General features: G+C 42.5%; 1 protein-coding gene and 2 long non-coding RNA genes across 4 annotated transcripts; 1 reads left to right on the forward strand and 2 right to left on the reverse strand.

Annotated features, from left to right (window-relative positions):
- Window positions 1-28632: 28632 nt before the first annotated feature.
- Window positions 28633-44533, reverse strand: LOC125720762 (uncharacterized). Its single transcript, XR_007385567.1, has 3 exons — window positions 44366-44533; window positions 43769-43818; window positions 28633-28699 (listed from the first exon to the last, which is right to left on the reverse strand). It is a non-coding gene; the product is annotated as an uncharacterized LOC125720762 (long non-coding RNA).
- A 3154-nt stretch (window positions 44534-47687) lies between these two features.
- Window positions 47688-53883, reverse strand: pcdh18a (protocadherin 18a). 2 transcript variants are annotated; one of them, XM_048996555.1, is made up of 4 exons: window positions 50882-53883; window positions 50388-50443; window positions 49378-49550; window positions 47688-48538 (listed from the first exon to the last, which is right to left on the reverse strand). In XM_048996555.1, exons 1-4 carry the CDS (start codon window positions 53366-53368, stop codon window positions 47853-47855), a joined length of 3402 nt encoding a protein of 1133 aa, XP_048852512.1. In that variant the 5' UTR covers window positions 53369-53883; the 3' UTR covers window positions 47688-47852. The 2 variants fall into 2 exon arrangements, with proteins under 2 accessions (XP_048852512.1, XP_048852511.1); XM_048996554.1 differs by having other exon boundaries at window positions 50388-50476; window positions 50882-53882.
- LOC125720759 (uncharacterized) lies at window positions 50474-103599 on the forward strand. The gene is made up of 3 exons (XR_007385564.1): window positions 50474-50649; window positions 100501-100708; window positions 103509-103599. It is a non-coding gene; the product is annotated as an uncharacterized LOC125720759 (long non-coding RNA).
- Window positions 103600-144179: the final 40580 nt, after the last annotated feature.

Below are 144179 nucleotides of genomic sequence, written 5' to 3' on the forward strand. Positions count from 1 at the left end.
ACAAAACAACCTTTGTTATCTTAAGATCGTGAGAGAAACGTCATGATCTTGTGGTAACAGGATCAAAGAAATTATGAATATCTTCTTTAGTCTTCCACAGAAACCTCTTAAACAGAAGCTTTAGTATAGATCTATGAAATAAATATAAAATAAATAAAGCAATGGCTAAAATAGGACATACAATGTAGATCTGTGAATCGTGCTTTAATGAAGTTGTAATGTTATCAATGCGTATTGAGTTGGCAAATTGCAAAGGGTTAGAAATTGCTCCTAAACAGGTTGGTTCGCCTCCTCCCAGGTAGGACAGAAACCTTGGGTTGTAAGGCAGACTGAGGCTGATGGTGCTCCAGGTACCTGCAGACCTGGAAGAAGATCCACAGCTAAACAACCATTTCAGCTCTTATCATGAGTCATTCGTTTCTGTTCGATAACGAAACCGGAGGAACAAACCACAGCGTTTTGCTCCTCAAAAATATGTTCCTGCAGTTTTAATTTTTTGTCTGCGACACAGTGAAAATGTAATGCATATTAAATGTTAGATGGGCCCATGTGGTAAACGTGTGCGACACAGCTCTGGAAACATAAGGTGCGTTTAAGTGGTTAGTATAGCGTGTAGAATTTTTTACATAATTATGAGCCCATCATTAGCGCATCGGATGCCGGGAAGCCAACAAACAATGTTGTAAAACATGACGTATTCAGTAAATTCAGCATTGCACACTTCTGTACTATTAATCTACTTATTTCTACTGAGGTCCATGAATGATGTTGGTGTTGAAACACCTCTTTCATTCACAGACACAGTCAGGTAATCATATCTTTTTGGGGACATCTCATTCATGGGAAAAACGCTAATGCTAACTATGACAAGCTTACCCCCCCCCCAGCCCTAACCATAACCATAAGTAACCAAACTAAATACAAGAGCTTTTTGCATGTTTATTTTTTTCATTGCATTAGAAGGTAAAAAAGGGTATTCATCACATTGTGGGGACATTTGGTCCCCACAAGGTAAGGAATACCTGGACCACACACACACACACACACACACCCGTGTTGGCGTACCTATCTCAATGGGGACCTTCCATTCAGCCCTGACCTTAACCATAAGTAAGAAAACAAAATACAAGACTTTCAGCATTTTTCATTTTTTGATTGAATTCCCAGATTTGTATGAAATTGAGGTTATCCAAGTGGGGACCTGAAAACTGTCCCAAAGAGTAAGAATGTTTCGGATTTTACCTCACTGTGGACACACACACACACACACACACACACACACACACACAGAGTCTTATCTATAGATATTGTCAGGCTGCTCATATCGCTCTCTTTTTTTGATACAGTTCTGGCTCCACGATAGAGTACTGAGAAGCTGAGAAATGATGGCATGAATTTTGTAACGTATGGAGATGATCAGAGACCCTCCTGGGGCCCAGATCTTAATGAATCCCGCCACTACATTTCATTCTAAAATGCATGAAGGTTAATATTTCATAAATAATTGAAAAAAGAACACAAAGGATGGTGCTTCTTGGGTATCGCCCTGAGCTAAGACCCTGAATGATGGCTCTTCACTTGAGAAAGAGCTACATTCCACCTGATTCAAAGATGCACTTTTCAAATCCTTCTCAACCAGCTCTGAGTCTGGCAAGGTCAATCTGAGCCAGTTTGGATTTATTACTATTATCATTACACATTACGGATTTAGGGAGAAAACTACTCCGAAGCGCAGTGTGTGAGGTTCTGTTTTCAAGCTGAAAAACATTCAACTTGTTCACTTTAGAGGAAGTTTCTTGAAACAAATCATGTGTTGGTTTATTTTTTATTTTTTTAAATGTATACGGCTCAGACTTTGTATGTGCGCTTCATCATACAATGTGGGTATGCATCATACCAGTCCCTAAATCAATACTGCTGCTTTCCTACCTCCTCCTGGGGGGGGGAATTAAATAATGGAAGTCAATAGCATGACAGCTTGACACATTCAGCCACATAAAAGGGGAAAAAAATCACATAGCTGAGGGATATGTATTAGTATTTCATCCAAGAATGCAATTATGGTAGCTTTTATAGAAGACGCCTTTATAGGGTGAATTTCTGCAGAAATGGGGAGCGAGGATTCTGGCAGGGCGATAGTGGTCTTTAAGACGGAGGATGGGGTGTAGTAGATGGGGAAAAAGGGGGATATTACCAAGGTGCTGGAGCATTCATGTGCTCGAATGACTCTTATAAAATGGATGTGAGCGCAGCGGCCGAAGGTTTGATGTGAGAACATTGGAAATGTGGATGGAAGCAAAAGACTTCGGGGTTCTGAGGAACGAGAAGAGCTAAAGCAGTCGCTAATATAAAGCGGGCATGCCGCCCCCAGCGCCGCCTATCGCAGGGTGAAATGCGCCGCACCGTCGTCGCAGGTGAAGCCTCCATTCGACTTTGCAGGAAGAGCTAAAATGAGCCTCCTGGAGACAATTATAAAGCAACTGTAGGTGAGAGGAGAAGTAGAGATGCTTCATGAGAAGCTGGGTCTTAACAAGTCCTGCTGTTTTGACAGCGATTGTTGGTGTTGTTGTTGGGAGAGTTAGGTTGAGTAACTGTCTGTATTTCCTACATGTGTTCATTTGTGGATGAGCTGTCAGTGAGATATGGTTGAACCTTCTCCTCTTCCACCCTCACCTCACCCCTGACACTAATGAATGCTCTTCTATACGTATGAAAATGGTTGTGTTTTTGGATGTATGTGTGTGTGTTACTGCACTAGGTATCAACTTTTATGTTCTGTGACTTCAGCATACATTCTCATAGGTGGGAAATGGGATTTCTTTGGGAACCGAGAACTAATACGACAATTAAATAAGAATATGTATGAAAATGTGTTTCCATTCCTTAAGGGACAATAACAAATTCACTGTTAAATTGGATGGAGAATAGTGCCTTCTATACTTTATATGTGCATCAATCTTTAAATTGGAAATAATTATATTCTAGCCAGTCAGGCAGTAAACATTTATTTGACTTGGGAAAATCACACTGGGTTTCGAAGCTTCTTTCATGAAATTTCTTTTTCAAGTGTAGCCAGACATAAAAAGCTACGCTGTTCTTACATCAAAATTAAACAGACTGCGCATGAGTCTAAGGCAAAGAGCAACAACATCCGAATCTGCGATGTTTCCAGCATCTTGAAAAATTAATCATCTGCAGGGAGGCACACATGGCTTGATTTGTACCCGGAGCTGTCGGTAACTTTAGTTTATCCGCCAGTGACCTTTGACATCTCAGAAAGCCTGGCGTCTCCTCCAGAGATGACCAGTATTCCCTTTCCTCTCACTGGGAGAGTTTCCAGCTCCCCCAGCCTCCCCCAAGCCTGCACTTGACAACTTAGGAGAAGATGGATGCACGAGTAAAGAAATAAAAAGATGTCTCATTTTGCATGCCAGTGGTATTAATGCACACCAGCCTTATCTATGTATCTGGAGACTGTCAGCGACGATTTCAGTAAAATATGGCTGTAATTTGCAGTGACCAACAAGAAGGGTCTGCAGCGGTAGTTTAAACCTGTATATGTGTTGGCAGAAACCTCGACTAAATCTCTTTATAGGAGGAGCCATGGCATTAACACAAAGGTTAGCGGCGTGATTGTGATATTCTGCATGAGAATTGTCTTCGTGATTGTGATATTCCGCATGAGAATTGTCATCGTGATTGTGATATTCCGCATGAGAATTGTCATCGTGATTGTGATGTTCCGCATGAGAATTGTCATCGTGATTGTGATATTCCGCATGAGAATTGTCATCGTGATTGTGATATTCCGCATGAGAATTGTCATCGTGATTGTGATATTCCGCATGAGAATTGTCATCGTGATTGTGATATTCCGCATGAGAATTGTCATCGTGATTGTGATATTCCGCATGAGAATTGTCATCGTGATTGTGATATTCCGCATGAGAATTGTCTTCGTGATTGTGATATTCTGCATGAGAATTGTCATCGTGATTGTGATATTCCGCATGAGAATTGTCATAGTGATTGTGATATTCCGCATGAGAATTGTCATCGTGATTGTGATATTCCGCATGAGAATTGTCATCGTGATTGTGATATTCTGCATGAGAATTGTCATCGTGATTGTGATATTCTGCATGAGAATTTTCATCTGGCTTACCAGTTTTTAGGTCATGCAGGAAAAATCCTTTGAATTGAGGTGAAGTGGTGGTCGAATCGTATATCTCTTAGTTTGCTGAAATTCCTCGCAGAATCCCATTCCAAGGCTTCCCAGCCTTGCCTCCTCTGTTGTCTGCTATCGGATCTATGATCACCAAAACCCTGAATGGCTATGCAGATGTATGTAAAAGATAATCTGATAAACTGCCGCAGTTTCTCAGCCAAGTGTGTTGTGCACAGTGGCTGAAAAAGAAAGTTTGTAATAAAAACTGCAGGTTCTTCATGCAGGAAGTTAGACACTTCAGCACTGATCTGAAGCTCTGAAAAAACTCCCCCTCATCGTTATTTTTTATGTAGAAAACAAGGTTGAGAGAGGAAAGTGATAAAAATAAGTAATAAAGCATATTATGTGATACATATGGCAGTAAGTATCTGTTTAAGTTGACATAGGCAATGGCAGACAGTGGCTCCACAGGGAAAACACGATGGCATTATGCTATTAGGCCAGCTGGAAGTCAACGCTTCCTGCAGGCACCCAACCTGAGCGCACTCTGCCACCGAACACCTGTAGGATGTTCCTTGATTGGACAACGGTTGATTTGTGGAGCTCTCTGAACTGCAACCTTGGTGAAGTATGAGCCTCGTGATGAGTCTGTGCTTTTGTTTGGTCACTGCTGGCTTCTCAAAAGTCCAGCGTGTGGAATGACATTTGGTCATTTGGTAATTTTATGGATGTTTCTGGCCTTGTGCTGTCCAGGTGAGCACTTTGTTACACCCATTTATTCTGCACTTGAATGTCAGACCTCCTCGCTTGTATAGAAATGATAAACTGCAATGGTTCTTTTTTAATAATAATTATTATTATTATTTTAATCTGTACGCTTCTGGGACCATGTTTTCTTCTTTCGTTACTGCAGTCCCTGGAGTATCTTAATTTGAGGTCAATTTTATGTAAGACTAACTATGTTTTGCATTCATTGTGAAGTCAGAAGCCGGGATAAATAGTTTATTTAGAGACGACATTTCTTACCGAGGAGTGTATGAAAATTGACAACTACTTATTGCTATTTATGTGGCTGTTGCCGGGAGACACAAAAATGCTATACTTCTTGCTCATAAAACCAAAACAGATTTCTATTAGAGTAAATAAGAGAAACAACATAGGAAATTTATGACGTTTTCTTCTAATTATCCATTAAATAAAAGTAAATAAAGCAGGTGGAACATTTTCCACATTCGGCTCACAATACTGATGTGATTCTGGGAATCCTTGTGATTTGCATAATTCATGTATCTCGTTCATTCATTTCATAGAAGCAGTCAGGAATGCAAAATTAAATCCACATCTTATCAGTGGGGTATTAATTCACTAAAATTTGATTTAATTTCATTATTCACTGTTAATTGTTCAAACAGCAAAACATAAATTTAATAGGCTCTGTAATTGGCATAATGACTTTTATAGCACACATGTTCTGATTTATGGTTTAAATATTAGCTGTTAGAGTATATTAAAGACTGTGCTGAAAAACTATAAATTAAGAAGCTCGAAAAATATGCTTAGTTCTCGGTTTTCTACCTCATACAACAGTTCACACCATGTTTTTACGTTTAAAACATCTATGATATTGAGTATTTGCAATTAGTGTCAATTGACACATTACTTAAAGCTTGAGCTGCACAATCTATGTCGATTTAGCATCAATATTTTGAAAGTCTTCTAGTTCTACAATTAAATTGCCCTCAGAGATCCCAGGGCCTGTATAGGAGTGAGCTGGCATGAATCATTTGTGTGTGAATCCCTCATTCCCTACAGGAAGTAAGGACAGGGCAGTGTTTCTTAACTTGATCCTCGGGGACCTCCAGATAGTCCATGTTTTTGCTCCCTCCCAGCTCCCCACTACAGCGTTTCCCAAACCAGTCCTCAGGGCACACTGGACAGATCCACATTTTTGATTTGTCCCAGTTCCCAGAACACCTGATCCAAGCAATCAGGGCCTCTAAGTACCTTACAGGTGTGGTTTGGGAGACACTGCCCTATTAGACAGTCCATAACATGCCCACAGCTGGAAGGGAGCAAAAACAAGGATTGTCTTGGGGTCCCCAAGGACCGGTTTGACGAACTCTGGGTTAAAGCGACTGCCTTCCTGTCTGGGCCTCCATGAAATTAAACAAAGGGACATCAAAGCACTTCATAGAATATTTTAGGTACATTATTTAATTTCATACACTCTTCCTCCCTCACTTCCGTTACGCTGTTCCTTCCCCTCCTTACGTACTACCTTCAAACTGTAGGCATTTTCTTAATATTTTTCTTCTCAAACATTTTTTTGCAACATGCCAGTTGGGATTTACCTCGATTTTCTCTTCTCTCTTGAATCTCGTTGTTGAAAACAGGGGTGGTCCATAATTATTGCTGATATTACGCTTACTTTTGATTGTTTGCATGATTATAAATTAAAACAAAATAAAGACATGGAAACTTCATAATTAGCCTCCTGATCATTTAATTTAACACCCCCGGAAAACTCCAGTTTCCCTGATTGTAGATAAATGCACAAAATTGCACAAAATTACGTATTACTATTATTTGTAATTCGTATCATAGTGTCATTTCTTGAATTGATTAGGCAAAAGTGAGATCTGACTACTGTACCAACATCTGTAACTGTAACAATTTACATACAACCGAAGATGCATTAATGGTTTTCAGCATATTCTAATAAATTCATTCAGAGGCTTTATTTAAATTCACAATTGTTTCATTTTAAATAGTAAATGAAACTTCAGTGGCACATTTCTATCTTCTATTTCTGTCGGGCAGAGATTATTTTAATAGTAAAAGAAGCATGCGGGATAGCTATAAACCAAGAGTACATATTTAAAAGACTAATCAATTAATCAAGGCCTAATATGAAATGACTAATCAACCAATAGGTGCATTTGACTTGATCAGTGCTGAGTTTGCATAACACAGTATTAAACACTACTTAGTATACATGATCAGACTCTTCCGTGACACTTTAAAATAAGACTACCCATATAAAGAGCTTATGAATGCTTTATAATCTGGTTATTAATTAGGTTGTAACACTTTGTAAATTATTAATAGACAATTTCGAACAAGTTATAACACAGTTTTATTTTTATTAATGAGTTACTGATATTTTCAAGTGGTCTTCTGAGTACCTGACTACTGATCTTGTTAAGAGCTGGAATTGCGTACAAGACATCCAGACTTATGGTGCCGCTCACATCAGTTCTTTCTCCCAGTATGGAAGGGCAATTGGGAGCCAGGCTCTATCCCAAAAGACACAGCTGCCAGATTTTAGGAGCTTAAAAAGACGGCGGACGGCAGTCAGTGTGGAGAAAAGACGTAGGAGTGATATTGCTGGCATTTTTTAACTGATACACTCAGCAGAACCAAGGAGAGCTTGAGGAATATTGTCTCTGTGGTCAAAGCCATCCCCAGCCAACAGTGCGTGTCCTCAAGTGGGGACATTTTTAAGGTGGGGTGGCGGGGAAGGGTGGTTTTTATCGATCTTCTTGGTTGTTTATTTTCTTAAACGGGGGACTTCACCTCTGAAATGTCACCAACAAATCACACGACTAGCAATCACAAGCGGCCGTGTGGCCCCAGGTCCAGGGAACCTCAGGAGGCACTTAAATATCCCCAGTAGGGGGCGACCATGTCTACGCCACAGTGTCACTGAACACTGAGCAGAGTTAAGAGTTTGGGGTCCTGTCACGTTAGGCATAGTTAAAGACCACGCGCCAGATGGTGTATGACTGAACTGCTCAAGCAGGAGAATTCAAGCAGGGGGTAATGTTCTGTTGGAAAACAAATTTCTGGCGAGCAGGCAAAGACAGTTCCCCGTGCTATGAAAGTCAGACTGGACAATTATAAGGTTATTTATAATTTATATAATCTGTAAAGGTATGTCAGCAGCACTCCCAGAAAGCTGTTCTACAACGTCGACATCTTTTAAAAAATGCATTATTCTCAAGATGCCGACACTTCGCAGGGATGCCTGACCGGAGAATCGCTAACGAATGCTGATCTCACACCTCGCCATAGCGCAGAATTTCCACACCTGCTGTCCCACTTTCCTTTTTTTTTATTCAGATAAATCAGGGCAGACCTGACAGGGCACCCTTTGGGTAAAGCAGGTACATCATCAGCTCGCTAAGAGCAATTTCCTTTAGATTCCAGTACTGATTACTCCACTATCTTTCTGGCTCCGCATGGCATCAGTCACCTCAAAGCCTCACGGGGCCTTAGTGTTGCATCCGCGCTGAGAATATTCTGCCGCCTTCCTGGATGATGTCGTTGGCCACACCCCAGACCGACTAAGCCACGCCCACTAACAGCCACCTCCATCCAGTGACATCAGGAGAACCTGTTATCACCACTAAAAGAAGGATGAATGTCATCTTGCTATGAATGCTGGATGTGCTCTTCAAACTGGTCAGAGATCCCAAGTCACAAGTGGCAAAAGCATTGAATTATTTCCCTTATATTTCCTCTACCCCTCTTAGGAAGTGTTTGATCAATAATGTCAGATGTTTTATTTAAGCCAATCATCTCAAAATTACTTAATCCTGGGTGTACCCATTTTTTTAACTAGTTCTATAACTAGTTTTGATACAGTAAGTCACATTGAGCTAGCTGGTTAACAACTACTCCCCTGGCAGGGAAAGATATAAAAACATTCAATCAAGAATCTTGTAATGCTTAGTTTTCTGTATGTACCTTATAATACAAATTTTGTCAGTAAAAATCTTTAGCCTTGCAATGTCGAGTTTGTGTAAAGCATTAATGGCATCAGTGTTTGTCTTGTTAATGCTTGTCTGTTGGATTCTCATTTCCTTTTCATTCGAAGGCACTTTATATGGTGAAATCTGCAGCACAACTTTGTGTTTTGTGAATTTTAGCAAAACTTCAGGCAAGTCCGGTCTTTCATTAGCCAGAGATATTGTGGCATTTAAGCCAGAGCGACTGACTCGGCTGAAATGTGCGCGGGATGAAAAACAGTCAAGTGTATTTGATCAGAAGATGAATATCAAATTCTGTGTCCACCCCACTACAGCCAGGGCATCCTAAGCGGGCCTTACCCATCATGCTCTCCTGTGATGATAGGTCTCCTTCCTGGGCCACCAAGTTTCCTGTTGATCATTAACCTGCTTATTAAAATCTACATCTATAGAATCGTTGCCATGTCTGTGATCAACTGGAAAGCATCAGCTTCACTTTCTTGTTTTCGACCCAGTGCTTTCGATTACCGCTAGTCCCCTGGTAGGACATGCTGTTTTTACGTGGAGCACCTTCAAAAAACCTGCCTGTATAATTTCCAGTCAGGCTCAGCTACATCGTTAGCGAGCAAACAGGCTGGGCTGCAGGTGATGAGAGCTTGTGGGCCACTTCATGTCACCATCAGATCCTGCCAAATAATCTAATGTTGTGAATCAGCCTGAAACTCTGGCTTAGACAATACAGAATGTAATTTCACAACCCTACCTACATAATATAAAATCATGCTTATAATGACTTGTTGACCTGACTTCTTTCCTATACGTTCTTGCATCTGTGTTGTCATTGAAATTCATTGAGAGCTCGTGTCTGGCCATTCCTGAGATTAAATTTATGCAAATTGACAAAATGCACTCATTACAATTGTGTTTCTGATAACCATTATTCAAAGTATACTGAATTCATTTAAAGATTTATTAGTGGAATATATATTAGGAATATTTGAAAAATGAAGTGTTTTACATCCAGGTGCATGGCCTTTCGACTTTTCACTATAATGTGAAAAGTTTGACCCGTGTTTTGAGCTGAAATGTTACACGTCCACTGCGTTTCGGTGATGAGTTATAAAACTGAGTTAAAATGTGGGTCTTGCCACGAGGTGAGCATGTCATCACCGACAGGTAATTCCGTGACCTTGCCTCTGAGAGTGAACCTGTAAATTCTGTCCGGAGCGTCAAGAATTCGCTTGAAGGCGTTTCTGCCGAGCATTGCCGGATTTGCACTGCAGTGACTCGTGCGCGCCTTAAATCTCGGAACCTAATCTCTTCCCTCTCTTAAACTCTTCACTTGTTAATCAGGTGAGCGAAGAAGCTGTTGTGACAGCAGAAGTTACTGTGTGCCCGACATCACCTGACCTTTATATATAATGATCTTAAAGCCAAGAGGATCCGACTGATTGATAATCACACTTTTTATACATCGTACCACTTCAAATGAAAATGTTATTTCATGGTAAAATTGTATCTTAATTGCTAAGCTTTCAAGATAATTATCTTTTTTATGTGCATATTTGAATGTAAACATGTTTAATGGTTCATTGTTTTCCAGGATGCAGATCGTCTGAGATTGATTATGTACTGTGTTTGCTGTTTCAAACATCACTCGTCCTTGTTTATAAATAGAACGAAATTTCAGTATTGACAATGAAAGCTGCCATTTTACATAATTAACCGCAGTAACCAAAATCATATGAGCAGCAGTATTTCATTTTGAACTTTTGAAACTTTCGTTTGTCGACCTGAGACAGAACCGCAGGAGCAGCTAATTAGTCAAACAAAAAAATCATACATCGCACTGAGCTGATACATGGGGTAAAATTTGTGTCGCATAAACAAAATATCTTATTAAAACCTCTGCCACTTTGCCCTGAAGGTTTGAATTGGTGAGACCTGGCTTCTGGGACTGTTTGAGTTTACGGAGATGCCATCCAGCTGGCAAATCTCTTTGGGGTTTTCATTCTACTAACCACTGGGCTTTCAGCTGGGTAGTACACTCTCTCTCTCCCTCTCTCTCTCTCTTCCTCTCTCTCTCCCTCTCTCTCTCTCTTTGTCAGACACCCGACTGGCTAAAAATGTACAATTTCTAAAGTGTGATTTAATGGCAACCGCTACTTTATAGGCCAATGGATTCAAAAGAAGATTTATTAGAAAACTGCCAGTTCGACTCAATGACCACCAAAGAAAAGGGGGGGTTGGGGAGAGAGAGCCCTGGGTTATCAGCTAAGAAGATCAGTGAACCTCAGCAATTTCAAGCTAATGGCTTTTTAGGCTGGGAGCCATAAACAGGCTATGCTAATCCTGGCGTTTGAATAGGATTATGCCTGAAAACATTCTCCTAAGCAGAATAAAAGTGTCAAGTGGGGGGGGGGGTGTCCTGTGGTGAGGGTTAAAAAAAAACTGGCACAGGCCACAGGAAGGGTCACTCTATCTGCTGGTCAGAACCACTCTGTCTGCTTCCCACACACACACACACACACACACACACACACACACAAAATAAGCACAAAAAACCCCAGTATTCTCAGAGCTAAACTTTGATCAGCGTACAGCTCTTGTCTGAAAAGTAGCATCAAATACAGGCCGAGAAAAAAAACATGCATTCTTTTGCGTCATAATTTAATTTTGGGGTCTAACATTTATCCGCATCTCCATGTGGAACATTTAAAAGTACATGGATATTATGTGCTTCGAGTTTACCAAATATTATTTTACATTTTAGCATGTTAGCATGACCTTTCCCCCTCTGCATATTTCGTTAATCATTAGCCATAGTACAAGATGTTCTAATCCTTCACAGTGCGTCATCGATGACTTTTTCTATCGCCTTTTTTGCTACAGATGAATTCATTTTGGATGTGCAGCATAGTGGTAAAATGGGGCCCTTCAATTGTTACGCTCTTTTGCCTTCAAATACTGTCAACAAGGTAACAGCTTTAACTCTTTCACAGTGTTTTGGTTACAGAGTTTTACTGCCATCTGCTGGCAGTACGTGAGAAAATTCGGGCATCCTCGCCACGCGCGCTAAGGTAGTACCATCAACGCAGCAGAAGGCGGCACAGACCATCCACACCTCAGTAAATACAGGGTAATATAATCCATTAACATGAACAAAATGTGCAGACCGCGGTTACCTGACTTGTACCCAATAATCTTGTATAGACACGTGATGTGATATTTTTTTCTGAATGACTCCAAAGATACAGGACAGTAGTGAAAACAAAATAAACGATCTTATATCATACAAAAGCATGCAGCAAAATAAAATGAGTAAATGGCCAATGTATTATTATTAGTATTATTATTATTATTATTATTATTATTATTACTCAGTGCATTCAAATACAGTTGCTCCGAGAGTGACTAAAATGGCCGTACTCTTCAGCCACAAGTCCACAGATTACAGATTGTATTTGTGATGTTCACAGCCACTCTTTTTAATTGGGACAGTGCACCCTGCGAAAAAACGAGCATTTCTTCATTGCTTACAAGGGAATGAATATTCAGTAAGTTAGAAAAGGCTTGTTTTGAAGTGGGGTACTCCAGATGCGTAACCAGACAGCGTCGACAACAAAATCAAAACTCCGTATCCTGAATAAAGAAAAGCCAGACACGCAGAGGGTGATGAATGATTAAAAACGCAAACTAGCAATGACTTCTACACTGTATTTGATTAAAAAAAAAAAAATTGAATTAAACTGAATTATATTGAATTAAAGATTCTGACATGAATGGCAGCCCTTACTGAGATGTTTTGTAAAGGTAATCACTGTGCAAATGGGTCCTGAATGACCTTCGCAAAACTTTCCTCTAATCTGAGCTTCGGATGATTAATAAACCATGGTCTAGCTACATCACTTCGCTTGGGAAACTGTAGACCTCCAAACACGGCGAGCTGCAAACTAGCTGTCAGTCCGCAACCATTTGCTGCCACATGACAGACAACAGACAATTCCAGCCACAGCCAGCTTTTGTAGGTCAGTTTTCTCAGACACATGCGAGATATTGTGCTTCGGCAGTGTTCTTGTGCTGGCAGCATGGATCACACGTTCCAATACATAGTCAAACACATTGCTGTCTAGTGCTGGGCTGTGCATCCCACAGAGGGACAAGGTGCAAATGATTCCCCAGGCATTTGAGTTTCACACTCTGTATTTTTGGGAATGTGTATAAAAATGAGAACAGCTTTAAAAAAACAGCTTTAATTATGAGGCTTTTGTGTCAAGGTTCTTAATTGCAACCCCCTCTCCCCCCGTCAAAGCTACCGAAAATGACAACCAGGTGTGTGACCAGATAATATGCCTGAGATGGCAGTTAATTGGTATTTTGGTTGTAGAAGGCCGCAAATTACATGACAACTCTACATATCCATAGCAATTTGCGTCTTTAATCACAGTACCCAGGGATAGGAACAAGTCATTCCTTGGTGAGTCCAAGTCAAGTCTCAAGTCAAAACACTGCAGTCCGAGTCAAGTCTCAAGTCAAAACACTGCAGTCCGAGTCAAGTGTCAAGTCATTTGCCCTCAACTTCAAGTCAAACCCAAGTCTGTCCATCATTTTTTCACTCATGTCACAAGTCATCAAATTTTTGACTCGTGTCCAAGTCAAGTTGTGAGTCATGTAACTTGAATCCCTTCCTATGTCAGTTTATTTTTATCTTTAGTGATTAAAACTCACTGCAGCAAAAACCAGTGACAGTCAGCACAGTATATGTTGTTTATAGGCAGATAGAGGCTGAAAAGAGTATCTACGGTTGTCTCCTCACATAGTTTTTATACCAGTTTATATGCAGAGAGTGGTGCATCTTTTCAACAAAGTATCTCAGGAGACCTTGCTTTCAGGCAAATGAAAATGAGGGTAGTGGGGATTTGATATACAATTAAATGATAAAATTAATGTTATGGTATCCAGATGTGGGACTATAACCTCAAGGCCTCGCAAGTCATAGGGTCCAAGTTTTGCAGAGTCGAGTCACCAAGTCATCAAATTTGTCACTTGAGCCTGAGTCGAGTCACGAGTCAGTGACTCAAATCCCCACGAGTCAGTGACTCAAGTCCCCACCTCTGTCAATTTCTGCCTTCCTGATGAGCCGCTGACCTGCTGTAGTACTAGGCCTCAACCCTCAATCATTACTCTCTATGTCACAACATCCCACTCTCCTCATTCACCCGCCTCCTAAACTATATACCCATAAAGACAAGTAGCCAATCACCTTTCTCCTACCATCATAGGCGTAGAGCTTATTCCTCTGGCAGAAACACAGCACATTAACCACACATGTCCATACATGTTGGCCAATTGCTAGGAGAAGCATTGCATTTTCAAGCTGCATTCTTACAGCTACCAAAGATCCCCACCTAAGATTTGTTTTTATATTATTATTATTTTTTTTATTTTTCTTCTCTTCCTCCTGGCAAAGGAATGCAAATGGCTCAGAATTACTTCTCAGGGGGGGTGCCTCAGGGCTAAGTGTGTGGGCTTCTCTTCCACATCCAGAGTAAATCACTCGAGTTCATTTTGTCCATGGATTCCCATACCGCCTTTATACTGATGACATTAAACTTTACACTAAACTTCTCCTCACCAAAATTGTTGAAATTATTTCTCGTTTAGAATCTAAACCCCTCGAAAAATACTACTAGTATAACTGCAAGTTGCAAGCTTCAAAGGTTCCTGCACTGAATCCAGTGAAGATCTGTAAGAAATTTCATATTAATTAACTATAAATGCATCCAGAAGGAAGAAGACCCGATTTGGCAAGTTTGTCTTTTAGTTAGTTAATTTTGGGATATGCCTTTTTGGAATTGAGCTACTTGTCCAAGAAAGGTTCAAGACAAAGTTGAACTGAAATAGCATTGGAGAAACTGAGAATTTTAATTCGGGATTTTCTTACAGTTCCTATTGGATGCCGGGAAGAGGGCGGAATCTTGATGAAAAGGAAGTGGACAGGATTTAAAGCACTGAGTGCAGAGCAACTTCCCTGTAGGGCATGATAACCCTGCATAATTATAGATTAGTTGCAGTCTCCTTCGTCTTTGTTTGCGTTTGTCTAGCATATCTGAATGCATTTCTCTTGAGAGTGCTTAATTTCACAGTTTGATGGAGCAAGAATACCAAAATGCGGCATGAAAAATAGAAAGACGGGGAGAGACAGTCGAGGGGGTCAGATTATGACAGAAAATTAAATATGGAGTTATGCGTATGGGTATTGTGAAGCAAATTATTCTCAGTTTGGCTTTTTTGGATGTTGGCCAACTATTTCAGATTGCCGCGCTCTACACAATATAGAGAGCTTGGATGTAAAAAAGTGCATTTATTGGAACAAATAAGAGAGGCGCCTGAATGTGTTTGCACTCCCTGATTTTCAGACTTATTGTACAGTGGAAAGGTTACCTATTGCGGTGCCCACGTGTTTGAAATTCGCACGCCGGGTTATGTTTGCCATTAGCATCTATGTGTACTGTCCTCCAGCAGCTGTAACTTGTAAAGTATTCCTTTAACTGCTGTGTTCATCAGTTATACCGCCACATTATACTCACTAATGTGTACTTTTTTCCCCTTCCAATAGCTCTGCCGATATTTGGCCGTCCTTACCCTGTCCCCTCTCTGTTGACTTCGCGAGAAGTGCAGGCCTACTCACTGGGATCCACACGTTTCCGGGAACATATTGAGATTCCATTATGTCATCATACCCTCTTCAGATGGCTTTATAAAAGGAATCTGGCCGATGTTTAACGGCACATTTAAGGGTCATTGTGGCTAGAAATCTACTCAAAAACCAACACGTGTATAAAATAGGTACTATTGATCACATGTTTGCATAAAATTCACAACACGGTAAGCTCTTGCAACTTGACAGCAATAACATCAAGCCATTGAATGGAATACAGATGTCTAACCCTTTGCTGTTGTTGTTTTCAATGTATTTGGAGCAACTGCAATAACCATAGATAAAATGAGTGTAAAATTCATTATCTGCAAGCTTCTTTGTACATCTATTTGCGAGAGCCGTGTAGGACTATACTCTTCCAGGCAGGTTTAACAGGCCAAATAATTACCTTTCCAAACGCTTCCAAATGAGCGTGTTGCAGTTATACAAAATGTAGCCCGTTACAAAGATTTCAACTGTCACTTTTGTTTTGCCATGTTCAGCTACTCCTTTATCAGAGTTTGTGTTTAATAGAGTGGTGCTGGTTGAGCAGTAGAGAAGTATTGCTTTTGCTGTGTGGTACTATCCCCGCTACACATTATTCAAAGATCAAAAGATCAACCACTTTTCTTTTCGAAACAGACTGATTAAAATGTACTGAAACAAGACTGAGCATATCGAGTAAAATGGACGACTCCAGCACTCTGAAATCCCAAACCGTCGGATTATTTCACATGCTAAATGAGCCACAGGCAATGAAAATAAATCATTGAGGGAAAAAGTTGATTCACATTTTGTTTTTACGATAAAAATAAATTATACTTCACCGTCTTTATAAATAGCACCTTGGATTTCGAGAAATACTAAAGCACAGGGAAATGTTTGGTATTCAGCTGTACTCATAAATAACATTAATTTCCATGTGCCCTTTTCTAATACATTTCAATGAAATGTAAGTATTATACTGATTACTTAATTTAAGTAACTCCTACATTCCTGAGTGTGTCATGCTTTGGTCTGACAATCCAAAACACTCCGAAACCTGCTGCATGTTACTACAGACTTCATTCAGCCATCTGTCAGACCGCAACCTGAAACACATGGGCACAGAACCCTGACCCCCTTCCGGTGGTGTGTGCCTCACTGGGTTAAGCCTCTGTGCTTGCGATCAGTAGGTTGCCAGTTCAAATCCCTGGCTTAGCAGACTAGTCACAGTTGCGTTTTGCCCTTGAGCAAGGCCCTTATCTCCTGACACATGACATGTTCTAAGATCACCAAATACCTGCACTCAGGCTGCAGGTTTCGCTCTTCAACGCGTCTATGTCACAAAAGAGAGCATGATGGGATATGTGTGAAAACTGAAGGATTCCAGTGTACTTGTGCAAATGGCAAATAAATTTTCATTTCATATGAGATGACAGTCAACTGCAGAGCACCTCCTCAGTTACTAAGCTCGTGTTTTTGGCTTTCCAGAGGAACCCTGTGCAAAAGGCAGAAGGGCGCACATACTCCATACATGTGGAGCCAGGACCCTGGACATTTCAGGCTATTTCCTGAATTACCTTAAAACCATTTATATACACGCTCCTTCCTTTCTAATTTTAATGATGTTCAAAGTACTATTTACAAGTGAGTTGAACCTGCAAATCTAGTTCTGAAAAATAAGAACATAAAGCAGAGCTTAAAAAAAAACATGAAAAATTGCATCCTGAACCATGGGAAATACGGCACCACAAAAATGTATTCATCTGTCCGTCTTCTAGCTGCTTGTCCAGGTCGGGGTTGCGGGTGGTGTGGTAGTAATGTATCAGATAATCAGCCGCTTCAGAAAATCAACATTGGAAAAGCTCCACCAGTCCTGTGTGGGGAGAAAGGTCTCATCCAACAGATTGTTGTTATTAATTATGACATCCTGGGGAATAGCAATGGGAATAGAGAGTGTTCAGGCAAATATGCATTTGCAGAACCATTTGTCTTTGTGATGCTGTCACTAATTGTTTCAATACACCGTCTTCTGCTGCTATGTGATATGCCGAGTTTCCAAAGCAGACAAAGGGTCAAGTGGTTCAAACTGTATAAGCAGGGATTGACATAACTGGTGCACAAGTACACATCCACCTTAAAAACGATATGTGCTGCTAGCGATTGTTATAACAGCGTGAATGTGTACGTATTTTATGTGCATTTGTGCCGTTATGACAAGAAAATATCGTACCAGAAAGGTGCCAGTAACTGAGAAATGTGTGAAGATCCATCCATTTTAATACAGTTAATCCAAAACAGGGTTGGCCTATCTTAGGGAGCACAGCACATGGGGTGTGGAAGGCCTATCCTAGGGAGCACAGCACATGGGGTGTGGAAGGCCTGTCCTAGGGAGCACAGAACACGAGATGTGGAAGGGCTATACTAGGGAGCAGAGTACATGAGGTGTGGAAGGCCTGTCCTAGGGAGCACAGTACACGAGGTATGGAAGGCCTATCCTAGGCAGCGCAGAACACGAGGTGTGGAAGGCCTATCCTAGGGAGCACAGCACACGAGGTATGGAAGGCCTATCCTAGGCAGCGCAGAACACGAGGTGTGGAAGGCCTAACCTAGGGAGCACAGCACACGAGGTATGGAAGGCCTATCCTAGGGAGCACAGCACATGAGGTGTGGAAGGCCTGTCCTAGGGAGCACAGTACACGAGGTGTGGAAGGGCTATACTAGGGAGCACAGCACACGAGGTGTGGAAGGCCTATCCTAGGGAGCACAGTACACGAGGTGTGGAAGGCCTAAACTAGGGAGCACAGCACACGAGGTGTGGAAGGCCTATCCTAGGGAGCACAGCACACGAGGTGTGGAAGGCCTAACCTAGGCAGCGCAGAACACGAGGTGTGGAAGGCCTAACCTAGGGAGCACAGTACTCGAGGTGTGGAAGGCCTAACCTAGGGAGCACAGCACACGAGGTATGGAAGGACTATCCTAGGGAGCACAGCACACGAGGTGTGGAAGGCCTGTCCTAGGGAGCACAGTACACGAGGTGTGGAAGGCCTAACCTAGGGAGCACAGCACACGAGGTATGGAAGGACTATCCTAGGGAGCACAGCACACGAGGTGTGGAAGGCCTGTCCTAGGGAGCACAGTACACGAGGTGTGGAAGGTCTAACCTAGGGAGCACAGTACACGAGGTGTGGAAGGCCTGTCCTAGGGAGCACAGTACACGAGGTGTGGAAGGTTCTCCTAGTCCATGACACATGCACGCACTCAGTGGGCAATTCAGTCACACCAATTTCCCAAATTGCAAATTTTCAGACAGCTGGTGGTAGGTAGAGTACTTGGTGAATGTGTGTGCAGTACACATCAAACAGGGCAAGTATTTGGAACCCCAGCAAGCCATTATGTTCCCCCTCAGATGTATAAATGTTAGAGTCCACTCAGTTTTGGGAAGTAACTCAGCAAATCGGTCGACTCAGACTGTACAGACCTCTGACCTTCCACACAAGAACCCAGCTTCTTTGATTCCATGACGATGATTGAGTCCAAACCAACATCTTAAACTTGACTCACGCTACAGAGCAAAGAGGGGTAGGTACATATGGCCATTTCAGCAGATACAAGACAATGATTCAGTTTTGCATCAGAATATAAGTGACTGTAAAATCCTCAAACAGTGATAAGACCTTCTACACTTCCAGTATTGAGCAGCAGCTCATGCACTTAACATTAAGTGATACCTGTTAATCAGGTCTTCAGAGATAGTAAGTCAATGGCCCAGAACGTTGTCAAAACAGAGAGGGCTGCATTCTGAATACGAGACATGAAACAGGACATTTCCTGCCAAACTGCCATTTAAAAGGAGCCAAAGCAGATGACCAACTGTGTATCTTCACAATGTAAGTGACTGTAAAATCCACAAACAGTGATAAGAGCTACTAGAGCACCAATATAAATCAACAACTCAAGCACTTAGCATTGAGTGATAAATGCAAATATGGCCTTCAGACATAGTACTCTATGGCAAAGAATGCTGTCAAAACACCTAAGTGCTGAGGTGTAAAGGCCCATTACATTCAGAAAATAGCAAAAAGCAAAAAAAAAACACTAATCTTTGTTCGCCTGTAGTAAAATTTATAGACAGGCAGAACTTTGGTCTCATTGATTCTGGGCCATTAAAGTAAAAAGACAGAAGTATTAACACCCTGTAAGTGAGGGGAAATAAATAACGTGAGTGTAGGAAAACTTAGTTCATTGGTTTTATACTTGCGAGCATCTCTGTTGGAAGGTAGCTGTCCTAATCTCACACTGTAATCTACATCAAGACTTTTAAGCTGTTATTTATGTCCGGCTAAAATGCAATTTTCAGTTAACATTTATTCCCCAGCATTTTAAGGCCGTTTTCCGAACAGCAGTCCTTTAACTAATTAGTTTGTTCGACTGTTGAGCCTGTGAGGCGTGTTTGTGTCGTTTCCTTCAGGAAATAACACGCCGTGGGATGTAATGGGCCGGCTGTCAGGGGATTTTGATTTTGTAACCGAACTCTGCGCCCACCTGCGTAATATTTCGAGGCAGGCGTCTGGCACAGTTCCCGTGAATAATCAGAAGTTGATCGAATGTTTCAATCCAGCAGCAGGAGATGTTCTCTCCACCAGCTGATGGGGAGAATGGGATTTATCTGACTTGAGGCACACGCCGTCTGAGCTTAACACATAACAGAAATGGAACATAGCGGAAATGTAACATTTTGAGATTATCAAAAAAGAAAGAACGGAAAAAACCGTGACATTCTAACGGACCCTTGATGGCGAACATCTTTCTTCGGACAAAAGGCCACCACGTTACACAACCTGTGGCACTCACTTTTCTCTCGGTGTTTCCATTTAACACCAAAAGGAGTATCTGTAGAAGGTATGATATGACTGTATTTGGTACCTGTCTAACATCAGTAACACGAAGACAATAGTATCACACTAAGCCAGTGATTTGCTATACTTATACCAATGTTTCGTATCTGGTGGCTGTTTATGAAAAACGAAAACAGAGAATATGGGTAGTTTCCCGTTGAGCTAAAAATAACTGCTGACAGAAGGACTAGGAGACCCGATTCTTTGGAATATTATGCATCAGGATAAGTCAACCTCGTTTTTTTATATTGATTTCTAAATGGTTTAAAAAATAAAATAACCCTCCAAAATGAATTTTATTTGTCAGTACAATTTACGGCAGCGAGGTGTTCGAGGAAGTAGGGTCATAGCTTGCAACTCAATCGTCACCAATTTGATCATCGAGTCTCAGAGCAGATCCTATTTTATACGGGAGCTCTTTGTACTTGATGAACCAGTTTGCAAACTAAGATGATCAAGATCCAGAGATAACTCTTACGTATTTAAAATAACCAGATTGTACTTAGAAACGTAGGTGAGTAAGATCATTTCTCATGCTTAAACATAGCTTGTGGATGCTTGGCAGGTGAGACTATTGTTTTGCATATATCATCAAAACATAATGAAAAATACCATTGATTTTTGAGTCTGAATCTGAGGTAATGGTTTTGCATGATAATGAAACATCATCCGCAGTGACCTTTTCTTCAGAAATAGTTTCTAGATGTATTATCATCCATTTAATGCTATATACAACTATCTTTGACTATATTTAGCTGTGAAAACAGCAATACTGGTAAGTCTATGCATCCATGAGGACCAGATTTGTAAACATTGTCCTAGTCAGTCCATCTTAAGAGGGGAAGACAAAAATAACTGTGTGAGAAGTGAGAGTAGTTCTGGGGTCACGGCAGTTGTCTCCCCATACTCTGGTGTCAGGCAGCTTCTCCGACCTGAAGGGGGTCACTGTTCCGAGCGTACCTCCTCTCCTTCTAAGGGCAGCAGCCTTCGTCATGGTGTCAGAAGGGCTGAAAAGGAGAGGACCTACGACAGTACCCCACCAATCACAGCAAGAGATGTACCTGGGTCTTTGTCAATGGACAGGGAGTGTCCCAAATGGTGGTGGCTGTATTTCCTGCAGTTTCAGAAGATCTATAGCAATGTGAATCCCAAGATAGTTCACTTCCTGTCAGCCTAGGTGGTTCTTTTTGTGGAAGACAGTAAGCCCCGCCTCCTCTAGATCAGCCAGCTAATCAGTCATTGAAGATGCTCTGCCCAACGCACTGAATGCACTACCACATCATCGAGATAACATCATCCATGGGGTGTTGGAAGGTAGACGGGGCCTCATCGAACCCAAACAGGAGGACTGTGTGCTCCAAAGGTCCCAGGCTGAGCAGGATCTATGATAAACATTATAGAAAGGATGATATTTAAATGTCACTTATTACAGAAAATTCACACATTCACTCAAGTGAATGAAGCATCACATCTCAAATCCAGATACATTTAATTAAAAGCAAGCATCAAACAAGCCTAGAGTCTCCCATTTAATTACTGTATGCATTACTAATAAAAATGGCAACATTAATTCGAACATGGTTGGGCTGTCTCGGGAAAAAATATGGATTTAATATTAGACCCCATGATGCAATTTTATCAGGCTAAGATATGTTAAGGTACTAAGCTGGTATTGCACTTATTACAATAAGGATTTATTTTCTCTTAGTTGAATTAATCTCTCGGTAGCAAATGGAGGAATCCAGACAGGAAGAATAACAAAAAAAAAACAAACAACTTGCGACGATTTGAGTTGTAATTGAATACAGAGCATGAGTCATCCTACGGTTAATAAAGTACTTTGTCTGCTGCCACCTGTATCTTTTTTATGCAGTACTTATCTCGATGCCGAGGAAAATATCAATGGGGAAGAGAAGAGGCCACGTGTAGCTCACGACCTCGTGGTGATGTGACTGTAATTGAGTTTCATTCATAGGGTTTCATTAAGAGCTGATTAGTGAGTGTGTGTGTGTGTGTGTGTGTGTGTGTGTGTTTGGCTTTGTGGATCATCACTTATGTCACCATACCTTGCAGTGGTGATTGGACTACAGTTCATGGCTCCAGCACTGCAGAGAAGCTGTGGTCTCTTTCCATCTTCTTCCCACTTATTCAGCAAAGGGTCATGAGCTGGACAATTTTGCTCATCAGTGGCAGCGTACAGCACTAGGCAGGGGTACCACTCCATCACAGGGTACACACTCAAACATAATCACATACTGTGGGTAATTGAGAGATGCCAACTCACCTAAGTGCATGTCTGTGTGTTTATAAATTGCACTTATGTGTGTGTGTGTCTGTGTCTGTGAGTCTGTGTGTGTGGACCCCTTGCCCTTTCTGTAGTGTGATAAGATCCAGTCTCACAACGACCCTGTATTAGAAAAAGTTTCTAAGATATGGATGGATGGATGGATGGAGGGAGGGATGGATGGATGCACTGAATTTTAATTATGCAGCATTGAGAAGCTGCATAAAAGTAAAAGCAACAGACCTTTTATAAATAGTCCAAAATTACTTAGATACCAGCTAATAATACTGCATTTCAGTTAAAAACCTGCAGATTGTGAAGTGAAATATAACTCAACGCAGGGTTTAAACAGACAGGAAATAAAAATTTCTAAATATTAGTCCCTTTGTTATTTTTCGTATCATTTCCCATAGGGATGATGAACAATGGTGATGCAGAAAACCCCCGTCAGTAGCAGCTTACCCCTCCCAATCAATGCATACATTTGCATACATACCCAACAAAAAGTTTGTAATGAAATGCATTGAATGTAACGGACTGCAGGGACTCCAAATCTGCCAGCAAGCCGTCATTTGGAAAGCAGCGTATTAGCTTTGCAACAAAAAGTCAATCGCCGGCATGTACGACATTGATTAAGTGTCGGATTGCAGAGCTCCGCGCTATTTAGGCTGGGTATAAATCACACGCGCCGCTCCCACGTTCAGCCTCTGAAACCGCACGACCGTGCCGTGACACGCTGGGCTGACTGTTGGCGTTCTCAATCCCCACCGTGTTCTCCGCAGCATAAGTTAAGCGTTCCAATCCTGCTCCTCTGCTAATGTCACACAGGGCCCTTTCTGCCACGGCGCACAAGCTGAACGCAATCGAACGGATATGCGGATTTGTCGACCGCGCCAGGAGTTTGTTGATGAAAACCATGCTGGTGTTTCGATCAAATAAAACAACGGGAGTTTCATTTATGTAAATCGGTCTCCTTCCTCGGAAGTAGATGAGTGCTCTACTTCCATTGTCAGCTGTTACCTGTCGCCGTCAGCTCCAGACCTGTGCTTTTAAATGCATTTAGCTGCATGTTTATCAAGAGGCCAGAAATGAATGAAATAATAACACTAAGTGGCATTTAAATCATGCGTTTGAAACAACTTCCACTGAGTCGACATGGTGCTAAACCACGGTGATCAGCCTTTAAGATAACACCTAGTAAACATTTAATGTCAGCCATATAGTGAAAAATTGTTTAATAAAGTTCCAGGCTTGGCGAAATTGTCTGACAGTAAAGATAACCATAAAATGTATTTTGTACTGGCCTAGCAGTAATTGGTAGCTAATGTTTTAAGACTGTCATATAGTACGAGTCATAAGACTGGCCACTTCTGTATTTAAGGCTTTTCACTCTATTTGTATTCACCTTCTAGTAAAAGGACTCAAGGCAAAGAAGTAATACATGCCTAATATCAGAACTATGACAATATTTTGCTTTGATGACAGCATTGCCGATGTAGCTTCTCCAACAGCCCTGATGGAGCCTCCACAAGGTTTGATGACTACTTTGCTCTTTCCCTTTAATTAGGTGGGGGATTATGGGGGCCAGGTCATCTGTCACAGCATTCCACCCCTTTACTTTTTGATAAGACAATACAGTATTTACATACCCCCCCAGGCACGCTTAGGGCTGTCATCTTGTTGAAAAACAAACGGTGTTCAATAGGTCAGACAAAGCTTTTGACTGATACTGCATTGTATTATATGTGGTATATGTAGTACAGACGCTCCTCTACTTACGAATGAGATATGCTCCAGACGGCCGTTCGTAACTTGAAATGTCCGTAAGTTGCTATTCAACATCATTTTAATTGTATACGCAAGTACAAAGAACTAGGATGCTGGGAGTACGCACGCTACGCTGCTGCATGGCGGGAATAGCAGGCAGAAGTCGTACTGGCCGGGATTGGCGCACAGAAAAAAGATTGATGTTGCGGACAGGAAACAGGAGCCCAAGGAACACAATTTGGACTTATGGTCCTCTTCGTTCTTATGTCTGAAAGTTCGTAAGTTGAAAGTTCGTAAGTAGAGGAGCGTCTGTTTATGTTTTGCATTAAGATTCAAACAAGTGTAAAGCTGAAGGAGAGCATACATTTCTCACAGATGTAAGTTCACCTTTTTTCACTGAACACTGAGGAGACGTCAAGTAAGTATGAAGCTGATTCCAGTTCCCATTCTACGTAAAACAATGAAGGAAACTTCAACGCTTTAGAGCCACTGTCTGGGAAACAGAATTTCTTTATTGATCTGGCACTTAATGATATTGCTGTGTTACATTTTGACCCTATTTGATTTTCGGACTATTATAGAGGCAGGAAAGTGTACAATGGTAAGTAGCCATCTGACATATAAAAGAGACCTTGCGGAAAAAGTATATAAGTGGTTTCTTCACTTAGGCTTCAGTCAATGCTGCCTTCCATGGCCACTTACTAAATATACATGCATTCCCCCAGGCCTTCGGTCATCTATTAAATCTCAATTTGCTTCTTTCAAGTCTAGTGAATGGCTATTCTTACAGGCAATTAAGAGGGACGTTTGTCCTCTTTATCTGAAAGATAACTTGTGTGGCTATGTTTCTGGTTGAAGGGGAAGGGTTTCTAGGAGGTAGAGGAGGAATCCTGACTTCGGGTCCACTTTTGATCGTCTTCGGGAAGACGTTGAGGGCTTCTGTTTGCGGAAATGAAGTGTCCCTTAAAAAGCTTTTTTTTTTTTTTTTTCACAAAATGTCGTTTAAAATCCAGAAGTGATAGGCTTAAAAATTCTGTTTGGTATGTCAAGACCAGAATACCAGAATATTAAAGGGGTTTTCATCTATGGCATTTTAGTCAATAATACTGGAACTCATATTATTTTTTACTTATTTTTAAGTCGCAGATTAAAATGAGTCCACTGCTGGGCCCTATCCCAGTGCACATTTTCCCTGATACAGGGTGGGGTTGTCCTTTGGCCACGCCCACCTCACTCAGTCGCTCACACCTGCAGTAATCAGGCTGTCTATTTCATCTCACTCTGTCTCTGTGTGTGGTTTGATTTGCCAGTTCGGCAGCAGTAATATTTGTCTTTTGTGTCTTTTTTCTGATTGTTGCTTTAGTTTTTTTGCATTATTATGGTGGTCAGTCTGACTCTGGTTTGGTTCACAATGTTACCTTTAGTACTTGAGTCCAGCTGGCTCTCGCCATCACATACCTCACGGCCAGAGGCCCTAGACCTACAGACAGTGACCACTCAGAGATTGACGAGGGGACAAGGGTTCCAAGACATGGTATTGTGAATACAGAGAGATGCGATCAATGTTTCCCAACTCAGTCCTTGTGGATCCCTAGGTGGTCCACATTTTTCCTCCCTTACCAGGAGCTGGGGAGGGAGCAAAACTTTAGACTGTGTGGTAGGGAGCAAAAACATGAACTGTCTTGGGATCCCCAAGGACCAAATTGGGAAACACTGGTTTAGAGCAGGGGTCTTCGACAATGGCCCTGGAGAGCTACTGCCTAGCTTTCTATCCTCCCTGGCTTCTGATGAGCCACAGCTGTTCTCAGGTAAATACCAGGGACAGGTGTGGCTCGTCAGAAGCCGGGTAGAACACAAGACCTACCGGATCGCAGCTCTCCAGGGCCATAGCTGGAGACCACGGGTTGAAAGCAGAGGATTACACCAGTATTTATGTTTCTTGTTTGGGCCTTAATATAAATCTTATTAACAATTCTCTTATGTCAAGACGGACAGATCTAGCTATGTACTATAAGAGGTCATTAACCGCAATAGGAAGACAATATTCATCCTAGCACTTTGACCTGAAGTAAGACTTACTCCAGCGTGCACAGGGTCACGCCCAGCTCCATGAGCTTCCAGCGCTTATTGGATAAGTGCTTACAGAGAATGGATGTATACCTCTCCTCAATCATCGCTATGGGGCTATTTCTTTTTGCAATTGGATTTTTTTCTCGCTGTCTGTTCCCCCACCTGCGACTGGTGGTATGAGTAGCGTGATTGTGTGTTCATTTCTCTTGGTGAGGTCAATGACTGCACCGTAATTCCAGGACTGATTTACTGCCCCGTTTCACAGTAAATCCTTTTTTTTTTTTTTGTCTTTCCTTCTTATTATCAGTCAAATACATAAAAAACTACAAAGTAATGCACTTCTATATTTCCATGTTAATTTTTTTTAGTTAGTTAATCACTGACTCACTTAGAAGCAGATTCTATTCAGTAAAAGCGTGCTTGTGGTGTAGCAAGGGCGTAGGTATTGGTGTCAGCATTGGTAAGGACCAAATAAGCCCCGAGCCCCCTCCCCCAGAAAAAAGATACAGAAATGGTCTATGGTTAACATTTTTGTACCATTGGGGGTACATTAATGCTGTTGGTCCTTGGGGTCCCAGTGACAGGAAAAGGTACAAACTGGTGCTCAGTTTTTCTAAGTGTAGATGAACGTCCCAATCATCCAGCTCTAAGCCCATGAGGTAGTTATTCACTTGCTAAACTGTGCAACTTTGTTTAACTCCAAGCAAACAAATAGGACACCGGTGGCCTGTACTACGAAGCGGGGTTACTGGCTTATTGGGGTAACTTGTCGGATTTAAGGTAGTCTGGGCGAAATGTAAGTGAATGAATAAGAAGTCCATTTAAAGGCCACAGGGGCCTTTTTAACAAAGTAGGACTTCTTGTTTAGCTGGTTAACTTTGTTGAATTTAAGGTAGCCTGGGCTAAATGTTAGTGAACAAGGACAAAGTCCATCTAGCTCTGGCTACCTTAAATCCAACAAGTTATCCGGCTAAACAAGAAATCCTAGTTTGTGGAACACCCCGTCAGAATAAAATCATGCAAGAATGAGCTGCTGGGAAAAAGAGAATGGTAATGCAGGTAGAGTATGCTGTGTCTTTTTTATCCCAGTGGAGGATAATATGACTATTTTTCTTTACTAGTACTGATAATGGAAAGTTGAATGACAAAGGCATTCGGTGCTTTTAATGATCTGTCCTACGAACTAGCATTACAATAAACATGCACATTGCAAACTGTGTGATATTTAATACTGAGGCATGGAACCAGCATGGCTCCTCGCTATTGCACGTGAGCGTGAGCTCATTAGCTCCTCCACAGCGCCCCCTAGTGAGGCACATCCTAGACTGAAAAAAAAAATACAATTCAGTAGAAAGTTAGAAAAGCACGGTAACAACCTAACTTATGAAAATATTCATTCAATATTTCTTATGTTTACAGTAGCGTCTAATATCCCATTGCTGTGAGGAAATAAGGGGGGGGGGGGATCGACCTCTTTTATTCATTATTATTACACGGTTTACGGTGCGTGTAATATAAAGACAAACATGTCTTATCAGATTGCTGTCTCAGCCTGAATGTTAAAATTTCCAATTATTTTAACCTGAAACTGATTTTTGAAATACTATTCAGTCGTATGTGTGAATGTGTGTCCCTTTGTGGCATTTATATATAGACACTCGTATTGAGTTTTCCCATATTTAAAAATGAGAAATGAATAATGTCAAATAAGCAGATTCCCGAGTTATTGTCAAAAGCAATATTTAACTGTCATTTTGCCAGACAGGGAGTGGAACAGTATTCTTTTACTAGCAGAGCACCTGATCATTTTCCATTGTCTTCTGCTGCCATGCTTCCGATCATTAGACTTCCTTCATGCTGAAAAAATAAAACCACGAGGCTCCATTTAATTAAATGCCCTGGGTGTTAAATCAACTGATGTAATTTTGTTGGCAGCCAATGCAGACTCACTTTATCAATATTCCTGCTGGATTTAAAGGTATCTGAAAGGAAATGATCTCAGCTGCTCATCAGTGGTTTTTGAAGAGATGCCTTCCAGTCTCCTCATTCAGCTTCAAGAAAGAGGCTTGTGGTCTTTATCTAAAAACAAAAAGTTACCCTGCGGTGGTCAAACAAACCTGCCACAGCATTTATCATTCATTATACTTAGTCCCCAGTCTGTCTGTGAGTCGAATTTGTAGGTAAATTAGGAAAAATAATATAGTACATAATAATAATTATGTAGTAATAATAATGGATCACTGAAGCTGTGCAATGTTTTCATGAGTGTCGCACAGTAGTGCGTGTGTTCGTTATTACGAACCGTTAGATTTCAGCTGAATTTTTTATGTAATAGCCTTTATGGCAGTCCGTAAGTATGAGTTGTCGCTCATTCTTAACCTCGGGACTGCCTGTGTTATTATTATTATTATTATTATTATTATTATTATTATTGTTATTATTAGAGTAGTAGTAATAGTAGTAATGTAAGTATAAGTAGGTAATAGTGCTTCACACCATGCAGACCCCGGAATATTGCATGACAGTGCAGTGCCATGTAAAGACTTTTTGAGGGGCAGATGCTGGTACGGGGGGAGAGTAAATTTTGGGTGATCATCCGTTAGCGAAAAGGGCCACTTACAACCTCAAAGGGGGGCACTTTCAATCGTTTGGACAGAGGGGCAGGTGAAATTGGGTGGTGAAGCTTTCCTGGGGGGCTCACCGGAAGGGAGGTTTGCCTAGGTGGGGGTTACCGGGAGGGGGTCTTGCTGGGGACCCTTGGGGGGGTCACCAGAAGGGAAGCTTGCCTGGGGGGGCCACTGGGAGGGGAGTTTGCCTGGGGGGGGGTTCACCGCAGTTTTTTTAGAAGCTTAAGCGACACCCATGTGGAATTGAGATCACATGTTCACAGTCAGTAAGCGGCGGTGATGACCACAGCCAAACACAATCTGAGTTATTGATCAGCTCTCAGCACCGGCCTGACGGAGACTAGTTACCGCGGTTCTGATTACAGTCATGCTGGCTGTCCTGTCCAACACCAGACAGCACGTCGTTTGCGGCTCATGGCTTCATCTGCAAATAAAGTCTGAGTGATTTACATGTGGAAAAATCAAAAATGTGGGAAATCGGACAGGAAGCACTTTTTATTCCTGCAATCCTGTGTGTTTGTGTGTGTTATATATGAATGTATGTGAGTGCATATCTATATAATATATAATACATCTATCCATCCATCCATTTTCCAAACCGCTTATCCTACAGGGTCGCGGGGGGTCCGGAGCCTATCCCGGAAGCAATGAGCACGAGGCAGGGAACAACCCAGGATGGGGGGCCAGCCCATCGCAGATATATAATACGGTGCATGTATTGTATGCAGGTGAAAGATAGATTCTATGCACTGGACGCATTATCATTGACGTTTCCTTGGGTTCATCAGGTGTTTCGGGTCTCACAACATCATACACCCTCGCCCAAGTGACCCAGCCGGAGTCGATAATGCCCCGACTTGCGACCAATCAGCATTATGCTACGGCTTAATAATATAATATATCTAAGAGGACATCTTTGTGCTGTATTACAGGTAATAGGGATCCTCTTCTTCTCCACATCTATGCGGATCCTTGCTCTGCATTTCACCTGCCAGCCGTGCTGTTCGTAATACTCTTTCAGATCCAGGCCCGGATGTAGACTTCTCAGGTTTGGGGGGGCAATTAGAAATTTTGTCTGGGCACCATTTGTCAGTTCATACGCATCTAGCGTGAAACTCGCGCTTTGAGGTTCTCACGCAAGAAGTCTTGCAGCAAATCTGTATTATTTCATTATAAACCTAAAATTAGCTACATCAAGAACTCTGTGGTAGTTTGCAACCCCTACAGACTATTATTTATTAGTATCGTTATTTGTTATGGTACTGAAACTGTTACATGCATGAAAGTACATGTGCATGTGTGTGCAGACTTGTCTCGAATAGAAAATCTCATTCCAGCCAGCTGATCAAAGTTGCCAACCCTGCGCCTATATCAACGTTAGCAAACTGTCAAACGTTATACACAGTAGTGCACCTGAATCTGCGGGGGATGCAGTCCAAGACCTACCGCGAAAATCCACAGTTACCAAATCAGCAGATACAATGGTTCCACTGTACTGTTCTAGTGAACTTCCTAGCCGACAGTAACGTTAGCTAGCTAGTATCACAGTTAAAGAAACCACTACTAGCGGTGATAGTTATTCAACGCAACAGTACAGCAACAAACGATACATTTTAACAAGGAGCTTTAATTGTAATAAGGTAACGTTCCTCCTCCACTTTCACAGGCGATTACAAATGCTCCACAGAAGACTATTTCATGGGATGAATGAAATAAACGTGATTGGCAGATTCAGATGGTACAGGCTAAAACTGACCAATTGAGAGGCAGAGCAGAAATTTGGGTGGGCGTTGCCCGTCCCTGCCCATTTCTAGATCCGGCCGTGTTTAGATCACGATTTACATTTAGGGTGCAGCTTGTTTCTCTTCAGACTACTACACTACTTTCCATCCATCATCTAACTGTTTATCTTGGTCATGGTGGGCGGGGCTAGTGAGCTATCAGGGGAGAGATTCACCATGGAGATACATGCTAACAGATTGTCCTGACTGCCAATTCCCTTTTCTTGAAAATGGACCTGCTATAGTCATCTGCTTTGGTGGATTTACACCAAACAAAGTCCATATGCTTCTTGTAGGTCTTTCAGTACAGCCACGTCTTGTCGTTATCCTATAAAATCCTGTTGTTTGCTTCTACCTTATTTCAGATAAGGGCTTATGATGCCCTGAAATCAGAGCCAACAAAAGCAAAGCTTCCTAACAAAAGAACTACCCATTATTTACATTTATTAGCCATCTCCTTGAGGATGAGGGAATATGACTGGCGTCTAGTTGCATAGAAACAAGCTGTAATACACCAATAACTCGGGTCTCAGATTTCACTGCCTGCTATGGGCAGACAGCCACTTGGAAGCTCTTTTCAAAGACTAGCCTTTCCGAGTCACCGAGATAGATAGATGTTAGAATGTTTTTGTCCATTATTTTGAGAGAGAATAATCATATTGTGTATTTATTTAGCAGATGCTTGTAACCAAAGCAACCTACTTTAAGTTTGAAAGCACAGGGTCAGCTAGTGTCCGGGGATTTAAACTGGCAACCTTCTGATCACGGGTGGAACATTCTAACCCACTGAGCCACACACCACCTGGAAGTAAAGAAACAGGATCCCTTGTACTTATTTTGAAATTGCCTTTTCATTGAGGTGGCCAAAAGCAAAGTTATATAAGATGCTGGAATCTAAGGAAAGTATATTTTTTTAATAAACAACCAAAGAAATAATCAAGCAAGCAGCAAACAAAGAGACCCATATATTTTTACAATAATCATGATAAAAACAATGGTATATAAAATAAAATATGCTGTTGGGTATAACCCAGGCACGCTGCAGAAGTCTGCTTGGCCGTGATGAGATCCTACTCCAGCAGCTTTAGTGCAATGGCCCACTAGTTCGTCCAACATTTTTCTTCATTAGCAGAAAGCTACTCAATACTGTCCTTCCCCCCCCCCCAGCTGAGAACAGTATACGAGATAAAACAGAAGTGCAATATACCCCACTCTGTGTATCAGGTTATTTCCTGCCTTCCAGAGTCCGGGACACTGACCACAGACAAGCAATCAGAAAAGGTCACAGGGATCGTTCCAGTGGTCAGTTCAGTTTTGAACCACTTTTATATAAAACTGTGGCTGTTTATGAAGCTACTTATGTGTTTACAGAGCCATTCATATGCCCCATATCTATGTGAACAGTTGGAATTAATGAAAAAGATACAGACTGCAAACATGTAGAATGAAGGACGTATGTTCACACTTTGCATCGCCGACCCCTAAATCCTTCTGCAGAGTGAGCTCCTTCTCGGATGAAAGGTAGTAAATGATTGGTCAACAACTGACCGGAATGTCAGTGCGTATGATCGTCTGGCCCTCGTCCCACAGCGTGACTGTGTCAGTAATCTCAGAATATGAGTATGAGTCAGAAAAGAAACAGCCCATTGAACAACAACACACTATGGCAAATAGATTTACAGTTTTTGCACTCGAGATACTGCTGATGTGGATTTACACGTAAACGTGGAAACGAGAATTTGACTAACGATTTGAGCTGTAAACCTTGTAATAGCTGGAAAACCCTTCAACGGGCTTTCATATGCTGGAGGTTCTGTTTAATTATCTATTCTATACCGACAAATACCCCTAGACTGATTCATTTCTAAACATCCCGTATTATTAAGTGGAACACGGTTAAGGTTTGAATGGTCTCCCCTGACCTGATCTGTGCCGAGATCAAAGAGATTATTTCTTTCATTTTCAGTCCGGAATTTTTAGCTGCTACCACTAAAGACACAGTCCGAGGGAAGAAGAATAAAGCGATTTAGAGCATTTGACTAACATCCTGCCCAGCTTTGGGTTAAACACTGACTGAGATGTCATTTCATGCACAGAGTAAATACTGACTGGCACAGACGGATTCTCTCCTTGAGCTTCGTAAAGCCCCAATTCCGTCCTCCGATATGAGGGTGAGTGAGTCACACACAAGTCTGGCTACTTGCCTCAAATGAGCGGAGGGTCCCATTGAACCTCAATCATCTCTGCGTTAAATAATTCATTCAAAACTGTGGGCACCGCTTAGTCGTCTCATCCCTAACCCGCCGTGGTAGAAACATCTGCCGACTAAAGTTCCTTTTCATTAATATTCAGCTTCTGCTCCTGCTGATGCCCAATAAACTGGTTCTAGGCAGTCAGGAGGTCTTCAGGAATGTTGCAAGGGCGCGATCTACATGACCTGTAAACCCAATTAACTCCACGAGGCCACAGAAACAGTTAATTGTGGTATAAATATTTACATTAAAAGTATTATGGTGGGTTACAAAGGGCAGCATCTACCGTGACACTGGCCAATGAAGTTTCTGTAATTAAAAAAATAAAATAGTTCGTTAGGCTAATTTGTGTGTCTAACTTGCCTGTATAGTATCGTGGTATGTATGTGTCCATGTATGTGCAATGCAAGTGATGGCACATCTGGGGTGTACCCCTGTGTTGCAGCCAATGCAATCTGGGATAGGCTTGAGGTACCCTGACCAGGAAAGGGGGGCAGAAGATGGATGGATGGATGGATCTACAATATGATAAAATGTGCAGCATTAATGCACTGCACCTCCAAAATTTATGCTGATGAATCTGTTCTTTCGGCATCGTGGTACCAGTCCAACCCACTCCTCTCTCCTTTCTTTCCAGGGAGATTCTTCACTTAATATCATTGTCTGGGTCACCTGGCCTAAGATACGCGCTAAGCAGCAGTCAAAGCAAACTGGAGACAGATCTCGCGTAAAGTCTATCCTTTTGCTTTTTGGGACCGGCGCCATTTCATTCTGGTTCCCTGCCCACAAAAGACACAAATCCAGCTTTAACACAGTCGCTACACACGGAGCGTTTACAGGATTCTGATGTCACTTCCATAGCAACGTGGCCTTAGCAACCAGCATCTTGCGCAGAACAAGAAACGGAGACGGCAGTTTGCAAGTACGGAAACGCAGAAACCATGCAAACAATTCTGGGGGTAAACATTGAGAAGAACAGCCACCAAACATGGAGTGATTGAGAAATAGAAAGTTGCAAGATGGAGCTATAATAGGCAAAAGAGAGCTACAGCATGTGATAGCGGATGCAATAGGTAAAATAACGAGTGAGAATAGTTTGCGCTTATTCACGTTTGATTTGAGTTATCATTACAAGAATCGGACTTGTTAATCAGCCCTTATGAGCCTGCCCTTTTCCCCAGTTAAGAAAATAATAAAATATCATTCTGTGATTATGGTCATTAGTGCATGCCTACTTCCATTAGAGGGCAAGGAGTGTAGAATGTCCTGCAATGATCAATGCGGCAGAGGGGCACAGTTTGCGGAAGTGCTCTTCCCATTTAGTTCTCTTGCTTTAATTACAGGTTTGCTGTTTGATGCTTGGAAATAGGCAGTAAGGATGGGGGTTAGGGCTAGCGAGTTTAATTGCAAGATTGCTGAACGCGCTATATGTCAGAAAAGTGATGTGTGAAAATGCCTAATGATGATAATAACAATAATAATAATAATAATATCAATAATAATAATAATAATAATAATAATAAAAAATATGAACCAGAGTATAGTATAGTAATGAAGTTGCAAAAGAAGGCTAGCACACATACGACTCAAATTTAATTTGTTTTGATATGTATTTTTAAATATTTTTTTAAATGAATAAATGAAGATCAGCCAAAAAAGCAAAACAAAAAAAAAATTGGTCAATCCCCTGTGATAAAGAGGCACTGCCATCTAGTGGGGGCAAAAAGCAATTAATAAAAACACCTCTTCGAAAACAATCACACCAAAATTTATGTGTTTAGGGGATTAAAAAAAAAGGTCCAGATTCACACATGTGACTGACCCCCCCCCCCCTCCAAGAACCACGAAAGAGGAGGCCCCAGTGTTGCTGACCCGTGCCTGAGGTCCGACATCTTCAAGGCTGGTGGTGTGTGCGAGCTGCGTGTTCTGCTTCACCGTCACAGACACTGAAATGCTGTTTATTTGAGAGGATCCATTAACGGATGTGGGATGGGGGGGGGGGGGTGTTGCTGGGCTGCAGGGCTTGTCAGATGCACAATTAAAAGCACCTGGAAGACTCGTATAGGCTGGGGTTAGGGTCTCGTACGGTCTTACTCTAAGACCCTGCGCCAGGAATAATTATAAAAAGGATTATTATGAAAACCGAGTTGTGCTTGAACTTGTGTGGCCTTGGCTGGTGTCTGTTAAATAGAACGGGATGGTTTACTCTCAGCTTCTCTGTTCTGCAACAGCCACATGTTTTTCTTATAAATTTTATTATAATTATAATAATAAATATTATTATGCTTGTCTAGACGTACTTGCATCTTGGGATAGTCTTCAGCCTGAACATCACTCTGGATTGGAGAGGATGGATGGATGGATGGATGGATGGATATTGTGGCCTATTCTTTATGGATAACTAAAAACAGAGGGAAAGAATGAAAAGCGGAAAAGCTACAGACCTAAGTTTGAAGTACCCAGCGGATGTCAGGATCCCCGCTTAACTCCCCGTTTCGATGTAGTCAGCGCCAGGTCGACTCAGAGCTGTTTACTTTCAAGTCACGGAGCGGGGGGGGGAGAATCCGAACAGTCATCCGCTTAGCTGCTGGCTGTCGGCCGAATTTTCCCCAGACCCTTCCCACCTGACCGGTGGATAACGAAACAGAAAACACCTGTGTTTGAAGTCATTCCCTAGGGAGAGGAGCCATGCATCACTGGACAGTGTGGCTTAAAATCACAGCAAAACGCCAGCGAGGCCGGCGTGAGCCCACAGCTACAAACCTGCACCGATAACACTCAGGGGAAAATGCCATGTATCCCTCGAGACACGCATCTATTACACACGATTCGCAATATGCATGCACCATTGCTCAGGAGAATGGTTAAAATCACGTCCAGCAATGGGTAAAAAATAAATAATAATAATAATAATATTTATGCCAGGATCTATGTACTATGAAATGTTTAACCTTCAAAGGAATACGCAAGTTACACTGTGGGTTTTTTTAATTATTTGTCAGACTTACAGAAATTCATCCATTTGCCCTTGTGTACCTGCAGTGATTTGAAAACTGATGTTGATAGTAACCTGGTAAGAATTATTAATTGGTACATAATCCTAGTGTTGAGGGAAATAAATGAAAATACAAATGAAATAAGTAAAAAACAAAAAAAGGATACGATGTATGATGAAATGGGGACAATTAACATCATATCATGCCGAAACTGTCACAGAACTGCTGGAGAATCTTAAGGTGCCTATTGTTGTGGTTACTATGGCTACGGTCATGTTGCCACAGAAGACGGAAGGAAGGACTTCATCCACTAGGGGCAGCAGTGGGATAAATAGCATACTTCTATGGCATGATTTTTTTGGATTTCTCTGACACACGAGAAACGAAACAGACAAGCAAAAATGAAATGGTTGACTGCAGATGTCGGTCTAGGCTGTGAGCAGACAGTTTAATGGAGTAAAGACAGAGGTGCTATGGTCAGTGTAGAAGGCTCTTACTACACCGATAAATGTATTTACAAGCACAGAGCAAAGAATACTAGTGAAATGTATTCAGGAATATCGCATGTTACATGACTATATGAAATACATGGTGAATATATTATTGTTATTAGTAGCAGTAGTAATATTGTTCATATTGTGTTAGTGTAATATTGGAATCGACTGATTGTCATGCTGTAACGAGTCCTGCACACGAGTTCGAAAGGCGACCAGCTTTTATTAAGCACTTCAGACAAACGTCAGCGAGGCGGCAGGTGAATCAACGTGGTCAGCATCCAATCACAGGTCGGCACCAGGGAGGCTCAGGAACACAATACCAGACTTTAAGTCGTAGTCGGCGTACCCGGGATCCAAGTCGTCGAGAGCCGGGGGTCAGTCCTGAAATGCAGACCTCAGGCACGAGGGGAACAGCCGGAGGAACTGGGAGGGGGCTGGTTAGTCGTGGCGGGCAGATCAGACGGGGTCTGCAGGGTGCTTTGCAGCTAGACAAAGGCGAGACATACGGAATTCGACAATACCTCACGTTGATCCCGGGATCAGGCTAGGTTGAATTGCGTTGATTGCAAACAGCTGTGACTTCACGTTTTCACGGGGTAGAGGGAGGGCGGAGTAAGGGGCGTGGCTTGTCTTGGACCATAGGTATCCAATCAACCCTGGATTTATGTTTAGTGCCTCTACACTGATCGTTTCAAGTTCATAGTGTGGAAGCAGCGTTTCTGCACACGGAGCTGGTTCTGTTTCCCTGCCTTGTGCACGGATCCGGCCCTGAGTGGGCAATCGCTTCCCACTGCGCCCCATTTCGGCGACTGGCTACTTGTTAGATGACAAGGGGAGCAAAGTGAACAAGCCTCAGCCTGGCAGGATGCACGTGTTCACGATCAATCACACGGTGAACCGGTACCGGGTCCATGCAGCAGCTGTATGCATGAGCAGGCAAGGTGCGGCGTGGAGATCCCAGCCATCGCAGGGCTCGCTGTTAGGGGGTCTCCAAAATGCACATGCCTTTGACAGCTGACTCAATACCTCTGCCTTCCTGTGTACCAAAGTATTTTACACTTAGTGTCCAACCTGTACCTCACAATGAACACCGCAGTAATCCCAGTCTATTAGAACACCTGCAACAGGCCTATGAATTCAGTCAGCAACTGACCCAATGCATTCATTGAACGTGGCCCTAAACCCTGACCAGTTTGGTAAGGGAACATTTCCACCCCAGAATGAGCTCTGGGTGTCTCACAAAAAGCTAAATGTAGTCACACATTAACAGCGCTTTCATCAAATCCCTCACACTAACCTCAACAATAAGCTTTGGGAAGCACATCAGTATTTCCCACAGACAATGGCCTGCTGAAATAATCAGTTTACTCTGCTGTAAGATCATGTCCCCATTTTCACGTTGAACATGATGAGATTGAATGATGATCTGGAGTCTCTGATGAAATGCTCTGACAGTTAAAACAGCACCTCCTTGTGGCTGCACTCGTTAAGGTCAAACCCACTGTCTGGCCCATTAAACCCTTTGGTCACCCGTGACTAAATGTTCCAGATTCTTCTTTTCCAGCTGATGTGACAAAGGGTAGAGTGATGCAGAGCAACACCCTGATGACCGTCTAGATTACAATCAGTGTCTGACCTCTATCAACAGGAGTGAGCTTAGGGTCGGTGTGTGCCCCCCCAGCCTGTCAAAGCAGGGGGCTACCTGCCCGCTCAGGCATGTCAGCAAACACTGTCTGCTCCAACACAACCTGTTACCCTAGACACCAAGCAGCTGAGTTCCTGCCTGACCTGAGCAAGATAGACATCATCTGTCTTCTTCAACACTCTGTTCCAAGAGCCAAGACAGAGTTTATCCCACCATAGACCATGGAAGTAGAAAAAAACCATCGTAAATATCTGCGCCCCTAACGAGCTACTGTGAACTGACCCAGTTGCGGCGATTACTGCCTCCACTAGCGATGTCCACGCCAGAAACCCATGATGAAGGACAATTTTTTAGGAAATTACAAACACGCTAGATTAAAAAAGAGAAAAAAAATCACTCTCTTCTGAGTACAAATATATGGAAGTGAGTCATTTTTTGCCTCTGCTATCTTGTTTGGGATAAAATGGAGGCATAATTGAGTTTCCATTGTAGTGGAAAGGAGAGGCAGCATCACCCAGGAAACCAAATCTAATCCACCCAGCACAATCCCTAATGGCGAGGATAAACGTGGTGGATCTCGCTACGTATTCAGCATCCTAAAAAGGCGAATTCGGCCTCGTCTCATACGCCTTGTACTGCAAGACTCTACCTGCAGCACCATCTAATACCATAAGTGACTCCCCATGTCTTAAGTTGTCCCCAACTGGTGAGCAAAGCCTTGTAAATAAGGCATGGATCCAAAGTAAAGGTCATTTGACGGTTTTAGGGATACAAAATTGGAGCTCAGCGTGAGCACACTGCAGCCGCAAGATCGTAATCCCCTGCAAAATCAACTTCTGGGCAATAGCTGTAAAAATCCATCACAAAAAGGACGGATCACCGTTATGTTTATTAAAAAAAACTAATACCGGCGAACAAACAGCAGAATGACGCAGGAAGCAAATGAACACTGACACTGAATAGGCAAGCTGTGTGGTTTCATTAATCAAAATGGCTGCAGATAGTATGGTTCATAGCCTAGCCTTTAATGCGGGCTGTGTGCAGTGCGCTGACCTCCCACATCTGTGGTAGTGGACTCAACACTTCTCATTTGAGTGATTTACAGTGGATTTACAGTTTGCCACTATCTGGGTAGCTGGTATACACATCTCTTACTGTCACAGCTTTGCATGAAAGCCAATGAATCACACTGCTATAAATCTCAGCTCCGCCCCCCTGCCCTCCCCACGCACACTCCAATTAAACAAGTTAATGAAATGTAACACTGAAAAAATGTAGGTCAGAAAATCACTTCAGTGGGCCTGCGCCAAAAAGGGAAGTGAGTGATTCAAGGTTTAATGTGATTTGATTATTATCAATGATTAATTTCTCTAATTGTGTAAACAGCAAAACATTGTGTCTCTGAATTTCCATTTACCGGCTACCAAGAAACAAGAACTTTTGGGAAACCATCTCGGAAAGGTCACTATCCATCCATCCATCCATTTTCTGTAACCGCTTGGCCTATCCAGGGTCGAGGGGCGATCCGGAGTCTACGAGTGCAAGGCAGGGAACAACCCAGGACTGGGCGCCAACCCACCGCAGAGCACAAGGCAGGGAACAACCCAGGATGGGGTGCCAACCCATCGCAGGGCACAAGGCAGGGAACAACCCAGGATGGGGTGCCAACCCATCGTAGGGCACAAGGCAGGGAACAACCCAGGATGGGGCACCAACCCATCGCAGGGCACAAGGCAGGGAACAACCCAGGATGGGGCGCCAACCCATCGCAGGGCACAAGGCAGGGAACAACCCAGGATGGGGCGCCAACCCATCGCAGGGCACAAGGCAGGGAACAACCCAGGATGGGGCGCCAACCCATCGCAGGGCACAAGGCAGGGAACAACCCAGGATGGGGCGCCAACCCATCGCAGGGCACAAGGCAGGGAACAACCCAGGATGGGGCGCCAACCCATCGCAGGGCACAAGGCAGGGAACAACCCAGGATGGGGCGCCAACCCATCGCAGGGCACACACACAGCTACAGGCACAGCTCAGGGAACAACGTAGGACTGGGCGCCAACCCATAGTAGGGTATGAAAGGTCATTATGTAAAACTTAATTAAACTTAAATTAAATGACCCTGCATGTTTTATCCAGGTGCCTCTTTCTTCTCACAATCACATGTACAGCTAGTTTAGGTGATCTGGCAACACTAAACTGACCACTGTGTGTGTGTGTGTGTGTGTGTGTGTGTGTGTGTGTGTGTGTGTGTGTGCGTGCAAGTGGGTATGCCTATCCTTATGGGGACACAATGTCCCCATAATGTGGTAAATATCTGTTTTTTTTTCCCTTATGGGGACCGGTTTCCTGGTCCCCATAAAGGAAAACTCTATTTTATAAAAATCGGTGACTGTTGTGAAAAAGTGAAAAATGCAAAAACTCTTATTTTGCTTGGTTACTTATGGTTATGGTTAGGGCAGGTTGGGGGTTAAGTTTGTCATAGTTAGCGTTAGCATTTTTCCCATAGAAATGAATGAGCGGGCCCCATAAGGGTAGGTATACTGTGTGTGTGTGTGTGTGTGTGTGTGTGTGTGTGTGTGTGTGTGTGTGTGTGTGTGTGTGCGCATCCTATGATAAGCCCTTGGCTTCCTGTGACGTTGTCATTGGTAACATTTATGGCTGGACACACAATTGAAGCTGCCTCATTTAGCTGTCAGCTCAAACAAGCTTAAAATTCACCTTCTCTATCCCTGGGACCTCGAACAGCTACACCGGCACCTCGATTAATTCCTGTGCATAATTCAACAATGTTTCATTCCCCCGCTGTTTCACTAAAGGGACAAAAGGTGCACTGTGCTTCACAAGAGTCACGCCAGTGAGCGCCCTCACCCCTGGCGGGGGCCGTGGCACTCATACCGAGTCCGGTCGAGGCACGGGTGTCACTTTCGATGCATCAGAGCTGCTGCTCAACGCATTAAAAAATGCGACGAGGGCCAACGGTGATTTGAACCATGGGTAGGAACATTTCAGTCGTGGAAGAGCGAGCTGAGGGCCATGGCTGCAAATGGCAGCTAATTATCGCTGGTGGATATGAACTGCCCGCCGTTTAAAACCGTCTGCCCAGGCGGGCGCCCCGTCTCAAACGGAGTGAAGGCGGAGAAACGAAAAGGAACAAACACACCTTGATGCTACAAACTTCTTTTAATTCCCACACCGTACGAGAAGGATTAAAGCTCAGAATTAGCCTATAAATTGCTCTGCTTGTTTCTGCTAACAATGGATTTGCATTCCAGAACTAATGACTCATTAAATTAGAAACTAAATCTGCCCCTTTATTTTGCACGCAATCGCTCATTCTCCGAGAAGCAACTTTTAATCAGGCAGAAGACACCTAGCCGACACTCCGCTCCGATTTATTTTGACTGGCTTTGATGTGTCGGAGGTGTGTGAGCAAAGGTGCGGAAGACCCTGTCTACTCACGTCTCCGTCGGTTCGCCCAGCAACCCCTGAGTGACTGAACCTCGGTGCTGTAACGGATTTCAGCTCCTCTTACTCCACCCGAAGTTCACATTCAGCTCAACACACACCACCTTATGATTATAATCTAATTCATTATTTTACACAGCTTCTCAGTCTTTGTTTATTTTAAATCCATATGTGAAGCACTTTCAGCCGTATGTCATGCATGAAAAGTGCTTTAATTAAGATGACAAAGATTAAGATGATAAAGACGATTGTCGATATTGTTTTGTTGTTGCTGTTGGTGTCCATAAGGGTGTCATATCGTTGATTATACCCAAAGTGTGGTGTCGCAATCAGATATTTTATAGGATAATTGAAGTATATTTCTAAGAAATTGTTATTTTATAAAATCAGTATATTTTATTGGAAATATCCAGATACGCATTACCTCCATTTAGTAATAACCGTTCTCCATTCCTGAGAAGGCCACCGATATGAATCATATTATAAAATCTCCCTGGTTTAAGTAGGAGGAACTGAGGCCAAAGCATCGACTGTGTAGGAGCTTCTGGGTAAGAGCGAAGCATTCCTGAGTACCATGTCCACCCCAAACCTGCGTCTCCCACCCTCAAGCTGTTCTCTTAATGTCAGAGACGGAGCAGCAGAGATACGGCATAACCTCGGAATCCACAAACAGCAGTTTAAACACAAATCAGTTTTCATCGCCTGAAATGTCCTTAGAAAATGAAGCGTTTCCAGGCAAAGCCGACTGCAGCAGAAGGAGTGTGTTTGAATGACTTTTTCCCCCGTTGTGGGCGGTGATCTGTTCCCTCCTATTCACTTTGCCGCCAATCAAAATCAGGAGCCAATCAGTGTGTCCGAGATTTCATCAGACAGTTATGTAGTAACATGTAATTAGACTTCGTAGGGGCCGTGTCTATCACAACATTGTCCCGCAGACTATGTGACAATCAAGAGACACGCATGTAGACGCTCTGACCCTTCATTATTTCTGCTATCTTGAGGTTAAAATAACCTTTTATGGACAGCAGGTGATTGTCCATAGCTGGGTAGTAGAGCGATATAGCGTCAACAAATTTGGTTAGATCAAGGTGCTATCTGACACACATTATACCATATTACCTGTGGTGTTTTTTTATGATGATTTTTAACCATAAGGTTTTTTTTAAACCTGCCGATTATCAAGCAGGATTCGCACCTGCACACGACGATGACCGAATCCTGTGTTCGCCATACTGAACACCAGATGGATATTCAGAAATTTCAAATTAAAAAAAGAGGAGTATTCCAAAGTAGTAAATTTATGCGATTTGAAAATACAGCCCTCAGTTTAACATGAGTTTTACATATAATAACATTGATTGTCCTAAATTAGCTTTATAAATTTAGATATTTTATTATTTAGATAATACAAAATGATGTATAATTTAATATTCCCTGTATAATAATCATAAATGACCAAATTTTCCATGTATCAGCAAGGATAATACGGAGCATATGGGTACATGATATTACTGCCTTAGTGGCTGGTTTTATAACATTATTACTGAAAATGCTATAAGAGTATTTCTTTATGGGGGGCTCTTGTGGTGACGAGCTTATGTGTAATTATCTGGATATGCCTGCAAGAGGATTTTAGAGCTACATCCTCTTTTTGTGTGAAAGACTGTATCCATTCATATATACCACTCATACACTTCAGAGTTATGCTGAGACTGAATACTATCCAAGAAGACATCCCATAGCATGACAACTGTCTGTGCTTGTCTGCGCGCTGACCATCGTTGCTTCCAGCTGCCGGACTGAGAGCTTCTTCCACATAGTTTCTGACAGTTTATTTGCTTAAATAAACAGTGTCTGCCTGTCTCACACAGAGGCTACTCACCTGCCTGACACTTCTGGTATTTAAAATCCTTCTAAATCAATTCGCTCCCCCTGCAAATGTTTAAAAAAAAGAGTCAGCCTTTTTAAAAAGTCAGAACTGCTCTCCGACCGGCATATTGAGCCCTCAAAGTCTCAATTAATAAAAATTAGGTGAGGGAAGGGATCGTTGGTAAATATCAAGCTCAAATAAAGGTGGATTTTTACACTGGGCCCTGCAAGCCGTCGACTTCAATAAGCTACTTAGAAAGAGAGCGGGGAGAGCGAGCGATCGAGAGAGAACCAATGGAGGCTTCCTGGCCTGCGCCTACTCTCCAGATTGGCGTGGATCCCATCACCCGTCAGACCGAAATGAATAAACATCGGCCCAGCGGAGCAGCACCAAACCTTCCTGTCGTATCACTCCGCCTGCCTAGCCATCCGCGTGGTTAGCTAACAGCGGGCCATCGCATTAATCACTGCGCAGGTGCCTCCATTGGAGAGTCAACATGCGACAATAGTGCCAGCGTGGGCGATGACTGGCGTAGGGAGTGATGGCCCCTTACGTTCTTATTTACTTATTTCTACGACTCTCGTTGCTCGTGTTTTTTCTCCGCTTTACCTTCAACTGCTGCCGCTCGGTCACCTTGCCCATCTCCGAGTCGGACCGCCGGGTGCACAGAATTCCATTAGACTCACGAAGTGGGCTCACTGGGGCGGAAAGTCGCCAGAGTGGCGCGGCGTAGCTAATTCTCACAGACGCTAATTACCGACAGGAAGACGCCATGGTTCTGCTCTGAACGGCACAACCCGCTACATGCGTCACAGTTGCCGGGTGAATCAACAGCTGCACTTCAAAAGGCACGGAAACGCCGGACAGACAGGCGCACATGCTCGACAGTACATCGCTTCCCACACCTGTCTGAACTAAATCAAGAATGTCCTAGAAAATACAGATATTTACGTTAAATAATCATTAGCTGAGCTGACCCATCTTTCTTCAAGAGAACAGGAACAGCTAAATAATTTGTATTTTTGCTGTATCCTGAATAACATCTTACAAATTTAAAAATAAACAGTTTTTATGTAAATTTAGTTTCGACCATATCATTCTTAGTTCTGTGAGTAGTATGAAAACTCGTTGCCTATGGAGACGTTTTACCTTATATGGGATGTTTGCCATAGCTGCATAGCTCGGTTTCCTTCTCGGCGGTTGGCTAATGGACCTCCAGGTGCAGAAGGAACATTCGTGCACCTGTCCTCCTTCACTGTCATCGCCCTATTCCGTTTCGGTTAATGTCATCTGACCTCGACCCTGGGTAGCCCAGGATGGGGTGTAGAGCCCAAACTGGACACCCATTATCACACCACTCTCACACAGACAAATGCCCTGAAATTTTCACCTCTATTGAGATTTGCGGGAGGGTGCGGGAGCGTCACACGGAGAGATGTTTGGCACCATACTGGGGGCCAAATCTCCCAGATCTGCAGGGAGACCAGAAAACTAATTGTATCTAATGACCGCTCCTCCCACGAAGTCACACCTGGGCTCATCATAGCCCATCAATTTATCTTTCGTGTAGAATCTACGCTGTCAGTATGTCTGCATCAACCCCATGAATGCAACTACAGGCGTCAGGCTGCAGTGGAGGGTACGTGGTTATGCAGCTCAGACAGCGTAAATCAGGGGCGTACAATCATATCCGCAAATGACCGGTGTGTAGGCGGATTTTTGAGAACCTTTAGGTCAGCTGTTCAATCCCAAGTGTGAGGACTCTTTAGTCAATCAGTCCTCTAATTAGTAATCTAATTAGGGAGTTACAGCAAAAACACCCATACACAATGGCTTTTAAAATCAAAAGCCTTTAGTCCAGAACACACCAAGATGATTTTTTTGGCCAATGAAAGCTGCTGGACTCTCGCTGAGAGTCAGTGGCTGCTCGTCAGACCAGTGTGTGGCACAGTTGGGCACAGTTGGTCTCCACTGCGCTGTTCTGGCTGATTTCGCATGTTGAATCGGCATCAAAGCTAGTTGGTGAACATGAGGGCTGTAGTGTTAGGACTGTATGTCAAGTGTCACCACTAGTTGTGCTGGTGTGTTCCAGCACTGGTTTTCACAGTCAATGGTACCCGATCGCAGCTTTTTTGCCATCGGCTTGCTGCAGACCCGACTTCATCAGCCTGTAGCCCTTGCCAAGAACCACCTTGAACTAGACACTAGTCTGTCTCAGTGCAGAAGCACACACACTCACACGTACAAGCCTGGGCAATAGAGATGAGTTAGCCTAACTGCATTTTTTCTGGGAGGGGGGATTTGAAATCCCCACCTTGATTGCATCTCATCATCATCATCATCATCATCATCATCATCATCATCATTATTATTATTAAATGCCTGAAAGTAAAGCACGGCCATTTTCAATCCTGGTCTCTATTTCTCTTTGTCCCTTCAGTTTTTTTACAGCTATTGAAGACTAGGTTAGCAGGTCTTCTGGTAAAGAAGACAATAGCCTGCAGACTTGGTTTGCAGTGTGAGTGCCCTGAGAAGAGGAGGGACGACAAGCGATCTGCTGGCCAGGTCGGGCTCTCCCTCCTGGCGACGGCGTCAGGACTATATGAATCTTTGCGGCCCGACTCGCCGCCTGCCATACATCCATCGCAAAGCTGCAGTGCCTCGGCTGGCTTGCTGGGAAATGCGACCGGCATGAGCATCTAGGTAATGCTGCGAAACAGCACATCTTCTGTGGTCGGCAATGCAAATCCAGTAACAGCTATAATTTCCCGAACCTGCTACAGAATTTTGCTACGCCACTTGTAACAGAATTCTCCAAATGATTCTCAAATTATTTTCACTGCACCTCAAGCAACAAAAAAGATCAAACAGTCACATTTTCGACAAATCAGATCTTCACGCAGTTCTGTGAATACAAATGGATGGATCTACCACTTTAATATATTAACCGCATAATCAATATGATCCATTAGATATTTTTAATATTTTAACCGTAAAGGTCCTAATATCTGCGAATGACGAAAGGCTTGGGTGTGTTCACAAGCTTTTTTCTTTTGCTTTATTGTTGTTTTGAATGTTCATACGCGCATCTTGCAGAGAAGTCCTCCTCGCGGCATGTGCAGTTCACATCAGCGGTCCCTAGAGGTCTCTGCTACACGCTTTGCTTTAACTACTGAAACTTTCCTTTTAAATAAGACAACGTTTCATAAACGGGAAATGTGAATTAGAAGGCGATCCCCCATCGCCACTCGGCAATTAGATGTTTTTTTCCTCCATTTCTAATCTCAGCTGTTTATCTGAAATTGTTTTATAATATGGAAAAACTTGCAGTGTATTTCTATCGCACCACTTCTGTCATATTAAACATCTTACCGAGATGTGTGTTGCATCATAGCTTATATAAGGCATATCATTTGACCCTAATATATTCAGTCCAAAAAGCATCGTCAGTGGATGTTTTGCGAATGTGTTTTTTTTTTAAGAGCAGGATGTCTGCAATGATCAGCAGGGGGAGCTCTGAGAGAATCACCAACCTTAATAAAGGAACACAAACTTTTACCACGTGATGACTCATTTCTGCCTTTTATTTCAGGGATCATCGACATTTTTTTTTCCACCAAACATTTTTTTCAGAACGGCAGACATTCATGTAATGAACTGCATCATTTAATTTGATGCTAAAACGATCAGAAAGAATGGCATACATACGAAAATTGGCATTGATTTGCATTCAATATCTCTTCATCAACGTAATAAAGAACTGGGGCAATTAAATATTTTATTTTACTGGAACATAAGAAAAGGATTTACATTTTTTGCAGACATTTTCAAAATTGTGTTTCTTTACAACATGCATTAATAATATAAAAATAGATTTATTTATATCTAGTCACAAGTATAAATATAGAGTATAAATGTATTTTTAAAATACACTCACATTGTGTACACTGTGTACCGAACAGCAAAATACAACATATTTAATAATAATCAGAATTACATACACATTGACATTATAAATGCAACTGACAGATTGTGGTAGTTTCCTTTATTCCCATAAATATGGAAAAAACAAAACTGACAGGGTCCGTCCCCAGTCCTAACTCTGCCGGACATCTTGTAAAAGTTTGTTAATCTCAGCCACCAGCTCGCTGGCGTCCATGATTTCGTGTCGACTGTCGCTGCGTCCGCCCTGCAAGTGGCTGAGGACATTATCGAACTCGTCCTCCTCATAGTTTTCGGGAATTTCCTCCATGGCCGGCAGCCACTTCAGAGGGGCCTGGCTGGTCATGTGACCGGCCTGGCTGGTCATGTGACCGGCCTGACTGGGCCCAATGCTGTTGCCCGGGTTTTGGAAGTGCGTGTTGGCCGCCCACGCTGCCACTCCCTGGGGGTACGCGCTGGACTTCCCTGGTAAGTGTCCTTTCCTGCGCTCCAGGGAGCTCACTCTCTCCGTCTCGCTGCACTCCACGTAGGAGTCCAGAGAAGGTGGCAGGAGACGCTGGAAGACACTGTTCATCTCCGAGAGGAGGGAGGAGCCGCACAGGTCACTTGCCACCTCCTCGGCGTCCCCTTCAGTCTCCTTCCCGAACGTAGAGAAGCTCTTCTTGCGGTCGCCGGAGTCGATAGGGGACTGTTCTTCCTCCCTGCGAGGCTGCTGAGGGTCCTCTCCGGGAATGAACATGTTGTTTCTGTAGTCGGAGGATGCTGGCGAGGGCAGAGGAGGCATCCAGCACTGGTCCGAGTGTCCCAGGAGTCTACACTCCTCCGTGCAAAGCTTCATCGCTGGAAGAGAGAGGCAGAAAAAGCATTTCAGGGGTCAGGATGCCAATTGATTCATCGTTTCTTCTCGGCTTCCCAATGAGAAGGAGGGGAGCCCAAAGTAAAGAGGGGACCCCAGGGGATCGATGGGAAACACGGAGTAATTACTGTAAGTTGTCTGGAGTTTGGGGCTGATAGCACCAGCCATGCTGAGAGTGGCTCTTCACAGACATTGGCGATCGCTGAGTTATGCCAGAATGGTCTTTTTGCTTTATATGTTGTCATACTCGTTCCACCTTGGTCTAGTCTTTAAAAATATGCAAGTGTCTCACTAGTAAACATATAAAATATGTTTATATTAAATGTATAACTCAATTCTCCAAGAGATTTTTTAAAGGCCAAAGAGTATATTATTTAAAAAACCAGCATAAAATCCCAACATTTTCCGAACTAGAATTAAACTCTGGGTGATTTTCTTCCTACTTTGAGAAAGTCCTTCCGAAAAGATTACCACGGTTCATTTAGATGTTGCATTTTAAGGGATGGATTCAAATTCAACACTGCATCCATATCTAGTGACGGATATAATTATATTTAAGATGAAGGCTTTCAGTCCGAAAACAGATTACAGTGACTCTCCATAATCATACTCATTTACTGATAGGCTTACAGAGTAGCTCGGAGTTTATCTCTAAGAGGGGGGGAAAGGAGCATAAATATTCTGAGATGGTGGGCATTTTCGAATGTGTGCTTCTCACCATCTGTAATCTGAAGGAAAATAGGAAGAGCTATGGGCACGAAATAGCTTCTGGGGAGGATCCAGTGGGAACTGGAAGTAAAGGCATCTCAGGCACGGTGCGTACCTGCATGCATCCTCTGGTGTCCTTCTGCGAGGAACAGGTCACCGAAGCTCAGGTCACCAAGCAGCCTGTCGATCGGTGACTCTCTCCCTAAGTCGTAGTCACTATCCCCGGCTTCGCTGTCTCCTCTCCCACTGTCCTTCAAGCTAAACTTATCCATATCTTGTAGGGCATATCTGCAAAACACAAGAGAGACACATAGTAGACAACGATGTCCTCTACAGTGCAGCTATCTTAAGACAAAAGTCAGAAAACATAAACGTGCTACATTCCATGCCTATTCTGAGACATACTGAGTCTCCCATATAACAATGTTTAGTGATATAACGTCTAGTTTAGGAGGTCAGCGAAATACTCGTCAGTATCCCTTTAAAACTTCTGACGGTCAAAAATAGGCATGCTCAAAAAATAAAACCGTCAACCGCATGACAGCAAAAACAGGGCCAGGTGCACTGGGTGAAGCTGTAGCAGAAAATAAAAGGTTATTTTTATAAAAATATGTTTGAAACAAACCAAAAATGGAACTACATAATTACCACAGGCACCAGTCAAATCAGACAATGTTCGTCTCCTTTCTCTCAGCTGATGCTTGTATATTAACACAGCATCGGAAATGGCAAACGCTCCACAGAGCTACCTGATCTCCGGAAGACACGTAAAAGGATTTATGACGTGCAGAATTAAGCGTAAACTCTTTCCGATTATTACGCCACCAGTGGCGGCCAGGGGCATTGAGCCCGTGTTCCTCGTAAGGAGATCTGAGGGCTCCATGTAAGAATCTCTGCAGACTTAGTCAGAAGAAGGACAAAAAAACTATTATAAATTCATGCTTTCTAAAAGTTTCCCAAGCCCTAGATTAAACATAAATGATGTTTCGTGCCCCTGCAAAAAAACCGCAAACAGCTTAAATTTGAATCGTGGATCCAGGATGGGGCACCGTGGGGTTTGAAACACTTGGCTACATTTTTCGGAGGAAAGACGAAAAACCAAAACAAAAGAATCTCGGTAGTTACCTGTAGCTTCTTGAATATTTATTGCCACGGAAACTCGGTCTGGGCTGGTACTGGCCCTGATGGAGCATGGACAGAAGCTGTGAGACTTGCTATATCAAAAATAAATGAATAAATAAAAAATAATGAATACTAATGCCACAGGACGACACAAGAAAACAAATTCACATGAAATGGGTGAACGCAATGATCATACATGACAGAATGAAGAAGTAAAAAAGGAAAACTGACACCGATGATGGAGTTTAAGACGAGGAACGACAGAGTAAGTAAGAAAAATCAAAAAAAAAAACAAGAGTCTACATTAAACTCGAGGCTTTTGAGAACCGATTATTCAACAACAGGTTATAAACTCAAAGAAAGATAACATTTAGACATTAAGTGTTTTTATATATAGTTATCCACATTATCTTTGCAAATATCTAGTTAAATTTTTTTTACGTTATAATTTATATATTTTTGAATGAATGCAGAGTGGAATTTCATGGTATTCTTACCTCCACTGGGGGGGTGGCGTGCGCAAGCTCAAGGGCAAAGTTCTCTGGGATGTGATTGGAAGATATGGTCACCAGGCTGTTCAGTGATTGGCGGCTGTGATGGCTCTGCCTGCTGCCCATCTGACCCCGTTCCATGGCTGGGGAGGATGACGGCGACCTGTGGTGGGACCTGATTGGCAGGCTCCCGTTGACTGTTGGCACAAGGGTGATGTCTCCTTTGTGGATCTGCCTGGAGGGCTTCTTGGGGTGATTCTGGTAGGTCGACTCCGCCACCCTGCAGTTATAAGATCTCACGTCCTTCTTCTCTCTGTTGCACCTTGTGGCGAACATCACCATGATGACTAGGAGCACTGCACAGATGGCTCCTAAAGATATGATGATGATCATAGAGACATCAAGGCCAGGGCGATTGTTGCTTGTTAACGGTGGCAGAATATGGCCATCCATGTTTTCATACAAAGTGCACTTTAAAACTGCTTTAGCAGTCAGTCGTGTGACTCCTTTGTCTTGCACTATGATCACAAGCTCCAAGTGTTCAAGAGGCACCTCCTTCATGCTGACGTTGGCGCGTATCTCACACTTCTTCGGGTCCATGACGAAGTAGCCGGCTTCATTCCCGGCGACAATCGAACACGTCAGTTCCGCATTAACCCCGGCGTCTCTATCCGTGGCTCTGATAACAGTGATCAGGTGTCCCACCTCGGCATACCTCGAGACGGGAATTTCGGCGGTGTAGTTCAGCAGCTGTGGGACAACGATGACTGGGGAGTTGTCGTTTTCATCCAGGATGGTGAGCACCACGGTGGTGTTGCTGGACAGCTGAGTCTCACCAGAATCTCTCGCTTGCACGACAAACGTGATCCGGTTAACATCCTCGTGGTCAAAAGTCCTCAGTGCATAGATGGCGCCATTGGAGGGGTCGATGGTGACGTAGGTTGATATAGAGCTACCCTGGATGAAGCTCTCCAGAATGGTGTAGGTCACCTGACCATTTGTGTCAAGATCAGGATCACTGGCCACCACTGATGTCAGATAGGCTCCCGGAGAATTATTTTCTGACTTAAATATTTCATATCTGCTCTTCTCAAAACGAGGTGGATTGTCATTCTCATCCAGAACCTGTACTGTAAAATGTTTAATGGTGGAAAGACTTGGGATTCCTTTGTCTTCTGCCATCACAGTTAGACTGTACTCAGACCTCCTTTCTCTGTCTAAGGAAACATTCGTTAAGATCATGTAGTTCTTCTCATTGGTTTTATGCAGCTTAAAATGTCCGTGACCATGCAATCTACACACAACTTCCCCGTTTGAGCCAGAGTCCATGTCTTCAACCCTGACCAAAGCAACAAACGTGTCAATAGGGGCAGATTCTGATATGTAGGCAACTTCCTCTTTTCCAGGGGTCATTAAATTGATACTGATTTCAGGTTTATTGTCATTAACATCAACCACTTTGATAATTATTTTACAGTGGGCCGGCATTGAATTAGGTCCAAGGTCTTGGGCCTGAACGTCAATCTCATAGGAAGCCGTGTTCTCAAAGTCCACCCTCTTAATAAGCGTCAGCTGGCCATTTTCGGGGTTTATTTTAAACGTCTCCAGAATCTTTGGAGACACGTGACTGCTAAAAGAATACACGATTTTTCCATTGGTACCCTCGTCTGGATCTGTTGCGTTCAGGTCGATAAGCAGGGAGCCCACAGGGGAATTCTCCAGCAGCTCAATCACATAGGACTGCTCCTCAAAAACAGGGCTATTATCGTTGGAGTCGGAGATGGTAATTTTGAGAAGAGTTGAGCCGGATTTAGGCGGCACCCCTTTGTCAGAAGCCACTAGCTGGAGTTCATAGCTTGACTGCACCTCCCTGTCCAGCTCTCTCACGACAACAAGCTCCGCATACTTGGCTCCGTCCGTACGCGTCCTGATATCAATTTTGAAAAAGTTATTCGGGGTAAGAGAATAGGTATGGAGTGAGTTTTCACCTACGTCTGGATCCGCAGCGCTATCCAGGGGGATGCGGATCCCTACAGCGGCACTTTCGGATACCTCGATAGGGATGATGGCACGAGAGAACTGCGGAGAATTATCATTAATGTCCAGCACTTCTACTTCGACGTGAAACAGCTGTAAATGCTCTGTCGGCAGTGTAATCACATCAAACTCGATAGAGCAGTTTAGGTTTTTCTCGCACAGCTTTTCCCTGTCGATTTTCGATCCGATGCTAATTTCTCCATCCTGCTCCCGAACCGATAAGAATGACGTGCTGCCCCTTTGCATGGCTCGGAAGCGCAGGGGGACCGAGCCTGGAAGTTTGGATAAAACATCCGCGACGTCCTCTTTAAGTCTTGCAATCACCGTGCCCACTTTCTGCTCCTCGTACACTTTATATTTTATCGTCTTCCCAGAAACATGCTGCGTTAATGCCAGAACCCAAATAAATACCTGTAGTGCGATGCAAGGGAATGCGCCTCCTCTCCGTATATTCATTTTCGGGCAAGTATGCTGAAGTAATTCCGCAGGGGGGGAAAAAGGAGAAACCTTTCGATGCGTTTCTTCTTAAAACTCCTGCACATTCGTCCGATCTGCATGTAAAGTTTACTGCATTCTGTCCCAATGCATTTCCCCCCAGAACAGTATAGGCTTGCTGTAAAGACAACTGAGAAGACTGCCGGCTTTGAGTCTTTAGTGGTTAAAAAGAAATACTCGATGCAGATTTAACTGCATTTAGAGGACGGATCTGTTGCACTCCTGCAGTCATGCATCTGTGCGGAGTGCCGTCTGCTCTCCGCCTCCTTCCCTCGACGTCTGCGATGCCTCTCCGCAGACCCACCGTCCCAAATAGCCCAGCCTCAACTAAAAAACGCAGCTTTTCTTGATTGCAGCCAGATCTCTTCCCAAATGAAGCCCGGCTCCTCCAGTCTCCCACTGACCCCTCAAACGGGGCAGATTTTGATTGATTCACCAAAGATCGAGTTGCGCAAACCCCGCCTCTTGGGCTTCACTTTTCCCAGAGTGTGCCTCAACAAAAGGGCGGACAAATAGCCCTAGACAAACTTTTGTTACGTTTTTGCCTTTTAATTATGTATTAGCATAAAGGCTGGGCTTTTTGTATGTCTGTGTGAAGGAGCAAAAGAAAAGGGGAGAGACAAGCAAAATACAAACAGCTGACTGCATTTACTTTAGTGAATTTTCTGTAAATTTGTGATGCGTATGTAACATATAATAATCTCCACTGGTGTGTTTGTTCGTTTCATTTTTATTTATCCCTATAACTGAAAGGAAAAGAAGTTGCGCCGCTGTGCCAATGCGTATTTACGTACAGATGATGCATGTATGCATATATACATGGTATATATATATATATATATGGTATATAATTCTTTCACTATATAATGAAAATGACCCTCATCCCGTGTCATCATTTATATTTCCTGATAAAACGGAATCGCGCCATCGCCCCTCTGTCCACGTCCTGCTTTTTGTACAGATTTGCGTTTTCCCTGCTTTTGTCCCCATCCGCCCCCCCCCCCCCCCCCCCCCCAGTCTCAGCGAAGACGGGTGTCGAAGCACAGATACAATAATCCTTACTAATGAATGTATGTCGTTCAGAGTCACACCGGAAAACGCCACGTCCATGTCAATAATAATGTTTTACAACACTGAAGCCCTCGGATTCCCGATCTGTGAATTATGATCCGTGCAAGTTTAAAACAAATACGGGCAACTGGGATTTAGGAATATAGCGGCCATCTGGCGCGGGTCCCCAGCAATGCAACCCAATCTTTATTTCACTTCAACTCTGTGAGGACACCACAAAGGAATTAGTGACTGCCGAGAACGTGATACAAATAATTTTATTACAACAGGGTTTATAAGACAAAAAAAATCACCTACATACGGTATACAGGTGTTGGTTGTAATATATTGTAATGCATTATATGCAATTAGGTGTAATAAATAATATTAACTTATTTTAGTACCAATCATGGAAATTGAACACCTTTTGTAGAGCTTTCTGGTGTTTATTCCACCGTGGAAGCTTTAGAATATGAAAGTAAGATCATGTGAGCGTACTTCCAGCAATGCGTGTTCTAGCTTTGACGTCAGCACCTGAAAAAAAAAGTGTTCAGAAATCCGAAACGTATGCATCCCTGGCAATATCCTCCACGGCCGCCCCCCACACACGGTGCGTCCCCCCCAGCAGACAAAGGGAGTGCGGCGTGCAGCTACATATGCTTAGATTCAGACCTGACACCAGAGGCACGTGAGCGCCAATCCCCTCCAACAAAAACGCGTGCGCGAGAACCAGATCACCACCCCCCCCCCCCCCCCCCGCCCGCTGAGAAGCAGCAGAAAGTCCAATCACACAATAAATATTCACAGTGCATTTCAAAGCAATAAAATATGTTTCAAATGTAATGACTGTATAAGTATCCCTGTATGTTACAATACTGAATCATTTAATGCCATGTACAGCATGGAGAGTACAACCAGGGGGGATAAGCTTTCTCCTAGTTAGGAATTCGGCTAGTTACTGAAACCAAACATTTGTCTCTTGCACAGCTTGACGTGCCTCTTGGACCAAAGCCCGACATTCTCCAGCCTAGCCGTCAAAATTGGTGCATTACAAGTCAAAGACCATCACTGGCCAGACCAAACTAAGACAGATACATACTAGTGGTTTTCTTCTTCCAAGTTTCGTTTCCAAAGAGCTGAGCGCAGACCAAGCAGTAATAAAATTATTTCGACGGGGACTGAGTGTTAATCACATTTACAGCCCAAAGACCTTGAACTCCTTTTGGTTTTAAACGAATTTGGCAACGTTTGGATTATCACTGTCCATCGCGGGGGGAATTATTTAAAGAGAAGTTTAGAAGTTCCAGAAGCAGATGCAGGCTTTTATATATATATATATATATATATATATATATATATATATATATATATGGTATAACTGGTATAATTATTGTTTTATACCTATAATGTGTAACATATATATGTATATATAATGTACGCTGTCTCTACAAAAGGAAGGAGAAGTCCATTGGACGCTGTGGGATTGCTATGGAATCTTCTTGGTGCTGGTACGGTTTCCAGCAGCCAATGCTTCGTAAAACAATAATTATACCAGTCAATTCATTTTGCAGTTGCATTACTACTGCATAAGTCCAGTATAAAATTACGTTGGACGCTAAGGCTTAAATCCAATCAGTTGTAGCGTTAAAATTGAGGTAAGACTGAGTGACAGAACAAACTGTACTATTAAAACATAACACTGCATTCTAATAGGAATTTGGGGTACATTTTAATACACTACTGACTGGGGAATACATTATTTCAATTTCTTTATCAGCAACAACCTACTTGTGTAACTCATTTGACCCATTCTGGGATATTTCTTGCTCTTTGTTCGGTCGATTCTTAAATCTCAGCCTTCACCGTGAAGTCATTATTAGAAGGATGCTGATTTTAGTCATTGAATAAATTTTCTCTTCTTAGCGCTGCCACCTCCCCCACCCGCCAGCGCCCAGTTTTAACAATAACTCTGGCAGGTGGAGGATAATAGAGACGTGGGTCGCTTTAACTGCGTGGGGGGAGGGGGGGTCCTCACATCACTCAAAAGTTTGTGCTGGGGGAGCTCATTGTTGGGCTGGTGTTGTAAAGGCACGCGAGCATCTGCTCTGTCATCTGTCTCATTAGCATTCATTCAATTAGCTCCCCCAGATCTCGGGTTTAGCTGAGCCATTCAGTCGCACAGCGCCCCCCCCCCTCCCCCACGAACCCCTGACAATGCTCATTGTTATTCATCTGCGCTCCGACTTTATCCCCGCTTTCGCTAGCAGCCGAACTTTATTGCACCGCAACACGTGCTGGATCTCAAACCGCGCGCGTTATTTAACTGTAAGTACGCGCTCGTTACGCTGTGTCTTCGGGATGCAAAAGATAATGCATTCTCTGCTTGTGCGAAGGGAATTGCGTAAACGTCTCACGTGCAATTATGCAAATAATGAGTGATAAAAGTGGCATGACGCAGGGAATACACTCACTGACTATTTTTAAGGTACATCTGCTTGGTAATGCTAACAGCCTGCTTCTACGAACAGCAAGTCATGTGGCTGCAACTGAATGCACGAGGCAGACAGGGTCAAGAGGTTCAGTCACTGTTTGGCTAAGTCTTAGAATGACTTAGATGTGTCATCTAAGTAATTTTGAATGTGGTGTGATTGTTGGTGCCAGATGTGCTGGTTCCTGCTTCTCAGACACATCCACCTTCCTGGGATTTTCACCCACTAAAGTCTCTCGAGTTTACAGAGAATGGTGTGATGAACAAAAGACATCCAGTCACCGACAGTTCTGTTGCCAAAAACAGCTTTTTAATGAGACAGGTCAGTGTAGGAATGGCCAGACTCGTTAAAGCTAACGGGAAGACCACACATGCAGAAATAAGAGCTCAGTATAACGGCAATGTGCAGAAAAGTCTCTCTGAATGCACAAATTGACAAGCCTTGAAGCCTTGAAGTGGTCTAGAGTCAAAAGTCGGCCATTCGTGACGTTAAGTGTACCTAATAAAATGGCCCCCGAGTGTAAATCTATCAACACGTCTTACATGTTGATTATAGTTATTTCTCAGTGTAAATACTCTGACATAGAGACCCTTCTTTTCTATCATCTTTTCCAACAATATCCAGTGTTGAATCTCTAATTGTGTCCCATCAGTGGAGCACAGGAATTTCCTTAACTTTACTGGTTCAATTAACAAACACATAAATATATGATCGTATTATGTATGTCATGTATACTATAATATAAAATGTGCCTTAAAGTAAAATTTATAATTCTGTTGGCTCCAGTAAAAAACGAATTTATAATTTTTTAAAATGGGCCAAACAACGAGAGACACTTAAGCATCGTTTTCCATGACTTACTGCACTTTTTAAAGCAGCCTGTTTTTGATGGAATCATGTTCCATTTTCATAGAGAATAACATCCCCTCTCTGATATTGTCTTTAATACCCGGCCCCCAGAACAAACCAAATCATCTTAAATTATGTTCAGAGAAATTGTATACCTTGTGTCATCGGTTGTGTCTCAGCCTGCTCATATACAGTACAGAAAGGAAGGGGTCAGCTCATTTCTTCGGTGATATTTACAGCACAAAAACATATCATATCAAGACTTCAGGAAGTTCACAGAAGAAGACGACAACAGCAGTGGCCTGTACGTCTAGCATCTGTTTGAGTCACATGATCACCCCCCATTTTGCCAAAGTACAGTCCTTCCCTGCCAGTCCTCTGTTATTACGGCCTGACTATCAGGTGTCGGCCCTTGAACCTCATATTAATAACCGATGCGTCTTTCATTCTTGTTAAGCGCACAGCTAAAGATCTCCGACAGGTGCGGAGGCTTGCTAGTCCCATCAAAGGGCTCTCTCAGGTTTCACTGTGTTCATATTTGAAAATAATGTTTTGTTACAATGCAGTGTTTGTTTTGTTTGATCTGCCGTCCACCCGACACTGTGAAATTATCTTCAAAGCATGCAGCTCTCGCGTTCGTTTTAACTCGTGAATTCTGGCATATTTTGAACCATCAAACCTGTCTTTGTTTGCCCTGTGATATGGAAAATAAACATTTCATAAATAGTTATGTGTTTTTACAAACCAAATCTATAGTTTGGCATTTTTATAGTTTGTAGTGTAACTATTGGGATTAGATCTCATTCTCTCCTGGTGCCATATGCTGTGATTATAATTCAGTTTCTTTTACCAGAATTTATCTACACATTATATAGGTTCAAGATCACCATATACAGACATACATTCATAAATACATACGTAATAATAATGTTACTTCTTACTTTTTTCATTCTATCATTTATGTCCCACACTGCTGGATGTTCAACTATATAAAATAAATTGAAGAGAAACATTACTGCAAGTTTTGGGGAAAGTGCATATAAATGTTAATTCTCGAATTAGCCCTGCAGATATCTGTACCCTGAATTGACACTGCAGCTCTTATCCGCCATACTTTGGCAGCTGAAGACAGCAAGCAGATTTTTTTTTCAAACAATAAGCTCCCTGCCTAAGAAAGCACTATGGCTTGTTATGCCATCCAGTCAAACACCCACCACCCAACTCTCTGACACACTGAGGTATTGTTACTGGCATAACATATCTGCCTTAAATTGCACTTTAGTCCTGAACTACTGAATTGATCAAACTGTTGCTTAAAAAGTTATATAATAAACTGTATGTTTCACATATTGTGATATACAGTATACAGTAAGTTTACCTAGTTAATTAGTGATCTAGTATCTTGTAATTTTGACTTAGTAGCTCGTAATTTCAACTTAGTATCTCAGTTTTGACTTAGTATCTCATAACTATGACTTAGTATCTCATAACTATGACTTACTAAGTCATAGTTATGAGATACTAAGTCATAGTTATGAGATACTATTTCGTAAATATGACTTAGCGTCTTATAATCAGGACTACAGTATAACCAGGGTTTGAAAAATAGTGAGTTCCAGGACCTGGGGCTGGTGGGAGGGGGGTCTCGTCAATCACATTATTGATGCCGTCCCCTTGATAGACTGTATATTTTTCTAATTCATTAGTTATGTGAAACGTTAGTTAGTCTAATCAAGCCAATTTTTAAAATTCAGGTGAATATTTAGCTTCTAATTTGATTTTTAGCTCTCAAAAAATTACTGAGGTCCGGAAGCCTGTGACCTCATAGCTGGCTACGGCCCAGCTCATAATTATGACTTATTCATTTCGAAATTATGAGATACTATCTCATAATTATGACTTAGTATCTCAACCATTTTTGTGTGTTAGAAATGGGCTTCCATAGAATTTTTGATTTTGATTTCAGGCTGTTCTTCCTTTTTCTCAACCCGTTCCACTTGCAGCTTTACATCTTTTTCTTTCCTTATGTACAAATACACAGGTTTACGTATTTGTAGTTAGTAATTAAACAGAATCCCCTCCTTTCATACCAAACGCCGTTAATAATGGTTAGTGGTCGAAAATCCCATTTCCATGTTCTGCTTCAGCGAATGTGCATTCCGGGACTAAATTAAACGGCAGCGTCCCTTACAAAGAAACTCTGTATGCTCCCCCAAAATGTTATCTTACCGTTGGCACCCCAATCTGTCAATGAATAATAGCTGCTTTGAAAAATAAACAGACTTTCCATCGGGTTTGGAATGAAGGTGGTGTACTGGTGAGATTTCTGTTCCTGCACGCTGGATGTTGCCCCGCATTATGACCCTTAAGGGGAACTTGATCGTTCCCAGATCTGCCACATTTTATGACCCAGTAGCTACTGCTAACTGGCGCGGATCATTAGAACAGAGTCTCTTTGTGCGAATTTGTGTGCACAAGAGAGTGCTAGGCAGAGTTCCTCACCACCCGATGGTGATTATAAGCATAAGGGAATTACTTGTGCTGCTGGCACTAAATACCCGTCTTTTACTGCATTTAATTATCGAGTCAAGATCGTATCAGCAGGAGACTGAGTTATCGGCACGATTTATGTGTAAAACATCCATTGCCTATATGGCAATGACTATGGATTTCTATTTGAACTATTAATTAGCAGACTAATGGTTATTTTCCTGCACTAGCTTTTTGTGTATTTTGGCGATCTACACGGTCATGGCATGGGTCACCGCATGGCGATTGCCCGAACAAATGAGACACCGTGAATTACAGATTCGGTAAAACTAAAGGCTGATTTATACTTCGGCCTTAAGCCCACGCCGTGACCTGCGCCGCTGCATTTAAACATGCGCTGGTGGGTCTGTCTCGCTCAGCAATCATCATCAGATGTTGCATTTACTGCTTTCCCACCCTGCAATATATTCAGGTTTTGAATAATGCATTTGAACCTGAAAAAGGCAAAGATTCACCAAAGTATCCATCTTGGTTATATCTGTGCTGCTCCAGACTTCCTGTGGACAAATTTTAAATGTCGAGCCTCTACAAAGTCACTTTTTATGCATTTTTCCCTTCTAAAGTTAGTGTCTATTCTACTTTTTACTTTTTTGAGTCTTGAAAAGTATAAATAAACTCAGTGGAAGTCAGTGAAATTGGCGCTGTCATACTACAGTATTCTGTAGGCCTGTTGGTACTTTACTTAAGGTCGGTTATTTAATGCTAGATATGCAGTAAATTGTGCTTCAGTTTCAATGAGCGATATAAGTACACCTGGGATATATACTTTCTTCGCTCCTACAAAAAAGCAGATGCTGCCAGACAAACCAATCCCTGGATAAATCTCAACACGCGTATTCATCCGGGTTCTCGGGTTCCCATTTTACATCGTCTTCCGTTGCCGAGAGCAGTTCCAATACTTAGAACAAAAGTACTCGAGGACAAAATCCACGGTCGTCGGTCTTGACCTGCCCTAACTATCTAGGATATGTCGGTTGAATCCTCACCGAACAAGACCAATCCCACGATGCATTCTGCCGTAAGATAGTTGTTGGAAGGCAAGTTTGCAAAACTGGTCTTGCCAAGACCATGAGTACGGTCTTTGCATTCTTGGTATTGTGATTCGCCCACAGTTCTTGCAGTATGCGTCGCTGTAACTCGTGGTTACGTTTCTACGGAAGTGTGCGTCATGACTTTGGCATATCGTACATCATGCATATGGTGTCGATTTCACGCAGAAGTAAATCAACCTTTATAAAAATCGAATAAAAACATCTGAGAAAAAACATACTTATGAGATTCTAAAAGCCTCAATACTGCATTATAAATCTCTAAATGTATCCATTTAAGCTGTTAAATTTTACATAAATATTTAAGCTTCATCAACATATGCATGAAAAACATCTCGCTGAAGGAAAAACCATTTTTTTCTTTTGCGGATGGGTGAGTACAAAGGGTGCAATTAGAAATGCATTTAATTGTTTAACTAGCAAACCATTCATTTAAATTAGAGCTTTAATGGATGTATACAACTGTCTATAAACACTTAGTCTAAGTGCTGCATTACCATATTTCATATTAGTAGGGCATTGGTTATCTAAAATCTGTGTGAAAGGAGTAAAAGACTAAAATAATCGATGGAAATCACTAATTAACAGACTTCAATTTAAATAATAGGATAAGACAACTCTCATTATTGAGGCTTATTGATTAGTTTTGTTATGGTGTATGTAATGGCCACCTGGGTCTTTAAGGCTCACATTGTAGTAAGAAGTACTGTATACCTCCCATGCTCACGCCTCCAAAGTTATTCGGATACAACGTGAGCCTGTAGCCCGGAACAAAGGCCGGTCGGTCCGTGCTATAGCATGATTCATGTTAAGCCTCGGAGTGTCTTGCTTTTTGACTCTAATCTGAAGAATGTCTGATACAATTAATCACATCTAGGGATTTAAATAAAAAATATTCAATTAAACAAGGATTCTAGTATAAGATTGGTCTAGCTATGGCGAACATGGGATAACAGTGATTAATAATATTGCTAATCTTTCTCTGTTTTGCTTTTTCTCTGTTAAGCTTCAGCCCCTCTCTTTTACCCAAAGTGATTTACGATAAACTTACAGTTTCTCTGTGTTCCCTGCGATTCAAACCCACAACCTTTATATTATTTGTGCAATGCTGTGCTTGCTGAAACATAGAAGCATATATTGTTTACTGATTGTCTGTAAGTTTCCCAGTTTTAGGCTTCTCCTGCGTAGCAGCCAGACGATCCCACGTCGGTGCAGATGCTGGCGAGTTTGTAACATTTCATCATTGTTAAGAGGAGGCCGGGGCGTATGCTAATGAGCTAGTCAGACCTGACACACTTTGTGCTTCGAGTGATGGCTGGCCCTTTGTCATGGCCCGTGTGACCACCCTGACCTCGCAGGCTGTCGAAAAATAACGGCACGCACACTCAAGTGGGGAGAGCGTGAAAGGCGGGAGCCGGAGCCGTGTGAGCTGCTGCTGGCTTTGTAGGGAGTACGGTGGCTGCGGCTCGTTAGCATGCTGCCGCAGCGAACATGCGACCGCGGCTTTCAGACTCAGACAATACGTAGGCAACTGAGATGAGCATCCCGCTCCGCTTTTAAAAGATGCACTGGGTGAACTTCTGTGTTCAGGAGAAGGTCACCGTGACCTGGCGAAGAGGTTTCCTGCTAAGAATCGTTTAAAAATCTGTGTAAGTTGTAAAATTTAGATTTGAGTATTATAAATAGTTTTTTTTTTATCATTCCATTTGCCCAAATACAACGGATTACAAGGCTATTATATATCATATGTGTTCTTGTTTTACTATAATTATTATCTACTTATAGGTCACTGCATGTCCCCGAAGTGCTGTAATCAGATACATTTCCAGGACATACACACTGACCCTCATTTCTTCATATTCCATCTTTATTGAGTATTTCTCTTCTTGAATATCTGCAGCCTACACTTCCAGTGCCCGTAAATTCCACCAGGATCTTTTAACGCAAATCATCCCAATTCATTTCCAAGACTGTTATGAATGTACCGCAATCAACCAGTGAAAATGAGAATCATGCTCCAGTAATTCTTACTCAACATACACCCTAGCAGTAAATCATATCTGTGACTGAATTGCCTTCTGTGTTGTATGGGTGAAACCTCGCGATGAATCATTAATGCTGAGTAAGTGCGTTACAAATTTACAACATGTTTACATTAAGGTATCTGATGGTCTGTAGATGATGGTCTGCATTTGGGGACCAAAAATGTTCTGGAAACTTAGTTTGTGATAATGATGCTGACCTGAAAATGAGAGTCTACTTTAATGGTCTTTATTTCTAACCAAGGAAGATGATAAATCTCTAATCTCTTTAGTGTTGAATTTCTGGTGGACCTTGTCTTATTAATCCTGCTGCACGTGACCTGTATTTAAAGGAAATAAAATCACACAGAGCGTTTTCTCTAAAAATAGTAAACCAAGGTAACTGAACGATTTCAGACTCTAAATATTTCTCTTTCTTCCAGGCAGAAGTCAGAAACGTAACAAAAAGTATGTAGACCGTCAGAAGAATGATATTTCTTGTTTACCAGTGTACATCCCAACAGTCTCGCAGTAACACGGGGCGTGATTTCAAACTTTCATGCAGCTCTCCCTGTCAGACTCGTTTCCCGTCGATGAAATGCATCGACCGCTTGCATGCTTCCCCCCGAAAGTGCCGAAATATTCATATCTTGACGATTACTCAGCTTAATGTGATACTGGGACAGCATTAAGGACAGGAATTTAAACGTGTGCTGAAATGGCTGCCAGTTTAAATCAAAAGTCTTGCAGAAATGACAGGAGCGCGGTTCATTATTTCTAAAGCTGTTACCGAACCACCAGCGGCCTCATTCCCCAGGTGTCCATAATTCCAGTGCAATCCTGGGTAATTCTTTCTTAACCCAAAGTAAGCCATCGCATATATTATTCATGCAATCAGGTGGCTTTAATTTTCTTACTCTTGCACTCATATTCCTGTAAAAACAGATGTATACCATATCATTGCATTCGTACGTTTAGTTTGGCAGAATTTCCTGCAACTCTCGTGCAATTCGGGACTAAGAATGTTCTGGAAAACTGTTTCGTACTTTAGTTACTCTAGTTTTTTTTTCTTTTAAAAGTTAATGTTTTAAAATACCCTACAGCTTGATGTTGGCCCTCAGACAAAGGTGTACTGTTGAAGCACAAGGATCCCCCCCCACCCAAAAAAAAAAAACTAATTCATTAGCTGGGCCCCGTTTGCGAAAGGACATAAATAGTTACAAACAGAGACACTGCAATGACCGATTGACCTGGCCACAAACCAGCCTCCCGTTAAGAGGTAAAATATGACGAGTTTGTTTCTCTCTACAGGATGCTTGCAGTTGTTCCAAACAAATAACTTTTAGATCCAGGAAAGCAAGTGTGTTAGTGTAATTTAAGGATAGATTACAGGATTTCATTAGTTCGCCTGCCTTAAATTAAAAATCCTTTCTGTTTTCCACCCTATGCTGGTTACAACGCTTCGGGCAATTTATATCACAGCGCGTCTGGTGTGAACATATTGAAGTGTTATATGGAATTGAGAATTGCAGTCTCTACTGTAACTACCTAAATAATGGCAATGACATCGCACATGACAGACAAGAAGATTAAGAATCAAAGGAAAGTTAAAAAAAGATGGAAAAGATGGGACTACGGATAAAGGGGAAAATAAAAGTTCTTATCACGAGAAAAGCAGATAATTTTAGTGTTGATGTTGAAGGCATACGGGTCATAGACTGCTTTTGCTTCTTCGGAACAATCATGAACAACAAAGAATTCGGCCGTCAAGAAATATGTTGCAGACTGACACTTGACAGACCTCCGTTGAAGGGTCTATGAAAAGTACTGACACAAGTCTAAGAACTGAAGACAGAATTGCTCATTATATGATGATAGAGTTTTGTGGTTGTGGAAGCTGGACAACGAGGACGCAAGACGACAAGAGTGTCGATGCCTTTGAACTCTGATTCTTGTGGAGACTTTTATGGATGCTGTAGACTGCAGGGAACACAAACAAGCGCTTTCTCGATGGGTGGATGGATGGATGGATGGATTCAGTTGTCACAATGATGGACGTGTCTTTCGGGAATCAGAAAACCGCGATTGATCGTCTACATGACCACTAAGAGTCGACGTAAACTTGCTGGCTCAGAACAGTGTCTGTTGTAACCATTTTTATACATAGATCAGAGATTCTTTGTTAATCCATGTGGGGAAATTCTCTTGTCCCTAACTTGCTCTCCATGCAGGTGAAAGTTAGTTTGGGGAGGGGGGGGGTCACAGTAAAGGATCAGCCACCGTGCAGCACCCAGGGAGCCGGGGGTTAAGCACCTTGCTCAAGGACCAATGGACATGTGACTACACTGCCGAGGGTGGGCTGCAACAGAGACCTTCCAATCCCAGGCACAGTGGCTCCATATAGTTTCCACATTGGCCATTTAAACATGAAACTTTCAATTTTCTGCCAGTTTAGAGGAAGACTTTCTTTTATAATTGTGAACAGAACAGCACATCCATCTGCCATGCAACAAAAAGAGTGTTAGCTCAACTTTCCTATCAATAAAGCCAATAATTAAATACTCACAATGCATTCATTTACTGTTTTGTGGTTGGGAACTATTCAAACTGGGATTGCAGAAACGTCCCTTTTTATCTGAGTTTGGTTCAGTAATAACTATATACAAACTTTCTTTATCGAATATCCTTTTATGTGGAGCATTTTATTAAATAGAATATTTAGATTTTTTTTCTTCCACAAGGAACAAATTGTACGGTTGAGTCTGCATTCTGTAATACCTTTTAATGAAAAAAAAAACAAAGTATCTCAAGGCCTTCTGGATAATTACATTTTGACCCCATATTGCTTTTCTCAAACCCTGACTTCTGTCGTTTTTTTTTTTCGTTTGTTTTTGAGTGCCCGTCGTCATTTCTTTCCGCCACATGGCCTTTGTTGGAGACCTTCATTCTACGTTTTTGGGGGGGGGGGGGGGGGCTCAGCCTGGGTCAGAGCAAGGTTGTGCGGTTCAGGCTGCCCCCGCTTTGGAAAAAAAGAAAATAAATCAATTTCTTCTGCTGCGACTGCTGATTTCCTTAACCCCCACCCTCCCACCCCCACCCACATTCTCAGTGCTCTTTCTTTGCCTCCATTGAGGCCCCCAGTCACTGACTGACCATATGGCAGCTGGGATGGGAGTGGGTGGGGGGTGCGCGATATGGGGTTTCACCTCCCGACAAAAGAGGCCCTGCAGCCAGCGATGTCCATGAATGCATTGGGACACACAAGCGGATAAAAGAACCTGCAGCCTCATCAGCATTGACTTCAGGGGCATCACGAGCGGCCAAGGCAGGGATGCAGTGTCTCTCTCTCGGCTGGATCCTGCCCCCAGGCGACAGAACACCTCCAGTCTGCTCTCTGTTGTCGCTGGAGACAATGAGACGAACAAAAAACAAAAAGTCACAAGGCTCCAGTCGATGTGCTGAAATGTGAGCAGGGACTCTCAGGATATTCATTGGACATGTGGCCTCATTTTGTCATGTCAAGCGCTTTGGCAGTGTCTAATTTAGCCTATTTTTAGAAAAGATAATGAATACGCTACGAGTTACTTGTATACCGCAAAACAGATTAGCAACTCGTTACATTTCATGACAGAATTGACACTAATACGGCATGTTTTACAGAGAAGGATTAAATATGTTTCGCTCAGCTATTTGAGATGAATTTCTGCGCAACGTATACAATGTGGTTAGTTTACTTTGGCTCATGCACAGATGGTCTTCTGCCCTGTAAATGTTGTGGACCCTGATCCAGTCGTACCAACAAATTACAATGTCTCAGCACAATTAATTGCTTGTGCATTTGATATCTCCTGCGACCGCATTTACGGTTTGCATTCGCGTTGCAAACTGCTGACGAGAACTTTGAACATCCACGTTCCAATTCCCCGAAGGAGGCTGCGCCGTGATTGGCTGAGTGTGAAAAAACTCATTATTATGCGGGCCTCAACAGCTTGCCTCCTGGAGGGAAGTTCAGCTCAGTCCAGGATGTGCATTGTTACGCAGTAAGATCATTTCAGATTGGCTTTGGCAGCCAGGAAAATTATTCTAAGCAGTTCAATAACCTACATATACAGAGAGGCGATGAGGGAAGCTCGACGGAGATATCCTGCAGCTGTAAGATGTGAAAACATAGCACGCTTCATCTGAACTGCTTTAATGATTTTATATTAGTAAAAAAGACATAATGTATTTTTAGCACTGTACAAACAGCATCTACATGTCGTCTTTACATAGTGAGCTAAAAGAGCACTTGTCTTCGGTAAACTTCTGTGTGGTATATATGTCTGTACAATAGATCTAGTCGATTAATTAGTCATTAACTGTTCCTCCCTGGAATGTCCGCAATATTTCAACAGCGCGACATTAATATATTTGCTCTGGTCTTCTTTCACCTTCAGCATGTGCAAGTAATTCAAGTTTAAGTAATTAAACAGTCATTAAGCAGTCGTTTAGCGAAATCAGCTGTACCAGTGCTGGCGTGAGAGAAACATGGGCCATGGTGGGCGAGTTGTAGTGAAAATCCTCTCTAGACACGTTCAGATTTTCAGCAGAGGCAACGCTGGTATTCAGTTCGCTGTTTGCGTATGTGGATGAAACAGGATAATACCCAAAATGCTAATAAGAAAACTATAATGACTGACTGACAAACAAACTGCAAGCTAAAAACATCCATACGAAATACTAACGAGGAGTAGTAACTTCTAAATTCTTTTCCTCAGAATACTTCCTGTTCAGTACGGTCTTTCTTCCTGTTACTGTACACCAAACATCTGTACGAGGGACTTGGAGTGTGGGAATTTCATTGTGGGTCTGCTGGACTTGGTGCGTCTCAGGGGAAATAGCACAACCTCAAATATTTCCATTGGAAACTGTTGAAATCAAACACTGGCCGGCATTGTAAAGAGGCGGTAGTCAGCCTCTCCTCCAAAAGGGGCGGTTTGACTTTCAGAACACAGAGCACTCGGGGAACCGCACCAAACAAAGGGAGCATTCACTGCTCCCTCTCTCCAAAGCCACATCTGTTTACATGCCCTGTGTCCACTCGCCATCGCAGCCTCCCTCCCCTGTGATCTTGGGCAGGCAGAATGAAAACATTCAGACTTTGAACGTCCAAAATTATCTGTTTCTGAGGAAACACATGAGAGGGCTACAGGGAGAATCGCAATTAGCTGTTTTGCTCTCCTTACCCCTCCCAAATACTCACAATACTCTGCCACTCCTCTTAGAGTAAACTTACCAGTTAGTAGCACATGTAGTCACAGGACTGGAGTTTTGCCAGCTTCGCTTTAAATGCTATTGCCCCAGATTCATCGTGAAGACGTTACGTGGCCCAGTGCGACTTAGGAGTTTATTCTTCTCGCATATCTACCGTTTAAGTAGCTCAGCAGATACATTTATCTGAGCTGGCTTACATGCTTCACATCTCGGTACTTTATTTGTGCGTAAAGAGAGGATGTTTCTACTGAGAGATTTCATCTTCCTTGCTTTAGAGGACATCAGGATCATGTTGGAGATTAATGTAATACATGTTCAGATCCTTCAACATATTATGCTGCAAATAATGCCATATTGTGTGTTTTATACTTCAATAATAACTCTTTCACTTTTGTAGTGCTTATTCAAGCTCGTTCATTGTTGCTGCGGTATCGAAGGAAGCTTTAAAAATCCGCGTATGTCTTTCTGTTAACTCCTGCAGTTACAGATTCAGAAAGCCTTTGTGCTCGCAAGGTTACATTCTCTTTAGCGCCAGAGTGCTTTCCATCGAAAGTCAGCTCAGCGTGTTTTCTCCCATGATTGGATTAATGGCCTTGTTCGGCGGCTGTGATTTTGAGGTTCCTGCAAAGACGGCGCTCCTAGACCCCCTTCGGGCCGCGTAAACATGGTGACGATGTGGCAGCTGGCCCATGCCGACACAAAAGTCGCCCATTGGTTGTTAATTTCATCACACGCCCTTTGTTGCAGAAGGAGCCCAGCCCTTAAACGGAGCCTCTTAACGTACAGACTGACCGCCTCTTCAGCGCATTCTTTCCAAGCACAGATATTCCCCTTGCAAGTATTGCAGACTCGTGCACTTTCACCCAGTTGCCGAAAGAAAAACGACCCAGCAGAGAGCGTATGTGTGCATTTTCGGGAAACATTACTAAAATTCAAAGTTTAATTTAAGAAAATGTCATATATCTTTGCTGCCCTTTATGCAACTTAAAAACTGAGCATAGTGTGTTGCGGGTATTTAATTGACCGTAACGTTTCAATGTGTCTCAAATCGACGATGATCGATTTAATCCGAATATACACAAATCAAGAGAAAAAGTAAACCTCACAGTTTATGGATAAGAAGCACGGTTGCTGATTGTTTCCTGTTCCTTATTTTTAATAGAGAACCTAAAAGATTCACATGTAACACCTGCATTATTTTTCTTGACATAAATTTTTTTTTTGTAAATGCTGAAAATGTTATGACTTATTAGGCCTTATGACCGGAACTGAGATGTGTACAGGAGGACGAGTCGCTGTGGTGAAAATCAGGTATAAATAAAGCCATTCATTTTAAGGTAATTGCCACACCCTAGAAAGAAAAGTGACACTTCACCTCTTTCCTCAATACAGTATATCTAAATTTCTGTTATAGATCCTTTCCTCCCATGTCTCCAGAGACACCTGAGGTGGGGCATGAGGGACACATATGGCATCATGTGACTGCAAAACAATGATAAAGATATACATTGATATAGAAATATATCTATTCTCCCAGCTAGAGAGGTTGCGGAGGAAATGCAATCTTCCCTGAGAGAAGGTGCTCTGTCTTGCCTTCAGTAATTTCGACGCTAAGTCTGCATGGGATTCCCAGGGGCTGGCTTAGGGCCGGCTGTCGTAGGGGGAAAGACACAGGGAAACAGATAATGTACAAAGTTCTTGTTGACTTCCAGTGGTGACCTTCGATTTTGAGGTATCACAAACGCCGGTCTGATCACTGGATACGTGGCACACAGTGTTAGCATGCTAGGAGTAGGTTAGCATAATGAGAGGTGCGTAGACAGAGTATTCTTAACAGAAGACATCATGCCCTTTGAGTTTGTTACATGAACTTCATTCAATAGTCGTGCAATTAACGCAGTTCAGCTTATCTAAGATCTTTTTGGATCAGCGGACAGACACCAGTTCCTACAGCACACTCACGCCCAAACCTACCCACTAGAGAGATATTATACTGTACCTTATTTCATTTAACCTTACTCTTGGTCAGGTCTTCCTTTATATAAAACACCATTTTTCATTGGGTATATCTTTCCACCTATGAGAGCACATCTGAGATTTGCACGAAATATTACCATCAGTCATGCCTGGTGGAAAGTGCGAGAAAGTTCCGATTCTCCCTTTCAGCAGCCTGGATGTATTGGGAAATTACTGCTCTGGGAATTAATGCACTTTATCTTGCCATTAGGATTGACTCATCCATTCCATTTAGTTGCTGCAAATTGTTCCCTTCCAGTTCTCTGATCTGCATCACGTGACCACAGAGCTTGTTGTGCTGAAAGCTGCGAACCTTCATTATAAACCATAAGAAGAGAACAAGCTTGGGGGGCAGAATGAACACCAAGCCAAGCCCAGATATTAATATTCCTCATATTGTTGAAATAGCAGGTCCCTTGGATTTATCTTTCTCACAAAGACTACGGTACGACTCTGGAAGGCCTCCTTTGAAAAACCTTTTTTGAAAACACAGTTCCCTTGTGACGGACTGGTATAGCTGTAGTTAGGTCGCATCGTCCAACAGGTTTGCATTCAGCTGGTGACGTTAGCTTTGAGGTTCTGGATATTAGCGGTTGTCATCTGATCTCGCACATTCCATTCTCCCGGCTGGACCAACAGACATCGGCATCACAAAGTTTAATGGTCTTTAAGAGAGCTCAAAGTGGATGCATAAGTGACTCAGAGTTTTTAAAACAGGTATCTGCATACCTCTCTAGGAGAATCCACTAACCTCTCAAACAATCTTTAAAATTCAACAACTGACATGTTCCTGACATAATGAAAAGTCCATTCATATATTTATTCTTCTCATATTTACGACGAGGACAATGCAATATAGCAACAAGTCTCTAAATAACCCCAAGATTTCTTCATTCATCATCTCAAACCTTCACGCACAAATTATACATGGAGATTGTTTGATTTTGTCTTAAAATACATTAAAATACTTCAGCAGGCAGTTCCAATAAGACACTGATTAGCTACGTGTCATAATATGGTTAAATTACACCGGATGCAAGGCTAGTATTCGATAAGGAGAAAAATAGGAAGCAAATCTTAACTGGATGAGTGAAAGGGAAACAGGAGGATTGTCGTTATCGAGTCGTCTGATGACGGCAGACGGTTTCATCAAGTCTCCTTGTTTTGGAATATACATCACATGTAGCTAAACTCTCTCATGCTAAAAATAATCAAGCATGTAAATGAACGTTGAATACATCCTACCCAAAAAATAACACTGCTGTCCTTCACCATCGTTCCATCTCTCTCTATGCATGCATAAAAATCAGAGAAAGACAGAGAGGCTGAACGACATCTTGATTTCCATACGCGAGACGTGGCGCGTGCTAATTAGACGCAAAGCATTATTTCTGAAGTACTGCATTTATAAAGGCAAGCAAAGGATCTAGTACTTTGCGTCCCATGAATTAAGTGAAACATAATTGTAAAATTGCACGATATGGTCATATTCAATCACCCCTTCATCCTAAAGATTACATTTTTCCATGCTTCTTATTTCTGCTCCATCCATTTCAGAGCTTCTTGTATTGGTAAAGGGGGCTCTCGTAAAGCGTTTTTAAAAGCTATTAAATCTCGGAGATCGTGTGCGGGGCGACCTGGAAAGCGGGCCGGCTCCTTAACATCGTCTTTGCCGAGAATGGGGTAAATTACGCTGACAGAGCCTTTACTCGTAGAGCAACGGGACAAGCACAGATGATACCTCCCAGCAATTATGCCTTTTCATCGTAATGCCCCCGTCCTCATCATTTTATGGTCGAGGCGAGAGCAGAGCATTGAGACACCATAAGGAACAGTTGTGAGCAAATCTTGTCAAGCTGAGTGGGGGTGGGGGGGCGTAGTCACAGTGATACTGACCTCCTTTGAGTGCAAATCCTGATCTCACTTTTGTAGTTAATGAATGCATTGGTCGAGTACCAACATTGTGTCGAGCAATGCGGACAGACAGCAACATGCTGAATCCCTGCCTTCATGCTTCCACGATGGAGCACTGATGCAGTTCTTAATCAGACTTATTAAAGTCGGGTCTTGAGCGTCTGATGTGACATGTCATTCCACATCAAAGAAAAATCTGAATCCGCTTTGAAAGGTATACAGAATACTTGAATTCCATCTGGGTGCATGCTTTTGTGGGGGTGTTTTTATCTTGATTTACAAGAGAATGCAAATGGAAACCACAAATATAAATATATATATATATTTTGTGCACATCATCCCTGCTAAACTTAGGTCAGAAGGTGGCACTGCATTTTTCTAAGCTCGACCCCTGTGATTTGCACCAAACTGATAAATAAAATACCCTTCACTGTAATGCAGTGCTTTCCGTTAATCTCTGCACTGCCGCTGGAGCTTTTCCTTCAGAGACTGGATTTGGGTTTTTTTTTTCCTTCTGCTTTGTCTGTGGGCCGTACGATCCGGTCCGAATCGCAAGAAAAGCCCATCCCTCCCTGTCTTTTATGGAGAACCCGTCAAGCCCACGCACTTCGGGAAGAGTCTCGTAGGGAGGGAATGGCAGAGGGAATTCTGGGTAACGTTGGTATGGCGGGAGAGGCTTTCCATGCGACGTCATTCTGACCGAATAGGAGCACAGAAAACCGAACGGCAATAGCAGTGAGACTTAAATACGTTAAGGTCCAGAACGAAGTCTGTTCGACAACTGAGACTATTCAGTTATGTTAATGTGCCGTTATATTGTATATCGAAATTGTCTTTTAATTTGGTAGTAGAATTTCAGGGCCTGATATGCCGGCATCATTAGTGCTCCATACATCCAGGGTGGCTGAAAATGTGGGCACATTCTAGGAGTTTTCCAGTGGGTTCCTGAAGAGGGAAAAAAAAATCACTTGAAGCGTGACCTCGAGTCCTGTTTATTTTGTTCGGTTTCCCTCTACACACTGAATCTGCCACACATATGGACTTGATTATGGGAGCGGGTGGCAGCAACAGGCTAATGTCTGGCGGATTATTTTCAGGCTCTGGTGATAAGTGACCAGCACGGCTTTGCCTTCTTACCGCGTATCACGTGAAAATACACCGTGTTTTTATAAAAGCAAAATAGAATACGCAGCGTTACGGTGAAACGTAAAATATGCAGAAGTCAGGCATAAAATTATCCAGCAACATATTACTGTATGTAAAGAAAAAAACCTAACCAAAAATAAATAGCAAACGCCTATACCTACATCTTTGTTGTCCCCAATTACAGTGAGCCCGTTTCCATTAAAAAAATGTTGTCATATGTTTGTAAAAAGCTGCCAAACGCACAGAACATTTTACAATTTTTAAAATTGAGCAGAGAACTGGGCACCCAGAATGTTTTATATACACACACACACTATATTTGGTTCTCTGATTTTCTTATCGAGATAATTCGAATCACATGTTCACCTGATGTTATCTGCGTTTTTCGACTGACAATTTAGTGTGACTCAAATTGAGGCTATTTGAGTAGAGTGGAAAAATAAGAGATAAGTGAATTAATGTCCACTTCATTTCACTCCTCATTGGTTGCAGATGTACCTACTACGCGGATCTTTTTTTGTCTCAGGAGGTACTGACCATTATTTAACGAGCATGAGGACAAGCGGTCAGTGGAAATGGGACCTCATTCCGTTCCAGACTGTGGGAAAGACTGAAAAACGGTATTCCTACTGTATGTAGCTGGGAAGGAATTTCCATCCCAAATCCCAAAGAGGTCTGGGAGGTCACAAGTATTTTATGTGAGAAGATAACGAAATATGTATGTATAAACGTGAAGCACTATTATGACAAATTTATACATGTGCAAATCTATACACCATACACTAGTAGCTAAAATTGTGAAAAAAATTCCAATTTTTAGAGATTGCAGAACTTTGCGCAAATGTTTCTCCGGTTACTTATATTTGCAAACGTTCTTTGACTGTATATAAACTTTAACGTTAATATCCGTGTAGTAATTTTTTAAAGTGTGACGCCCAAAATGCTGAATGTTGCCAGAATTTTCACCACTAATGTAGCTTCTTAGCCTAAGGACCCACATTCCTTGATCAACTCAGCAGCAAACAGCAAAACTTGCTGACTGGGATGGGGGGGGTTGGCGATCATAAAAGCTATCGACCCTCAATGACATTCAAAGTCATCAACCAGGTACAGCAATGATAAAAGCTGCCAAACGAGGGGGTGGTGATCATTTATTTTTCTTATTATATTTTTTTTACTATGCTCTCTGCAACTAATAGTCTCACAACTAACTTTTTGGCTGGAACTCACCAGTAGAGAAGCACTGGATTAAAATATACATCAAGGTTAAGCATAGACATATGAAACCTGCAAAACGAAAGCAGAGAGGTCACTGCAGAAACAAGTAAGAGGGGCCCAAAGCAGGAGTGCGGCTGACCTTCCTGCTAAGATGGGAAAGATAGGAGTCAGCCTGGGATCAGCGAAGGGCCAAACGCATGCAGCACGCATATTTGTCAAGTGATTAAATGAGTCATTCATCGGTGCAGGATGCCAGGGGAACCTGGCAATTTGTGCATATAGTAGTTAATATAATTGAAAGCAGCTGCTGGTTTGCGACGTTTCTGGGCTGAGTCCAGCTCCGCGCATTAAGCAGACACGGGTTCGTGGGGACGGACCGTGGAGGGAGCCAAGCCAGAGTTCGCCCCCGCCACGAGCATGAGGGTCTCTGCTGGGGACCGGGGGAGGGGGACACGGATCGGGATGTGTCCGTCGGCGGCGTCAGTCACTGGACAACTGGAAGGCAGCTGTGCACTGAGGATGGGGAGGTGGGTGAGGGGGTGGCAAGACCTATCCAGGAACAACAGCCGTGCAGATGAAATGCATGAAGAGTAGCCTGTGTGTGTGTGTGTGTATGTGTGTGTGTGTGTGAACTTGTGTGTGTGTGTGTGTGCGTGTGTGTGTGTGTATATGACTGACATAATGTTTATATTATCAGCAAAGGGTGGAGTCAAAAGTTTAAAGTTTGAACTGCACTTTTAAGTTTTGTGTGTATCTATATGCCTACTGTATACACACACACACACACACACACACATAGCACACGACTGTGTTATTTGCTTATTTGTTCAAACATATTTGTTGTAGACCTAGTGAATTTCCCTTTTTTTCATTTTTTTTTCTTCATTTTTCTAAATAAAGCTGGCGTCTGTATAAAAGGTCTGGAGATGTGACTGACGTACGTTAACTACAGAGGACTGGGGGGGGGGCTCCCGTGAATAAACATCACAGTGCTGTTCGGTGAGAGGCAGCGCGGCGTTCATCGGTCCTGATCACCTGCGACCCATAATGCCGTGCGCATACTGCTGCGGCAGTCTCCTCTGCCGAGGACAACATGGTACAGCAGCGTCTGAAATTCCACCAGAAATGATCCCTCTTTCTTTATTTCTCTTTTTCAGTTGAACTGGTTCCCAGTCATTTGTCGGCACGTTCGGTCCCGTCCCGCCCTTAACAATCTCCGAGGCTTGCAGCCATTACATGCGAGGCTGCAAAGCAGCCCGGAGTCTCCCATCTGTCTCTCTGAAGCACCTCCCTGGTGCAGCTGAGCGGCGACAAGCCGCCCCAGGAACGGGCTCTGAAGGTCACAGGCCCACAAAGGAAGGGCTGCGGGCCGGCACCAGTGTCCCAGCCGGTGGGGGCCGAAGCCTGAGAGAGCGCGTGGCCGCAACAAAGCTGAAGATGAACTGGATGTGAGAGACCATACCTCTTAGCACAATACCGCTCACGTTAATGATTTCTCAGGAAATCCAGTTAAGGGTCAAGCCATTTTTCACACAATCTGACGTCCACAGATAATGCTACATATTAACCAGGAGTGTGTCCCCACCCCAATTCTGGCGGATAGTGACTTTTACAATGTGGGAAGCACAGTGTGGACAGTTAGCAGAATGAACAAAAAAGTATTTTGTTCTTATTTTACTAGGTCAACTACTTGTATGTAAATTCTGCTCTCCTTCATCAAAGGGCTTCTTTAGAGTGAACTAAACAGCATCAGCGGCTCTATCTGCCATGTTGCTTCAAAGCCTCCAGCTCAACTTGAACACACACAGCTCAGTTAGCAAACTAACTGCCAAACTGTCCTACTAAAAATCACTGAGCTCGAAAATTAAACAAACGATGCGACTCAAGACTCAACATAACAACTTTATTAACAATATCTACAAGCACCAAGTGCGAAAGATGACATACAAAACGATGGACTATTATTCTGGGCTTTGACAAAGACGTTTCTGCGAGATCGACAGATTGAACAAACACTGTGAACCGAGACCGCGTGAAACTTGTCTGTGACGATCATAAATGTGATTGGTTACCCTGTCTTGTGCAGAGAAGCCTGAATTCCGGGCCAGTCTGAAAAATCTCACTGCAAGTCTATCTGTCCAATCAACGTTACCTAAGCGAGCACTATGAATGAAGCTCCTATAGACGCCAAGCGTAGCACGGTGTCCGGGTGACTACAAGAATACGTAATCGCAAATATTCCCCAACAAGCTTTCATTTATTCTCCATTTAGAGAAAGTGAACATGAATCTTCCATAGACCGTCATCGCAGCACAATACCAGTGGTCCTCTTTGGGCTGCGTTTATCCTGAATTCAAATCGAAAATTAATGTGTGTGTTGTCAAAAGCATCTACCGTGAAATGATTACGATTAGTGAGATAGATTGCACGTTTAATTGCAAATAAAATGAATTTACATTGATACATTGACTAACTGAATTCTTTTGGCAGTTTTGTCCCGGGGGGGGAGTCATGCTTCCAGTGTAGTCTTAGAGCCCCCTAGTTAAATATTGCACAGAAAAGGAATTTTGAATTCCATGCGTTCTTTCTCGTGGCTATAAAACGCTCTATTGCCAGATGTGCCTCCCAGTTCACATATTTACACTCCAAATCTGTCGCTGAAACCTTCAGAATCTTTAAAACGCGTCTTCTAATTGAGAGTTCAGTCCATCCATTCGCTTATCCTACGTAGGGTTTTGGGTAAAAAATAAAATAAAGTAAAAACAGGTTCATACATTTATGCAAAGAGTGCCTGGGTACTAGTGTAGAGCTGCGCAGGTTAGTCTGCTGTTCCTGTGATCGGAAGGTTGCCAGTTTGAGTCCCATGTTTGGCAGACTAGCCTCATTGCTGTTGGGTCCTTGATCAAGGTCCTTAGCTTCATGAAAAATGCTCCTGGGTTGCTGGACGGCCTTCAGCTTCTCTCTCACCTTTATTCGTAGAGCATCACGGGATATGGGGAAAAAAAAACATATTTCGACATTCTTGTACAAAGAGGGTTTCATTTCATAACTTTTTGGCCGCCACACGTCTGCCGTTACCTACAATCAGCAGCGGGATACCGACGCTTATATCCCGCTCGTTCTCACCTCATTAAGCGATCGACTCTTCTTAATTACCGGGCCTGCCCACTGTAAAGAATAACCCCCACCGTGCGTTAGCTCATCACCCCGGCCGTCTAATGAGCACAAGTGAAGCGGACGGCCCCCGTGAATCAAGCTCACGGAGACACGTGTCCATTGGCCACTTGTAGGCCCCCCACCCCCCCACGGGGGAGCCGCCTGCCCCCGCCCGCAGTTATAGTCATTACCAGGTAATTGTTTCGCACATGAATAAGCCTGCAGCATGGCGGGCGACCTCCCCCACCACAGATGCCGACCACGTACCGTCAGGAAGCATCACGCCTCACAGAGAGCCTCCCTTTGATTGGCCGTGCCTTTGTTTGGCTCTTCTGATTTCACACGCGACCACAAGAACAAAGATGGGGGTGGTGGGGGGGGGTATTCCTCGTCGAGCGAGCGGTAAATAGATAATGAGGACCATCACAAAGCATAAAAGCATATATTACGCAAAATAATGATCTTACTGCCACTCTCTGTCCAAAGCAAAAGGCTAATTATTTATCAAAGGAACGGGGGGGAAAGACACTGTGGCATCCGATTTACACCCAAACTTGTTTCATCGCATGGTCTTCGGTTCCTTTTTTTTAAATGTAACGTCCATGGATTATAAAAACAGATTTAAAGCACATTCATTAAGAAGTGAATCACACACATACCAACCACCGGTTCAGATTTAATGATTTTAATGGTGTCTAAGTGGAGTCCGACAGAAATGAAGTGGTTTCCAGTGGGCTTTAGATGGCCAGATAATCCATGTCAGGGAGGAGACTTTGTGCTACTTCAGGTTTTGCAAACTACTTTAAAACTGAAAGGCTCCTGTGCTTAACTAATTAGTTCAATTCTTTTTGTGATTTTTACTATTTTGTTTCCTCGATTGAAAGACTCATCCAGCCGTTTCACATTAACATTAGTGACACGTGCATGATTATAGGAGACTGACCAATCAGCAGACATGAGTGACACATGTATGATAATAGGAGACTGACCAATCAGCAGACATGAGTGACACGTGCATGATTATAGGAGACTGACCAATCCGCACACAGCAAGAACTCGGCGCTAAAGTGAAGTCCATGTGTTCTTAATTGAAATGGTAGTTTCAAACTCTGTCCTAGCTCATAGCGTCCCCCCCCCCCCCCCTTCGGACATGGATCAGGTGATCATCCTCGTGGGCTTTCAGGCTATTATTCATATATATGTTTCCCAACCAGTGGGTCGCAACCTGAAAGTGGGTCGCGGGACCGTTTCTAGTGGGTCGCAGAGTGTGTGGCATCACCAGCGCCTCTGGCCAGCAACTTTTATCGTCACCAACTTTTTGTAAATTTGGGTCACGCCTTAACGACCAAGGAATTATGTGAGTCCTGGGGCTAATCCATTGGAGAACCACAGCTCTAGGGCACCATTGATGGATTAGCGTGTTTCAGGACAGATTTTATACACTGAGACCAGAAAGGCATCCCTCACACTGACTAGCAGACGGTTCAATAGACCGGTGGCTCCAGAGCCGAATGATTTACCACTGGAACTTGTGTTGTTTTTCTGGGTATTACCTGAAGACATGTATCCTGTAATCAGAGACTGCCTTCAACTTGTACACATTAATAAGTTGGATGGCTTTTGCCAGACTTCTCAATGCCTTTTAGAACAAGGGGCAGATCTGTTCCAAACTTCACACGGCGCCAGAGAAGACCCAAGAGGACAGGTGTAATGTGATCACATTTTCCATTTCTGCTTTGCATCCCCTGTAGAAGAAAAAGAGTGGTTTGTTCTCAGTGGGAGTAGATTGTTTCAGTAACCTACACGTCTAAACTTTTTTAAAAAAAATTTTATTGAAGAATAAAACTAAGATTAATTTTGCAATATTTCTAGGCTGTAGAATGCATCATTTTGAAAAAGTTTAAAATACTAATTAAAGGTTATTAAATATTGATATTGGTATTTGCAGGGGAAAATGATAGCTAAGTTTAAAAACTGTTGTCTTTCTTAAACATATATATATTTGGAGATGTTTAAGTAGAACAGAATGACACTCTGTCATTTGTGTGTCATTAGTGTAGGAATGAAAATGGTTTTCTTTTATCTTCCTGAGCAGTTGCGTATAATGAATAATTAATTAGTCCTGAGACTAGTCCCGGATTCGATATTCATCGATTCTTACCCAGGGTCACGAGCCAATACTGTCTGTCGAGACTTTGCGATTCCTTCTGTGTCTATTTACTTCAGGAGTCCAATAGCGAATGACTGAAAATATGGCATCCAATCCGGAATCCAGTTCAGTAGTTACTTATCGGAGGTTGGACGTGTCCCCATGACAACCCCCACTTCCTGATGAATCCAACATATAATCATCCACACCTGCAATCAATGTATTTAAGCTTAGTCTGGGCAGTGTTCCAGTGGATCTTGAGGCCCGGTTCTTCTTACTTAGTGTAGGTGGTCCATTCTCCTGCTCTGGTGTTTTGAATCAGCATGTGATCTCTGGGGTCTCTGGTTTGGTTTTGGTTCAGGCTTTTAATTTGTTCTCCGGTTTCGGCTACAGCTCCGTACCCTGGTCCCTGCCTGCCGATCCCCCAGCCTGTTTTCATTCCCCAACCCCATCCTTAGTAATTCCCATTGTAACTTGAGTCCTCGTTATCTGCCTCAGCTACGGAGCTCGCAGTCAGGAGCACCAAGTCCCTCAAAGGCTCGCCGGCCAAAGAGACACACGGACAATCCAGCCACCCGGGGGTGCACCGCGTTACCTGAGACCGCGTAGCGTGCTCTGGAGCTTGTCAATAAAGTTTGATTCTCTTTAATTTGTCCTGTTGTGACATACTTAGTGTCTGTGCACGTTCCCAGTGCAAGGTGACTGTATGATAAACTCTATAACTTGGAGAAATCTGTCATGTGTCAAACTTCCGCATTAGATACAGCCTGCATTCAGCATTATACGCTTATACTATGTATTATCCAAAGTAAGCTAGTGTGTCTCTCTCTTTGCCAGAATTAAATATGCACAGCATCACAACAACAGGGCACACATGGGAATGATCCTCTACTCCGCAGGATTCTCGTTTTAGCAGAAATTATTTTCGATGTGTTCCAGCACTCTGTTTCAATACGGGAGGGAGACACATTCTTGATTGGCGAAGCATTATAAAAGATTTTGGGCAGAATTTGTGCAATATTTTCTGGACTGTTGTAACTAATCCTAGACCTCAAAACACGGGGAGAAAGTGATGTAACAGAAAGAAATGATTTATATTATATCTTCTGGAGAAAAAGAAATGTTGGATCTTTCAAAGAGACTGCTTATCTGATATAATCTACATATATACCCATGCATGCTTTTCCAGATTTTTATCGAGTGCAAGTCCCTGGTGAGGCTACAAACTCTGCCAGGCAGCTCAGGGCAGGCAACAGGCCGGATGGGAGGAAAGATGTATGCATGAAATTCAGTTAATTCTGGATCATTCTGCAAAGATCTAGATAATAGATTTATCTGACACACTTTTTTCATGCATTATTTCTATTTATTGAACTAAACTGATTGAATATGTATTCGCACTGTCCTGCAGCACTGTTCACTGCGCCACTGTTCACTGCGCCACTTACACTGTGTCATTGTTTTTGTTTCGTTCTTTGTTTTAAATGTTGTTTTTATTTTTGTTTACCCCCCACATCCAGTGCTTACCACTCAGCTGCTTTTGTCCAAGCTATTTGATGCTCTTTGGAATCGCAGTTTTGTTTCATTTTGGTGATTCTATGCATGTCATTTACTAACAGAACATGTCCTTTTCCCAAGTTGCATAAAATTTCAAAGCTTTTTGGATAAAAATCTGCCACAGTAGGAATTCAGTCAGAGATGTGTGCAGCTTTAGTACAGCTATATGAATTGGGCAGGTATACTGTATAAAGCATAATAGTTCCTGTGGACGTCCATCTGTTTAAATGTAACTCGATGTTCTCCTCCAGGACAAACATCTGAAAAGCTGCTGTGAATGACTAACCTGGACTCACCCCCCACTTGTGAAACAGGCCAGCTCTTCTTTTGTACATCTGCTTTTGTGTCGAGTTCACTTTGGCTCACAGACCAGGAAAGCTGCGGTAACACTGTGCCATTGCACATCACCATTTACAGCAGCTTAAGAGACACCCCTTATAACAAGCATAAAATCTAGAAACAGCGGCATATATATTCTATCCATCCATATTCTAAGACAGTGTTTCCCAATCCGGTCCTCAGGGACCCACAGATAGTCCATGTTTTTGCTCCCTCCCAGAGAGCAAAAAATGCACACTGTCTGGCAGGGAGATGAGATGGAGCAAAACTGTGGACTGTCTGGCTGGGAGCTGGGAGGGAGCAAAAACGTGGACCGTCTGGCTGGGAGCTGGGAGGGAGCAAAAACGTGGATCGTCTGGCTGGGAGCTGGGAGGGAGCAAAAACATGCACTGTGTGACAGGGAGCTGGGAGGGAGCAAAAACATGGACTGCGTGACAGGGAGCTGGGAGGGAGCAAAAACACCGTTGTAAGAAATTAAGCAATACAGGGCCAAGGAGAGCCTGGAGCTCTATCCAAGGAAACATGGAGCAGAACCACAGCGAGAGCAGTGTTCTAATCCCCTTCAGAGGCCACACACAGTCACAGACTACGAGCCATTCAGAAACGGCAGTTCACCTCACTGCATGTCCCTGAACTGAGGAGAAACCCGAAGGAGTTCCATTCAGCCACTAAAGCACCCCATACATTTTAATAATGCCCCATTTCAAAAAACACAATAATCATTCAAACTCTAAATAATAATCACACCTCGGGGAGGGAAAAAAAAAATAAAGATTAATACAGTGATAAATATAATGAAATGCAAACTTAGTGGGGATACTGCTTTGGAGGTATTTATCCTAATACCAAGTTAAGTGGAAATATCAAGATAAAAAATTGTTTTTCAGAATAGCGGCTGATTAAGATCCAGTGTTTCCAAAGGAAAATTGATGTACAATAGGGCATATATGCAAATTTTCTTGACGCAGTGCATGCTGGGCAATTTGTTTTATTATAATGCAAAAAAGGCAAGTGAGATTTAATTTAGACCCACACTGTGAGTAAAGAATAGTTGTATCAATGGTATAAAACAAGGTTTTTTGGCTGCTGAGGGGTTTATAGCTGTGGTTTCGCATCTTTCAATTGGATTGCAGTGGTTAACTGTGGCTGATGGTGGGGTTGGACAGAGCAAAGAGGAAGGATTTTCTGGTGTCAAATTCCGGATCATACTTGGCCTTACTGAGTCTCCATAGGCAGCCAGTATAATATACTGGTGTCGTTTTGAGTTATCGTGGAGAGACAGTAAGCCAGGAAGACAGAGGAAAACGGAGGCAGATGCAATATTGAAGCTACTGTACTCAGAAGACGGCACTTTTGTTATACCCTTATTTGTGAATGTGGGCCTAAAGTGTTACTCCACTTTGGAAAATAACGATGCTATAGCGAAACAGAAATCTCCTCCATAAATTACTTCGTAACAAAGGAAAGATATTAAACATTACTGACAGATGTCAAAACACTGAGCCTTGACAAATCACTCGCGGATACAATTTCAAATACACACAGCGTATAGCGTGTGTATATAATCCGTGATTAATGGATACCTACCACCATATAACACACTCATAAACAACTGCGGCTGTACAGCTCTGCATAGAAGGACGCGGTAATTTATTGACATTTTCTTTAGTCTAGATGATAAATATGACATTTAAGAAAAATGTACGAGTAGCTCTAACATGACTGCAATAACAGCACAATGTCATGGCTTATCTTATATCTTATCTCATATTTTATAATGGATAAATATAAGTGAGCAGTGAATTGATATGTGAATAATTTTTTTAATGATTTCTGAAGTTTTTAGTTTGAATATGATTTCCTTCCTCATCATCTTTTATTTGGAGGTACCTTGAGCAGGTCCAGCCTGGAGGAGACCCCAGGGCAGACCCAGGACCTGCTGCAGAGATTATATCTCCCGGCTGACCTGGGGTATTCCCCTGGAGGTGCTGGAGGAGGTGGCTGGGAGAGGGAGGTCTGGGCATCCCTGCTTAGACTGCTGCCCCCGGGACCCGACCCCTGATTAGCGGCAGGATGGATGGATGGATGGATGGATGGATGGATGGATGGATGGATGGATGAATGGATGGATGGATGGATGGATGGCATACTGTAAATCGTATTGCAGGATCCAGTCACTCCCACAATGTTAACTAGGATAAATGCTTAGAAGATGGATGGATGGATGGATGGATGGATAGATGGATGGATGGATGATGGATGGACCTTAATTGTGCTTGCTGGTCATCATTCTAGTATTTACACTATAACCAGAAGTCTTTCATGCCGTAGACCCAGTAAAAATCTAAAATGGACATCATTTAGACATTGTACATTGTGTCTCTGGGCCACTAAAACCTGTAAGTCACCCCCATCCTCGTGTTTTCCAGAAACACAAACCCTCCCAGACCCTGACTTTAAGCACATGGAGAGAGGAGACTCTTCCACGTGGCTCTTGTGTGAGAATAGAGTGTAGGGAAGGTGGGACCGAGGCTATGGAGTCGCCTGCGGCCAAAGCATTTGGTTAAACAAATTTAACATACAGAGGCAACTTCCGTGCGATTCCGTGCCTTTTCATGTCAGGCTCTCAAAGACGTATTTCATGGCAAAGTCCAACTTCCCAACGAGCTACTCACTCCTGCTTTTTCAAATATCTTGAAACTTTGACATTCAAAAAAAGTCCCAGGAAATAGCAGGTTTCCCTGCTTCCTTACGTCGCACGGTAACACGCGCCAGTTTGTGATGTAAATCCAAGGTATCTAGACCGAACATGTAGCTCCTTCAAAGCCCACTCGTCAGTCCCAACGATTTTCTGGTCTGAGCAATCGCTAAGCCCTCAGGTGATGAGAATCGGCTGAACTTCCATTGTAACCCCTTAGGGTAGCTCTTTCCTGTCACCAGGGCTTACGAAGCCTGGCTTTTGTCGCCGTTGTATTCGAACGGGATTAATTTTGAGGGGAGATTCCACTATGCTCTTCCCTCATACGCGGGGGACCCGGAGAGCGGGGTACCCAGATAGTGCTTCCGCATGGATCTCTCTGCTCTTTTACAATTATGAATGCTTCTTAGCACCGAAATCCGGGCACGCTGGACCGCCGTGTTCAGCTGATCCTCTGGTTTATTCACGATCGTTTCAACCTGGTTGTGTAACCTAGAGAAGCCAACTACCTCTCAATGAGAGATCTGTCCTGGAACATATCTGATAGGATAGAAAAGAAGCACTCATCATAAAAGCATGCTAGATAAGCCCTTCATTGGTTTTGAAACAAGAAACAAACTCACAAAACATTCAGCTCATTAAACATCCTCCTTCAATATGACCTTAAGTTACTTTAACGATTGTCTTTTTCCATTCACTACTTTTGCCATTATTAAGTGCTAAAAGTGCATGTTGACTCCCAGAGACCAAACAGAGATCCGTCTTCGGGCTTCCGAGTGACATGGTGCGTTGCGAGTCTTCACCAGTCAACATGCTGCTTCTCGTCCTGCTTCACTTTTAAGCATTATTATCCAAATTCAGTTTCAGTTTTACCACAGGTAAAAAAAATACTTTGAAATCCGAATAATGTGCAGTGGCACAGCAGCGATCGAAAAATAAATAATTAACGCCAGTTGTTCATGACACCTACACAAATAAACCGTTTGCATGACACTAATGTTAATCCGAGTTTATGTTCTCTAATTGTGGACTTTCATTGTAATTATTTGTAGATTGGTAGGTTTCACTGGGAAACTAACACCTGTTTAGGTCGTCATTATAACCTTGTAAAACTGTTTAATAAGAGAGAATTTTCATTCCTATCTAGGAAGTGATAAACAAAAGAAATAATTTATGAACATTATTTCACATTTTATGGAACATAAATGCCCATTAATAATTAATTCTAAGAAATGATATGCAATTATGGGAACCAGCATGTTGGTATAACTGGTTACTAAATCATCAGCTATTTCTCAGTTAAAAACAAGCCACATAATGTACTGGTGACACATTATCTACAAAAGTGCAGTGTTTTCTAGGTAGAAGCAGCATTAGTAAATATTAGTATTAGTTACTATTACTTAGCTAGCAGGGTTTATTATTGCAATTTATAATAAACTGTCAGATACATGAGAGATGCAGTCATCAAGAATTCATTGCGTTGGACTTTTTTATAGTTGAATAGTGCTTTTTGTGTTGTGATGTTTGACGATATGGTCCCATGAAAGTCAGTCCAATTTATGAATCCTTATTCAAATTTTTGCCATTGCTAATGCTTCATTTATTCAGAGTCATAAATCATGCGGTTCAATGCTTAGAGTAAACACCGCCGGGCCTTCTTCAGGGGATTGTCCTGTGGAGTTTTCCGTTCCATGAACGCTGCGGTCTCCCTCAGCAGGTTTTAAATGACACGGTGCATGAGCGTTTATGACTCGCAGGCTAACTGCGACGCAGCGATGCTCGTTCAGCGTGGCCAGGTACACTACCCCAGACTGCCTTTTGTTTGGATTTTCACGGCTTCATTCACTGAAGAATGAGTTCATTCTGCATAAGCTGGGAGGGCATTGCTAAATGGCAAGGTTAATTTAGCACACTGAATGTAAACACAGACGATATTCAATAAGAAAAGCAATCTCCTCCCGTGTTCAGTAGCTGTGAGTGAAGTTATTGTCAGTCATAAGCAAATGAATGAAATGTGTGCAGACATTTTTGACTTATTCCACTGCAAAACTGTAAACAATTGAAAACAAAAAAAGTTATGCTTTGAATAAACGGTCAGTGACTGAAATTCACTGAAACCAACTCCAAGATATGTCTGTGAATAGTCTTTCTGCACATCACCTGTAATGAGTTATATGGGATGGCACCACAATGAATGAAGAAAACATTGCTTAATTGACGACTATTTCATATGAATCCCTAAGTGACTCATAGACTAAGTCGCTAGTGTAAGGAGATACGGAGCCCGGATGACAGTATTGACCTAATTTTTTTTCTTCCCTGTGGGTAGATTTGGGATTGGCCAGAAAGAAGAGCAGGTGGTCACCTACAAGACGCCTCATTTGCCAAGATCCCCTAGCAGTCCCGTGGGAAATGTGTCCAAATATATATTGCAAAGTAGACCAGAAGGCAGGCCTTCAAATAATATGCCATAACAATCTCATGGCTTTTATCCAAAGCTACTTATCTGATATGCATTCAGTTTAATGATGGAGTGAAACTATGCTGTGTTTCCAGTAGAGAGTGTTTATAAAGAAAGCGCATTACTGTATAAACATGGAGGTGAAAATGAAATGCCGTTCGCATTTTGTCTTAGCAGTCGTGTAGCTCTGGTCCGTTTTCACGAATGCTTTTCTTCTCGATTCCTTGTGAATAATCGATCTAATTTGTTCTACCTTCCTACTGACTGCATTCTTTGCTTTTAAAAATACAATTAACTGAACAGAATTAAAGAAATATCCCCCGATACCCAAACGACAGTGTGACTTTGCACAATGCGTACAGTAAACAAAGCACCAGCTCTGTTTGACTACTCTGTGAATAAAAACGGCTCCAGTTAATTATCCGGAGAGGAATTCAGCCTTTTCTCAGTGACCACCTCAATCGTCACTTCAGCCTAAAGCCGGTGGGTATTGGAAGGTGAGGCTTTATAATTTCCTGGAATCAGTTTTGTCTGGGTGAAATCGAAATGAACTGTCTGTTTGCGTCTTGCCAGTAACCGGCGTTCCCATGCTGAACCACAACAACGTTCTGTCTGACTTATAAAGGATTCAGATCTCTGCATTTCTGTGTACTTAACGGCCACTAAAGCAGTTCATTGATTGCCTTATCAGAGCAGCCCTGGGGTGATGGTGATGGATTTGGTGCAGGAGTACCGATGTTTATACACAAAGAGCTGTGCTGACTGTAACAAAGGGACGAATCCTTTATCATTGTAATCACCTGAGATTGACGAAAGTAAATAGACAATCAATCCTGCCTTTTCACACCCTTTAGCCCATTATGGAAAAGAACAACAGACTTTGTTTTACTGTGCAGGAGGGCTGTGTGTGAGAGATGGAGGGTCGGAATGCCACTCGGATTAAGATAGCACAATCCACACACAATGCAGTAAGGCACTCCAGAATCCGCACGTGTGCCCGTTAATACTGCGCTAATGAGAAATTATTACTAATTAACTGGAATGACTTTAAGCTTAAAACTCCGAGGCCTCTTTACAATGAGTTACTATATGTGTATATTTATATATGAAGAGTAGCATATAACAGGGTCAGCTTTGTTACACGTGCAATTAAAAATTCTGGAACAACAGGTACGGGAGCATATTTACCTGAAACATAAGGAAGGTTTATGATAGGTTGAGACACTGAATATAGGTTATTTGAGAAAACACGGATTTTCAGCCAAGCTTCAGTAAACACAGAAAGCACAAAGAATACTTCAACCACCTTGGTGAGAATGCATCGCTTGCTCTCACTCAATCAATAAATATGAAAATCCCAAGAACAGACTTAATCCCAAGAAAATTTAGAAACTTTCTTTTCAAAGCATCGGTTTTTGTTTGTTTCAGTTGAGTTCTCCTCCTGTTCGAACTTTGCGAGCTGCCATACACTCTCATTTGTCTGCAGGGAATTTTACATGGCATCATAAATTAAATATCACACCTGCGATTAATTATGCTATTTAGACGACAGTACAAGTGGATCTTAACAAACCCGTTTAATCAGGATGTTATTTTTCTTGAACGCGCAAACATTATTAGTAAAGAAAAATGAGAAAATATAATGAAGTCGCATTGGCAAAGCAGATTAATTTACTTACGAATTTATAATGATAACATTATGCATTATAACACAATTACGTAATGCAAAAGCTCTATGGAGAGTTGTATTTAATCTTCAAACTTTACCACTTGAGCAACACAAGTCGTTATAGGCTCTTCATCAGCACAGGCTACGTCCTGCTTGAAATGCAAGCAATTATTTACTTTGGAATTTAAATTTGATTAAAGAGTGCAAGCTTTTCATTAGTGTCAGCTCTCAGATTTTGAGCTGAAAGTCGATACGATTCAGTTTTGTCATTTATTCCGCTCTTTTGCATATGTTGTTCCTTTGTTGCCTTTTTTTTTTTTTTATAAGAATTGTGTTATGGGGAATTAAAATAATTGAATATCAGAATGAATAAACCCACTGTCAACCTAGTAGTGGATGAAAAGACGGGTTTTATTTGAGAATTTCCTCAGATTGTAATCTAGGGGAAGGAAGCAAACGTATTTGGTATTCCTAGCTTTCCAGAGTTGATGGGTTCTCGTACTCAACTGGAACTGCGTGTATTCTTTGATAGAACCACGTCACAAAGAATCCTAGTTTTCAAATAAATTCATTATAACAATTATCCTGCCAAAATAGACCTTTGCATCTTTCGAACACTACATTTCAGACGTTATCAAAATGAAGGGTCTTGCTTTATGTGACTTATACTGAGTGACATATCTTGCTGTCAGCATTCCCAATATGAAGGATCTGAATCTATCTAATCGCAGTTGGACTTTCTCTAAAGGACGCATCGCGGCAGATCCGGCATCCGTCGCTGTGTCCTCAGGGAGCCTGCAGCCCCTGCACCGATGTGGCTACAGATCTCAGATCAGCCCAGTTTCTGCGGACTTGGGCGACACTGGGTCAGCCTCGGCGGCAACATGGATGCCGGGTGACACTGGAGGGCTGATACAGGCACCGTGTCCCATTAATCCGCGTGCTGTAGGTGCACATACACGAAGCCCCAGGCCACTTTGGCCATCTGTGACATGGGGAAGAAGAAGCCTGTGTGTTCTTCACCTGCGTTACGCCGCTCTTACGCAGACTGTCTCAGATGCGACCAGCAGGGGGCGCAGCAGTTAAAGACTTCTCAGAAAGTATAGATGCCTGTCATGAGCATAATGCCGGGTGATTGGTTCCTCTGAATACTCAGCATTTTATTAAATGTGAAGCAATACAAATCCACTCCCTAACAGTCCACTATGCCCCTCAAGCTCACACACGTGCCCCTCGCTCTGCTCTACTTACGCGTGTCTTCATGATGTCATTGCCTGGAGAGCGCAGTTGCCTGTAACATTACAACGCACGATGCCACAGTGGTAGTTCAATTTTTGTTTTACGTACTGTACATTTATTTATGTACAATGTAGCTACATGGTCATATTTTTTTCCCCTGTGGAATACTCTCCCATAGCAGTGGCAGGCAGCTTAGCATCTTGCACATCCAGGGTTACTGGATGATATTCCCGCCTTGCATGCGGTCACCGTACAGAATGTGGACCCTCCTGCTCGCCTCGTGTGGCTGGTTGGGACAATGTGTTTGTATGTGTTAGAGCCACTGGCATACAGCCCAGGGGGTGGAGTCCTACCTCTACCCTGTCCCTAACGAAGCTCACGAGAGGCGTCAGATCACTACAAGCCTGCCTATATCAGAAAATATTGTGAAATCGATTTAAGCACCGTGATCCTGCTCTGGGAAAGCGGTCGAAAGATGGATGGATGGATGGATGGATGGATCTCTGATTCACAGAAAAAGATCTATGATGGGATCAGGCCAGTTAATATATCAAAAACCAGATCTGAGGACTCCAGTCACTGACTCGCGACTCAGCAAAACTGATGGAAAGACTTGGACTGGACTTGGACTTGAGGGTAATGACTCGAGACTTTTACCTGACTTGGACTGTATGACTTGAGGAGACCTGAGATTATAGTCCCCCTCTGGATGCCGTAACGTAAATTTTGTAATTACAGTATATATTAATTCACTGCTATCTGTATTTTAAACTGTCTGAATGCAAAGTCTCTTGAGGTAACTTGTTGGAAAGATGCATCACTCTCTAGATATACATGGACATAAAAACTGAGGACAACCATGAGTGGAGACTCTTATTTCAACCTATCTCTGCCTATAAAGAACGTATCCTATGATGTACTGTGGTGGGTTTTCGCTGCAGTGAGTTTTAATCACTAATAAAGTGACATAGGCAGGGACTCAAGTTACATGACTCACAATTTGACTTGGACTTGAGTCTCAAATTTGACTTGCCTTGACTACAAATATGACAGAAAGACTTGGACTCAAGGTCAAATGACTTGAGACTTGACTCGGACTGCAGTGTTTTGACTTGAGACTTGACTCGGATTGTGATGTTTTGACTTGAGACTTGACTCAAATTCACCAAGCAATGACTTGTTCCCACCCCTGTCAAAAACACGTCCTCACTGTTGCCACAGAAGCTCTGCCACTAGAAAATGATATTTGATGCGTGTCTTGCTCGAGATGCTGACTCACCTTCTTGGCTTGTCTCCCTTGATCTCCCCCCCACCCACCCACCTCCCCATAAAGTATCTGGAAAATCACTGGAAATGGAGCCTCACTGCCTCTAACACTCCATCACCTGACAGTCCCAGACAGTAATCACCTGAGAATGATGGTGCTTGTCCAGTGATCCATAACCCCCAGGCTTCTTCACACCTACAGGCTCTTGTTAAGGGATACTTTGCTTCATATAACAAGGGGACGTATTTCTGCAATTTCATAATTGTGCTTTTTATGTACCTATATAAATGACAATAGCTATTAAACAGTAATAGAGTAACAAAAGAATAGCACCCATTTTCTGTGAATGCCTTTTAAATACCAATCAATATCTATCTACTAATCCTTTTAATATAAAATTTACTGCATATCCTGTATTGTCATTCTCCCACCTATTTTTTTTTACCACCTGTGTTTTGTGTTTTTACTATTTCAATGTTATATAGTTTTCACAGAAATTATGTTATGTGATAATGTGTTGTCTTTCTTTGTCTTGTGTGTACTGTGCAATCTGTAATCACAAACAATTTCATTGGGGATAATACAAATTTTCTGAGTCTGAGATAAACTGTTGTACGTTTTGTACACAGTACAGTTTCACTGGGTAACATTTGATCAATATACACTGTTCAATATCACATGACAAAAATGAGAGATAAGAGGCAGCTTCACACATGAATCCCGATGAAAGATACAAAGCATCGTTCGTATTTACGAAATCTCAGTGAATCGTCACTTAGCGCCCGTCCTGATGGTATGAGTAGCCGATCCAGCACAGTTTATTCGTGGTGGTAGAATCCCTGTGTTTTGAATTAATCTTCCGCTCAGCATGTTTAGGTGTCAAACAAGTGCACGTTATATTTTCATTAAGTCGCTTGGGACGGTATAAAGAAACAATCATAACTGGAACTGCGAAATAAATCTGCAAGTGTCCTGAAAGAAAACATAATGCAGGAATTAATTTGTCCGCGGTGGAGGAGACTGTAGCCTGCGTGCAATAAATAAAAAAATAAATAAACGGCACTGAGTTTTTGACGTTTTTTTATGCATATTTTTCTCTATGAGAATTTGCATTACAAACACACTCTTTTGTTCCTGTTATCAGCAAGAAAAAAAAGAAGATTACCGGGGCCAAGCTTCAAAGCGAGCCGCAAATCTGCCTTCGCAGGTTACTCCTGCCTTCTGAACAGGTCTCAGGCGCCGTGCAAGTAGCTTACAGACAGAAACCCAGTCTTTCTGAAATTATCCCAATATTCGGAACGCGATAGCCGAAAATGAAACGAACAACTGAGCTGCAGAATATCGCAGGATAATTCTGCGCTTTAATACCAATATATGCACAAAGGCATTGCGTTTCATCACCATTTTAATAAATACGATTACTAAATTAACAATTTACTCAGTTTTACTGTGGTCTGCATAGTATACTATGAACAAAGATGTCATTATGAATGCTGATCAGAACGGGAAATGGTCTAATTAAAATGAACTTGAGATTTAACTGAGACATATTGTGGTTATAATGCGAAAACTGGCAGCAGTTCTTGCATTAGTTTTATTAAATAATCTGTATTATAACAATTCGAATGACTCTCGTATTTATATGGACCCCACCCCCCACATCAGCATTGCCATCCAATAGCAAATTTTTCACAGATCATGATCATTCGCAAATGACTTGCCTGGTTGATATTAGGCTTGGTAACAGCAAATTCCGGTCAGAGGGAGAACCAACACGATACCATGAACGGGAATAGAGAAAAACATTTTTTTTAAAAAAAGCTCAGCTCAGAGAGCTGAAAAGCTGGAATGAAATGCTTCAGTGATAATTCACCATTGAAATTACCCTGAAAGGTCTTTAGAGGAATAATGCATGTTTTTCTAACAAGAATTTTGTAACGCTGGGAGTGTAGAAAATGAGGAGAGTGGCACAGCTGCGATGTTGTGTCAGGATTAGTAGGGGCACAGTGTGGGCATAGCAAACACATGAAAATGTGTCTGGAAATGTGATGCTATTCTTTCAAATAATGGGGAGTTAAAAATGCTATCCAGCCTTGAAAAAGAGCTAAATGGTTCAAGGGTCGCATTTCTGTGGTCTGAATATCGAGGCATCTTCAGTTTTGTATCCATCCATCCATCCATCCATCCATCCATTTTCCAAACCGCTTATCCTACTGGGTCGCGGGGGGTCCGGAGCCTATCCCGGAAGCAATGGGCTCGAGGCAGGGAACAACCCAGGATGGGGGGCCAGCCCATCGCAGGGCACACTCACACACCAGTCACTCACACATACACACCTACGGGCAATTTAGCAACTCCAATTAGCCTGAGCATGTTTTTGGACTATGGGGGGAAACCGGAGCTCATTTTTGTATATAAAACTTATTTATATATTTTGTCATGAGTATAAATGAGTCACACTTTAAGAGTGTACAGCATTCATACACTTTTATACAAGACGTATACTTGACTACTACATGATTTCAGTACTGATGCTGTGATATGAATTATACACAACAGTTTATTTCACGGCCCAGTTACAAATGTGTGCAGTTCATTCGTACAAAGGACGCATAATTTTTCTTATCCATTAAAATTTCCTTTTATTTTCGTGTATAGCACCTGAACCCTGTAAAAGGAATCACCACGACAACTTGGGCGTTGTAAACAAAGACGAGTTCTATGAGCAAACACAATGACTTATGAGATATTTAGAGAACACGCGCTGTTTGATCATCTTATAAAAAAATACATATTTTATTACATACTATACTATCTTGTCTTTATTTTTATTTGCATCACTCAAGGGGATGCTACCAGAATCTCGTCGTACTGATGCGTACGGTGACAACAATAAATAACTGAATTGAATCATAATCATATATAACCATAACATGCAATAAAAGAGAAAGGCAGCTGTAATGTGTTTATTAAAGCTATTAAATCAATTTACTGCACCACTTGTCCTTGTGGCTTGTCGGTTGTCTGTATAACAGCAAGCAAAGTTTGGAAAGTTTGGAGGTACTTCAGCGAGCTTTGAAGTAAAAGCTCATAAGTGATCTGGGACATGCGTGAGAGAGTACTTAGCTCTGTGTAGCTACTGAGCAGTATTTTACCCCAATCATAAAACCTAAATAAACAATACATACTCAAACCATGATATGAATTCATTAAGTTTGGCGAAGCTCTTTCTCAACATCTAACAAGTGGTTGCAAAAACCTCAAAAGTAAGACCTGCACTCAACAATTTCAGTAAAAAATACTGAGGTACTTTTGTACGAACAGTAATCGATTTCAGAGCAGACTTGAATGTTTGGCTTGTGTTTCATTTCAGTGTGTGTTAACAAGTGAGACCGTGCTTCCGGAGAACACGCGCAGTTATCAGCGGCGTCAGCATGGCGAACAGCGTAATCTCACTGGCTAGCGGGCCACGGCAGCTGGGGAACGCGTGACTGAGCGAGACAAGCCCTCCATTCAGGAGTCTCCACATTGTGCTCCCTGTCTCCCCCAGGACATATTCAACAACTATCAGCTTCACCGTTTTGCCTTTTGAACCTGAGCACATGTCCAATATTGGCCAACAAACTGAAGAACTGTTGAATGCTGAGATATTTTGGGTTGAAATACAATTCCGTCTATTGTTAGGTCACCCCGCCTTTGCCCCAGTCGTACAGATCTTTAAGTCAGACCATCATGTGTTATCCTGTTAATTTATAGCAGTCATTTTACGTTAAAGGGTAATAGCGCATTGATAAATCTGGCGAAGGACGGACAAAATGACAGGAAACACCCCAGCGATTATTTAATCAGCAAAATAAATAAAATGATAATCTGAAAAGAAAATGCCAGGTGCGGTTGCATGAGTCAGAAGCCATATTTGGACGACCAGAGCTACAGTAAACAGCCTCTAGACCCACGCTAAGATGAGCTGACTCATCGTAGTAACACATATGCTTAGCCTGCCTTTCAGAAGCACGGAGGAAGGCACCCATTAAATTACGGTAGTGGCCCGCTCTATATATGTTGCTTAAAACGGGCATGCTATTATGTGGCTATTCAGGTGCAGGACAGCGGCAGGCAGCAAACAGCGGCCACTTCCAGAGGTAAATCGACATTAATCTGCACTGTCAGTGAAGCTGGTGAGGGGAAGGCCTCCGCTGTTCATTTTCATGCAGAGGGGCGGCGGGACACAGAAATCACCGGGGATCTAGAATAAACGGCAGTGACAGCACTTATCCCAGTAGGAGTGGGGGGTCAAAATAGAACTGTCTGTCTACATTTTGAAATATACCTCGCCAGGGCCTCCTGAAGTCCGCTCTAGCACAATGAAGCGCTTGCCTCTTCCCCTCCTTTTAATCGATATGCCAGAGGTCTGTTCCTTCCATTCTTTCTTGATGAATAGCCATAGCGGCGAGGGCACTGAAGGAATATTAAGAGGTGCGTACCGGGGCCCGTGAAGCTGAAATGCGTCCGGACTCCCCGGCTCAGGATGTTGGGTCTCGCCATCAGGACCTTTAAAGGGCAGAGCGAATTGTTGCTTGAGTCCCGGTTACTAAACAAGGCTGCACCAATTTTTTTTTTTGTTATATAACTCTGTAAGCGGACCTCCAACTTGCGGAGAAAGAAATCGGGGGCTGGTGGTGGGACTGGCACTCCAGCCACGGTAAAAGCTTCTCACCGCTCTTACAGTGCAGACAGGACTCTTTGCTGCTTTCCGTGGGAGTGGCATGTTCCTTGACTTTGCGGAAGGTCAGGGGTTGCGGGTGACTGGATCCTGCTTCCAGCACCAGGAGTCACATCACTGGATTTGGTGCCTCAATACTGGTGGCGTGGCAAAGGAGATCGATCACATTCTAATGGGTAGATGTTGGAGACTCGGTTCAGAAAACTACCACCTACTAGGAGAATAAGGCTGGACCTGGCCAGACTGCAAGATCATACTGTTTATAATGAGTTTTCATGTACTTTGTGTGAGGAACTTGCATACTTGGGAGTGTATATGATGTGGGAGACCTTCCATGACTGGACCCTGAAGGTTGCTTAGGGTTGTGTGGCTGTTGCTGGTGTTCCCAAAATGAGGTGTTTTATCTCACAGGGCACCTTGGATATTATCGAGAGGAGTCACAGCGCTTGGCTTGATGGCAACTCCAGTCTGTAATAGGAACTGAGAAGGACGGCTGTGGAGGCCCTGAGGGCAGATAAACGTTTGTTCGGGGGATCGGCGAGCAAGTGACACACCATTTATGGTCTAGCGACTCGAGTCCTGCTCTCAGAGGAATCGAAGCATTGCACAAATCTGAATCTGTTCCTCAGAGAGTCGCAGTCACGGCGGGTGATGGAACAGTCCGTACGGATGACACTGCAGTTGTGACCCGCTGGGCTGCCTACTTTGAGCAGCTGTTTAAAGCTGATTCTCTGGCAGGGACGTTGGACATTTCTAGGTCCACAGTTCTTGAGGCTGATCCTCTGATTAGCTGTAAACCACTCAGTCTCACTGAGTTTTTCACAGGTGGTGAAGCAGCTGGGGGTATCTGGGCTGCCCTTCCCCAGGCTGGTGGCAAGGCTGCCCTCCTAGCACTGCGGGCAATCTTTGCTTCCATTCGTGAGACAGGAGAATGGGAAACAGGAGTTTTTGTCTCCATCTGGAAAGGGAAAGGTGGTCGCCTGGATTGTGGCAGCTACAGGAGATTAACACTGCTCTCTGTGTCGGGTAAGGTCCATGATAGGTTCATCCTTAACACGATCCGTGTTCACTTTCTCACCTACCAGCAACCACGGCAGTCTAGTTTCACGCCTAAAAGGTCTACCATCAGCCTCATCCTAGCACTCAGGGTTCTCCTCAAGCACAAGCGCTCCATGGTCCAAGTCTTTGGAGTCCGGGTGCTTCCTGTTTCGCTGTATGGCTGCGAGACGTGGACGCTATCCAGTGACCTGAGAAGAAGACTGGACTCCTTTGGTACTGTGTCTGTTTGTGGAATCCTTGGGTATCGCTCAAGGAGCCCTGAATGAGGTACATTACCTGCATTGTGAGGGAGCGTCGGTTTCGGCACTAACCATCCAGCTCGCAGGATCCTCATTGCTGGGGACCAGAGCAGCTAGACCAGGCCAAGCTGAGGTTCATGTAACATCTGGCTGCAGCAGGGTGGAACTGGACCCCGTGTCAGCTTGGCGATTGGACTGGGATCCTGAGGTGTTTCGTCGTGTGGTGGGGGGTATCAGTGCATGCTCCCCAACCTGACGTGATATGACTTCCGAACATAAGACGAATCACAGACCATCAGTATCTGTAGACTTTGTCAAAATGTTGACGCTAAAGACGTACTGTGCTAATTCGTTTCATGACAGGATTTGTGTCAGCGTGTTATTTTTTTCAATATTTCATCTGCCAAAATACATAACTCACTGCCATAGCAGAGACACAGTGATACATATATACTTATATTTCTTAGTCGAGCAGAACTAAACATAGATTCCAGGCAGCCTGCACACTTTATAGATAGTTGGAGACATGGTAGAATTTCAGTGGTGTTTTCTCATCGGGGTCCCCAGCCCTAGGTTACTGAGTCCCGACACCAATCATTTAAGGTCAACAGCAGGGTAGAGAGGTTAATGGCTTGACTTGTGGTTGACATTTGCCAGGTCATGTCCCAAGAAAGGTCTTCCTCTGGACCCCATCATCAAAGTACTACACCTGAACTCCTGCAGCGAAAATATCAAAATATCCAGCAGTAGAAATAAGCAAATAAAAATACAGAATTGCTTTGGAAAAAAAAATCAAACTAATCTTCATCCATCTTCCAACTGCTTATGTGGCGCAGGGTGACAGTGATGTTGGTGCCCTTCCCAGAATGCACTGAGCACGAGGCAGAGGGACACCTTAATGTTATCACATAATAAGCATAACACTCAATATTCATCAAAGAGGTTTCTACCAATAACTATTTTCAAAATTATGTTTTCCCCAGTTAATGAAAGCAGTCTGGTCTTATAAAGCAGAATATATTTACCTGTATAAACAATTTTGACGGATTTATCTTCAACAGTTGAAAACACTATTTGATGCTAGCAGAGTGCGTGGGTATCTCGTGCATTTCCTGTGAGAATGAGAAGATTAGACGAATGAGTAGGATGAGCCAGAAGGCAGTCTGTGTGGGACAGCCCTCACTCAGAGCCGCATGACCTTACTGGGTGTGAGCGAGGGATTCACCAGTGGGCAGGTGACCTTGTGGATTCACACAGCACCAACCTGGCTGTGACTGAGAGCGGGATCGACATAACACCCGCCAGGTGTGTGTGTGTGTGTGTGTGTGTGTGTGTGTGTGTGTGTGTATGTTTTCCTCTGAGGGACATGCCCCAAGTTCAGCTGACACTATTTAAAACTCAGAGGTCACAAGCCAGCAGTGCTAAAAATCTGATTAAAAGTCATGTATCTGAGTCTTTTTAAATGCAAGGATGCCACTATTTGTGAAATGTACGCTGGACAAGGGTTACGTTGAATTCATAGGTAAGCTGGAAAAACTAATATTACAGTAAATAATAACAATGATTCGGTAATAATAAAAGCGTCCATTTATACAACTAAATAGAATTAGCATCTCATCATGATTCCTCCTGCTCCCCAAGAGCATGTGGTCAATGAAAACAGGCACGTAACCAAATAGTAAAATAACGGGTTTGACCCCCCAGAATTTATTTTTTTTGTTACCGATCAGGCATGTAGCTATGTAGTAAAATTACAAGTTTGAACCCCCCTCCCTCATGAAATTAGCTTCACCCCCCCCCCCACCCTCCTCCCCATCAGTGAAATCTATCAGTAGAATCACAGGACCACCCCCCTATGAAATTCATTTCTGGCTACAGGCCCGAATGAAACTAGTGTTTGGAATTGTGTCTACAGGGCATGACAGGGACCAGCAGGAGGTCCGCAGTGTCCTCTGCCTGTACCAGTGAGGTGTACTGTAACCTCACACTGGAAAACACATGCATGGTAATCAAAGAAGCAAAGAGACCCACATATGTCTGAAAAGGTCACTTCAGAAGTGAAAAGTGTGTGTCCAATTTTCTTCCTTACCGGTGAATAACAAAAAAGAGGCAGCCCCCGATTTACAACCTCTGTGACTTGTGACGACTTACACATACAACCGAAGTTTAAAAAAGAAATAAATTAAGTAAATGCATGGGAAAATACATTTTGGGCCGGCGTTCACCCAGCAGAGCTACGCTAACCATACCATTGTTTCCCCAGGAAAGTACTGTAGTGTACGTCAGTGTGACCGTCCCAACCTCACACACAACTCCCAGCCTCATACCTCAACCCTCCTCCTAAGCCTTCCTCTTTCACACCAGCCAGTTCCTCTGGACAGGACCCCAAAACCACTTATTATAGCGAGAGACAGAATAGGAAGATATTAAAATGTTTGCCGTTTATCAAATCTGCATTTTATCCTCCAGAGAGAATTAACACTGAATATGTATAAACTGAGATTAAACTGATATGAAATGTACTTAAATATTTCAGAGTTATATTCTTTTGTAAATTTAAAGAATTATTGTACAGAGCCTGGTGTACAGAATTAAATAATACTAAGAACAGACTTGCAGCAGTGTGCCAAAAGCAAGCGTTGGAATATTTTCAGTTAAGATGATTATTTCGAGAATGCCTCAGATTTGCAATTAAGCTACCATTAGTAATGCGCAAAGACTCGCATTGACTTGATGTCAACAAAGGTGTCTTTATGAATAATTAAAAATCAAGAATTGTTCAGTAATACGAAAATGAACAAAAGTCGTCGTATTACCGGATGACGATGCTGACGTTCTCCGTCTGTGGGTCTGCGTAGGTGCTCTGCTAGAACGGTGGGAGTAGATTTGATATTCTGGGGAAATGTTGATACAGTATAGTAGTGCATTTAAGTCTAAACTGCTAACTAGCATGTTGTTTTTTTTATTGTAAAATTGCAGGGCGACCCAGTCATCCCTTGCTGTGCAAAAGCTTCAATGACAGCCTTAAATGGAACGGACCTTCATGCCTGGCCACTGGAAAGATGGAGAACGGAGGCCGAAGCCATCGACACCGGAACGGCTAAGGAAAAAGTGGACAGTAACTGTATTTATCTGAGTTAGCGAAGGAGCACATTAAAATCAGCGAGCATTAATCAAATGGGATGAGGTAGATGTTAGGGATGGAACGCATCGAGAACGTTTCTCCGTAAAAAAATACAGGCTGCATATAAAGTGCTTTGCATGGGAAGGTTAACGTGTGATGGATTGTGTAATGTGATGAATTAATGATTATATAACCGACAATAAATAGCCAATAAGAAATGTCAGTTACGCTTTATATTAACTGCACCCTCATATTTTTTGTGAGCTTCGCATCCTAACATATGTTAACAGCTTAAACATGACATTAATAACAAACATTATATAATAACAATCATTATAATAGTATAACGTTTGTCATTAATGTATTTTAAAGCTGCTAAGGTATGTTGCGATGTGAAAGTGTTTGCATGCTGGTTATGAATATTTTTAAATGTATAACGTATGTACAGTATTATGAAGGTGCAGCTAATGTAAAGCATCACTGAACAGCGGCCATTTGTTAAATTTTTAGTTGCAGGACTGTGTTCACAAGTATTTGTGAGCTGCTCCTGAGCTGTATCCCAGTGTATCGCAGAACTGTATCCCAGTGTGACAACATCCAGTGTTTGTTAGTACAGACCGATTCTCCCCTCGTATGGGGAGGTCAAGGTGAGGTCTTTGCACCTGCATGCAGATATGCATTATTAATGTGCTTGTTAAGTAAGTTATCACTGTAGTGCTGTGGTGTGTGCCTGAATACCCTGTAAAGGACTGGCATCCCGTCTAGGGTGTCCCGTGCCGCCTGGGATGAAGTCCATCCTTCCCATGATTCTGTATTGCTTAGGTATAGTGGATCTGTGGGTGGGGGGTTGAGCTATTTCAAAATTGTATCCTTCAGGAATATTGAATATAATGTGAACACATTATATGCCGGCACACAATATGTGACAATAACAAATTAAAATAAGTAAAACGTGTACAGTGGACAGGCACAGCAAATTAAATTAATCAAACTGTTATTTATGGTTAGTAACACAACAGAAGTTCACAATGGGAAAGTTGCTTAGTTAATGGTTACATACTGGGAGGAACCATGGACAAATTTCTAGCTTCTAGTCGTATTACATTTTTTTAACGGCAAAGCAGCACCTTAAATGAGTAGAAAGAGAAAATGTGACGATGCATATCTAGAATACGGTTTTGTGTGTGTGTGTGTGTGTGTGTGTGGGGAGGGCAGGGAAGGGGGTTGTCAAACATTTTGAAGACCACTACTGTACTGGACAAAGTGTTGGAAGATTGATGGATGTAACAACCTCACAAATTTAGTGCTGAAAAGTAAAACACATAATTATACTTGTATTTGCTGTAAATGATCAATGGGTCCACAATTCCAACAGATTTATTCCAAAAGCAGGGTCAGATGATCCTTTCAGCAACGGTGGGGGGGGTTAAGGGCCTTGCTCAGGGACTCTGGGGATTTGAACCTGCGACTCTCCGGTGACAGACACCAGTTCTGGGCTATAGAGGTAGATGTACTAATAAATTAAACATTATATAACCCTCATCTTCACAAACTATGACATTTTAATATCAACCTTCAAGCTGTTCAAAACCTGAAATTCGACGACACAGCTTCAGTTGCAAGTCTTTGCGAATAAAGACGCCAATCAGGAGAGTCCAGTTAGCAGAAGTATTATTTCTGATGGCGGAGTGTGAAGAGCCTCATTTTCATCTCTGCTCAGCTACAGCTCTGCTGTTTATCTTACTGCACTCATCAGACTGTCTCCATTCTAAATGCTAATGCTAACTATGGACTGCAACCTTCCTGCATGTATAAATCGGCAGCTATCTCTACATACCTTGAAATGAAACAGTCACACTCTGTTAAGCATGAAAATAGTAATTTGGCTATTTCACTTTGTTCAAACCCCTCCTTCACCACCTCCCCCCCAGCCAAATATGTATGGCATATCCCTTTGTCATTAAGCTCTCAGAAGAACAATGAGAGATCTGAAGAATTACCCTTGGTTTAACATACCTGTAAACAAATCAATCATACTTCTATGCCGAGATTTAAATAGCTCAAAGGCACGACAGCGCTGATAAATGTGAATGGGAGTGAGGCAAATATAGGAACTCTTTCTTTTGAATGAAACCAACATGATGACAGGAGATATTTGGGATGGGTATTTATTTCTGTATAATTTCTTACAGACAGATGCACAATGTAAAATAAAATGTTAAAAGAAATTGCATTTCTAGTCCATTTGCAAAGTTCACTTAGTTATTCATATAAGGCGGTCTGAATGACATTTATATTCTGGATAATTACAGCACTAAATGGGAAATAAATACGGAACAAATATAACCAAAGTCCCTTTCTCCATGAATAGCATACTTTGGTATTTGAAGAAATTTATGGGGCTTGTCTCAAGAGAAACCATTTATATATGAAGACGTTGTGGGATTTTTTTTAAAAAGGAAGGATATGACTTATTCTCGTAAGATAATTACGTTGGACAAATTGTCAAATTATTTCAAAAGAAACTGGCTTTGGTCAAAGCGGGTTGCTTTTAGACGGTTGGTTTTACATGACAGTGGCCACAAGGGGCGGAACAGCGGCTGATTGGGGATGTAATTTTGAGGTCTATTGGACAAAGGAGGCTTCCTATGGGAAACCGAAAATATAAAGAGACTCGGAAAGCAGGAAGTGTCCCCCATAAAGCAGTGACTTCGTGTCTCCTCGCACTCAGCCCTTTGACGGGATTTACGGGACCTAGCATGTGACCAGAGTGTGCAGATACTGAAGACAGACCCAAGGTCACAGGAGTCAAGCACTAATACGTTTAGGAGAGTCTCACAGGAAGTGTTTTTTTTTTTCTCAGACGGAGGCAGGAAGAAGAGGTCAGAGTCCCATGGAAGGAGGATGCTGGGAAAAATCTAATGAAACCATATAAAGCCAAAGGATGCGGAAGGGATGTCGATTGCATTTTTGCCAGCTCAATATTTCCCAGTAAAGTAAAGAGCTGCTGCTATTGAAAATTTTGAAATAATAATATTTTTATTCCAGTTAAAAATGTAAATCATTACAAATCCCATGCAAGAGATTTACTATGTCCACCGCATTCCGTTATTTATAGGGAATTATAATCCCTTTCAACGGTCACACACATACACACACACACACACACACACACACACAGACCTGTATGCATATCTTTAAGGGGACTCCATTCATTTTTATCAGAAAAGCCCTAACCCCAGCATGACGACCATAACCCCCACCCAGCCCTAACCTTAACCATTAGTAACCAAACAAAATACAAGATTGATAGTGTTATTTCTGGCCTGAGTTTTGGTAGTTGTGCTTGTTACAATGTAACATGCTGGACAATATCAAAATAAATTACCAGTACTGTAGGTCAATGTACGCATGAAATTTCATGCAGATGCATCTTATGTATACATTTATGTACACAGTATATGTGTGATCAGTTTAGAATATATTATACTTTGACCTTGCAGCAAGTCAAAATTACAGATTCAAGGTAGTCAGGCTGTGGGCTCAAACATCATCTGTTTGGATGGATGGATGGATGGATGGATGAATGGATGGATGGATGGATGGACTGATTCTACCTCACAATTATGACCTGGACCGTGCCTGATGCTTGCCTGCTAGTAACCAGCGCGGGGATAAATGATATCTGCTCCAATGAGGAAGGAAGCGGATCAGCTGGGATTAACAGATAAGTAGCAGCTAGTTGCCGGTTGCCAGCGTGGAGAGTTACATCACTCATCCGGCCCTCCGACGAGCCACCGGCCAATTGGTGGAGTGAGGAAAGGGCAGGGAAGCCGAAATGGGACGAGCGAATGCCAGCTTCCCCGCGTTCGGTTATGCACAGCCGGTTCGAGAAGCCAAACTGTAAAAAACCTACAGCCAAGGCAAACGACGCCGGTCGGATGGTCTCAGTGCAGGCTGGGATACGGGGTGGGAAACCCTGGCCTTTCCCAGAGGCGAGCTGTTATTGCAGCTCACTGTATATACTGAAATAGCAATGACTGAAACGGGGGGGAATCAGTGATAAAAACCAGGAGGAAAAAAGTAATGGCTATTTTCGAAGGTGAAATGGACACAGCTGCTTCCTGTGCTAATGCACCCCCCTCAAGCTGAGAGCCCCCCCATCGATGTTTGTTTGTTTATGGAAAAAACGAGAAGCCCCACATTCCGTTAGCACCGTGACTCACTGGAGAGGCCCTTTAGCCGGAGTCGTTGGTTTTTCCCAGAGAGAGCGTCCGGCACAGCATCCGTGCCCCCCTCCCCCCATGAGAATGTGCCCTACCAGATGTAACCTCCCAAACTCATCTGGATCGCGCACCCCAGACCCGGCGCTCTCACGCCTCCGTTATCCCCCACCTCCTGTGAAGGCTGACTTAGATCGTGCCGTCTGACTGTTACAGATTCCCTGTCACACGAACCTGCAAGAAGCTGGGGGGGGGATCCTTCCCAGAATCCCACAGGAGTCCTGCAGCAGATGATGTGGGCGACGCAGGACGCCGTCCTGCCAGGTCTGTGGATCTCGCCCACGGCCGTGGCCATATGTTGTGACCAAAGCTAGGCCGGTAGCCAGGCCCTGCGCAAGCCGAATGCAAATACATCCTGCAAGCCTGTGGAGGCCGGTAAATGCGTAGTATTTCACTCTGAATGTCCTTTCTGCTCACCTCTCTCATTCCTGTGCTGGAAATACTAATATCTGGTCAGACCAATCCATGTTACTTCATCCAATGTAGTGTCAATTATCAATTATCCTAATGTTATCCTACTATATATATCTATGCAGTATATATCTATGCAGTACGTTTCAAGATTCCAAGAATAACCAGGTTTATCGAGTCCAGCTCCCATATTGCTGATCTAGCACTGGGCCAACGGGAACCTGGAGCCTATCCCGGGATTCACAGGACACAAGGCAGGGGACACCCTGATCGGGATGGCAGTCCATCAGAGGGCACACACTCACTCACAATGGGATGTTTAGAGATGCCAGCTGGACAAGCGGCATGCTTTCGGACAGCGGGAAAAGTACCTGGTGAAATCCCACAAAAAAAATGCCTACTAAGAATTACTTGCATGCTTGTGAAATATCATTAGTAAAGCAATGCAAGAGGTTTAAAAAGTCATTTTCTATACCAGGGGCAACAAGTTCCAAGGCAGAGCAATAACTCTTATGAAGAGTTCCACGTTTTATTTTATGGTTTTTAGAAAGCAAAGGTGATAAGGAATTAAACTAACTAGCTAAGAGATAAATGGATTGGTTTTTGGTTTTATTTTCAACTGTTGTGAAGCCTTTGATACAGATCTTCCTGGATCTAATTTATGGAACCGCTCCACACATGTACAGGACATGGACAGAAGGTCACGGAAATATGAGGTGCATCCAGCGATCTCTTCATCCTTTCAGCGTTTTGCTCCACCATCGGCTGCATCACTTTGCACGTTAAAAAAAAAAAAGAATCAGTTTATTATTTTTCAAAACTGTGAACATTTCAACGGATAAAAAGAAATTTTGATGCTGTAATGCTGATTGCTTAGTTGAGATAACTTAGAAGTTTTGGTTTGGCTAACAGTATACATTACAGGAAACAGACCGGAAGTCTTCTTGCGAAATTGGAAAGAGCTAAAAATGGTTCTTAAACCATGTTTTATAGAAAGAACATTTTGCGGAGGGGGGTCTTTTTTTAAATACCACCAGAGAGAGTTTAATCCCCCACCCCCCCCGGGGACACAGACAGCTATGTGAAAGGGCACTGACCCTGATAGAGCTTCTCACATCCCCCGTCCTCCTGCTCTCCCCCTCTTCATGCTCCGGCTGTCCACTCGCCAATTTGTGCCACCTTTAAGATGGATCGCTATTCGTTCAGGCTTCACCAAACAGCTGTAAGGTCCAGGCACTCAGCTGCATGTTGGTGACAAAGGGGATCCTTCTGTCCTTTATTGGATGAATAATTACACAGATCTCTAATGTGGAGTGATGTGTTCCACGACCAGTTCAGGGACTACGAGTCCGGGCTGTCCACACAGTCAGCATGGAGAACCGTCTTGCAGGCACCAGACCAGTATGCTCTGCAGACCTGAGAAGGCTATCTTCTCACCCTAGGGTCACACAGCACCATTGCAATCTAAACAGCGTCGCACTTTTGCTACAGTGTCATACATAAGGCAAGCCGAAATGATGTGTCTGAGTCTGATTCATATTTCAACCTTCCTGGTTAGCAGATCTGGGAAGAAATCCATAAAAGGATCTAGTTTGGTACGATAATTATACATTCTATTTACGACACATGCTACCGTAGCCTTGCGTTTCTTAAAAAGCCCGTGTTAATTCAAGAAATACGATGCATAGCTTTCTGTATTATGCTGGCTTTTTCGTTCCGATCACCAAGAGGCAGATAGTCATATGTTAATGAATACGGAAAACTTCAAAAAAGACGTAAAAAAAAAAAAAGATTCCTAAACAGAGAACGGTTGCTTATTTATTTATTTTTCTCTGCTCACGTTTTATGACTTTCATGAAGAAAATCAGACACCTTCTTGAAGACATCTGAAAGCTCCTTTAATAAGGGACGATCCCCTTCTGGAAATGTTCTGCAGACTGACGGAGCCAAGCTCCAAGGCTCCATGTCTTCGTGATTTACCCCCAGCTCTGGGCAGCCTGTTATTTAATCCGCAGCGGGCACTGCGATGGCACATAACGAGTTCATCTCCGAGGCACGTTGGTGGGCGGATTTCAGATCTTTGCGCTCCCTCGCCCCAAAGACATGTGCCTTTCAAGGCACTTCAATTCCAAAACCGCGTTTTCATCCCGTCGACGCATCGCTAAGCAGCACAAAAGGATGTGATACGAGTCTCTCCCAGACGCTGCATTCTGATTCATCAGCTTCTCGTAGAGAACATGATGGCCATTTATAGATGTGACCTGTCACTAGATCCCAGAAGTTGATATTTATTTATTTACTTATTTGTCGGAAAAGAAGTCTTTCCAAAAGGTCACCAGGGTCTTTGGTTCATGAAAAAAAAATGAACGTTGTGTTCCCAGTTTCAAAATGTCGGATGATTTATTTAGGCTATCTTGATGGGTATGGACTTTTCTAGGCATAACTGTGTGGTGACTCAGCGGGTTGTGGGTTTGGTCCCGGCCCTGTATATGTGTTTATATATGTGTATGTGCAAGAACAGATAAACATCTCTGGGGGCTCTAGATTGCAGACAATTCACCCCGCGCTGATCATGTCGTACTGGGTTAGTGGCTGTGGAATCTGGACGGGTAGATTTAATGCATTTGATCAGCCTCATTTCAACACAGTAAGGAAATGTGACTGCCCAAACAAGACTGTTTCAAATTGGATACTTAGCATATAATGAGTAGCACATGGTCTGTTTCTGTGAAAAGCTGCCCTTCAGTCCTATGTGCATAATTTTGCCTTCCGGTAACAATGGCAGTCATAAATAACCACTGTGGTAGGATCTACAATAAGGTCTTTCCACCAAGATTGATTAAAAATAACTCAAGCAACCTACATCTCTGGAAAATAAATATCCACTCTTGTTTCTCAGGGGGTTCGAAGGAAGGAATATTTTGGTCCGATATGTTAATTTCATTATAAATATGTGAATAAACTTGGGAAGACACTGTTAAAAGATCTTCTCATCTGATATTTTTATGGCATGGCTTTATATGTTACAAAAATCACTCCAAAGAGGTGGTGGTTGATACAGGTAACATGCAGTAGCCTTGTGCATGATTACTGGAGAGGTATTAGCCTGATTAAAATGTGTAGGCGATAAATTGCATTGATTGATCCAGTGATCTCACTGGGCACTGTCAGAAAAGAGGGTGCAGTGTGCATAATGCAGAGACCACCCACCTCACAAACACAGATACACCCAAGGGAGTCCAGCTTGCCCTAACCTTCTCCACAGATCACTCTGTACTTTGGTATTCCACCCATCATCAATCAATCAAGCATCTAAGGATATCACAGATCACTCTCTGTTTTTATACTCCACCCATCCATCCATCCATCCATCCATCCATCCATCTGTTCATCCATCAAACATCAAGGATTTACATTTGTCATTGTGAAAGTAGGTTGCACAAGTAAAGCAAAATTTAGTATCAGCCTCTGACACAAATAATATACATAGGCCAACAATCAAATATAGGATAAAATACTTATCTGTAATCAAAATCAAATATAGGATAAAATACTTAATTATGCAGCATGTACAGGGATTGGGCAATGAAATGGAAACACCTGGTTTTAGACCACAATAATGTATTAGTTTGGTTCAGGGCCTCCTTCTGCAGCCAGTAAACTATCAATTTGTCTTGGGAATGAGACACGCAGGTCCTGCATGGTGGCCAGAGGGATCCTGAGCCATTCCTCCTGCAGAACTGTGGCCAGGTCACTACATGATGCTGGTGGAGGAAAGCGTTTCCTGACCCGATTCTCCAAAACACCTCAAAGTGGCTCAAAAATATTCATATTTGGTCGCTGTGCACCTAGTCTTGATGTACGTATTGGTGCATTATCATCCTGATACACGGCACCAATTTCAGGGCACAATGTTTGAACCACTGGGTGACCATGGTCCTCCAGAATGGTTTGGTAGTCCTAGGCAGTGATGCAGCCATCTAGAACAAGTAGTGGGCCTAGAGAATGCCATGGTATTGCAGCCCAAACCATTACTGATCCAGCCCTGTGCTGCATTCTGGGTATGCATTCAGTCTGGGTGGTAAGCCGCTTTGGGGTTTCTCCACGCCATCACTCTCCTGGCAGCATTGAACGCAACGTTTGGCATCGGCATGAGTGATAAAAGATTTGTGCTGTAGCAGCCTGACCATGAACATCGACCCTTTGAAACTCCCAGTGAAAAGTTTTGGTGGAAACAAGAGAGTCATGGTGCGCATTTGGGTTAACATCCAGACGTCCCCGTCAGACAGTATCCTCAGTGTCTACAGTTATCCTGTCGGATGTGGTCCGTCCTTTGTGGTGGTATGCCGGCTTTACCCTGGATACCGTGGCTCTCAATACACCACAAAGATTTGCTGTCCTGAACACCAATGTGCCAGCGAGACGCATACCATCAATATGTCCTCTTTTGAACTCTGATATGGCTCACATTATGTTGAGTGGATTGCAATATTTTATTCATATGATTCGGCAGAGTGATCCCACCTTTGGGCCCTTGAGCGAGGCCCTTAACTCCAATCACCCCAGGGACTGGCTGATCCCACTGTCTCCCCTACACCAGTTCCATGAGGTGGCCTCCTGAGATGCTTTTCCAGCTGTCCTGCAGGAGGCCCCACATATGCTGACCACTCGTTGGCTGCTTTTCCTTCATCTCTGGTCAAACTCCTCCAAAACCATCACTATCGTGTTTAGGTCAGGTGACCAGGTCATGTGATGCGACACTATCACTCTCCTTAGTAGGCGGCTTGGCAAGTCCAAACTTTACTGTATTTACAGTGTTGATGTAAATAACCTATTCTATAAACATATGGTTTATGTACAGTATGTATGATGTACACCATGTGCTTCAATTATCAGTCAGTCCAGCAGCATTCTGGGTAATCATCCACCCATCTTTCTTAACTGATATTTCAGTGCAGGGTCCTGGAAAGCTGGCTTTCAGCTCAGGAAGTACAGGATAGAGGACAGGGGGCGAGATGCCATCCCATCCCAGTGGCAGTTTATTGCTGCCAAACAGAAACTCAGAACACAGGGGCAGCACATGATATCTGAGCCGTGGGAGGAACGATCCCCTCTCCGCTTAGATGTCCTTCTCTAGCTTTTCTCTTACTTTCAGCCTTTTTTTTATTGAATCCCACCAGTCGAGGATTTGAAAGGCACCAAAAGTAGATCTTAAGGACCTTAAATTGATACTTAACTTTCAGAAATCTTAAAAGGCTTTGCTAGATGAATATTTTATCAGAGCCACCCGGGGTCGGAATTCATCTGCTAGAGGAAGCCAAATTGCTTTCTTTTTGATTAAAGACTTTCCCGTTGCTGCCATGCATAACCTATGTGGGGGTGCACCACTGTAATTGGTCTTCAGCATATGTGTTTATGCTGGTAAAACAGCCAGATTAACTAGAAGAGAAAAGAAATTGCCTTTTTCAGAGAAATATGTTGTAAATAACTTTGTCGTGAGCAACGAGCCTCGAAATGCTGAGGCGTGGTGTGTTGAATAGAAGGAGTTACTGTATATTGCCTGGAAATGATGTGGCATGGGGCCAGTGTGGGGGCGGAGTCTGACCCAGACGCCCATGTCCGTACAAAACCCATGATCACATTGTCAGTTTGCCCACTAAGAAAGATCCGCTTCCTAAAAATACTGTTTGCTTTAGCAATATTTTTTCAAATCTTTTTTGAACTTACCTTGAAAGTTTATCCTGCAAATTTACCCTCAAATATAGCAAATAATGTTTCAATTATTAAAAATACAGTTAAATCATTGTCACAATATGCAGGGCAAATGGCTCTAGGGCTGGCATTCGGTAAAACCAAAGGGCTTTTATTTAATCGGTGCCTTTTTCTTCACTTACTAATGTACTGGGTCGTACAGGTTGCTGCGCTAAACCCAGACAAACCAGCAGCTTTTGAAAAACCAGCCGGACGCTCGGACTGGGGTAACCCTACCTGCCGTGTCTATTCCAGCATTTGTGCCTTTTTTATCGGAGTGATGGTCCTGTTTGGATCACATTGGCTCACAACGCCTAAATCGCCTAAATGCGTAAATCGGTGTCAGTGAAGTCATGAAGGTGCACCCCCTAATCTACTCATGCTACAGGTATACACAGAACCTTCTGGAATGGTTTCATTTTCATGGAAACTCCCATCTCCCAACTTTCAGGAAACATGAGATCAGCAAGGAAAAATTCAGTGACATGTAGAAGGAATACAGTACTATTTAGATGACAAGATGGTGATTTATTATGTATGTTTCTGACCGATATTCTAGAGTGCCACAGTCTTTGTTGCAAATCATTTATCAGCCTAATACCATGACCTTGGCCTAGTTCAAATGTAAGACATCCTTGGCACTTTGACAAAACCATCCCAAGTGCAATCTGAAGTTAACAGCGTCGTTCCCCAGAGAATGAAGTGGCTGTCGACTGTCAGGCATCAGCAAAGCATCTGAGAGCTAAAAATACGGGAGAAAAAAAAAATCCCAAAACCTTGCAATAAGCATTGTTATTGTGTCTTATTTATATATATATATATATATATATATATATATATATATATATATATATATATATATATATATATGTGTGTGTATGCTTTGTTTCATCTTGTGATGTGCATGTCAAAGGAAGTACATGGACGGAGGTGACTGGATACGTATCAACGGTGACAAGTGGGAAAGAACACAAGTAAACTTGCCTCGCTCTGGCCGGCAAAGCAGACACACTTTGAAGTGACAAGCAGCATCTGGCAGAAATGAAGCGACCTTTTCGTTTCGGATAAGTTTTCCTGCAACCCTGAGACATTTTACTTTTCCGGAATGCTGTGGCCTGGTCCAATATCCGCCATCCAACGGCAACTCTAAATTAAAGATCAACAAACATGACCCTACGCTTGCAATCGATAAAATAAAATAAAAACGTTTTGCCTGCTACCACAGTCACGTAACATTTCGAGATGCAGAACTGGTGCGTGATCATCGTATTTGGTTAGTCCTTTTTCGTAGAAATAGGCTCTTTTTTTCACTGAAAGGTTTGGGGGCATGTCTTTGGTAACATCGAATGACGAGCCCACCCACTCAATACATCTGTTCCTCATTCCCTATGTACTCCAGATCAGTGTAGATATTCTCTAGATACTTTTCTAGAGTGAGAACTATGACATTTCTATGACCGCGCCATCCCCTCACTTCTTAAAAACTTTTCGACGTCCCTCCCCTACTCACCTGGCAGTCCATAATGACTTTAAACATATGCATGGCCCCCCCACAGGCAAGCGAATGTTTCATTAATATTTCACCAGCTCGATCGTAAGTCACGCCAACAATAGTTTGCAGGAAGGACTGACGACATCGTCTTAGGAGCCTCAACACTCCGGCTGCCTCCTCACCATGACATATAGAGATCTGAACACGGCCAGGCCACGGAATTAAGCGAACGGCACCGTTTATCCGCAGCAGAAGCGGCCCAGGTGACATTTCCACTATTTTCCGTCCTCTGTCCTTCGCCGGATGAGTTTATGCATATTTATCGGATCGGGGCTTCGCCAGAGCAGATGTGCGCGGCTCGTATGTTTCCGCAGATGGGAGAAATCGCCGCTGTCACATCGGCAGGCAGACTTGGCTGAAGATAAGTCGCTTCTGCCGCCGAAAGTGCAGAGCAGGGTTGCAGTGAGAGGCTGCTTTTCCACTGCGAGACTCAACCCATGCCAGCTGATGTAGAAACACAGTCAGGCTCCAGTGAAAGAACCTACACAATTCTCTCGTCTCCCCTCTATTATTAATCAAATCAAACAGATACGCCGCTTTCCTCTCTAATTAATAACTATCTGACGTTTAAACTCTTTTGCGATAATTAATTTCTGTTGTGACATTGGCAGTGCCATTGCAAGCTGGAGGACATGTTAAGACAAGTATTTAAAATGTAATACAAATTGAATTAAACGTAAGAAGCTTTTTTTTTCCCCTCAAAAAGCTGTGTACTTGTTTTTAGTAGTAGAGAATCCATCCATCCGTGTGCCGATCACCGTTTAGCTGGATCCAATCCCATGTAGAGGGCGTAGCAGACACAGAATGGGATGCCAGATTTTCTTTGGAATCCTACATAAGCATGATACTGTAACACTAAGCAGTACAGAACATCCATTTGAACTAAAGACACTCTTCTTTTATTTTTTATTACCAGACCTAAGACCTACCTTAACCTACTTTGATCCACTCCAGCAGTACATAAACACTGTTTCCAATAATAAACAGACACCAGCATTTTAAGAAGACCTGTTGGTTTTATTTTCACCTTATGCGAGCAGATATGTCTCAATGTACTGACTCCAGTACAAATATGGGACCACGTGGGAAGTCTTCAGTGTGTTTAAAATCAATAAATATATGCACACGTACCGGCTAAGCCTAACCTCAGTGGGAAATAAAGCACTTCGACTGTACATGTTTTATTCAAAAACTTTTGCAGGAGCATCGATTTTTAAAGTACAAGATTGTACACTGCTGACCCGGCTCTTCGAGGCCTGCCGTCCCTCGACGGAATCTTCCGAAGTGTTACGAGCGGGAGGGGGTCGCCGAACGTTAAGACCTCCGCAAATCCCCGTGAACAGGGCTTCCTAAATGATGGAAAGAGGATCGATCGGGGTGGGGGGGGCAGGGGATTCAAAAGAATTCAGACAGGGAGGTTGAGACACACAAGTGGATCTTGAACTCGGTGTCAATGTGCAATCAAGCCAGTACATCTGCATCCACATAGAAATTTAGAAAATAGACAGAGAAATACATTGAAAGTAGCAAAGTAATGAATAACCAAGAAATAATAATTAAAAAAAGCAATAAATAAAAGGTTTTTGAGCTCATGTTGGGAAGCGACAGAGAGGTGCAGTGTGGGTAATTATTAAATATTATACAAGTTTCGATACGCACCTCGGCAACTATATATAAACAGACGGCATCATGGGAATTTAGATGGCAGGCAGACTCTGGGAAGGAATTATTTAACATTAATTCCAGGGAATTCATGCTGCAGCCAGCAGCGTTAATTACACAAGATTTCTTCATCTGACAGTGAGCTGTCCTGTTCTCACAGATGGCCAGTCAGATCCCCACGGGCCAGCTCAGTTTTGCCGGATGACACGAGACACCTCTCTGGGGGGGACCCCTTGTACAAACACAGGCCATCAATCACCCGATCCTTCCCCGATGGGTCCACGCCATCATTCAGTCGGTCCACAGGTCACCGACACCAGCCCCGGTCAATCCTATAGGTGACATAGGCGGTTGCCTAAGGCACCAACTTCTAAGGGGGTGCCGACATGCCAGCTAATTTCACTTTACTTCAGACAGGGGACACCAGTGGTGATGCTCACCCCGGGTGCCACATCGGCAAGGACCGGTACTGACCAACACCTCTATATACCCATCTCTCCCTCTCAGCTCTCACTTACTGCATTTTGAAGCACGTTGCTTACGACAAATTTAGTTTTTGTTTACAGAATACTTCTCTGAGGAAGACATTTTCTTCTTAATCTTAATTCATTTGTCTCTGGGTTGCAGCTTTTCATGCTTGCCAGATTTTTATTTTTGACGATACCCAGAGCTTAACGTGTGAGCATTTCAAACACACTCAACATGGGCTAAACTTCACTGTCTAAGTAAATGAATTTCCCGTGTACATTAATGTCCCCTGAAGTCTGGATCGCACATTTCAGACTCTGTAAAGGCCCGACACTGCCGTTGCTTCAATTATTTACATCGTGATTTTCCTCCGTGACACACGGCGACAATAAAAGACGACGGACGAAACGTAAACACCTGCAGATAAATTGGCAGTTTATCTACTTCGCTTAGCGCCTGAATCCGCCCTGGCACACATTAGGAGAACATCAGCATCCACAACGACCCTGTTGACGATATTTCATTTACGGCACGATTATGGTTATTCCCCGATGCGTCACATTTTCACTAATAAAATGAATATATGACAGTAGGGGTTTGATTCGGGTGCCGGCCAGAGGAGCTCAAACCCAAATTGCTTCTGTCCATAACAGTTTGGTCGTGCTTGAGAGGAAGGCGTTTACATGTCAGCCTGGGCTCTCAGATCAGGGATGTCACTCACTGACACCTGCGGACATTTTCCGAGACGCGTCTGTCTTGTCTGCTAAGCTGACTGTTTGCCAAAATGCCTCTCAATCTCTCTCCCTGCTCCTTTTTTAACTAATGTGATATTTAAAGAAAGGCAAGCATGTGGAACCAGAAGTGGAGAATCCTAGCAGAGGCTCAGTTATTACAGATATAATCGGCAAAATTATACAAGTTCATGAGTCACCTTTCAGGCATAAAAAAATGTTTAACTCTCCCCCCCCCCCCTTTATTCCGCTGTCATTGTAACTTCAATTTCCAGACATTTTAAAATGACAACTGTGAAATGCATTTTGCGAATACTTATTAAAAAACGGTAACGGGAAAGCCGCGCCCGACTGGCTGCGGGAGCTCCGGCGGCTGAATGCGATGATTCGCGGAACCAGCTTTGGCAGTAAATGAAAGAGCAGCCTCTTTGTGTGTTAGTCCCCTGCATTGTGGAATCTACAACAATGCAGGATGCAGGACGGAAAGATCTGCAGCAACCTCGAAATAAACTCCAGATCAAGTTTATTCATTCGTCTTCTATACCACTTATCCTATACGGGTTGCTGGCGCACGTCCTGCAGGGTGCAGGGTAGGGAATGACCCAGAACGGGGCGCCAACCAGGCTGAGCTGAGATAGATTAGTCTTCTTTTATTTAGCTTACTGTGTACGGAAAACAGGGCAGTGATATTTAAAACAGGGCATTACTTTGAGAGGTACTGGTCAGATTAGTATGTCATATTTCCCTATAATAAATGCGTCCTCAGGATATGTCATTTTTTTTAATCCGCCAAACATATTGCGCATGTTTGCATGTTTTATTAAGTTATTTCTGTGTCGCTGTGTCCTGTTGAATATTTAGATACTAAGGACTGACATCATCATCATCATCATCATAAGGGTACAAATAATGGCAATTAACAAAAATTACATTTTGAGTTCAGATTAAATCGCCCACAATAATACTTCTGTGTGTTTTTCTGTATGTGCTGTGGCTATTATTCATGCAAAAATGTGCTCCATTAAGAAAACCGCTTATCATTAACATGCAGGACGTTATACTGTAATGTATAACAAAAGGGGGATGAATAAGTAATGCATTTGACATCTTCAGAGAAATTGCAGGTCAAATGAAAAAGAATATTTTGTTAATTACACATTAGGAACATATTGTAATGAAATTCATGTATATTCAATCTGTGAGACAATTTATTTATTATGTCCCCCTGCACTTAAAACTTGGTTTAAAACAATTTTGCACAATATATGAATGTACAACATGCAATATAATATATACCAGTAGCATAGTTGAGAGTTTGATGGGGGGGAGGTGTTATTTACATACAAAAGTGTATTTTTTTGGGAGGATTAAGGAATAAACCCTCATGTCTACCACTGTGGTTCCCAAACCTCTACTCAGGGGCGCCTCATCCATCCCACTGCGTTTCTTAGATTTCACCACCAGTTCGATTAATTAATTAGCGTAATTAGTTAAATAACTCAGAGGCACTGATTAGCTGAAGAAGGTGGGGGTAGTAGTGAAGTCAAAAAAAATAAAAATGCATGTGTGTGTTAGATGGTTGTTGCAAATCTTGGGGTGACCTTAGGGGACGTTCTGAGGCTGACAAACTTTGACAGACATAATATCATAGTTATTTGCCAATATGAAAATCATTTAAACATCATTTTCTTTAAGTGTTTTAGTCTTTTGCCCAGTACTGTATACAAATACTGATTATGATTCTTACAGGGATTTGTTTACAATACTTTGGATTACACTGTTCCCTTTGCATATATATGCATTTTCATATATTATCAAAGCCCCAATAATGCTTGCAGAAAGGTTTTCCTCTACATAGACACATTTAAGGCAAAAAGAAGGCAACATCTCTAAAAATAACTCAAACTCACGTTCGTAGTGCTTTGCGTAATCTCCATAGCTCTTTAAATCTTCCCTTTCCATGCCAATTCAATAATACGATATCAATGTGATCGTTTGACTCACTTCAGCTTGCTTGCAACATTGCTACAGGCTGTCAAGCTGAATTAAAATTGAAATATGGGATATGAAATATGATACACTATGCTATCCTATGTTAGCTTCAACCGTAAAATGTCTTACCTATAATTCATGCACATACTTGCAAAATGTATTAATACACTGTAAAGCCACTGTATTTACATTACATGTTTATAAGAATTTTATTTTGTATAATATTAAATAAGCCCATACTGTGTTTCTACTTTTTCGGGTGTATTTAAATGTGATTTGATAAATAAACCTGACTTCACTTGACTTTTTGTGATTGTCCGTACAGGTCATTCGCATTCTGGTAAAACAAAAAAGGGCTTTTCCTGTTTTTCAAGGTAATAATAATGGTTATGTTGCTACACAACGGATAAAATGGATGCTTGTTTGTGCATTAGGTAGTGCAGTGCTCGATGTTTGCCAAACCAGAATAGACTTTGGGCTGGCTTTCATATTTGTGTGTTTACATCAGGCATGATCCACACCCCTGTTGGCAATGTGTCATAATGCGGATGACATAAGACACCATTTCCATTTAATTCGAAAAAGTCCCAGAGGTGCATGAAAGCCAAGTCAGTTGAATAACATGAGAGTATGATTGTGGAGTGTTTACAATCTACGCAAATATGCGTTCCTTAGATGCTATATTGCTAACGTCTGTCGTGTTCACCTATCGATGCACACACTTCTGTTCTCGGCGCGATGTTTCAGCTTCTCACGTGTTCAAAGCAAGAAGAGGAGAGGACAACGATTAGCTGATTATCATGCTCGTTCAGACAAGTCCATCAAAAAAAAGAGTGATTAAGACACGATGAAACAAACTCCAGGCCGGATTCCCCTTGTGTAGTTAGCGAGGGAGGCTTCGCACGGCCCGCTCTCTCCGTCCCTGTTCCTTGAGGGTTGGGGTCTGGTGTCCCCACATCAATAAAACCACGTGTCTGTAAAATCCGCCAGAGCGGCTAACGTTATAAATGATGCTACATGATACTATGCACAGTAGAACATCTGTCGCGGGTGCAACGCGGCGTAACACGCGGTCACCACTGATCCGGCAGTCAAGAGCAGTGGTAGGTACTTTCCGGTTCCTCTTTGGGTAGCGGGGGGGGGGGGGGAGTGGTGGATCGATGGAGCGAAGCACAGGAGAGGATTAACCAACTGCTGAAGTGGGTTTAAAATTTACATTTCAGATCGACGATAAACCTGAAGTCATAGTGACATAGTTCAACTACAAGTCAAAGTATCCGTTAGATAGTCGAGTCGAAGTCCTGAAATGATCTCCGAATGAAATCAATAACAACAACCTTCCAATAAACCCAACTAATGCCATCCTGCCACTGACCCTCACCTTGACTGTTCTGCTGATGTTTCACATCCCACAGCTAGATGTTCTGGTTCCGTACCTTACACTAAGACTTAGTTCCTACAGGACTGCCATGGGGTTATTTATCGGTATGTCTTTTCTTAGTTACTAAACTAAACTAGCAGAATTTATATTTCACTGACTCCTTGACAGATTTTTGCCTGCTATGTACAGTATCTCACCTCACTGGTACGTCACTTAGGACAAAAGTGTCTGAGAAATAAATAAATGTAAATGCTACCTAATATCAGTTTTTGTTGGGAGACTTCAGACTGCATTTTGCTGAAGAAATAAGCCAGCAGACAACCTGAAATGATCCCCTGATTACTTTCGATGGTGGTGTGAATTGTGATTTTTTTTTTTCCGCACATATAGAAGGAACCCTGCAGTGGTATGACGATTTTTATTAAAAACGTTTTACACACGACTTGGGGACTCTTGAGCAGGTGGGCTTATTTGCAAGCTGAATGTGTTACATTTTTCTGATAGCTTTGGATCACAAAAGGTCCTTTTTGAAAAAGTAAAGGGGATCACTTGGAATTATGGACACTGCGGATTTACACATATGAATAAATTATCATGGAATGCTTAAGATATGTAAAATGTTTTATTCAGAGTGAAAGAGGCTAACATGGTAGCATAAATCACTTTCCTTACAGAAACATAAAATAGACTGTCCATTAATACTATGAAAACGTAACTTTGAGTAAATCAAAATAGCAATTACTGGATCTAATGACTCCCACAAGATGGTTGCCCGTACCAACAAGAGTTGTGGCTTTTTTTCAAAAGCAAACCCGCCCCGATGTTGGAAAAATGGTAAAAGATGACTCATAAGACCATATAACTTTTTCCATTACTCCAACGTTGAGATTTTATGCTCCTTGCACCAGGTTATGTGTTTCTGATCACTGACCTTGGATACAACTGACTTCTGGCTGCAGCATTGCCGTAAATTTCAACTTTGCAAAGTACATTTTAAGGTGAGACGAGGCCTCGAAGGAGCTGAATCAGGTCTGTGGTAATTTTTCTGGCCACAACTTTATGCTGTTTAGCAGCTATGTGGTGAAGTGTCTTATGTGGCCATTGGGCTGAATGCAGCCTGCACTCCATGCATGTTCTCCCTGAGTCGTGTGGCTCTCCTAGAGATGTCCACAGACATGCAGTTGCTGCTTATTTCTCTACTTAGACCTGGGTGACTATATTTTGCTTTGCAGAAGACCGGGAGTAGGGCGCAAAGAGAGGTGGCAGAGCAATGCCAATATGCACACAGAAGAGAGGAGTCAGAGCAATGCCAATATGCACACAGAAGAGAGGAGTCAGAGCAATGCCAATAGGCACACTGAAGAGAGGAGTCAGAGCAACGCCAATATGCACACTGAATAGAGGAGTCAGAGCAATGCCAATATGCACACTGAATAGAGGAGTCAGAGCAATTCCAATATGCACACTGAATAGAGGAGTCAGAGCAATGCCAATATGCACACTGAAGAGAGGAGTCAGAGCAATGCCAATATGCACACAGAAGAGAGGAGTCAGAGCAATTCCAATATGCACACTGAATAGAGGAGTCAGAGCAATGCCAATATGCACACTGAAGAGAGGAGTCAGAGCAATGCCAATAGGCACACTGAAGAGAGGAGTCAGAGCAACGCCAATATGCACACTGAATAGAGGAGTCAGAGCAATGCCAATATGCACACTGAATAGAGGAGTCAGAGCAATTCCAATATGCACACTGAATAGAGGAGTCAGAGCAATGCCAATATGCACACTGAAGAGAGGAGTCAGAGCAATGCCAATATGCACACTGAAGAGATGAGTCAGAGCAATTCCAATATGCACACTGAAGAGAGGAGTCAGAGCAATGCCAATATGCACACTGAAGAGAGGAGTCAGAGCAATGCCAATATGCACACTGAAAGTAGACTTTAGACTATAAGATGCTAATGTCAACATGAAATCATGTGGAATCCCGGACATTTCAGACATTGTTTGGTCCCAGAAAAGAGAACATATGCACCCTGACTTAGACTATGAATAAATAAAAAGGCCACATTGGAACAAAGAACAATTTAAACAGAATCCTGTCGCGTGGATTTCTGAAAGCAGATAAAATCTTGGTATGCTGTAATATTCATTAAGGCGACTTACGATATGGTTCTTCTGTGGAGAATTTGGGTGTTTTTTATATATTTCATTCTGAGTTGACATTCCTCACTTCAAATGAGGCAAAGCTACGAAAGCTCTATAGAGGAAACGGGCATAGCAACAGCAAGGAACAGCGAATGCCAGTGAGAGAGACACGGGTTAAGTGCAAGATTTTCTGAAGCATTAAGTCTTGGCACATGTGCGTGGTATGAACAGTGCACACCTGCCTGTTTAAGACCTCGCTGCAATCATTGTTTCTGTGATTAACTGAGCGTCCCTGCACTTCATGCGAATGGGTTTACACTCCAGTAGTGAGAAAGATTCAGTTTAAGCTACAGCATCGCCTAGAAGTCATAAAATATTAGCTTATGGACACTTGGGTTCTCTAGCCAGTTCTCCTAGGTAATGATATCTCTGGTGTCAGACTTAACCATCTTAGAATTTAACAAAATACTTTTGAATTTTAATACTGGGTCCAGATGACTTTGCTTTAAATAATTTTATTTCATTTATGTTGAATTTGGTCTGTCGTACCTTTGAGGGAAGCACACGATCTGAATTATTGATGTATTAGTGGATAAAACTGAATTTGCGTTTGATAAGGTTTTTATGCGAGCAACAAAATATTCATGACTTGTGGTGAAGTTTTAACTGTCAATAAAAGCACTCCCAGCTGTCTAAAGCACTCTCTATCTTTGTTTTAACCAGTGTTTTATACTGCAGCTAAGGTAGAGGTTCACACTTTGCTTTGTGTAAAATTTATAAAATGAAATACATTTCTGGAATGAGCTCACTGTTGGAATGGATGACTATTACTTTCAAATTAGTATGCAGGCTTGCAAAATGACAACAAAATCTCAATAAATTATCAACGTTAAAAAAGCATAGTGGTTTTTGAATGACTTTTGAAAGGAGCAGTTATTTCCTATGTGACTGGCTCCCTTTTGAATTACTGTAATACCACGTGAATACAAAGATGGATGCACATTTTTGCTTTATTATTTAAATCAGATTTTTTTTTAGTGGGATAAGTTTATTTTTATTGTATCTTGTACCATTTATTGATGCAAAAACAAAGAAATCGCTCAGTTGTGCACACAGGTATTATGAATATAAGCTACACAGTACCCAGGTATACACACAAGTGTTACGTAGGGAAGCTGTTAAGAGGTTTATTGTGGAGTCCAGGAGGATGGCAGGTCTTTGTGCTAAGCTGGCCGCTAACGCTAACCCCTGCCCAGGGAGCCAGTCATCCACCATGCCAGGTTTATTATTCAGGATTAACGTGCAACCAGTGATCCTTGGCTTTCTGACGCGGCCTGCCAACAGCTTTCCTTTTGCAGTGTGTCAGGGCAGTATTAAACCAGCAAAGCACCTCAAATGCACCAAATGGGACTTTGAGGATCTCCGAGGCAGAGATGGGGCAACGCAGCGAACTCAAAAGGGCCTTTTAACCGGGCCTTTATGACTCAGATGGCTCTCGTTTGCAGATGACGAGGGGCAGTGGAAGTTTAGCGTAGCATGTGTCTGTGTACCACTTCTGTCATTGCGGAAAGAGGCCGTAACTTAACTCGTGCCGTTATTGATGAGCAGGGCAAAGGAAGCAGGATTTGACGAATTACCTGACTCACCTTGCTGCAGAAGAGTTGCAGGCAAACTGCTGGAACAGCCCCTGCATCGTTTAGCACAGAAAGCCCTCGCAGGGCAGAAAACGGACCCACGGTCGTCTCCCCGGAGGAGTATGTAGGAGCAGGAGAGTGCGAGGGTTGGATTTCGTTAGGGGACAAAAATATATGGTGGCGAGCGGCGATCAGTTAGACGCAAACATGCAGATTCAGATGGCGGAACAGAAGGGGAACCGACAGGGTCCCTTCACTGCACGCTGGCTGCTATCAATCTTCCCGGGTGTGCTAATACAAGGGCGGAACCGTGACGGCAAACACACGATCCATCAAACTCCTCATTCGCCGCAGCACCGCTCGACGCGGGAGCGATCTGTTTAATTAATGGCAATGCGCATGCGAATCGCTCTCATTTATAAGAAGCCCGTCGCCGAGACCATAACGCAACATCAAAAATAGATCGCAAGCAAGGACTCTGGTGGGATTTATTTATTAACGCTGGTGAGTTTCCTCCAGGTGGTCTAGCTAGCTTAGATGTAGGGATGTTTGTTCACAAGGCAGAAGAAGGGATGTTAATAAAATATTAAAACATACAGTAATTTGTGAGCAGGTGTGTGGTTCAGCAGATTAGGCTTCTGTGCCTGTGATTGGATGGTTGCCGGGTTCGAGTCCCATCGTCAGCAGAATACACATCTCCACTGGCCTCTTGAGCAAGGCCCTTAACCTCCCCAAATTCTCCAGGGGGTGCCGGATAAATGGCCTGCCTGTGTGCTCGGTCCCCAAGCTTTGCTCTAAACTGTGTGTGTCTCAAAGGAAAAAAAGATGGGATATGTGAAGGGATGCATCCCTATCTACCGGTATTCATGCAAATGGGAAATAAAGCATCATTTTTCATTAATTACATGCAGGGACAGTGGGAACGTCACTGAAGCCGCCAGCGGGCCGCATTACAAGGCAGCCGCAGAGTGACAACCGTGTCACCATAACTTCCGGCAGAATTAATTCCCGACGCGTGGAGTTGACCCGGCGATGATGTCACCTTGAGACGCGCTTAAAAATTTCACAAAAACTTGGAAGGGGAATCGTTTTGCTGGAGGCAAGCCGGTGGCAAAGAGCTCCACAGGCTTTGGATGCCGGGAGTGAGCTGAAGCGCAATCCAGGCATCTTGGGAACGTTTCAAGGAAAAGGCAGAAGTCAACTGAAGTTGCCAGGAGAGTCCACACTCTCCCCGTTTAATTTGTTTTTAAATGTGATGAGAAAAAGTGGCAAAAAGGGAGAATTTCATCAGCCTTTAATCAATCACAACAAGCCTTTCTGGTGGATGACACACAACTAAGTTTTGATCTATTTAGTCTCAACTGCATTTACAAATTGTGATTAAGGTTGTGAAGAATTACCCAGAAGCCACTGTGCTTTTGGCTAGTACAGCCGTGCATTTCTGTAACGAGGTTGCCCCAATCCTTGCATATTAATATTCTCTCATTAATTTATTCACATTTTTTATAATTATGATTATCCAAGGTTGCATACTTTGAGTTATTTAAAATGGTATCAGTCGTTTATAGTTTTATAGATAAAAAATACGATATACCACAAAAAATACTATACTATAGCCAGGCACTTCCAGCGTGTGTGGGTTCAATTCCCACTGTTCGTGAGGTTGGTTGTTTTAATGGGGGGTGGGGGTGCATATTTACACAGGTTTCCTCTGGACACTCTGGTTTCCAAAGTCCAAAAACATGTGGTTAGACGGACTGGTGCCGCTTAAATTACCCATACTGTGTGAGTGTGTGTCCTGTGAATTACTGACACCCCAACCAGGATGTGCCCTACCCAGTGCTGGCTGCCACAGGCTCCAGGCTCACTGGGATCCTGTACTAGATAAGCAGCTGGAAGATGGATGGATGTATAAAAATGTTTTCTCATTTCTACAGTTTTCAACGGGGTGACACAAAGGTTCTTAAAATTTCTCACAGATACGCACAACAAAATAAGATCATATTAAGCAGCAGAATAATGCCTTAAACAAAGTTTATTGAATGTCAATAAAATTATCTTTCAAGTCTGTGTCGTATCACTGGTATTCTTACCAGTGTTTTAATCCAATGAGGAATCTCAATTTAGTGCACACGCATTGATCAATGGCACATAATGCCATAGGCAGAAATCAATTGTGAGGTAAATGCAACCTTTTAGGGTAATTGCAGGTTTTGGTGGACCTCAGTTTTTAGAGGCCATCAGTGGACCTGCTCTATTGACATATAAATTGCCCATGGTTTGGGCGCAACAGTTACTCCAAAAGGATTCAAATTCTACTGAAGGTACAGGTGATCTAACCCGTGACACAGTTTTGCTATCATCACATGTACCCAGTGTAATGATGCTACGATACAGCAACCTCTCGTTGGCAAGCTCGGCGATGGCGCTCACGACTGTCTGCAGCCCTCAGATGGTTTATCGACAGCATAATTGAATGAAATGCCAAAGGCTAGCGGGGTTGTGTGGCCTGAGAGGGTCGCACACCTTCATGTCCAGATTGAAGTACCTGAACACAGACCGTGAATGCAGGCGACCCAGTGCTTCTGTCAAGTCGACAGATGGCTTGATTATACCTGCATATGTTCCCTCCCGATCCCTAATAGAAGCAATTATTACACACTATTCATTATGTGGGAATTCATTTGCCAAAAATGAATACTGGGACCATTAGCAGAGTAATAGAAAATTGCTTAGACGTGATATGAAATCTAATGTTAATAATCTAACAGTCGTCATCAGATTCAGTCAAGCTTGAGCCTTTGGTGTAATGGAATCACTAATTGCTTAACTGGGAAAAATAGCACGAGGACTATTGTGAAGGAGCTTGTCCAGTGACCTAACAGTTACACATTCAGGAATATCATTAACTTTTTAAAATGAAAAGCCTAAAATTGATGTCAGCGTGAGTAATTAGTCTTGATTAATGGAAAAACCAAAATACACAGAGAAAATAAAAAATAACAGATAACGTGGTCATAAATGTGGGTGTCAGTTATGTTTGGGAGGTGTCACATTAAGTACATACTAGGTTATTTTATTTTTTCTGAGATCATTATTTCAGCCATGCAACTTAGGTTTTATTAAACTTATTAAATATTAACAGCTGTCATTCTAAAAGTGGTTATGATCGTATTTTCACTGGTTCACACTATGGCTTGATGCTTGCATACAATGACTGTCCCTGAACCAAATATAAATTTGGGGGATTCAGTCGATTAGAGTCATTTTGTACTGCAAATTCACAATAATTTTCATTCATATTCTTATTCTGCATGGCCAAGCTGATCAGGGTTACAATGGCCAAAGCCAGCCTGGCCTGATCACAGTATTCAAGAAACTTTTCTTTCTTTGGGGTCGGACTTAACTTGAAAGGGGTGATTTTAATGTCTGAAGATGGAATCTTCGATTACCTTCGATATTAAACAAGTATCGCACTATATGTTTTTCCTACCAAATTTCCAAACTGCAGCCGTCAAAATGTTCAAATGTTGAAAATCACACACATTTTTTTTTTTTTTATGGCAGTGAACCTCAACCTCAGGCAAGCTGAAGAAGGCCATTGGTTCAATGCAGAATCCTCTAGAAGAAAAATAGAATCGCATTGGAATGAATGTAGCCTCTGATATTCTCAGTGTCCATCCACATTCAGATGCTAATGCACCATTCTGACAGCTCGCCTTTTCTAACACACCTCCTGCTGCAATTAGCATCCTGGGCTTTTGTAATGTACCGGACTCCTGCTCCAGAGGATCATGGGAAGATCAAAGTGTAATGGAATGGCACGGGCAGGGTGCACTGCCGCTCCTTGTCTAAAGGCCTTGTTTGTTCAATGTGCTGACCTGCTGTTTTGGAGAACGCATGGACACACTTCACCCCTCCCTAACTGTGCTCTCCAGCCAATCTGGAGGTATGGGGTAGAATAGGGCAGTGGTGTAAGGGTGCCCCAGTTCCGTCGTTGCCTGGGGAACGCCTAGTGAAAGGAGGGGTTAATCCGTGCTTCAGAAAGTTTTCCTGTTACATGCCTGAGGGATCCAATTCCCCCGGCAGGGTAGCCTTCCTCTTGGAAGATCCCTTAATAAGTGGCTTCAAAGCCTCTCAAAACACCAAAAAGAGCCGCACTATTCCTATATAAACACAGTCCCTGAGAATATCTGTGGAAAAAAATAAAAACCAAGCATCTAGGCTAACATCCTGAATGGTCAATTTAGTGAACACCAGATATTTTGAATTAGTGGGCAATTAATAAATTCAGAGCGAGTTAACGATTACCAGGCAGCAACTAAGCAATTAATGGGTGTTTGCACTTCTCTGTAGCATGAAGAATGGATGCGTGCAATTGGGTTCCGGTGTCAAGTACACAGATAATCTTAGACATTCTTACAGTCTGTGCATTGACTGAGCCAATGACGAATGACTCTTGTAGAGAGTGTCGTGACTTTGGTGCAGTGGAAACAGAAGGGTTTCTAAAAGACGCCTTTATCGTCGTGCAGGGCAGCGTATGCCAGACAAATGTTCCTGTTTTTTTAACGGGGGAACTTCCCCTCTTTGAGCGAGATCAGCTGCTCAGAGTCATTTGTTTGCTTTGGGTCTGCGGTTCTGCCGCGTTTCTGAGCTGACACCATGTCGTGGGCGAGCCCCTGAAAGGGAGGCTTGTTTTGGGCCCCGACGTGACTCGGCGCCCCCGCTAACTCCCAGATCGCCTGAACGGCATCTGACATGCCAGTCGTGAGACGGGGGCCTCACTGTTCCAGCCGGCCTTCTGACCGCGTCAGATTCATTTTTCACACATTATGCACCTCGATACCACCGTGCTGTCAACTTTGTCCCCACACTAGCAGGACCGGCTAGCTATTGTGAGTGAAGGAATGATGACTGTGATTTGGGTTTCTGAGACTAAATTATGCATCATGTGATTGAGAGTGTAATATCACTAATTTACATACCATCCATAAATTATATTCAAAATAATACATTCATGTAAAGTGGACCAGCCCACACATAAGATAAGCAAGAGATATTAAAGATGAACAGGACGTCACGTCAAATCATCATTAATAAATTTTTTTCTAAAGGAATGTTTGTGTACTCCGGTGCATTACAGAAGACCTCTCATGATTATATCCGTCTTATTTTCAAACATCTCCATAGCATCTAATAATCTGTATTTAAACTTTTCCTCGCCTCTGTTGCACTGAAATAAAGTCGTACCACTGTGTGCATTTTCAGTGCTGGGGCTTTAGTGGAAGACAGATCTGTATTGGGGGGGAGGAGGGGGGTTGGTGAAGGAAAAGCAGATGTAGAGCAACAAAGAGTGAGTGTTCACACAAAACGTACTGCTTTCATTTAGGCTACAGTCCTCTGCATAAACTTCTCAGGCGAGGGTCTTTGAACAAAGAACTCATTATTCCTTGATGGGGTTGCTGTTCCTTGCAGGTAGATCAAGGCAATTCGTACAAGGTGGCGTCGCTCACCTGCCGCGGACCAGCCCCTCCCCAGTCTCCCACAATCCCCTGGTCTCCCGGCAGATGTGCGCACCTGACCCCAGATGCTTTCCAATGACTTTGCGATTGTTCCGTCGATGATGGCGCCCTGCAGTCACATCAGGCCAAAAGGGAGCCTTGGCAAGTCGTCAGTACCCGTGCCGGGGACAGCTGCCTGCAGACGCCTTGTGGCCCGTGCACACGGAACACATAGCATGCACATAAAACAGCCCCTTCTCTTATTGCAAGGGGAACCCCATGTAAATATAAGTGAAACTCTTCTTGGCTTAGGTTTATATTACAATAGCAAGAAGTTTTATGATTAATACTTGGTTTTCTATATATTATTTTAATATAATCTATGACTATTTTAAGTATTTTTAGAATACGCAACACATGCAAACACATAAGAACCCACAACCATCTCTCTTCTGTAACCGTTTATCCTATTCAGGGTCGTGGGGGGGGGGTCTGGAGCTTATCCCTGAGGCTATGGGTGCAAGGCAGGGAATAACCCAGGATGGGGCGCCAACCCATCTCAGGGTGCAATCACACACCATTCATACACATGCACACCTACGGGCAATTTGATAACTCCGATTATCCTCAGCATGTCTTTGGACTGTGGGGGGAAACTGGAGCACCCATGGGAACCCTGTGATGACAGAGAAAGACCATGCAAACTCCACACACAGGGAGCCACAGCGGAGTCTCAAACCCAAGTCCCAGAGGTGTGAGGCGACAGTGCTAACCAGTACACCTCTGTGCAACCTAACCTATGACCAGTATAATTATTTTCATTGGTCAGTTAAATCATCCATACCAGCCAATAAGCATACATGCCCACATAGCCTGTGTCTAGTTGAATCCTCAGCATATCTGCATCCTCAAAATCATGTTTGCATCGCCGTGTGATTGAACACGTGTCGTAATTGTGTTAAATACACAATACATTCTTAGCCGAATTCTCTGGCTTGCTTTCCTCTGACGCAATGGCTTTATGTAAATATGTTTTTTTAATATAAACTCAAGATTATTATGTATGGAGATTTCTTCAGCAGAAGCTCCTAAGCTTTGAAAAGCTCATCCCTGGGGTGAACGGGTCTTCGCTTGTTATGCCCCATGACTGCTGAGAATGTCGCCAAGGGACATGAGCGTTTCTCCCCTGTCCTACTTTTCAAATCTGCCTTAAAAACATGTTGATTCAGACAGCCTTCTGTTTTCAAACAGCTTCCCTTTCATGTGAGATAATTTGCCTCATTATGCCTGGCAAGGGTGGTCTCCAGGTTTGCATTTTCAGGTCTGGCCTTACCTCCTGAAGACCCTTCCCTAAACTTTAAAGGTGTGAGGGAACTTGAATGCAGCATCTGCGTTAATGCACAAAAATCACAGCCATCTGTGGCAAACGCTTTAATCCTCACATCTTCCTTTCGAGCGCAATCTATTGTCACGGAAACATCTGAAGACTAGATTAACTCCATTGCTATTTTTACATATTACAGTGTATATTATAATTTTCACAAAGCATGACCGAACGTCACCTTCTGAGCAATGAAAGACGAGCGACTGCAGGGTGGCACCCAGTCCCCAAGGACTGCAGCGAGTATGTGCAGGTCATGCTTGTGAAGCCTGTTGTGATCTGATGAACTCCGGTCTTTGTACTAGCGAATGACATGGAGAGCGTATCAAACGCCGGGATGTGTCGTGATTCAGGCGTGCCGCTTGAAGGCTGAACCTTCATTTGCACACAGCCTTGCGCCGTTGAATGGAGGCAGTGCGGGCTGCCTAGTGTTATAAAGCAGGCCTGAAAAGGGTTACGTCTATAGCCGTGGGGGCGTAAGTTGAAGGTAAATCAAGTCAAAAGTCAAGTAAAAGAATCTTTATTGTCATCTTCAGTTGTACGATCCATGGGTCATACTCTGAGATGAGATTATGATCTCGTTGGTCATAGTGCATGGAAACAGTGATAAATAGAATAGAAATATGGAATATATTTAAACACTGACAGTCTGACAATTTAAAAACGACATACTGAGATATGAGAGAGAGACAGAAAAATGCAATAAAAATACTGTTTAAAAACATTAAAACAAAATATGCTGTTGGAAATGGGCGAGTTGTATGAGAGGAATGTGCAGTAATGGATATTAGTTATAGTACTAGTGACAGTGTAGTAATGGATTTTTAGTTAGAGTATTACGATTCCAGTGCAGATCCTTTTAGGAGATCCAGTCTTATACTGGGAGGGGCCAGACTATATAGGAGATTAATTAAATTATTGTAATAACAGTGCAAAATAAATATATGTGTGATAAATAGCAAGGTATGGAACAGTTCATTTGTATATATATTTGAAATTCCGCAAAGATAAATGGGAACAAGGTTTATTAAACATAAGCAACAGTCTGGCTTCTTCGTTCAACTTGAAATATGAAGTCTCAGAGATTATCCTCACTATAAGCTTCGGATAAGTTGAGATCTCTCCTTGCCTGCTTCGTGTTTGCAGCACACTGAGAAACATCAGTGGGGCAGAAGGCTCCGAGAAACCGGAATGTTCTAGGCTGCGCCGTGTCCCCGGTCCTCCTGTGAATGCACGCGCTTGAACACCAGCCCAGCCGACAGGAACGAGGTATCAAAGTGCAGCAAGGGGTGCAGAAGAGTGAAGGACGAGATGGAGCGTCAGCAATGAACCAGGGGAGAACTCGAGACCTCGACTCGACTCCCCGATTGCCTTCCTCCAAAGGTTGTGCCGAGTTGTCGTTCGGCACTCGCAAAAGAAAAAAAAATGAATTTTTAAAAAGATACACGGTTAATTATAATCAGAATTCTATGGCACTTTAACTTGGTAAATCTCTTTAAAGCATTTATTCCTGATTGATATTTGTGTGCATTTATTTTGCTTCCAGAGGCAAATGTAATCCACATGACTGATTTGCATTGGGTAATGCGGCTAGAGAGTATTAACTAAATATCAGTAACTCCCCGAGGTCACGCTTCAATATACTTTCTAGAAGCATCTATCAATACTGAAATGATTTTGTTATGATTTTCACTGGCACTATATCCATCAGTCAAGCGTTCCTTTAAACTTGGTTACTTAAAGTCATACAGACACGCGTATGAAATTTTAAAGCAATCAACACAAATTCAGGAAACAGAAGATTCTTCTAGACAAACCAAGAGGATCCCCATTATTTTTCAATGTAAAAGACTATAAATTTACAATATTCCCATAATCTCAGTCTCAGTAAACGGATGCTATACACCAAATCGGCTCTTGCCAGGCACAATTTATTTGAGCCATTCCTCATCCTCGACTAATTCCCTCACCTTCCTCCTCTTTCTGAGTCATGCTAAACCGAAAGGCTGAGCTTTCAGCTGTTAAGTAATCACAAAGGCATCCATTTGGCTTTCTGCGTGCAGTTTTTATGCGGTAGCTTCCAGAACAGCTGCTCCGGCTAAAGCCGCGGAGAAAGCGCTAACCAGGCCCCGTCCAACCTGCTCATATCCGAGATTCCGCCGTGTAAAAGCGGCTCGTCGGCTCGCGTTTTGAGGTCTGGAGCACACATGAGATGTAGGTCAGCGAGCGCGTTAATCCTGTTGACGGCACCTATGTCGCAGTTGTTCCGTTGCGTGCTGGGAGAGGAATGTGGAGCAGGTCGCGTTCTAACACACAAGTAGCCTCATTTTTCTGGGTCCTCCTCGGCTTGGTGATTCACTTCCTTTGCAGATGCCCTCTGAAGCCGCTGCTTCATACAAAAAACAGCTTCCATCGTACTACATGGGGATGTTTTTTTTATTTTTTTATTACAGTACTGTCATAGTTAATGTTTTCCCCAAAATCTTTTTGTGGGCACACTTTAGGGATTTAAAGGGTTCCCCAAGTTTATCGTAGCTCTCTATAAACCCAAACAAAGACCCAATATTCTAAAACTGGATGGGTGGGCATTTTGAATCATTTTGATTGTAATAAATAACATCTGGTGTTCATTTTGATTTAAGTTGCTCAGTTGGAGGAAAATCCCTTGGGTATTTTTTTTGACGTTATGTTTCTGTCCCATGGCTGAAGCTTTTACTAATCGCTTGGATATATTGATATATAATATTCATATATTGAAAACAGGCCTTAATATTCCTTCCTGACTGTGCCTTAAAATGACTTGATAGATATTTGCAGTGACTGATTCAGAGGTTGCTGTCTCCTTTGCTCTGAATCTGAAAGCAGTGCATCAGTGTAACTGTCTAAAGGTATGTACCTTTTTCCAGTTGTCCCTAATGGATTACGTCTCTCTCTCAGTCTTCGACAGAAGCATCACCTTTGGCAGAGTGCTCTTTGTGAAGCGTTGGGCTCATCCAGTGAAAAGGTTTTCTTCGAGGAGACTGCTGCCAGACGTGCCCAAACAATGACCCCTCTCAACATCACTGAGATCTCTTTAGCTATGGCGACTGAAATGATGGCCATATTGATCAGTCTAAAAGTATTGTAGCACTGGGTTTGAGTATCCCGGCATGCTCGTGAACCTTGTATATAACTCTGTATATGTCCTGTAAATAGCCCTGTGTATGTCCTTTAAATAGCCCATGTATGTCCTGTAAATAGCCCTGTGTATGTCCTGTACTGTAAATAGCCCTTGATTGTTAGTGTGCGTACTTGTGCTCCTGACTGTTGTGTGTACCATTACCAGTGTCATATGTGTAATCCTGACATGCTCTAGTGTCGTTGTACTGTTGTTGAAGTGTGCTCCTTTTCAGGACTACATTAAAAGAGTGACTTCGTGCAATTCCACACCTCCTCATGTTTGTTTGTGGCCCAACTAACCCAGTAAAAATATCTGCACAAGCACATGCTTTCAATACACTTTGCATTATTTACTCGGCTGTTTTAGGCTATGGATTGTAGGAGGAAACTCATATAAACGTATGAAGTAAAGTTAGCTCTAAGGCCATATGAATCCAGTAAGCTGCGAGGTGAGGATGCTACATGCTGACATCGCCCTGTTTCCTAAGAGAGACACAGGTGTTGATCTCTTCCATCTTCCCAGCCAATGAGTCAGAAACATCATGGCATCTTCATATGGCTCGTGCCGGTCTATATATGCATGGCCATCTTCATATGGCCTGTTGCCGGTCTATATCTGCATGGGCATCTTCATATGGCCCATTGCGGTCTATATATGCATGGCCATCTTCATATGGCCCGTGCCGGTCTACATCTGCAAGGCCATCTTCATATAGCCCGTGCCAGTCTATATCTACAAGGGCATCTTCATATAGCCCGTGCCGGTCTACATCTGCAAGGCCATCTTCATATAACCCGTGCCGGTCTACATCTGCAAGGCCATCTTCATATAACCCGTGCCGTTCTATATCTGCAAGGCCATCTTCATATAGCCCGTGCCAGTCTATATCTACAAGGCCATCTTCATATAGCCCGTGCCGGTCTACATCTGCAAGGCCATCTTCATATAACCCGTGCCGGTCTATATCTGCAAGGCCATCTTCATATAGCCCGTGCCGGTCTACATCTGCAAGGCCATCTTCATATAGCCCGTGCCAATCTACATGTGCATGGCTGTTAGCTCTCATAGCATTTGCTGTCACAAACATTGTCTTATTTTCTTGGATTTTCGTCCCGCTTTGACGATCCAGTGTGTCAGTCTGTCTCTCGTTTTTTTCCCGCAGACGTTCACTCTTGTGTACCACTAGTCCGAGGTCAGCTGAGACCCGCAGAAACTTAAGTCTGCCATGGCCTAGTTCAATTGTCTTGAGTGTTTTCTTTCATGACCTAGTTTGAGTCTGTGAATAGAAGCATGCATTATAGTAAGCAACCTGGTTTAACCTGTGAAAATTCGGTCCTTTCCTAGACAGTTCCTACCTGTTTTGGAGGTACATTTATATTTAATCTATACACAGATATAGACAGACATGCCAAGTATTAAAATGACATCTTCCTAGGTGCTACATATCGATGCAGCAATCACAGTGATACAGGGAGTTTATTCCTGGCTTTTGTCCATCCATTTTCAGTACATTTTATCCAAGTAGCAGTGGAATTTTCCATGTTTTCCTCCTTATTGGATTAATGTTACAGGTCCTCAAGACTTTAGCTCAGCTCCTAGCCTAGTTTGTGTATCCCTTAGAAACCAGGTCGGTTTATGGGGACATTAAGTTGAGGCATATATGGCTAAATTTGACACTCCCGTTCCTGTTGTAAATTTTCATAAAAACGTAACACTGTTCCATTACTTATGACTTGCCTCTTTAAGAAATGCATATGTGTCTCGCAAATGTAGGTTCAATAACCTTTATAATCCTAATTTATATTTTTACAAAGACTTTTTAAACTTTTTTCAGTTAAAATACTTTAAATTTCCTCACGTCATGTAAGTGCAGTGGAAGTCTGAATGGAGGTAATTTTCTACCCATGCTCCTTGTTTGCTCACCAGGTCTCCTTTGTAATTCATACTCCAACCACTGGGGGGAGGACATTTTAGGCCTGTGCCTTTTCACAACAGGAGTATAAAAGAACAAGGAAAAGGGAAGTAAAAGTTTGGTCGGTGGTGTGGTAGTAATGGGTTGCTTTGGTCACAAAGGAACAAAATGCTTTATGACATCTTAGAGTAGTGTGAACGCTTCTCGTTTATTTGAAAATAACACTAATCAGACTTTATTTCTTTCCCTACCGAGGCCTAAGAAACTAGCTAAAGAAACATTTGCATGTGGAGTGGTAAAGCTAGTTCTTCTCCTTCTGTATCTTCCTGTACTGCCCTACATTTGTTTAGTGGATAATCCCACTGTGTAGTCTCATGTGATATTTCTGTTTTTCTGAATTGAATGATAATTTTGGGGCTAAGCTTCATTTTATGTGGGTTTATTGTTGGCGTCCTTTTTGTAGCTATTTTGTTTGTGGGGAATGTCAGTGTGCAGGATGAGATACAGTCTTGTCTTTTACGGCTCTACGGTGTTAAGCCTGAAAAGTTTATTCAACTATATCCTTTCAATCAGTTAGCACAGCTCAGATCTGCCTTTTTTCTTTTAGTCAAACTCCAGGCCTAGAATCGTGTGGGTGTTGGAAGACCAAAGCAGATACATATCATAGACAGAAACCAAAAAAGTATCTAAATGACAAGGAAATGGATGGTCAAACTCTTACAAAAGTATGTGGTCTGTAGGTTCTTGTGGTCTGTAGTTAATGGCTTTTTAAAAGCCATTTGCCACAAGCAGATTATCCTCTCCTCCCTGGTGGACAACAAAGACGTATACAGATCCCCCCCTATCTTGTCTTAAAGTCTTCGTGGCCTGTCACACAAAGCTCTTCCCTTGACTCTAGTGAATTAACAGTATCGCTCATTTCTCTTCAGCATAAACACACCCTCTCCTTTGCTCTTGCAAACGACACGGAGGTGAATTCAGTTCGTCCCGAACATTGTCCTTGGGCTCTGAAAAGAGAGCTGTCTAATCTGCTTTCCTGCTGACTCCCTTTGACAAACTCCCCGTGTTCTTCTCCGCACCACACATATCTGAAGCTCTCCTGGGCACCACAGAGAGATACATGTCAGTTTTTGTTTTGATTTTGAAAGGCTTCACTGTGTTTCGTGATGCAGGCGGGTGTTTGCATTGTGTGTCTGGGGGAAAGCAAAATGTGTGATGTGTTTTTTTTTCAGATGTGTCATTAATGAGCTGCTGTGTCCGCAGCATGTCCGCACATGGCTGCTCGGAGGGTGCCTTTTGTTTGGAAGTCAGGGAAATATCAGCTAGTTTGTCAACATTCCGAATTCACTGGCGGGAACAAGGGGAGCAGCCCACGGGGGAGGGCTAGCATTTATCTGTGCTAATTAGCATTAGCGCTTAACACTGCTAATTACATTAACAATCAAGGCCCCCATGTGGTAAGTTTCTCCAGCATTTATGGGTTTGTGATGTTATTGGATAATTTACTGGTGTTTTGAGGACAGATTTTGACTCGCATCTCCAAAATATGAGTAAGCAATAGAGTAATTAACCATTTAATGAAGTGAATGTTTTTCACCTACAATGGACTGGCAACCCAGTCCAGGTCATCTGTACCTGTTACGACATGTAAGATCGCTGTGACCCCATACTGAATAGATGGTTATGGATGAATCTGGAAACTCCATATTTATCTAGCAGGTTTCAGATTCTGTGAATAAATCACACACATTTTATAAACAACTGAATAACAATGTAATCTTCCCATTTTTACTTAATTACTTTAAAAACTTACAATGGAGATGCTGCATTTGATGTGTAAGCATGAAACAAACTAAAGGTACATGACGTTGCTGTCCTAATCAGAAAATTATTTTGGTCAATTATCTCTATCTTTTTTTATTATTATTTTTTTGCTTGGGCAAATTGCTTTTCATGCAGCATAAAGTGAAAAATGGTGCCTTGGGGAAGCTTTTCACATCTGTAGATAAATGGTCCTGTTACCATCTCCTGTGCACCCATTTGGGGGTAATTATAATAATAATTGCTGGGGTTGCATGGTACCTTAGTTGACAAACACAGCAGTGCGCTTAGTCTTAGAAACTATATGCAATGTATTGGATATTAATATGGTAGCCAGACTAGCTAAGTGTCACCATGTATTTATTCCGAGCGAAACTTACCGAAAGTTCTGTATCCCTCTGACTCATTAGCTACACATTAGGATGCAAACCAAGAAATTTTAAATCCGGCTGTTTTAAAAAAAGTCAGTAGCTGAAAGAAAATCTGCCAAATGCTGCTTGCATGACATAAACTAAAATGTTTCTGAAATGCATAAATCATGCTTGATAAATTGTACGATGGATAATTGACCTGCTTCCTGATTTTTTTCCTGTTCGTAATACAATATGTGGAACGCTTTCCCTGTCTGAAACATGGATTTTCCTTGTGTTCGCTAGTATTTTTCTGTGTGTCTTGTGGGTGGGACTAATTGCTCAGGAACTTTTAGATTAATTTGAACAAAAAAAACTTTGTTGGCAAAGTTGACTTGCTGGACCCAATGCAACTTTTCTGCTGACTTAGGTAGAAATTGAGCTGCACCAGATGCATTTGTCTTTTATCACTGGCTTGGCATCAATACACTTACCCGATTGAATTATTTTCCTCCATATTCCCTCGGTCTTTAATTAAACAATGGACACAGTCTGTTTTGTTGCCTTTTAACAATTTCCTGTGGTGCTTATAGACCTTGGGGCAAACCTTTTGTGGATAAGAAATAAAATTGTGCCACTCAGGAAGTTTTATTATGTACAAAATTCCTTCTTTAGTGTTCAGCGTAGTTCTTTGTCATTGCTGTAGTGTTACATATCGTATTGTTGTGTACAACACATGGTGAAAAAAATTAAAATGAAACATGAATCTTTCTTGCAAAGAGGTCTTATGTACAGATACAAATAATCAGTGAGGCAGACTTATCAGTCTAGAGTAAAATGGAGGAATTTATTCTCCTTGTTACTGAAGTACGAAGGGTGGGGAGGAGATGCTGGGGACCACAGAGGAAACAGACCTCACTGGTTTTGCTTACTACATTTCACATGAAGTTAAGGCAGTGGTTCGTTTATTCAAGAAGTGCCTAGGAATTTTAAATAAATCCTCAACAGCAATACAAAAATATGTGCACTCTATGGGAAGAAATCCCCTAGATTATAAGCAGATACGAGTTTGAACAGTTATCAAAAAAAAAAATTCTTGCTGGTCTGCCACTTTACTGGGAATTGTAAAGTGTATTTCATTTTAATTTATGCATAGTATTTTAATTCACTGCAGTTTTAATTACTCGTCTAGGAAGGATAAAGATCTCATTACCACATTGACATTTGGACTGCCATAATGACTATGCAATACAGAATAATTATTATTATTTTCACAATGGTCATGGATCAGTCACCTTAAATTTTGCGTTTCTCTTCTGTAATCAAAATGCAAAAAAGTGGAATGCTACATGTAAATGCAGCTTATTAGGGGGCTTTATGAAAAGAACTTCCACAAGAGGCGAGTATCACATCCACCCTGACCCTCCTGTCTCCTCCCTAGCATAGCCTGAACAAGCCACGCCCAGTACTTATTTCTCTTGCCTCTTGTTCCTAACCCTTGTGTTAATCACTCCCTCTGCCTCTCGTTAGCTCCCTCATTAGTGTCGTATGTATATGTGCTTCCCAGTGCTGTGTTCCCCAATCCAGTCAAACCCTCATGTTGTCTGTGCCCCCATTGTCTTGTTGCTCTCCTCCTCCCATTTTAATCCCTCATGATTGGGTTTATTTCCCATTTATGTTCTGTGTGGTGTAATAATGCCCCCTTTTTTTGCTACCACGCCTGCCCTCGAGACCTTCGTCCCGCCTGACACGACAGCGAGCATATATTAACATGTTCCAACTAGTTGTTTGCTATATCTCTGCATGTACATTATCTTCCCATTAATCTCCAGCCGTCACATTTTTGGTGTTTTTCGGAAATTCAGTCGAGCTTCTCCTGAATAATGCACAGTAGCCTTTTTTTATTGATGTATTAACAATTGTTAGTCGCTCTAGATAAGAGACAGACACCTAATGAATCTGTTTTATTTATGTCCTTTTGCTTGCACTGATCGGAGTTCTGTCTCACGAAACCATGTACACAGACGATGTTCAGCATCAAAGGAAGCTGGGGGGGGGGGGGGGTAGTGTGATGTTGAAAGCCTGTAATCACTCAGGACAGGGGGAGTGTCACTCTATTATCAGAGATAGCAAGCAGAGTTGCCGAAAGCCAGTTCAGGATTACAGCAGCACATGTGTCTCTCGTTGTTCCGTGTCCTTCTGCATTGTATCTACTGAGGTTCCTTAAAATATTTTTATTAAAAAAATAACCATTTAAGCTACACCTTATTGATTCATTGTTGAATAGTATGAAGCTTTTACAAGTCTTTGCAGTAAAGCCTGGAGTGAAAATTATAGGTACATTTCATTTAAGTATGCGTGTGGGGTTAGGGTTAGGGGCCGGATCAGAAGGTTTCCAATTAAGTTCTGGGGGGTGTAGCTGTTGTACCATTGAGTGAGGTATTTAACCTGCAAAGTGGGTAAAGTGGAAAATTGTGAGCTGGTTTTGCATAAAAGTATTAGGTATATAGATATAATTAAAAGATATAATTAAGAATACCTGAGGGCATGCAAGCAGAGGTTCAACCAGACAAGTTATAATGAAAGACTTTTAATGCTTAGTCTCTGATAAACCTCAATATGTGCAATAATTTTGTTTTTATTGGGTGGAAATATTCCCTGTGACTCTGACCAGGATAGGCAGTCATTGGATGGATGGATGGATGGATGGATGGATGGATGGATGGATGGATGGATGGATGGATGGATGGATGGATGAAAAAGTCAGTATTTCTTTTGTGATTTTCAGTTTGAAGTCTAAGCAAAGTTGGTACGATAAATAAGTGTGACAGGTTATGATTGTGACAACCAATCATGCAATAGCAGGATGCTCTACACACAGAAGGCAGCTTTCATAGCTTTGGTTTTATAGCATTAAGGTAGTATATTAGGGATGATTATAAGGAAAGGTCTGCGCTGCTGTCTTCAAAGACCTGTCATATATTTTTAGTTACTGCTGCACAGTAGAGAAAAATAACCCAACAATGCGCATGCATACAATCAAGTGAGACGTGGAATGTCAAAAACTCACTGGTGTGTATCTTTCTTGAAGGCCTCCAGAGTCCTCCTCCCAAAGTCCACGGTAATAACATATTTCCAAAATCTGACATTTAATCCATGCAAACAAATCACTGTGGGGGCCCATCGGCCCCGAATGTGCTGCGTTTATACAGCGAGAAGGAGGGAGGTAAGGCGAAGGAGTAATCAGAAGTAATAGATCACTCTTAAATCGAAATGCAGCATTGGGGAATACGCTTATTTGCACTGTAATAACCAATTTTTACTATCACAACTTACCTGCTCCATGGGAGCAAATCTGTGACACCATATTGTATTTGGAATTCAGGTCTGCTATGGAGCTAAATATTTAAGGGTCGCGATTTCGGCTTTGGGCTACCTGATTCCCCCAGAAAAGCTGTGCTTCACTCAAACGGAAAATAAAATGTCCACTAATGAGTATTTTTTTTTTATCAGAATACCGAATCTTTTGGCTAAGAAGATGTTATAAATTGTTATATTGCAATATAGAGCATTGACACCTAAGCAGTAAAAAAAAAATAAACTAAAATTAAAAAATGATTCTTTTCAAAAGCGCTACTTTTACAGAATGGATATTCATTACATTTTAATAAGCCTTTGTGGTTTGTCAGTAATACAGATAAAGAATTGACTGGACTGCGTGAGAGAGTGACAGGGATTGTTATAAATGGCAAGACATTTGAAATAAATGTTTATACCGGGCATGACAAACACCCACAAGAAACGCTCTGGGTCTACAAGCATTTGGACAGAACAAAAGTCTTCCAGAAGGTTGCATCCCTGGTAAATATTAGTTTCCGTGGGAGATGAAAGTTTGGCCTGTTGTTCCCCCGGCATGGAAAGTAAAGACGGTTCATTCTAATGACAAAATGAAAAGCAACGTTGAATATCAATGAAACCATACGCAAATGATTGTATCAGAATCGCAGAAATGAAAGTGTCATAAATTCAGTAGTAGACAATGGGCAGTTTTCTGGATAAAAAAAAATGCAGACTTTTGTTTGCAAACTGTAGGTCTGCTGTTATGTGTTTGGGTTGTAGGTCATAAACATGCAATTTTATGTAACTTTAAAACATCCAATGTTTCTTTTCAACATGGTGAGTTAGGTAAAATATTAGTATGTTCTCCTGACAAGGTCGGCAGTGTTTGTTTTACAAATTGCTTGAATACTCGAAAATATTTCGTTTAAATCCATGTTTGGCATCAAAGTCTGGCGCTGTTATCGAAGGCACACACATAAAAGAGAATCTCCTTCGCAACTTCGTCAGTCAGATGGAAATCAGGAGTTCATGATGACCCGCCTGTGTTTGGTCAGTGCCGACTCGATTTCACGAATCACGGGGACAGACACCAGCTCTGCTAGCAGATGCTTACTGGGATTATGTTGAATAAACAATGCGACTCAAGCCCTGCACAGCTGCTCTGAGTTAGCATTCCTGGTCAGAGAACCTACAAGGGATAAATAAAGCCGTCTAAAACCGACAAAGACCAAAAATAGCTTTGTCAAAGATTATCCAAGTTTAGATTAAATGCCGTCTTCAAAACACAGATGACGTACAAATAAAACACAAAAGTCTTTCTCATAGTAGAACAATTCCTTGACCAAACATGATCTTAACAGGCGGCCACCAAATGTTCCTCAAGCTTTGATGACTGTAGGCCAACTGCAAGATATAATTGCCTCTACACTCTTGGTAATGGGGATTCGGGATCACTACCCCCGCAGTCCAGCTGTTACTTAATGCCAGCTTTCCTACTACATAGTGTTGATGATGGAGGCTGTACTGTCAGGCACTCGAGAAGGCACCACAGGAGAGGACCCGGGTCCTCGTGCTTGTTCTTTGTTTCGAGGCAAATGAGACTGAGCCGTTCTGACAGGTGAGGGATGGGGGCCCCACCTCCCGATTCATACCCTAGGCTTTGGATCAAGGCCGCTGCTTCAGTCTTTTAAATTGACCTGTGGGAGTCTTGATGAGGAGAATGATGTATTTAGGCAACCTGTTCATTATTTGCCATTTTTAGCAGTCTTGGATTTCTGATGTCGGTGATAGACTCAGGCTATCGGACGCGGATATTTATGATGCATGTTAAAGAATGTCTAGAAAATATGTGGGAACTGTGTCACACTTTGAAACATGAGCAGAGAGCAGCGACAATTGATCATGAGAAGACCCTAGGAAATGCATAAATGCACAAAAAAAGCAATTTCCAGAATGAAATGGTTTGTGTATTTATATCCATTTTTGGTCTTTCTATCTCAATTAATTATTTTTTTTTTTTTAAAGAAGTCTGTACCAACAATTCAATAATCAATACAAAAAAATCTGTATAATGTGATTTTTTTTTTATGATGCGGTGTTTTTTTTCCTTACGAGAAATTACTTTTATATCAGTAAAGCAGATTAACTTTCCAACAGATTGCTTGAAATATGTGATTTAATGATACACGTGAAAATCTCCAACGAAACCACTATCCTGTTTGTGGATCTCTGTGGAGTCCAGGATGTAATTCCACTGCAGTGTGTGACACCAAGCTCTGCTGATGGTGTTTAGATACAAGCTCATCTGTCTAACAGAACAGCCAAGAACTGAAGTACATCGTCTCCTCCTCTGCATTATCTTTTTTTTCCCTACATGAACACTGAAGCATCTTAAAAATTCAGTTCGATTTTCAGTATATTACAATGCTGTAGGATGTAATGCAGTACATTTTCAAGACAGTTTTAACTCCACTACCTCCCATTATGAATCTGCATGTATGAAGCTGTTTTAAAGATTGTAGAAAACATTATACCAAATTCTCTGGATATTATTTTTAAATGCTGTTTATTTTGTACTAGCAAGAAGAAAATCTGTGTACCGCAATAGAGTGTGTTGTCTTGTAAATCTCATCTCCGTTGCCATTTACTATTCATTTAAATCTTCGTTGACATTTACGATTTTTTTTTTTTAAATAACATATAATGCTACTATCAACCTTCTTCGTATTTTTAGAATAAAGGTCAATGATTTAAAACAAGAAGCATTATAGTTTCAGATGTGAATGAATTACCTGTAAATTTCCTGTGAAGAAATATAACGAGAGATGAAAAAAGTTTAGCTCATATTCAGGGTCTCTTCTCTCTTATTCTCTGTACTTCCTGGAATAAGTTCTATGTAACCCTTTATTTCATAAACGAGATGGGTGGATGGGTGGATGGATGGATGGATGGATGATGCTGATAAATGACTGCACAGTACAGTAAATGCTAATGAAAATCTTATGCTACACAGCTCTCCGCAGCGGTGCTACGCTAGACGCTCTACCTTCCACACAGCCTTCTCACGCCATGGTTAAACGGAAGTCCCCCCTCCCCTCTTCACATGCAGACCGTTCAGCTATGCCTGACTTCGAGCTCCGTAAACTCCACAATGCCACAGATGTGATGTAGTAGGGAACCGTTTAACCTCGGGCAAATCGCTCTTTTACTCTGACGGCCGGAGTTAAATGAATGTGACCTTGGCATCCACCCTGTAGCACTTCTACAAAATAAATGACCGAGCTGCCACATCTAAGATACTGGATATTTGATGTGACCGCAGGGCTAGAGAGATTGGCACTGCTGTCCTAGGGCTGAGGGTCACACTGGGGCACATGTCCAACCGACCAGATGTTCTGGTTGTCATTCCATAGCTGCTTGCTCTTACAGTCTCTTTGCTTTCACCTTAATGGCCATGGAAGAGGATCTGGATAAGGATTCAGCTGAATGAACGAGATGTTAATACTGTTTGAATAAGGAGACAAGGACACTTCAAACCGTACTAATTAACGACTGATTGCAGGTGTGTGAGGGCATATTTATTCATTGTTTCGTGCCGAGCGAAGGAGTTTCTTATGGCAAATGCTCCACTAATAAACATGGCTGACATCATCCATTCAGGTCCATCCTGGCGAATGATCTAATCATCATCTGCTATTACAAAGTGCCATGCATCATCTGCAGGGGAATGCACATTTACGTGATCATTTTGGTCTTTCAAATCAGAGAATCACATCAAAATATTGTGGAATTTCTATCACATTCGGCATTTTTTGCCCTAATATGCTTACATCAGATCTGTGTGTGGCAGGCGTCCACAGGCAAATGATTCCTTACGCTCTGACTGAGCGCTTTCACTGCCTGATCCACCTTGTGCCCAAAGAACCAGAGTTATTTCGAAACATCCTTCATGCAGGGCACTATGTCCACATAAATGGCTAATTTAATGGCCAGATTTCTTCCCGTTTTCCTGTTCTGGAATTATTCTGTATGAATGATGCAGGATTGTACACCC

This window comes from Brienomyrus brachyistius, chromosome 25, assembly GCF_023856365.1.
Source record: "Brienomyrus brachyistius isolate T26 chromosome 25, BBRACH_0.4, whole genome shotgun sequence".
Taxonomy (NCBI): Eukaryota; Metazoa; Chordata; class Actinopteri; order Osteoglossiformes; family Mormyridae; genus Brienomyrus; species Brienomyrus brachyistius.

Excerpts from the sequence above, each read along its gene's own strand:
- pcdh18a (XM_048996554.1), bottom strand. The coding sequence starts at position 53,368 with ATGAATATACGGAGAGGAGGCGCATTCCCTTGCATCGCACTACAGGTA. Across the intron at positions 50,477-50,881 it reads ACGCCACCCCCCCAGTGGAG|CAAGTCTCACAGCTTCTGTC; the intron begins GTAAGAATACCA and ends TTTTTGATATAG. Across the intron at positions 49,551-50,387 it reads AAATATTCAAGAAGCTACAG|ATATGCCCTACAAGATATGG; the intron begins GTAACTACCGAG and ends TGTGTTTTGCAG.